At 41.7% G+C, this 144,179-nt stretch overlaps 2 protein-coding genes and 1 pseudogene across 2 annotated transcripts; 2 read left to right on the top strand and 1 right to left on the bottom strand.

Annotated features, from left to right (window-relative positions):
• Window positions 1–40,157: 40,157 nt before the first annotated feature.
• On the bottom strand, window positions 40,158–41,301 carry LOC146654935 (uncharacterized; annotated as a pseudogene).
• A 12,301-nt stretch (window positions 41,302–53,602) lies between these two features.
• On the top strand, window positions 53,603–120,848 carry col13a1 (collagen, type XIII, alpha 1). Its single transcript, XM_085427277.1, has 37 exons — window positions 53,603–53,623; window positions 55,877–55,912; window positions 59,381–59,407; window positions 66,888–66,938; window positions 68,704–68,739; window positions 69,152–69,178; window positions 69,343–69,369; window positions 71,511–71,537; window positions 71,646–71,672; window positions 72,176–72,202; window positions 73,532–73,600; window positions 75,018–75,080; window positions 75,842–75,934; window positions 76,181–76,222; window positions 76,316–76,333; window positions 76,632–76,658; window positions 77,050–77,085; window positions 77,955–77,981; window positions 81,699–81,785; window positions 82,036–82,071; window positions 82,149–82,202; window positions 82,294–82,317; window positions 82,388–82,441; window positions 84,005–84,049; window positions 84,233–84,367; window positions 87,909–87,950; window positions 88,043–88,084; window positions 92,663–92,689; window positions 92,831–92,917; window positions 104,225–104,260; window positions 107,478–107,531; window positions 107,620–107,673; window positions 108,312–108,347; window positions 110,682–110,768; window positions 111,857–111,934; window positions 117,925–117,963; window positions 118,746–120,848. The coding sequence occupies exons 2-37, from the start codon at window positions 55,892–55,894 to the stop codon at window positions 118,887–118,889; spliced, it is 1,806 nt and encodes a 601-aa protein (XP_085283403.1). The 5' UTR covers window positions 53,603–53,623; window positions 55,877–55,891; the 3' UTR covers window positions 118,890–120,848.
• Window positions 120,849–131,119: 10,271 nt separating this feature from the next.
• Window positions 131,120–136,058, top strand: calhm3 (calcium homeostasis modulator 3). The gene is made up of 4 exons (XM_085429044.1): window positions 131,120–131,406; window positions 131,764–131,891; window positions 131,980–132,107; window positions 135,615–136,058. Exons 1-4 carry the CDS (start codon window positions 131,120–131,122, stop codon window positions 136,056–136,058), a joined length of 987 nt encoding a protein of 328 aa, XP_085285170.1.
• The last annotated feature ends 8,121 nt before the right edge of the window (window positions 136,059–144,179 follow it).

The following is a 144,179-nucleotide window of genomic DNA, read 5'->3' as shown; positions in this document are numbered from 1 at the left end:
CTGCTGCCATAGTGGCTATCTGAAGCAAACAACAATGAAGCAAAATTGCTTTGTCTTTAATCAGTTGTTCACAGGTTCTTGCATTTCCATTATGCACAAAGGTTAACAGTTTTTTTGTTGTTGTTTTTGTCTCTTTTGTGAAACCTTACATAAACATTTAAAGCATTTCAAAAACAATTTGACTTAAAAGTGAACTTATTGCAATGAATTTACTGGTGCATTAAAAACTTGCTGTACTATTTGCAAGCCTTCAAAGGATCAACAGACTGCTTTTATTTTAGTGCTTTAATTAAAAAAATATTTCTTTCATCTAATAAAAACTCCACCTTTTCACCCTGCATGAAATGTGAAAGCCATAGTACTGACATGACGACAGTTATCACTCAGTGGCACCCAACAGTTCATGAGCTAACACAGCCTTCACCAACTTTTTTCACTACTGCAGACGGTAGCTGAGACAGACTACTAAACTTTAAAACTGAAGCCAAATTGTTATTCAGAGGTGTCAGAATGATTTCATTATTTTAATTAAGTGCTGCTAATTGTATACAGACATTATAATAAAATATAATCTTTTAACTTCAAGGGGAAGGAGGCTGAACAAAGTTCTTTGTTTGCTATGTTTAAAAAAGTCTTTTGAAAGGCAGAAATCTTGTTTTAGACACTTTGATGATGAACAGTTTGGGTTGTTGTTCTCACCATTTCAAAGATGCTGGCAGGTCAAAATGTTGAGTGTCTCTTAAACTTGCATGGAGGAACAAATACCACTGTGTTTAGAAGAGCCATAGCTTTCACTTTATTATAGTTTAATGAATTTTCAACTGACTAAAATGGTTTTGCCATAATGAAAGTATGTGTGCAGGGACTGAGTGGGTCCTAGCTTTCCTCGGCACCAGTGCTTGCTTTGCATTTTGGCTGTAGCTCAGGAGGTAGAGCAGGTCATCTAATCAAAGGTTAGTGGTTTGCATCTTTGGCTAGTTGCTCATTCCCTTTACCAAATCTAAAAATGGAACATACCAAAGAAAGCAGTCGCTCTCCTTTTATCCCACACAGCGCTGTCATAAAGCTCCTCGTCTGTCAATTAATATGTGCATACATCCTTTACATGACTGGTAGCTGTCTCCACTGTGTGAGTATTTCTGTTTCCTGCTAACAGTGACTGAATTAGACGGACAAAGCTGAGCAGCATTTTTTCTGGTGGTTTGCCCACGTGCATTGCAGCCTTTCATGGCAAACCGATGGGAGAAGTGTGATGTAGAGAAGAGTGTGAAAATGTTGTTAATAACTTACTTTTTATCAAGGAAAGCTCTGATAATGATGGAAAGGAGAAGGCAGTTCTGACATGTCCTGTCTAATAAACAGGCTGACCAGGTCGCCACGTGTATTTTTACATTCCCTGTAAAGAACTTTGTAATAGATTCCTGACTTTAACAGTACTATAAATAAATGTTACGTTTTTACTTTACTAGGTGCAGGCTCACCGAGCACTTTCAGATTAGCATCTATGAAACATGTAAACTGCTTTGCCAACAGTCCTTTTTCATTCAGAGTGGAAGAAACTACAAGCAGAGGAACAACCTTTGAGGTAGGCTCGAGCGGGGCAACAGTCTTTAAAAACTGGGGCCATTTCTCAATATGCATACTCGTGTGTACTCGTGTGTACTCGTGTGTACCTGCACTATAGTGGACTTGTGATACATCATCATTTATAGACAAAGTACTGTTCCCATTCAAAGTACGCATCAACTTAACTACGCTCAGAATTGTGTTCATGGTGCACTTACACGGTGACTTACATGGAGCCAAATATCCCAGAATGCATTTCATCCAGAACTCAAATGCAGCAGTTGGCAGACAAGAGTGACTAAAAAGTTTGAAATATTACTTTTTCTTTTAAAATATGTTCAGGCGAGAATGTAGCTGTGTAAAATTCAAATTTCTGCTTGATTTATCAAGACATCACATATTTGCAAAAGAGCTCCGACGTTTTTGGAGATGTCTGTTACCCACCAGCTTGACAGCTAGCCGGGAGCTCGAGGCTCACTGCAGCCGGTGAGAACAGCGAACTCCTTCCCTCCCCATCTCCAGCTGCCTCCCTCTTCCCGCTCCACCACAACCACCCACACATGCAGGGCCTTGGAGTAGGGGTATGTCACCAGGGTGCAGAGGAGGCTCCCCCCCTCCCTCTGTCCCCTTCTGGCTGCCTCTGCCTCAATTTTATCCCACAACTTAGACATTCACATTACTCACACTCTCATTACACATACATATAGGGTCTTGGGGGTGGGCACGATACACGGAGTCCAAAGTACCATCAGGGTGTACACCCCACCCCTGGCGTCGTTGCCCACCTCTCAATTTTGAATACACGTAGACATTGAGGGCTAGCAGGAGGGACCATGCGCTTACCTGCTGCTCTCTGGCAGGTAGCTCCAAGCCCTCCTGGGTTTTAATTGCACCTTAGAACACACATGCATCAACACTACAATGAGCGGGTGGAGGGAGGTTTGGAGTCTTCTCTCACCCCCGTTCTCTGCGGCCTGCTGGAGCGGGGGGGCTAGGAGGAGTTGGCCGTCCAACTGCGGTCTGGAGTGTGGGGCCTCCCTGCTGCTGCGGAGTCGGGGCGGTCTGCCTCCCCCCACCGCAGGGAAAAGGGTAACACCACCTGGGTCTGGGTGCAGTTCCCCCCTCCAGGGGCAAGGGTACCTAGACCCGGTTTGTAGAGTACGCTTGGGGAGTGTGATCGTGTGTACAGCGTCTCTTTATGTCTGTCTCCACGTTGGTTGAGTGTGGAGTAAGTGCATATGAGAGCATGAGGGTGGGAATGGATGTTTGTATCTGTGTGTGCCTGTATGTCTGTGTCTATATGTCAGGTTGGGTATCAGACGCCACCTCTCTGGGGACACCTCAGGCCCTCCAAGGTTTGGAGGCCTATCTCCACCCACCACCACTTCCCCTGCCAGTGGTGGACTCCCTCAGGTGTCGGTGCGTTGGTGGTTCTTTGTGTCTGGGGGTGGGCGTCCGGGTACACACCGGCTCACTCCTTGGCGGCCGCTTATCGGGGCCTGGAGCCTGGGGCTCGCTCGGGCCACTTCGGAGGTGGGGTGCCCCCGGCCTCTCGGCCTGGGGCTCGGTCACTCAGGCACAGCTGGCTGCCGGCGGAGCTCACGGGCGCGTCACTGCAACCCCCCCTGGCTTCTGCTCCGCGGCTGCTGAGTGAGCCCTCATCTGGGACTCTCCTCAGCCCTTACTGGGACAGTGGCGCGGCTGCCCCTCTGTTGGTCTTCCTTGGTCTCTTGTGTTCTGGGGACCTCTGGATGTCTGGAGTTTTGATCTCCTCCATACCTGCTTCATGCCCTGGAGGACGGGGCTGTGGCTCCCCACACCCTCTAGCAGATCATTACATGGAGAAACCTTTGGAATGCAAGCATGCTGATCCACACAGGTGTACACACGGGTATTCACAGACGCGGACTAAAGCTTTCTTGGCTGCTGCCTCAAAGCACATTGTGCGCTGTCTATCTTGCGTGCTGCACAATATCGTTTATTATTTAGTATCTACTGATATCTACTGCTAGCTAGTTTATTGTGATGGTGCCGTTTTTTTTATTATGTTGCTCTTTGTTGTTTGCTTTCTCTTCAGTTTTTTTTCTCCATACAGGTGACCCAGGTGCTTTTTTTTTTTTTCTTTCTTCCCCCCCTTCTCACCGTCTCTTCTCCCCTTTGGTTTTCTCTCTCTCCCTCTCTTTCTTTCATTCTTTCTCCCTGTCCTATCCCCCAGTCATGTCTGTCCCGTTTGTAGCAACTGAAAATAAAATAAATTCATAATTATAATAAAGGTCAATCAAATGGACCAATATGGCAAGGCCATGATGATCCACTTGGTAAAATAAATCTGCTTGGCATCTTTCTTGGCCTTAAGACAACAATTCTGATGGCTGAAGATCCAAATGGGACACACAAAAAAAAAAGAGAACAGCAAACTCCCGGCATGGTTTCAGATCTTTGGTTTGGTGTTTGTTTTATTTGTTTCTGAGCAAATCGGTTTGGCTGAGATTAAACTTTAGCTTCACAACTTGATCATTCTATTTAATTTTAAAGCCTTACTTGCAGAGCTGTCAGTATAAATGAATTAATTTTAATGTTGGGAATATTTAAACTCAGCAGGAAACATTTTCTCCGGGAGCAGAAACTGCATGTTGATGCGTGGAGATCCTGAAGGCTGCTCCAAAAATGATAAAATGATATTTTAGATATTTGCTCTGTTCTCTCCAAACCCGAGCAGACATCTATTTTAATTTATTAATATCTACTGACATAAAAATAAAAGCGTTTTAACATCAGACCTGTTTGCTTTTTATTCAATAAGCAGCGTGAGCTGTCCATACATATATGCTATTTTTAATAGGAGAGATTAAGTTTGTGATGTCATCGAGTACGCTTGAATGTAGAATGATCGCGCTGCGTTCTCGGGAATTTCAGAGTCCCGTGTAAACTTATAAAGTACAGACTAGCAAGAAGGCAAGTACTTGTGTTTAGCTTTTCAGAGTTGCTAGGTCAGGTATTTGGCCAGCAGGTTCAGAATGAAGCACACAATGAGCAGTTTCAATATGAAGTACACGTAGAAAAAGTTCAGGTTGTATTAAAGAAGCAACAAAAAACTCAGTCTCTAACTTTACAAGCTGGTAACCAAAAAACTCTGTTTCACATTTCATATGCTGAAAAACACAAGGATTAGTGTTTGAACAAGCAAGTTGGGGAGAAAAGCAAATTCCGTCTTACTCACTGAGGAGGATGTCATAGAGACCCGACAAACACGAATGTGGAAACCAGCTTAGGTGGAGGCAGGGATGGAAGCTCTGGCTGGTGCTGCTTCTTTTGTGTTGGATATTCCACCTTCATGAGTAGGACAGTTAAACACTGGCTAGCAGGGAGACAGGTGAGTCTGAGGTGGAGCAGCAAGGAGCTGGCTGATGAGGAGTAGTCGGGCAGAAAGAGTGAGAATTATGAAATTTCAATTCAATTTTATTTATACAGCGTCAAATCACAACAACAGTCGCCTCAAAGTGCTTTGTACTGTAAGGTAGACCCTACAATAATACATACAGAGGAAAAAAAACAACATATGACCCCAACAAGCAAGCACTTTGGTGACAATGGGAAGGAAAAACTCCCTTTTAACAGGAAGAAACCTGCAGCAGAAAGCCTGCAGACTGCAGAGGTGTGGAGTTCAGGACAGAAGCCGTGAGAGGACGGATGGTGACAATGACTAGGTCCCTTAGCCATGTGTGCAGCACCTCCAATAGTCTGGGATTCTCTGGGCACATGTCAGAAAGAGTCTTTTGGAGTCTCACATTCTCACAGTGCAGAAACTGCTCCAGCAGGCTGATGTCTGATGATGATGGTCATCATGTAGCTCTGTGTTACAAGCAGGTTTCAGACCCAAATGCAGAACTCAAGACCCAGAAGTGGACCAAAAAACTAGAGGTTCATGAGATAACATGGGAATAGAAACAGGTGGGAACACAACTGAAACTTGTGGTGGAAACAGGACAAAGGAAGCAAAAGTAAACACAGCTCCCACGAGACAAATGACTAATAGAATACAGTAGAAAGTAACTAAATGTGGAATCAAAGATGACAACCTGACAAACCACGGGAAACACAGAGGAACCACGATAACTTAAACAAGGGATAGAATACAGTCAATGTCATGGTTTCTTGTATTTGGTGTCATTTTGTATTATGGTTTATGTTTAAGCTTCGTTTTTCATTCTTGGGTTTATTCTGTGTTTTAGTTTCCCCTTGTCTCTTTGTTCTCTGTGTCCTTCTCTTGTGTGTGTCTTTGCCTGGGTCTCACAGTGTGTGTCACTTCCTGCTTTATTTTGAAGCTACCTCGTCTCATGTGTGACATTCAGTTTTGCTTCTATCCCATTAGTCAGATTTGTTCCTGGTGTTTCCACCTGCTGCCCATCCTCTCGTTATCCCGTGTATTTAAGTCTTCAGTTTGTCTCTGTTGTCACGTCATCAGTCTTCCTGCCATGTTTCCCCCCTGTGCTGTGTGCTTCATGTTCTGTGGCTTAGTTTCCACACCAGGGGTTTATTGGCCAGTACTTTCAGTTTGTAGCTTTCAGCAATAAAGCTGTTTGAGTTCATGTTCCATCTCTGCATTTTGGTCCGCCCAAAAAGCAGAACCACAATAAGTAAAACCAAGAAGGCCCAAACACTAAACACATGTGAAAACCAACAAATCATCACTATCTAGAATAATTGCTTAACACTGAGAAATTCACATAACTCAACATAAAGTGAAACAAGACAAAACACAGATACTGGAACAGACAAAGCCTTTGAATATGGATATAAAGAGAAACAGTATAACCTAATGATGGCCTCCTTTACTCTTTGGACCTTTTATTATTCTAGCACAAACACCTTTTTCTCCCCAAGTCTGTGTCATTTATCACGAAACACTGAGGGGAGAGTTCCCACATGGCACTGCTTGTCAGTCAATTGTCCAATTACTGTTGAGCCTCTGAAAATTGTGGACTTTCTATAAAAATGGTGGTTACTCCTAAAGGCTTAATGGTTTGTTTAACCTCTTGAATTAAAGCAGAAACTCTCCACTTAAAAAACCCCAAACAGAAATGATGTTGCTCTTTGAGGGAAAAGAAAGAAAGAAAAGTTCATAGATGATATTGTCCTGGCTCATGTTTGGTGTAAACTTGGATTCTGTTGTTATTTAAAGTTGTGGGTTGTGCAGCTTGAACTACTCTTATGTGGACTGTGTCAGAAAACAGTTTGAGAACCACAGGTTTAAAACAGAGTTTCTGTTTTTCTCATAGTTCACAGGCGACTGAGCGGGCACCATGGAGCTTATTGTGAACTGTAAATCACTCCAAACTACTCTAGCGTGTTGCTATATAATCTATCCTGGCGTGGCGAACTTGAATCTGCACAGAACAAGTTCACAGAAGCTAGCAGATCCTCTAAACGAGATCATTGTGGTGCGTTGTTTTGAGCAGCAGTCAGCGGGCACTCAGTATACCCGCTGTGTGACTTTGCGTCCTGGCTTTGCGCACCTAAAAATACCCCTGTCCAAGTACACGGATCAAAGGGGGTAGCAACACTGGCGAATCCCGCCCCGCCATTTAACCTAAAACCTCTCAGAGGAGGAGCATGCAGTGTGAGCAAAGAGCCGGCGACTTCCAGAGTTGTACAGAGGAGCGGGAGACTGGTTCGGGTTACAGGGACTGTCCTGTAGCACATAGTGGGATCGCTCTGAAGTAGCGAATGGGACAAACGGAGCCGAAAACAAAGGAGTAAGACAGCGGAAGACTCGGACACGGAATGTTTCGGTTTTGAAGGTTTATGTAATTACTCATATGAGTGCAGCCAGATTGGTAAAGAACGGCAGAGTTTACTCAGTATAAACAGCCTCCTGCAAAGTTACAGATCGCCAGGATTCTTTCTGCGCAACTGTACACCTGATGAGCTTGGGGATTGTTGGGTGCATAGAGCCACACTCACATGTCTGAAATGGAACAGGAAAAGAAGTGGGGAGTCGCTGGTAAACCAGGTGAAAAGAGGCGCGTTGGCTTGAAGCAGCCGCTGTGGAGAGATTTGTCTTGCGTGACGTTTTGCATCGCGGTGTCCGTGCTGTCTGTTGGAGTTTGGATCGTAGTGTTTGTGCGGACGTCGGAGCTGCAGTCCAGGATAGTAAGTCTGGAACAGCAGCGGCTTTCTGCGTGGATGCTGTCCGTGGAACAGGTGGAGCCCGTCATCCTGGGTCGTCTCGACCAGATCCTGGAAGAAGTAAGAGTCGCTTAAAATGATGAAAAGATTTTTTTTTTTAATGATAAACAGAAATGTTTTTGCGCTGCCCCCCACCACACACAATTAATTTCTTTTGGAAAATAATTTTAGACGATTCTCTCTACAGCTGGTGATATAAGTGTATTGGTGTTTTCTGGATGCAGAGATCACAGAGGTAATAGTAGAGACTGTCATGATAAAGCATCAGTGAATCTCTCATTTAAGTATAGATATATGTATTTCCAGCGCTCTTATTCAAAGAGATGCTCCATTGCTCTTAAACAAAGCACTGTGGCATCTCCAAAGTACAACATTAAGAAGTTGCACAGGTGTTACATGCGTTTATCTTCTCTGAGATAACAGTGTGAAGGGCTCTCGGTGGCTGTTCACATCTGTTGCTTCTAAAGTTGCCCTCAGCGCTGCCCTCCAATTGATCACAGCTACACCAACAAGCACCTAACAGCCTGCACGGTGTTTAAAGATCCACAGGGAGCCGACTTTCCCTTCCTCTGTTTGCTGTAGCCCGGCTTTTAAACCCCCCCCCCCCACACACATACACACACTCACTCCTCGACCCCTTTCACTAGGGCCAGCATAATGCATTTAACAGGAGGAAAAATGAGCACGTGGTGGTTAGTGCAGAGCTTGCTTGCAGTCTCAGACCTGAAGTCAGTCACTCACCTAAACCCTTATACCTCAGTCAAAGGAGGCAGACTACATGTACAAGTGTCCCGTAGACCACCAGCTACTCAGACAGTATTTTATATTAATCATGTCTGTCAGTGATGGTCATCAGTTAGCACAACAATAGCTGGAATTTAGGCTGTGTGCTTTTCTTGCTAAAGATGGATGTCAGTCTTAGTCCAAATATAGCCCAGGGAGGGTGTCAAATTCTGGAGCCACGGTACTTTTGAAAAGAAATCTTGGGATTACAAAATGACATAGAAAGCCAGTGATTTTACTTGGGTTTATGGCTACTTTGATAGAAACTTTGTATAAATGCAAACGTTTATTTCCTCTGAGCAAATGATAACGTTATTAAATGGTATAAATCTAAAAGTAGTTTATTTCTTTGCAGTGACAGTTTGAGGTTTAGGGCCTACTAACATATGAGTGAAAACAAAACAAACAATAATAAAAAGACAAAGTGAAGTTTTACGGCCAGTTGGGGCCATTCAAAGGTCCAGTTTCAGTGCCTGTGCCTCCAGGGGGGCCCAGTGGGGAGGATCTGTTTCCAGACAGGCCCAGGGTGATGTAGCTTGTCTCTTTGTTTAGTACTGTGAGTATAAACTGTCATTATTAATGGGACATGAGCACAGATGTGCCTTTCTATACAGAAAGAGGATGGCAGAGAAATCTGTGGGATTTTCTCCCAGCGCTGTCCAGAATCAGCCACCCTGTTTCCTTCAGTGATGACCGATTTCCTCTGTCGTGGAAAATATGGCCAGGAGTCCTTATTGTTATTCCAGTAAAATCTGGAGTGCAGCACAATCAACTAGTTTACTGCATAATGTTCCAGGTATAGTTTGTTTGCAGTCCTGGGGAGGAAGTTGCATCTTTTTACCTTGACGTTAACACTACATATACTATTGCAATACTCTATATTGCCATAATTATTTACTCGCCCATCTAAATAATTGAATTCAGGTGTTCCGATCAGTCTCCTGGCCACAGATGTGTAAAATCAGGCTTGTCAGCGTACAGACTCGAAGAATCCCAGCGTGCTACTGTGATTGGATGTTACCTTGCAACAGGTCCAGTCATAAAATGTCCTCGCTACTGAATACGTCGAGCTCAGGAGGCAGAACAGGTCAAGTACTAATCAGAAGGTTCGTGGTTTGGCTGCTCCAGCCGCCATGTATCCTTGGGCAAGACGCGAAGCCCATGTTGCTCATGAGATGCATCCATAAGAGTATGAATGTGTGAATGTCAGACAGAGAGGACTGATGTAGACAGAAGTGCTTGTAGGAATTGTAAAAAGCTCTTTGAGTGTAAAACCCGAACCGGCCTGTTTACAGAGACGGCCTCTTTTACTCCTCTTCCAAACCAAAATTAGATTAGATTAGATTAGATTAGATAGAACTTTATTAATCCCTCGGGTGGGTTCCTCTGGGAAATTCGATTTCCAAAAAGCACAGCACCGACAGAAGTTTCAGAGTTACAGAATATTATATATATATATACACACACACACACACACACACACACACACACACACACACACACACACACACACACACACACACACACACACACACATATATAAATACAGAGACAATATAAATAAAATATACGAAGGGGATAAATAGAATAAATAGGAATAAAAAATAAAAATACAAGTGAATGAATTGCACATTTCGAGTATTGAGGTCTATTGCACTGTTGACTTTTTACAAAAGTATTGCACAAAAGGTATTGCACAGTGAGGTGAAGAGGCACTACAGCTTAGTTGTCCCCCCCTCCTTTGTCCTCCTGTTTCCCCTCCCTCTCCCCTCCAGAGAGGAGTTAAACAGTTTGATGGCGTGTGGGACAAAGGAGTTTTTAAGTCTGTTAGTTCTTGTCTTGGGGAGAAGCAACAAAAAATGTGGCATCTTCCAAAGAGTAACCTTTAACCTTTAGGTGCAAATATACTCTTGTGTGTTGTGCCATGCATTTATAGAGTGGCTGTTTGGTGCGAGCACTCCCAGCTGCACTGTACAGGATGCACTATGTTGTTGCTCCCAAACACTATGCCTGCTACTCTCCACCTTTTAGTTTTAAAACTGCAGAGCTCCTACAGTTTATATAATCTACCAGTCAAGATGACAGAAGTTTGCACCGCACCTATTGATCTTTGAAATCAGGTGTTTTTACTTCCTTTGTCAGAAGTGCATAAAACGAAGCCCCGTTGGCTGACAGTTTCAGTGCAAATGAAACGCTGCAGCTGAGCAACAAGCTTTGAAACGAGACAAGCAAAAATCCCTCATTTGAACTTTGTCATAAAGTTTAGTTTATGACAAAGAAAATGATTGTTTTCATAACAGTCCGTCAATGAGTCCTGTACATGTGTTAAAATCAGGGTTGGACACATATTTGAGCAACATATATCTGTTAGACTGTCGCTTTCACAGCACAAAACCTTTGAACCAGAGTATTAAAATGAATCACAAAAGTGATATAATACGCAGTATTATTATTAAGCAGTAGCAATAATGCTATAATGAGTGGTGGCCCCATGATCGGAAGGTCGGGGGTTCGATTTCCCTGAATAGCTACCCTGAGGTACCCCTGAGCAAGGTACCGTCCCTACACACCGCTCCCCGGGCGCCCAATGGCTGCCCACTGCTTCACTGAGTGAGAGGAATTTCCCCACGGGGATCAATAAAGTATACATTATTATTATTATTATTATTATTATTATTATTATTATTATTATTATTAATAATAATAATAATAATAATAATAATAATAATGAGTAATCCTAAAACTATAGACGATGTCAGAAACACAGCTGTGGCAGTGAGTAGAGCAGCACCACCTCCTGTTGTTGGAGTGAAAGGCCGATCCAAAGATACCCTGGCAGAGTCAAAATAAGCTTCGTGTTAAGTCCTGCAGGGGTTAAAAGCCTGCAAAGGAAATGAGAACACTCTGGCTGTAATTACTAAACTCTAAATGCAACAGTTTTGTTAAACTAGTTGAATTAAAGTTGAGAGCGTGCACTTCACTCTCACTGCGATTGTTGGTAGTGTGCAGAGGCAAGACTACAAAAGCAGACTGTGCAGATACGTGTTAGGATGAATGGAGATGCATTCGAGTGTAGGAGAATATTAATGTCAGGAATTTTAAAGGCAGTGCGTCTGACAGACTCCTGTTTCTGTGACCTTTGACATGGGCAGAGCTGATTGCTGCAGACGAACTGATTCTTCACTCTCTATTATTCCCATTATGTAGCCTAGAAGCTGTGTCTTTAAGTATTGTTGCAGGCTGCCTGGCTCCCTTAAAGCCGCTAAAGATTTCTCCAGTTGTGAGTGGGGTCTGCCAATATCAACCGAATAAATTCCTGAAAGGATTCATGAATAATATGAAGTGGGCTAAGAGAATTTTGAGTGCAGTCCTACAATTGCTTCCACATGATAGTTTTGAAGGACATGAGCGCTAAAGTTTGGTTATTTCATGGCAGTGTGATCTCTCAGTTTCACATGTAACCCTCTACTTAAGGAATAAAGCACTCACAGAATGCCTGCAGGACGCAGTTTACTGACATTGGGCTGCTCTCCAGCCATTATGCTTCTTAAAGTTTGAAACAAAGCACTTATTAGATCATTGAACAGTGAAACTGCCGTAAATTGGACTCAGGCTCCGTCTAACAATGAGGAGTCATTATAAGCAGTTTTGAACTTCAGCACGCTGAAAGTTTTCACCCTTATATAACAACCTTAGTTATGCTCATGTGACACATTTGCCCGTTTACACGATAACTAAAGTGGACACCAAACTAACAGGCACTACTGAAGCAGTGGTCAGAATCACAGTATCTTCATAACATCCCCTTCAACACCTGTTGCAGGCATCTAAATGCCTTCCTGGCATTCGTCTGCCAGTAACCAACACCAGCGAGACCCAAAGCTGTGATGTCGAGAATGTACTCGGATGGTTGTGTATTTTGTTCAGTGTCAAATGATATAAGCATTTAAAAAAATCAAAGCTATTCAATAAAGTCTGATTTTCACAACAGTCACAAAACTTTCATTTTTATGATAAAGGTTTTGTGATGCTACCTACCTACCTATTGATGTGAATTCTTTTTGTACACACGATAGCAAAACGAGCAAGACATGACATGAAAAAGGGACCAGTAGCTCATGTCACGTCAGTATTCATGCAAAGCCGGTTGCTGTGTCCACACGGCGTGATTGATAGTCAGAGCCAACCCCCTATCCTTAACTCATCCCAACCCTAAAGCTGGAGTTGCCACAGCTGACTTTGGTGAGGTTTGGTGATGACCAGTGGAAGAAATGCTTCAAATAAAGTCTCTTATGTATGAAAATGCTGCATTGTTACATTTTTCAGAGAAATCAGAGGTAGTTGATCAGAAAAATGTTCTGAAATTTGATGATTTGAGATGAATGACCCTACAGATTCTTTGAAATAACTCACACAAAGTCTCTTGTGAGCAGATGTTGAACTGAGCTGAGCTATCGGGAGCTATTGTGGTGAATTTCCAAACCGAGTGGGTGAATCCACTCAGCACAATTAGCTTAAATTCAGATGAACGTCTGGTGCACTTGATAAGAACACCACAGCTGTTCTGCAACAGTTCAGCATAATGCATTCATGTAAACTCAAAGGACCACTATTAACTGTGCACCTGGTATTTTCATGCAACCTTTCAATAAGATGAAGTTAGTATATCTCAGCTTGCAAGATGTTTCACAACAATAACCCCAAAATTGTATATAATGTACACTGTGTCTGTTTAAAAAACTAAATAAGGACATTACCACTCCTACCTTCTTCTTTCTGGTCCTGTCTTTCTTACATTTTGCTTCATCTCTGAAGCGACGTTATGTCAAAGTCTTTTGACTTCCTGGGAAACACAACTGCTGTCTTTAAATTGGTGCGCATATTGTGTGACAAACTGCACAATGTTTGTTAAGTTGTTAGAAACTTGCCACTTTAAAAGCATTAAGCTCTTTATCCTCACTCGTTCCTATAGTGTTAGCTAGATGCTGAAATACTGTGACCACAACGTACCTGTTCTATAAATGCGCTTCATCTCTGTTCTGTGAATATCGAGCTGTAAATATGATGTTTCCCCCTCTGTCATCTTTTCATAAACCATTTAGGTTTAATTGGATTTAATGTGGGTGTGGTGATTGGCACTGTTGCTAGCCGGTCATGTAGTTACCGGGGTTAGGTTAGCTGGTGACTCTAAATTGTCCGTAGGTATGAATGTGCCAGTGTCTGTCTGTCAGTGTGAGACTGGCCACCTTCCAGGGTGCCTCTCGCCTTCTGTTAGCTGGTACAGTGACCTTGAAATACGGGGGAATAATGACATTTCTCTTTTATGCATCATGTCGTCATAATCAAGTGATCAAGCCTCTGATCAAAGTTTCTTATAATTCTTCCCTCGTAAGGACAGTCTATGGCATGAAGTCAAGCTCAGCACACGCATGCACAAAGAAGCCATCGCGCACACCAGCGCCTGCTTTGCGACTGCTGCAGCTACTCCATGTTCTCGTAGCTCAGCTGAATCTGGCTTGAGTCAGTTTTGACAGACGTTCTTGGAGCTGTTTGCTTGGTTGCTAAATTTTAATGACTTGGGGTTATCTCTGTGCAGCTAACCAGCTGGTTAACCTTCGTTATGTCTGTTGTAGAGTGACGGGGAAATGCCACACAACTTGTCGGTTGTCACTGCTAAGGAGCTTGGAAAATATACTGCTAAACTATTTCCTGTACGATTTTTAATTTTAACTTACTAACTAGTCTCACACCGTTTGTCGTAGAGATGCTGTTCGAGCGGCTCTTTTGTGCGATGAATGCTTCTATTCAGATTTTAAAAATTTTGGACAGTTCCTAAAATATTCCAGGTAAGGTTGTGAATTCAAGTAGAGCATGGATGCTTTTAAGGATCAAGCATGGTAGAACTGTATGCTCTGTGGAATGACACCACAGTAATGTAAAAGCACACTGCGCCACTTTCTTAGGTACACTTGCAGGGTGCTTCAGATTGTGTGTGGGATTTTGTCTGAGGGTGTAGCTGGGTGCACTGGGATGTCTCCTGATAAACCTGCTACATAAGGAACATGTTGTCTGACTTTCTTCCCTGTGCATCTTTGCTGATTTGTTGAAGTTGTGAGTTTTACGAGTTGTCTTTACATGTTTGTCTTTTCTTTTCCGTATGGTTTAGCAGAAATGTTTTCTGCCTGACGTTGCAGGGTCCTGATTACCCCAAGTTTGTGTTCCACAGGGTGGTGGGACTCAAATATTAGGTAGTGTTCTGTGTGTGTGGGCTTCTGGTAAACTTCAGTCGTCCTCAGTGCACACAAACTGTACATCTTTGTGTCTTCCCTGGTGAACTTTATATGTCAAGAGTTGATGGGAGCAGTGAAGGATTTTACTTATTGGGTTTTTATTTTTGAAAACAGAACATCTTTCCCAGTGGTTAGGTGCTGTCTGCTTGAAGGAGCCAAGGGTGTCACTTTCCACTTCCTCCATGTAAAAGTTGGCTACAATGGGTTACAAAAGTGTGGTGGTGAGGCAGTGCTGTAACAAATCTGACTGGGGGTACAGCTGGGTCTGTTTTCTAGGGAACTGTCAGTTATCTGATGGTCTCCACTGCTTCAGGTATATAAGTGATGAGACCACATCACTATGGAAGGACACCATCTGGATTCAGCTCAAGTTTGCAGAGCGTCAGTCGAGTGTTTGATGTGATGGGGTGTGCTCTCCATGAGGGGATTTAGGATGTTGGTGATGTGCTTGGAAATGTTGCAGGTGGCTGAGTTAATCCTGCTAACAATAGGTCGACTTATGTTTAGATCTTCGCTATAGCATAAGGTGGTGGTCTGTGGGGCAGTCAATAGCTCCCCCCACCCTCAAGTTGTTGTAGACAGCTGATGACTTTTGTTTTTGTAGAGGCTTTTTTTTTATCTCATCTTCAGACTTCATAAGAATGGCTGTCACTGAGAACTGCAGTAGTTTCAGTGAGATGTTCAGTTGAGTGAACAACAGTAACCTTCAGTTTAACATTCCTCTGTTCTTTGTCTCACACAGAAGCTTGCAGCGCGACTACCAAAGACGCGGGATGTGAGAGAAGTTTCCCACAGCTGCCTGTGTCCCCCAGGTACGTTCCTCAGTTATTCACTTATCCACCGGTTGCTTACTTTCTGATGGACTTGATTTCATTTGTCACCGTTATTCAACATAAGAAACTGCAGCTTACTGTAGCTTCATAGTTGTTGTTTTGATATTGCTGTTATTGATACTTTTATTCTGCGTTGACAGTGGACATCCAGAATATGACGCTATAACATGTGCTTTCATTAGTTATTAAGAGAAGCTTTTGTTATTCAGCTTCATGGACGTAATGCTGATAACTAGCTGTAAGTAAAACGAGGAGCTGCAGAGTTTCCCAGCTGGGATACAACCTGGACAGGTCACCAGTGTATCGAAGGGCACCTGCAAGCATCACCTTAAATTACTAGTATAGCTCTATAAGAGGAGACAGTTATTTGTACAAAGGCTTAAATAACTGCCCACTGTCGAGGGTACAAGGGTAGTACTTTAGAGAGTGATTATCTTGCCTGAAAGTACATTAGCTACTTTATTTCCTGAGAGTGTGGATCTGAACTATTGCCTTGTTTTGAGTAAACAGTAAGGTCTGGTGTGTTTTACTGTGGTACAACTTGTTGTCCATCTGGAACTTTGGTCTTGTGTTCTTCAGCCTAAAGCATCTAAAAACAGGGTTGAAGGTGAACGGTGAAGTGTATTTGGAGCTCAGCGGGCAGCCAGGAACTTTCTATGTTACATCATGCAAACCTATGTGGCATCATTGAAGCACTTTCACATGGAAATGGTTGTGGTAAAAATCCCATACCTGAAACAGTCTAGTTATAAGTTGGACAGGGTGTCATTCTGGTTCTGAGAGCCTTCATGTTGTCAGTTTATTTGTTAGTCAGAGCAGACACACCAGCTGCTGTGACTGTTTATCAGGAAAACCGACTAATTCAGCCACAACTGTGGCAGAAAAGTGTTTAGAAAAAAAGCACCTTCAGGTTCAGGTTATTCTGAAATTGCCCCATTTATGCATTTATTCCAGCATCTTTGTTTAATCATGTGGGTTTTTAGCACGATTATCTGTAAAAATGGCTGCACTTTCCTTACAGTTCTTGCATTAGTATTGTTCAATCCCTTGAAGGAAAGCTAAACACATCTTGATTGTTTGACTTAAAGTCCAGTGTGGTGGTCTGGAGAAGCATCACTACAAAAACATATGGACTAAACTATAGTTAGTGAGCTTTGAATCCATGTATAGCTGCCACCAGCTCGCTGGAAGTCACCCTGTCTATTTTGCTGCATGGATTTTGTGATATATTCACATATATATGTGAATATATCAGCTGATCCAGCACGCTGGTGCTCGTGTTCTCACTAGAACCAAGAAAATAGAGCACATAACTCCAGTTCTAAAGTCATTACACTGGCTCCCTGTAGCTCAGAGAATAGACTTTAAAGTGCTTTTATTAGTGTATAAATCCTTGAATGGGTTAGCACCAGAGTACATTAGAGATCTGCTGTCATGGTACAAACCATCCAGATCAGTTAGCCCCTCCAGCTCTCGTTTACTGACCGTCCCCAGAACCAGAACTAAACATGGAGAAGCAGCTTTTAGTTTCTATGCTCCTCACATCTGGAACGCACTATCAGGAGAATGCAAAGCTGCAGAGACACTGAACTCTTTTAAGTCTAAAATTAAAACCTACTTATTTAGACTTGCTTATGAGTAACTGATCCTATTATGGCTCTCTACCTGTTTGTTTTTGATTTTTCATATAAGTTATTGTCTTGATTATTGTTTTATCGTAAATGCTTTCTTCTAAATGTTTTTCTTGTATTTTTACCTTTTAAAGTGATTTATGTCCATTTTATGTATTTTATTTTAATCATGTAAAGCACCTTGAATTGCCTTGTGCTGAATTGCCTTGCTCTACAAAGCCCCCCCCCCCCAGTGTCCACCCGGTGCCTGCCACTCAGCACCAACCACATATCCACTACATCCAAATGGCTGCCATGATTTGATTATTTTCAGGGCCAACTGAGAGGCAGAACTCGGAGACCTAGATGAAAACAAACAAAAACATATTCTTTAATCCCAAAGGGCTCAATTTTAGGCCCACTGCTCTTTTTACTGCATGTATTGCCTCTGGGTTCCATCCTTAGATGGCATCAGATCTCTTTTCATTGTTACACTGATGGCTGCCAAATGTATTTAGGATGGATCTCCATAAAACCTCTCTTGACATGTCTAGATGACATTAAAGCTTGGTTTTATTTTCATTAACATTTAAAAAGCTCAAAGCCAACAGAGGTGCTGGTGTTTGGACCCAGTGGTCCCTCTGAGTCCTCCTCTGCAGAACCTTGGGACTCCTGGAAGTTTATTTTAAACGGTGATTTTAAATTGGACAGCCAAATTAGAGCAGCAGTGAAGTCCAGTTTTTATCATTTAAGCTGACTGTCAGCAGTGAAATCTTTTCTTTTGAGGCAGCACTTTGAAACAGTGATCCATGCTTTTATTTCTTCTTGTCTGGACGACTGTAACTCACTTTATGTGGGGCTCAGTCAGTTGCTCTCACGTCTGCAGCTGCACGACTGCAAACAGGAACCTGTAAAAGAGAGCATACAACCTGTGCTGGCCTCACTGGCTGCCTGTGTCTTTTAGAGTTCATTTTAAAAATCTTATGATTGTTCTTAAACACTTTCACAATCTTGCCCCACCGTACCTATCTGAGCTTCCTCATCCCTACATCTCTTCGTCATGCTCCTGGAAGTACGAAGATCCAGGAGGAAGTTCAGAGGGGGCGGGCCTTTTCTATCGTGGCTCCTAAATAATGGAATAACTCGCCCTTGCATGTTAGAGAGGCCCCTTCACTGTCCACTTTTAAAACATGTCTTGAAACACATTTTTATTCTTTGGCTTTTGGCCTCAGTGAGACTTAGTTAATAAGTAATTTAATTACAAGAAAAAGAACTAATTAATTATTTTACTTTTTTCTTTAATTTGGCTTTTATTTATATCTTATGTATAAGTTAACTTATGTATAAGTGCCTTATAAATAAATATGATGATAATGATAATCATTCACATTATTCACACTCTCATTACACATACATATAGGATCTTGGGGGTGGGCACAATCACGGAGTCCAAATCACCATCAGGGTGTATACCTCACCCCTGACGTCGTTGCCCACCTCTCAATTTTAAATACACTTAGTCATTGAGGGCTAGCAGGAGGGACTATGCGCTTACCTGCTGCTCCTTGGCAGGTAGCTCCATGCCCTCCTGGGTTTTAATTGCACCTTAGAACACATATGCATCAACACTACAATGAGCGGGTGGAGGGAGGTTTGGAGTCTTCTCCCACCCCCATTCTCTGCGGCCTGCTGGAGCGGGAGGGCTAGTAGGAGGAGTTGGCCGTCCGACTGCGGTCTGGGGTGTGGGGCCTCCCTGCTGCTGCGGAGTCGGGGTGGTCTGCCTCTCCCCACCGCAGGGAAAAGGGTAACACCACCTGGGTCTGGGTGCAATTCCCCCCTCCAGGGGCAAGGGTACCTAGACCCGGTTTGTAGAGTACGCTTGGGGAGTGTGATTGTGTGTACAGCGTCTCTTTATGTCTGTCTCCACGTTGGTTGAGTGTGGAGTGAGTGCATATGAGAGCATGAGGGTGGGAATGGATGTTTGTGTCTGTGTGTGCCTGTATGTCTGTGTCTATATGTCAGGTTGGGTATCAGACGCCACCTCTCTGGGGACACCTCAGGCCCTCCAAGGTTTGGAGGCCTATCTCCACCCACCACCACTTCCCCTGCCGGTGGCGGACTCCCTCAGGTGTCGGTGTGTTGGTGGTTCTTTGTGTCTGGGGGTGGGCGTCCGGGTACACACCGGCTCACTCCTTGGCGGCCGCTTGTCGGGGCCTGGGGCCTGGGGCTCGCTCGGGCCCCTTTGGAGGTGGGGTGCCCCCGGCCTCTCGGCCTGGGGCTCGGTCACTCAGGCACAGCTGGGGGCCGGCGGAGCTCACGGGCGCGTCACTGCAACTCCCCCTGACTTCTGCTCCGCGGCTGCTGGGCGAGCCCTCATCTGGGACTCTCCTCAGCTCTTACTGGGACAGTGGCGCGGCTGCTCCTCTGTTGGTCTTCCATGGTCTCTTGTGTTCTGGGGGCCTCTGGATGTCTGGAGTTTTGATCTCCTCCATACCTGCTTCACACCCTGGAGGACGGGGCTGTGGCCCCCCCCACACTCCCTAGCAGATCATTACATGGAGAAACCTTTGGAATGCAAGCATGCTGATCCACACAGGTATGCACACATGGGTATTCACAGACGCGGACTAAAGCTTTCTTGGCTGCTGCCTCAAAGCACACTGTGCGCTGTCTATCTTGCGTGCTGCACAATATCGTTTATTATTTAGTAAATATTGATATCTATGACTAGCTAGTTTATTGTGATGGTGCTTTGTTTTCTCTATTATTATGTTGCTCTTTGTTGTTTGCTGTCTCCTCTGTTTGTTTTTTTTGCTTGTTTTTTTTTTTTTCTCCATACAGGTGACCCAGGAGTTCTTTTTTTTTTTTCTCTCTCTTCCCCCCCCCTTCTCACCGTCTCTTCTCCCCTTTGGTTTTCTTTCTTTCTCTCCCCCTCTTTCTCTCATTCATTCCCCCTGTCCTATTTATTAAAAAAAAAAAAAAAAATGACAAAGGATGAACTGAAGCTCTGCCATCACGTAATGTCGCATACTGCTGTTTCTGATGTCATTTAAAAAAGAAAAAAAGATAATGATAATCCGAGTACAGTGTTTAAAATTAGTATTGCACACGTAAATATATTTCTAAAGTTAACCTGAAGTTCTCATCAGGTGTTGGTAACAACCCATCCAGTCCACACATGCAAAACATTAAACCATAGATGTCCATAAATTAGGTGATGTGTAATAATGAAATATGACGCACAGGAGAAGTATTAAACACAGTTACTGAAATGTATGTAATACCTACAGAAACCAAACACATGGTGAGTGAAGAGCGGTGAGAGGAGAATTACTCCATCATGGGAAGGCCTCAGCAAAACAAGCTGATTTTAACATAACCAAGGGTGGGTCAGAAGTAAGCCAGCAGACTGAGAGCAAAGTGCTTCATTGGGGTGCACTATAAAGGTGTTTAGGATAGCTAGGCATGATTATTCAAGACCTCATATGTGAAAAGAAGGACTTAAAATTAGATTCTGCATTTCACAAGGAGCCAATGAAGGCCAGCAGATATCGTCAGACACATTGCTAATGGCTAAATAAGCCTTTTATCCAGAGTCTGAATGTTCAGTGAGAGTCTGGTTTACTCTCCAGGGGAAAATGATCAAGGAAAATTTGCATATTTGAACATCAGAGTGTCTATTAATAACGATCAAGGATAAAAACAACAAAACGGGGAAGGAATTCTGTTTACCGTACTGTTTACAGCTGAGACAAATAATGACCTCATCAGCGTGTCAGAGCACAGTTTAGATAATGACAAGCCCACAAACAGACTATCCTCACTTATCTTTCTATTTCAGGTTCATTTTTCTGTCTTTAACACCTAATGTGTCATATTTGATACCTGCGCTTTTGTCCGTTTTTGAGACTTCTGCATCATTAGTGTGATCGGCAGTCTGAGTTGCTTGATAAATAAAACTATATACGATACGTGCCGCCTCCTTGAGAGGCTCCTTTTAGACAATGAAGAGTAGAAGTTACAGAATCCAACGCGATAATGATAAAGCATTGGTATGTCACAAGTGTTGGATTCTGTCTTTTTTGTTGTACTCTGTAATTAGTTTTGCAGTAAATTTAGTGTTTCCTATACATAGATCATACCTGGGAGAGCTGTGGCTCAGGTGGTAGAGCGGGTTGTCTACTAAGCGGAAGGTTGATTCCTTAGTCTCCTGTCCAGATACCAGAGTATCGTTGGGCGAGATGGTGAAACCTAAGTTACCCCCAGTGTTCCATCGGCGTGTGAGGTTGTGGGACTTAGAAAACCTTTAGGCATACATACATGTAATAGCTGTATGGATGTCTGTGTGATTGAGAGCTGTTAGAACAGTCGTAGAACAGTCCCTTCTTTCTTATTTTGAAACTGTGAGACAGTCAGAGCACCAACCAGAAACTGAAGCTGGTCCAGAGCTGGTGTCCCAGTGCTGTGGCTCGCTGCAGTCCAGAACAGTTTAGTTGGAGTTCATCTGTGGGATTAGGAACTTATTATTTATCCATTAGTGTTTTTCCTCAAGTGTATATTATATTATCATTTATTTATGTAAAAGTTGATTGGGGATTTTTGTTGTCCTTATTAGTAGTATTGGCAACTTTTAATTATTAATAAAAGGCTTTTATTCTGAACATAAAGCTTTCTCCTGACTTTTGGGAACATTGTGATCACTTACAGGTGAAATAATAACACTCATTAACTCTTCATTGTGGCACCTGCTGAAGGTAATATAATAGAGAAGCAGAGAAATGGGCAGGCCTAAGGATCTGAGTGAGTTTGAAAGGCCAGATTGTGATGAATGGGTGAATGAGGAAAGTGCTTTGAGTCAAAAGTGCAAAAGGATGCACAGTGGGACCGAGGCAATGTGATGTTTTGGGCTACGTTCTGCTGGGAACCCTTGGGTCCTGCCATTACTATTGATGTTAGTTTGATACGTATCATCTACCTGATATTTGTTGCAGACCATGTACACCCTTGAATAACAATGGTTTTACCTGATGGCCGTTGATAATGTGCTCCACCACAAAGCAAAACTGGCCAAGGATTGTTTCGACAAGCACAGCGATGAGTTTGAGGTGTTGCCCTTGAAACTTTCCAGATCTCGATCACACTGAGCATCAGTAGGATGTGTGAGACACAAGCCTGATCCACCTTACAGGACTGTACAGCTGTTCTGGTAGTAGGTGGTCATAATGTTATGCCTGACAAAGTAATTCAAATTCAACAGTCGTTCAACTGAACAAACTGAATAGAGTTCAAAAGTCCAAAAAGCAGGGACCACCGAGTCATTACACCTTGCTTCTTTTATTTGTTGTTCTTTCAGGAAAATATGCTACATTGTTATGTAATGATATTGAGCTACAGGCAAAGTAAATATACATTGTGCCGCTTGAAATAAGCTTGTAAAGGTCTGTTTAGCAACGATCAGAGGAAGTTTACATCATTATCACATAAACACAACTTGATGACTGCTTGTGTTTCTATATTTGTGAATGAAATCAAGTCATTGTTATGTTTCAGGACAAATAATACACTTTGTATATGTTACACAAGGTTTTCAGCAAGAACAGCCAATTGGGTAAAAAGTTAATCAAGAACTGAATGAACTTTGGCATCAGTTAGACAAGCTGACACAAAAGTGACGATAGCAGTGTACCCCAAAGACGATCACTATTATTATTATTATTATTATTATTATTATTATTATTATTATTATTATTATTATTATCATTAACTCCTTTATTTAAACAAGCTCGTGGAGATGAAAATCTCGTTTTCAAGAGAGACAAAAAACAAAAATCAACAGATGACTACATCAAAAAAACAAGCACCCCTTACACATGACGGCAAAGTAAGAAAAACCATGAAGGGATACTAAAATGTATATTTATTACACGGAAACTATAACACAAGGCTTTGGAATATTTGGCGTGTCACAAACTGTAAACTCTCGTCTTCTGAATGAAGGTCTGCCTACGATGGACACCTTAATTGTTTCCCTTCCTGGTTATATATCAATCAATCAATCAATCAAAATTTATTTATATAGCACATTTTTAAGACCGAAGTACACGAAAGTGCTTTCCAGTAAAATCGCAGTACAAATAAAATCACAATAAAATATAAATTACAAATATATAAAATATAAGATAATTACATAATCTAAATACAGAGCCAGATGTAAATTACCCTAATTCGCCTTAAATGCCAGATCAAACAAATACGTTTTTAAACATGATTTAAAAGACTGAATGGAATCTGACGCGCGAATATGAAGAGGGAGAGTATTCCATAGCCTGGGTGCAGCAACGGCAAAGGCACGGTCTCCTCTGGTCTTCAGCCGAGACCTAGGTTGCACCAAGAGCAGTTGGCCCAATGATCTTAGTGCTCTCTGAGGGCTGTACAGACAGAGGAGATCAGCTAAGTAGTCAGGTGCCATATTGTTTAAAATTTTATAAGTAAACAATAGAATATTAAAATCAATTCGATATTTGATAGGAAGCCAGTGTAAATTTTTCAGAACAGGGGTGATAGAGTCAAACTTTCTAGTGCCGGTCAAGAGACGTGCTGCGGCATTCTGGACCAGCTGCAGACGCTGCAGAAGAGAAGATTGTAGACCCAAGTAGAGTGAGTTACAATAGTCCAGTCTTGACGTAATGAAAGCATGAATGAGTTTCTCCATATCTTTGTGTGGTATGTAGGGTTTAGCCTTAGAGATTAGGCGTAGTTGATGAAAGCTAGTTTTTACCACAGTAGAGACCTGTTTGTCAAGTTTGAAGGAACTATCCATGAAAACTCCAAGATTCCTGGCAGTATCAGTAAGGTAGTTAGCAACAGGCCCAAATGTGCCAGTCAATTGTCCCAGAGGCATATTTCGGTCAAAAACAATAATTTCTGTCTTCTTTCCATTTAAAGTAAGAAAGTTACGTGATAACCAGTCCTTGACATCACTCAGACAGTCAAACAGAGGATGTGGTGAGGATAAAGCATCCCCAGTCAGGTGAAGGTAGATTTGAATATCATCAGCGTAACAGTGAAAAGAGACATTGTGTTTTTCAAAAATGGAGCTCAAGGGCAACATATAGAGAGAAAACAACACAGGACCCAGTACCGAGCCCTGGGGCACACCACAGCGGAAACGGGCAGAAGAAGAGGAATATTTTCCCATCGTGACGGAGAACGACCTCTCAGAAAAATATGATTTAAACCAAGATAAAACATTTCCTTTGAGGCCTACTACATGTTCCAATCTTGCCAAAAGGATATCATGATCAACCGTATCAAAGGCTGAGGTCAAATCCAATAGTACTAAGACCGCAGAGCGCCCAGAGTCAGCAATTAAGAGAAGGTCATTAAAGACTCTTAGTAGGGCAGTTTCGGTGCTGTGACGCGGTCTAAATCCAGACTGAAATTTATCACTTATACCGTTTCTCTCTAAATAGGTCTGTAGTTGCCGAAGCACTATTTTCTCTAAGACCTTTGACATAAAAGGAAGTTTAGAAATCGGCCTGTAACTAGCTAGAATGTTACGATCAAGGGTACTTTTCTTGATAACAGGTTGCACGACTGCATGTTTAAAGACAGTCGGAACATGAGATGACAGTGAGAAGTTCATTAGAAATAAAATACAAGACCCGATTGTATTCAATGCATCCTTAATGATACGAGAGGGAATAATGTCGTGCAAAGAATTTGAGCTTCTCAGATTATTAATTATTTCCTTTAAAGTCAAAAATGACACAGGTTCGAACTGTTGGAAAACCGTTGAACATTCAGAAGCTGGGGCTTGATTTACTACCAAAGAATGTGTGGCCCTTAACAATGAGATTTTATCTATAAAATAATTTAGAAATTTTTCGCAGAGGGCCGGGGAGGCACCCATTGAAACATCCGAACAGGGAATAGCCACTGAATTAAAGATTTTAAACAGGACTCGAGGATTATGGCTGTTATTCGCAATAATGTTTGATAAAAAAGAAGTTTTTGCCATATAAACAGTTAATGTCCACGGCTGATCACCTGATACATGTTACAGTTTTGGAGACAACTGTCAATAACAGCTAGACCCTTGCTTTGCACATGCCCACTGTGTGTTCTCCAGCTCTCAGCACTTGGTATTTCTCATGCTTCTTCCTGATGTTACTGTCACATGATCAGTACTTCCTAACGTACTCATGGATCTTTCACTTAGCGTGCAGTCTCAGGGTGCTGGATTTGGGGTGAAACTCTCCATACGTGGTAAGGACCTTCCTTTTCTTGATGTCAGTGGCTTTTATCTTCTCCTTTCGCCATCTTATTATCTCAGCACTGGATCTGATGGCCAGAAGGTCGTAGGTGTTGACTACAAGTGACATTCTGTCATTGCTGTAGATCCTGGTGGTATGGACCAGTGAGTCGATGTCTCATTCACTCCTGACATACTGCTTGATGTAATGCATTTAGGGAGGTGGTTAACTATTGTGCCATTCTGTAGTTGGTAACCATTGTCGGTCTGGCTCAGGCTTCTCTGGCATGTGCAGAACAGCAGTGGGGACAGAGCATCTCCTTGGTAAATCCCGCACTTGGAGGTAACTTGTGCTCATGTATTGAATCATGTGCCTGTTCACATTAGATGCCTGATTGGAGCTTCTACGTTGGCTATTAGCCGGTAGTTGGATCGGACCGGCCCTTATGCTGGGACCAGGACAGTCTGGCCTTCAGTTGGCATTTCCCGGTGCATCTTGTCCATTAGCAGCTGGTTTGTGCTGCCACTTGCTCATGGAGTGCAGTTAGCTTCTTTAGCCAGTAGCTGTGAATTACTGGTGCTGTCCGATCCTTTGTCTGCCATTGTCATGGTTACTGGATCCAGTTCAATTCAATGTAGTTGTTTTTTTATATGTTTTCTTCATGGTGCCTTCCAGAAAATGGAACATTTGAAGACTAACAATAAATTGGCTTATAGACTACAATGTAAATTTAAGTTTAAGGTTTTCTTATTTCATGTTCAGTTTTAGTTTTGTTTTTGTATCTGTAGGATTTCTTGATGTCAGCTACTTCCTCTGTCTGTCAGCGGTATCCGTGATTATTACGTTTTCTATTCCTCATCACATGCTGTTTTCAGTTGCCTCAGGCAGGCGTTGGGAACATAATGGTGTGAGTCTGGTTTTAGCGTACAGCACTGGGACGCTTCATATATTGCCTTGAGGTCACTCTTGTTGTGATTTGGCGCTGTATCACCAAAACTGAAATGAATTAAATATTTAAAGGAAGGGTGAATTTAAAAAGGACAGATCTGCTGCCATCTACCAGGATGATAAAGATGAAACGAAGTTTCACCAAGACAATGATGCCAAACACAGCCAAGGAAACTCTCAGCTGGTTTCAGAGAAAGAAATTAAAGCCGCTGGGATGGCACCTAAAATCTGTCCACAGCAGAAAAGATATGAAACAGGAAGTGCACCTGAAAACCGTGATGGATATTTTCCACCAACACTTTGGACAATCAGTTTTACTAACTTGGAGATTTGTTTATAACCTGACTACCAGGCTGCCAACTTGGTCCAGACAATGTTTCAAGTACTTCAGTCCAGAACACTGAAGTATGTTTGTGCTGAATAAAGACCGCCAAATACACAAGCAGTTCCGCCTAATTTTCAGAGTCACATGTTATTCCCATGGACTGCAAAGGTGTTTTCCAGATGGTTCTAAAATCAAACCAGCTTGCCGGCCACAAATTTGAGTACTAACGTTATTGTAGGTTGATCTGGTGTTTAGCCAGCATGCTCATTCACATTATCCCATTAGATCTGTTTCTGCTGGCTGTTTGCAACCTTAGAAATTCACAGCTTTACAGTTAATTCATGTTCACACATTTTAGGTTTTTGATAGTGTTAAATATTCCCTGTGTGAATATGACAAGCTCTTTTGCAGCAGTAAATATTAAGTATTAACAGTAGATCATTAATGTTTTACGTCATCCTGTACTTGGTGAGCAGGACTTTCACATCCAGTCTGAGAAACTCTCTGCATTGTGATCTGTTTCATTTGAATTGTTGAGGAAATCTTTTGGAAAACATTTCCGAAAATGCCATTTATGCTACAACGTTACCATGCCATCATTGGCCGAGGCATGGACCCTAAAGCACCTGTGAATATACACTCGGTATCTGGGACCAAGATATATAAGCCTCTAAATCTTGTTATACTCATTTTCCACCCAGAATGTTCAAGCTTCAGTTTTGACATATTTTGACTTATTTCTACATGTTTCAGTAGCCCACGGTGTTTTCACACCTATACTTTGTTTAGTCTGGTTGATGAGTAAACTTGTAGCTTTTCCCACGATTTGGTTCATTTTCACACAGAGAAAAATCCAAGTGAACCAAATGCATCATATAAAACACTTGAGAATGTTCAGTGGGTTCAGTTGTGTCTAAACTCAGGATGAAGGCGATGGGTTTTGGACTACTGGATAACACAGATGATTCATTTCACAGCTACTTGCTATCCTGTGCAGACCTCTATAATGCCTTCCCGCATTGAGAATACAAAGCATACATAGCTGTGGGACGTTTGTAACGTACACCATAAATGAAGTTTTGGAACCACCTCCTCCAAACGGTCTGATTGTGATTACTGTGTTCACACCTGCACAAACAAACTGCACCAAATGGGAAAACAAAGCAGGGTTCAGTATAAATGGACTAAATACAGCAGATGTGAAAACACCCCAGGACTTGAAGGCTCTAATTGATTTTTCATAGTTTGTCTTAAAATTAAAAAATGCATACTGTTTAAATAAGCAAATATATAATTGTACTTATTTTAGTTAAATGTAATAGTTCTATACATATATTTGTCATAGGTTTGTGATTCTACACTGATGTTCACAGCTGCTAAAGACACCTGATTGTCTCAAAGCTAATGGATATTTTTAAGCAGATACTCATTATCACAACATAAGGCCTAATCAGCTGTTTCATATCATAATATAAAATAACATGTATTCCATTTTTTTTAGTAAGCCCAGTCAATAAACATTAAATGATCATTATTACTAATTAAATAAGCATTTTTCCAGATGTTTGTGGTGAGACGCTGAGGGGTCGTGGGCTGTTTCCTTGGTAAAAACAGATGAAACCTCAGACTGTGCAGTGACCAACACCGACTTCTTTATCATCAAACCGCCCCATCAGCTCTGCAAAATCATGCTAGTGATCAAGATATGTTTGTTTAGTGGCTATTTACAGGAAACACAAAGCCAGCATTTACATACTGTAAGTTATCAAGACAGTAAGCTATGACACAAACACACATGCTCCCATTTGGTGTAATACAGGCTGTGAGGCCCCTGTAGCTTTAGTCCAGACATCCTGTGGGTATCAGAGTGATTCAGCAAACCCACAGGGAGTATGCTCTTATAATAACAGATGCAGGCTTTCTGCCATCACATTTCCAAAGCACTTTTAGGGATGGAGTTGAGAATTAGCGTTTTTCCCCTTTTAACTGGCTGCAGGAGGACAAAGAGAAGCTAAAACTGCAATAGCTTATTGCTAAGAGTCATGGCAATGTCAGGATTTAGCTTGAAAGCATGAGCTGTGTGTGTGTGTGTGTGTGTGTGTGTGTGTGTGTGTGTGTGTGTGTGTGTGTGTGTGTGTGTGTGTGTGTGTGTGTGTGTGTGTGTGTGTGTGACCCAAGTTGACTTCTGGTTCAGCATAACGACTGAACCAGAAGTCAACTTGGTAAAGAGCACAAATGTCAACAAATCTGCATCAATATAAGTACCTAGTGTGCTCGGCCTAAGGCCTCCTCATCCCAGAGTTCCTGTAAAAACCTGGGTGGGACCGTCTCCACGTTCTCCGATAAGATGAAATGGATACGAATAATTTCCCATCTGAGAATCTCCTTTTTTGAAAGCAGACATTTCATCTGTGGCAAAAGCAGAATTGAGAAATGCTCTTGCAGAAGTCAAAAGTGAACTACAGTGATAAAAAACCGAAATAATAAGCAGTCACCCAGAGAGTCATCAGACGAAAGATGAAAACATGGAGGGGCTAATGAGGAGGTGCAACTTAAGGAACCTTTGAGTACCCAAGAAACCTGCCTCCAGCTATCTCACAGTTGCTCCAGTTGGAAAAAAGGCCACTGATTGACATTTCTCATCAAGTCTCGCCATTGTTTCACAAAATCTTTCTTACCTTGAAGCCAGATAACAAACTTCATATGGAACAAACTGCAGCCAAGCATACTGTAGCAAAGGACCCGACAGCTCCAGGGGTTGTATCGACATCTTGTGTTTTAACGTGTTCACTTTCCAGTGTGCTTCTGCAGTTTTTCAGCTGTGGTTCTCCCAGTGGGCTCTGCACTGCCCCCCCTCCCCCCAGGCTGCTGAAAGGGTGAAGATGTGGTCAGAGTGATGGATATTGGCTGTATCTGCCAGCCTTCTCTGGCACTGTCCCCTGAACCGACCGCTTTACCCCTTCCCTGCAGCTGAGCCACTAACCACACCTGCCACAGATTCATAAACATGTGTTGCAGTTACAGAGAATAATAGGTGGCATGTAACTTCCACACTGTATATATTGTTACTGGGACAGTGCTTTGATGAAACCATGGCAGCTGTTAACTGTGATGTCAGTGTACTTAATGTATGAGGCAAAGTGGCAATATATGTCACTGAGAAAATATGTTGATTAGATCTGACTATTCTAAGGTTAGAGTGGGGGAGGTCTTTCTCGTTATTGGACTTTGTTATGGCAACAATATAATAAACTAAGCTGAAGTAAGTGAAATTTTGATATATTAAGTACATAACCCCACGTGACATTTAAAGTTACAGAGTACTAAATGAAGCAGGAATGAGTAGACAGCTGATCACATCACTACATCAGTATTTTCCTTTTTTAATTGGATGTTTTTCTTTGGTTTGGATAAAGCAAGCAACAGGAATATGTGACATTATTTTTTATTTATTTCAAATGTAAACAATTATAAATATTTATTTATTGACCAAGCTGTTATTTCATGGCTTTAGGTATTTAATACTTAGGTATTTTAATGTGGATGTCTATATGGATTGGCCATAAACTGTGTGCTAATGGAGAGTGGTCCATACTGTAGTGATTTGCCTCAAAGCAAATGGATACATTTGCCGAAGATGCTAAAGATCTTAAGCTGGGCATACACTTCAGTCGCGTTATTCAGCTCCTGCTCAAACTGCACGATTGACTCGCAGGGGTTAGAAGGTCGTAGGTCACGATGCAGGGTCTCACATTAGACGGCCCGATGCTCGGATGCGACCTGAGTGCTCACACTGTGCGTCCATAACATGACGCTTATAACACAAAATCTGTCCCTCTCTCTGTCTTTCACTCACACAGACAGGCACACCACCTCCATCAACTTTGCTAAATTGCTAATTAAAAACATTGGCCAGGCAGCTGCAATTGAGCAGCAATGTCCATCCAATTATTTTCATGGTTGTTGTGGTCGTGATAATTTGGTGAGGCCACATCGAAAAGGCTCAGAGGAGCTTGCCAAAGTTCTACAAGCTGTGCCTCCATTGCTTGTGTCACACGCTGCTGCCGTGCTGCTCCGTCTTTTCACTTCCATTTCTGCGTTTGCGCGTGTGCAGTGTGGGAGGCTGAGGTGACGCCCTCACGAGGGGCAACAGGATTTGAAACAGGTTTGATTTTCTTGCGACCAAATGATTGTTGATCCGGAGCTGGTCGTGAGGTGTTAATCGCTTCTCGTTACACCACGTGTACTACACGATGCACGACACACGTTTAAGGCGAAACTTAGGCCGATCCCCAAAACGGTTGCATGACTGAAAAATAGGCTCAAAATGGGACAAAAATCGCACAGTGTATGCCCAGCATTACACAAGTGGATGAAAAGGAAAATTAGATATGAGATCAAACCTTTTCTTTTTGTGCCAGGCCATGAATATAATCCTCTGAGAGTCTTTGGGGATGTTGGAGGAAGGTTTAAGACACAATTAGAGGAACAGTTGTATTTGTCAGTCTGATAACAGAATAATTGTCCATGCACGTCCAGCAGCCTACAGGTGTAATTATGTGCATGCAGGCTGTTGCATCAAGCCACATGTGACTGACAGCATTGTTTAAAAATCAGTTAAAACAATAAGCGTGCAGGGTACCGAAAAGTAAAAAGAAATAACAGAATTCCAACAGCTCATAAAAATAGAGACATTTTCCCCTTTTATGATGCAGTTTTGAAGCTTTTAGATGAGATTTCATTTATATTTGCAGATGTAAAAACTGTTTCAATACCTAATAATACAGTCAAACCCTGTTCTAATACAAATATTCAGTACTGTTATTAATTGTTTATATGTAACATTATGTGAAACATCTTATACTAGTAACTGGTAATTGGGTTTAATAATTACAATAATCTGTTACGCAGTTTATTACACACACGCAACTTGTAGATCTCAACCGAGCAAAGTTTACTACAAACTGTTTGTTCAGATAGAAAATCACATAAATGATGCATTTATATTAAGTGCTGTATTATTTTACTAGAAATAATGTGAAATGATATTAATAATGAGACAAACATGTATTTCTATAGGCATTTAGTAATTATCGTCCCAAGTAACTGAATTGGTGAATATGTTATAAACAACTCGACATCACCACACTGTTTGCTTGATGCTGTTTGTTTGGTGCCTACTGGCTTTGCTTTTGTTTTGACAACATTTGATATCCTTTTTGGGGTCTTCTGCTGCTGGAATCGACCTTTGACTGCTAGTGGCCAGTAAACACAGACCAGAAAATAGCCCAGGTCACATTTCTACCAGATCCAAGAGAATTAACTTCTGCTAGACTCCCTGGCTGCCGAGGCCTTGTGCAATCTGGACAAAACCATTCTTTCCTGGCTTGGACTCTTAAGCAACACTCATCCAGAACCAGCTATGGTCACCTCTATCCATGATAAGGACCCTGTGCAGGAGCCAGCTCTAAAGTTGGTCCACTCTAGAGCCAGCCATGGTTGGGGGATGATGCCATATTCAGCAGAGATGGGTCCCAATGAAAGTCCCTGCTACTGCACCTCAAAGTCAACCAGCTCAGTGCCCGGGTGTGCAAGAGAGCCGGCGCCAGCAGCGGGAGCCACAGCAGCTGAGATTTTTGTGTTTGGCATTTTGTTTTGAGTGGTTAGGGGATAGGCAGCATTCAGCTACTGAGACATGCTCCCACAGGCAAACACAACTGCCACACACACCCTCACACAGTACCACACATAGGTACACGCACATACACTAGTGGAGATCAAACGATCACCTTTTTCAAATCGGCGCAGCTGTTTTATACGCAAGCTGTGGGCGTCGCCGTGCTAGCCAGAGTGTCTTAGAGAAGTATCCACACGCCACAACCAAGGGGGGGGGGGTCGTACCCCGTCAATATGGAGTAACGGAGTCTCAATATGATAGAGAACTCTCAATTGTGTTCCCAGAATGCTGAGGGTGCCGTCACTTACTGTTGTCCTGTTGTTCTGAACATTGGATATCAAAGATAAAAATACAGACTCACAACCTGTTAAAGTATGCCTGTTAGATGACAGCACTGTTAAAACCCTTATATTTAAAATTATATTGGTTTGTAACGAATTAAACCTGTTGTTAGATTTAAATGACTCCATGGAGAAGAGACTAGAGATGGCACGATACCACTTTTTTATGTCCGATACCGATACCGATATCATAAATTTGGATATCTGCCGATACCGATATGAATCCGATATAGTGTTTTTTAATCAACAAAACTGTTTTTTAAAATATCTTGCTGCATTTTGCAAGTCTGCAAGTTCATACTCAAGTTTAAAACAACAACTACACTAAAGCTATTCTGTTATACCTGTATACAAAAAAAATATTTCATAGTTCAGCAATACTGATCAATCTAATAAACTTAGACCTACACCATCCTCCCTATTCTGGTATTTTAAAGAGTACTTAGCGTAAATATTAAGCAACCTAACTAATAGGGTTCCAACTCCCAGCAACAACAAAAATAAATAAATAAAAAATAGGGAACCACCCCTCACGCTCCACCTCATGATGCTTAATCGACGTAATCAACCTTAATTTGATGCAGTGTGAAAAAAAATGCACAGAAATCAATTATTTTTCAAGAAATATTAAATAGATTCAACATCTTTCTTCAACAAAATTGCAGACTGCACAGATGGTACCTTCCCAAAGGAAAAAGCACTATAGCTTACTAGGGTATATATATTAGACTTAATAGTCACTATATACAGTAATTGACTTCTATTCATTTTACATCAAATTAAAACTTTGTGTGTCAGATAATTATTTATTAAAAGCTAGACATTTTAAATGAGAATAAGAAAGAAAAGTATGTCTTTGTGCCCCCTTTTCCCTGTTAATGCCCTATCGGCCCCCCTGGCTAAACTTTGCTAGATCCGCCCCTGCACAGTTACCAGCGTCAGCTACGTAGAAAAAGATCCTGGTGTAGAAAGTAATATTAAATAAATTCTAACAACAGCTTATCAAGCTTAAACGTGCTGCTGTTGTTCAGCCGCTGGTTTCCTCTTTCTGGTGCAAAGTGGGCCAAAAAAAAAGATGGACTCACGACAGAAAAGCCGATCAGCTGATCATTTAAGCAGTTTCACGATTGAAGTAGCAGCCGGAGAGCGAGAGGCAGTCGCTCGTTAAGCTTAACGCAGGAATGCTTTACAAACATTCAGAGATGGACTTACACACTTGCTTTACTTCTCTCGGGGATAACTTTGTCGGAGATGAAATGCCGGGTTGCTAGCGAAGCTCCAAATGCTATCCAGACCACAGGTCCCGCATGCCACAGCCGCTCTATCACGTGATGCATACTGCTCCGACATGCTAACGTTCTGAGGCGAGTTACGGCGTGTTGCAAGTTTTGTGAGGTGCTTTCGTGATATTTAATGGATCGGATTACATTTTTTATTTTTCTCCGATATCCGATCCAGTCATTTAGGTCAGTATCGGACCGATACCGATACGTAATATCGGATCGGTCCATCTCTAGAAGAGACACAGAGTAAATTTGACAGATTTGCAGCTTCTTGTTAAACTCATACCAGCACTTCAACAGCAGCAATATGAATCCTTTGAGGCCATGACCATCACAGCTTTACTTGTCATTGATCAGCTTGGAATTAAAGTTATTTAATTCAGACAGAGAAACCTGTAAGAAGCATTTTAAACATAATGAAATAGACTAACTGTCCATGTCCCCTGTTATATTGGTAAATCTTGTTTCAGCATTTGAAATACCCTTCTTGCAGCTCATATTCTGCCAGTTTGTGATACCTGTAAAAACAGAGGGTAGTGTGCTATAAAGCTAACTTCTGTTTCTTAATGAACTGTAAAACAGATTTTATCCAGTCTATAAAAACAAACTCGTTTTCTTCCTTGAAAGGAATCTTTGTTATTTGAACATGAACATGGATCCAGACTGCCTAAGATTTCTCTCAGTATTGCAAAAATGTGGCGCATTCCCACATATAAGCTACTTCTTTGCTTCTTGTTGTCTTGTAAAGACGTTAGCATGTCAGGTCTCTGCTGTGAGTTGAAGAATGTGGCAGGATTTCTATGGCTTTTCCAGAGACTCAGCCCTGAAGCTGACTACTGCAGGTCGGAGCGCTGGAATGAGGGAAGACTGAAGCGTTTTTTGTGAACTGAATGAGGCTCTATTGACGTGCTCATGTTGCATTGTTGTGTAACACTGTGGTACTGGCACAGATTTAACATGTTCAAAATATGACTGGAAACAAAGTTCAGCCAAGTCTTTACAAAGCAAATATTCATGTCAATCTATCTTTCAAGACTTCAGAAAAGCCACCTCTGGTGTGGTCCTCCATGCACCAGTTCATCCATCGAGCTTCCTGTTTTTCTGATCACTAAGTACTAAAGCAAGCTCTAGGAAAAGCTGCAAAAGTTGATTATTCTACCAGAAAAGCCTTGGAACGCATTTCATAGGAGGCAACAGGGAAACATGAACTCTTGCAGAGTTCAGCACACACTCGGCATCTACTGCAGTTACCATAAAAGAATAATTTTGTGTTCCTCTGTCATTGCTGAACTGATATGACAGTGAATGCTTTGTATTACATCTATTTTTGTCTAATTTTATTGTTATTGTTATGAGCATCTCTCCCTCTTTTGGGAGGGTTTTGTATTTGTTCATTTGAATGACATTGAATGATGAGAGGTTTTTATATGGGAGCTAAATCATCTGGGTCAGCTTCCTCCTATAAGACTTTATTGAAGTGGCTAATAAAGGAATAAAATCAGACTTCATGCCATGGTGAGCTGTGTAGCAGGCAGGGCTTAGACCCAAACACAGGACTCAAAGTCACAAACTTAAAGCTGCCCCTGCCTGAGCGAAGATTTCTGCCTACTGTAACTTTCCTTTACCGCTGTTGCAAAGTGCTCGGCCATAGTGGGTCGTTTGATTGTTGAGGTTTTTCTCTGTTGTAGGGTCTTTACAATATAAAGTTCCTTTGGGAGGACTGTTGTTCTTAGTTGGCGCTACATGAAGAATATTGAACTGTTACCTCCTGGTATTTTTCCATAGTTCTAAGATGTACATGTTTTATTGTACCGAGTAGGGCGATCGTGGCTCAAGAGTTGGCAGTTCGTCTTGTAATTGGAAGGTTGCCGGTTCGAGCCCCAGCTCGGACAGTCTCGGTCATTGTGTCCTTGGGCAAGACACTTCACCTACCGCCTACTGGTGATGGCCAGAGGGGCCGATGGTGCGATATGGCAGCCTCGCCTCTGTCAGTCTGCCCCAGGGCAGCTGTGGCTACACCTGTAGCTGCCTCCACCAGTGTGTGAATGTGAGAGTGAATGAATAGTGGAATTGTAAAGCGCTTTGAGGGTCTCGAAAAGTGCTTTATATATGCAATCCATTATTATTATTAGTGTAATATTATTATTTGGCCTTTTTCAACCCTAAAATTAGTCATATCCATCAGCAGCTGGCTCCGCCAGGTAATTCCACACATAATTACACAGTATGATCCCCTCTTCCTTCCTTTCTAATCTCATATGTCTGACGGTTGAGGAAATATTTGGGTTTATTAAGAAATATAAGCCATCTACGTGCCACCTTGACCCATTTCCCACTAGGTTGGCTAAATCCTATTTATCCTCGCTCTCTTGATAACTGACATTATTCACTCTTCCCTAATCTCCGGCTTTTTTCCTCTACCTCTTAAAACAGCTGTGATAATTCCACCTCTTAACAAACTTGACGGAAACCCTTTCAGTCTAAATAATTATAGTCCAAATGCTAATTTACCATCCCAGTCTAGAAAAGCTGCTGCTGTGCAGCTCTATTCTCACCTTACTTCGAGTCATCTATTTGAACACTTGGCAGGAGTGAGACAGCTCTAGTCAACATCACACTGTGGGCTGTTAACCATAGCTGTGCTACACCTCTGACAGTCTCTCACCGTATCATTGGTATCATTGGTATCATTGGCACGTCACATTATTTAATTCAGTTAATTTCACTTAAGTGTTATTTTTGTACCACTGAAACCCAACACCAGTCACCTCAAGTCGCTGAATACTGGTATAGGTCACGACCCCACAATAATAGAGACCAAGAATCAGACGACCTCCTATCAGCAAGTACTTTGGAGACAGTGGGAAGAAAAAACGTCATTTTAACAGGAAGAAAACTAAAACCAGGCTCAGTGAGGGGAGGGAGATGAAACAGAAGACATGGTGTGGAAGAGAGCCAGACATTAATCAAACACAATGTGACTGAAAGGGGCTAACAGAAGAAGAAACAGTCAGCCAGCAGAGTCCCCCAGCAGCCTACATCTACTGCAGCAGACCTGAGGCAGGATTCAGGGTCACCTGATCCAGCCCTAACTATATGCTTTATTAAAAAGGAAAGCTTGAATCCTAATAGATAGTTTCTGCCTCCTGAATCCAAGCTGGGAGCTGGTCCCACAGAAGAGGGGCCTGAAAACTCAAAGTAAGCCAGCATTCTGAGCGTGCTCTGTTGGAGTCGGGCTATCTGGTCTGTAAGATAAGATGAAGCCTGATAATACAAAGGAGGAAGGATTTTGCTTCTGGATTCAACAGGAAGCCAACATATGATCTCAGATCGTAATCAGTCAGTAAAGTTAAATAACTTCAGATCACAGTTGGTCCAGTTCTCAGTGGTGTTCCTGACGGCTCCCTTGGATTTATTTATCTTTCACCTTTCGGTCACATTTTGGGAACTCTGGCATTCATTTTCATTCTCATGCCACTCTGCCTAACCTGACCTTTCCACCTTCTTTTGTCTCCGACTGCTTACGTGAGACTAAATTGTGGTTGTCTGCTAATTTTCTCAAGTTAAACAGAGGTTCTTCTGATAGGAACCCAAACTGTTCTGGATAAATGGGATCAATTCTCACTCTGCATTCCCAGTTCTCAAATCTGTCCTTCCACCCAGCTAAGAGATGATGTATCAATAATATGACTCAGTCTGCACATTTCCATCTACGTGATATTAGTCGGCTGCACCCTTCACAGCTTACAGTGTTCTTGAACATGCTCTGGTTACATCTCGCATTGATTATTGTAATTCTATCCCCTCTGTCCTACCACATGAATGTCTCCAAAGACTGGTCCAAAATGCAGCCCCTCATGTGATTACCAGAACCTTTCCACAGAACGTATTATTCCTGTCCTCTAACAGCTTTGCTTATTCAGCCTCTTACTTTCACATCTGTCTATAATCTCACACCTCCAAATCACTGATCTTCTCACATACACCTCTCCTTCCTGTACTCCGAGACCCTCCTCCTCTGTTACCTTTATTATACTATGTGAACTTTAGCAAGTTCAGCCGAGTGGCCCCTCGTCGTTGGATCTCTCAGCATTGATCCCTGTCTTTAACATACATCTTTTTAAGCTTGCCTATTCTTTTGATTTTAAATTTATGATGTATTGTCTTTTAATTCTGTGATGGGTTCAACTGGTATTTCATCCATACTGTGCTTTTGTTATTGTAAAGTGTTCTTGAGTGTTTTTCTAGTTAAAATTAGGAAATGGGCAGATTCTAAGCCTTTCAATAAGAGCCTGATTTTTTTTTTATTATTATCATTCCAGACTTGCAGACAAGCTTTGGGTAACAAGATGGTGATGAAATATCTCCATCACGTTTGATATGTTAGCTGTTCCTGCTGTGGAAAACTGCACAAAGTAATACATAGATATTTATTGAATGTTGAATTAGTTCTTAAGCCACATTAGATACAGTAGTTAGGTGGAAGATTGGAAACAGATTGCTGTATTTATAGTTTTTACATAATAAATTTGGGGTTTTCTCTGTTACAGGGTCTCCACCTTACAGTGTGCACGGCCCTGAGATGGCCATTGTTGTGATTTGGCACTATATAAACTGAATTCAACTGAATTTTCAGGCGAACATCAGTTTAACTGTTTGTGCCCGGTATTTTACATGTGCATGTGAGTTCAGAGGATGTAACATCATCATTATTATTCAGTATTTATGCCATCGTTTCAGGCAGCACAGTGGTTAGCACTCACAGCATGAAGGTGCTCGACTCCACCATCTTTTTGGGGCCTCCCTGTGTGGAGTTTGCATGTTCGTCCATGTTTGGGTGGGTTCTTTCTGGGGACTCTGGCTTAATTGATGGATATGAAATAATTCAAATAACAAAAAAAGCTAACTGACGAATCAGAACACGTTTTCCTGCTGTTAGGGTTTGATTACAGCAAACACAGAAATGCTAAATTGCACTGTTACACTGGACTGTGTGACTAAAGGACCCGACGTGTACACAATGTTGCAGCGTTGGTGCCGTTTTATTTATAGTGCTCACTTGATCAGACTACTGGTGCAGTTTTCAGCTGTCTTGCTCCCAGCACAACTCTCTCCTCCAGTACCAGTGAACTCCCAAAATATAGGAAGAGCTCGATTAGCCAATCAGCCCCAGCTGTCCTGGCAGCCTCCCTGGCACTGCCCTCTGAACTCACTGCACCAACCTCCTCTGCAGTGGAGCCACAGACCGGCTCTCAGCTACTCTTTCTACAGTTTAATAAAGTTTCTGTTTACTGTCAAAGCCACCGTTGTTGTAGGTCAGACATGTTGTTGTGGGCAGCTGGGCACCACTGTAACACCTATCAGTTACCACCACACGCACAACAGCACACACACAGTTGTGAATTCTTTTTATTTACAGTGCTCGTTACTCTGCACACTGCCACTCTGCACATCCTTTGTCCTCTCGAGGTCCCAGCGTGCTACTAAATCAGGAAGGCAAGATTAAACAATTATTACCAGCTGTGCCGGCTTGCCTCCCCGAGCGCTGCCCCTGAAGCCAGACACCACCTCCCCCATGCCGCGGAGCCACAAACCACACCCGCTACAGTTATCTAATAAAATAAGCCCAATAACCAGGCTCTTGTTTTTCTTGTAGCATTAGTGTTATATCATTTTGATTTCCAAGCCCTACGCAAGATTGCAACCCTTCTGAAACCTGACAGGAGTCCAGGTTTACAGTGGCCCCCACTTTGTTTTTCTTTTCTTTTTTTAAGAAGTTTGATGTTTTAAGAAAAGGTTTTCTTGTGTATCTACAGAAGATGAAATGCAACCTTTGCTTTGATCTCACTGAAACACGACGACGTGGGAGGGCAGAGGTAGCCAAACTACACTGAACAAAAATATACATGCAACACTTTTGTTTTTGCTCCCATTTTCCATGAGCTGAACTTAAAGATCTGAAACATTTTCTACAAACACAAAGAAGCCATGACTGTCAAATATTGTTCACAAATCTGTCTAAATCTGTGTTAGTGAGAACTTCTCGTTCGCCGAGATCATCCATCCCACCTCACAGGTGTGCTGATTGGACAGCATGAATATCGCACAGGTGTGCCTGAGACTGCCCACAATAAAAGCCCACTCTGAAATATGCAGTTTGATCACACAGCACAATGCTACAGATGTCGCAGCTTTTGAGGGAGCGTGCCATTGGCATGCTGACTGCATGAATGTCAACCAGAACTGTTGCCTGTGAAATGAACGTTCATTTCTCTGCCATAAGCCATCTTCAAAGGTGTTTCAGAGAATTTGGCAGTACATCAATCGGACTCACAATCGCAGACCACATGTAACCACACCAGTTCAGGACCTCCACATCCAGCATGTTCACCTCCAGGATGGTCGACCAGGTGGAGACCAGCCACCCAGACAGCAAACCGATTGTTGTTGCAGCTCAAGGTTCAAATAAAGAACCTTGAACCTTGAACCTTGAGCTGCAACAACAATCGGTTTGCATAACCAAAGAATTTCTGCAAAAACTGTCAGAAACCGTCTCAGGGAAGCTCATCTGCATGCTCGTGGTCCTCATCGGGGTCTGGACCTGACTGCAGTTTGTCACTTTAACCACGTTGAGTGAGCGAATGCTCTCATTTGATGGCGTTTGCCACGTTGGAGAGGTGTTCTGTTGACAGATGTTTTTACTGTGCAGGGCAGATGGCAGACAGCTTGTGGCGTTGTGTGGATGAGCAGTTTGCTGATGTCAGCATTGTGGATTGAGTGGCCCATGGTGGCGGTGGGGTTATCATTTATCCATGACCATAAGCTCATGTTATAGCATGATAATGCACGACCCCATATTGCAAGGATCTATACACAATTCCTTGGAAGTTGAAAACATCCCAGTTCTTGCATGGCCAGCATACTCACCAGACATGTTTGGGACGCTCGGCTCGGTGTATACGACAGCGTGTTCCAGTTCCTGCCAATATTCAGCAACTTTGCACAAGTATTGAAGAGGAGTGGACCAACAATCAACAACCTGATCAACTCTATGCCCAATGCACACCATTTGCCTCACACAGGCAACACATCTTCATTGGATGTGTTGCACTGTGTGAGCCAAATGGTGGCCACACCAGATACTGACTGGTTTTGCGACATCTGTAGCATTGTGCTGTGTGATCATACTGCATATTTCAGAGTGGGCTTTTATTGTGGGCAGTTTCAGGCACACCTGTGCAATATTCATGCTGTCCAATCAGCACCTTGACATGCCACACCTGTGAGGTGGGATGGATGATCTCGGCGAACGACAGATAACACAGATTTAGACAGATTTTTGAACTATATTTGACAGTCATGGCTCCTTTGTGTTTGTAGAAAATGTTTCAGATCTTTAAGTTCAGCTCATGGAAAATGGGAGCAAAAACCAAAGTGTTGCATTTATATTTTTGTTCAGTGTATTTATAAAGTGCACAGAGTTGTGCCAGGGGGGCGTTTTCTCCTCATCGTATGGACTCCAGTTTAATTATTATCCATTCCCTTTTCATGACACCATGTAGAATGATCTGTTCCAGTATGTGGAGTTTGCAGTGAAACTCTCTTATATGTTCTTTCTGTTGCACAGTTTGGTTTAGTTTGAATCTGACTGACTGGAGGCAGAATCTCACAGGCAAAGATTGTTTTTCAGTTTTCACGTTCAGAGCAGTGCAGAGTGTCAGGCTGGAGAAAAACCAACATCCCACATATGGTAAAACCGTTGTTAGGGTTTTTCTGCACTCTCTCCCTCCCTGTCTCTGTCTCTATCTTTCTGCCTAAGCTTCTGTTTTAATAGCTTGAATAGTGCAGTCTGTCAGCTACCATTTTTCCTGCCTGGTAACTCAATTTAAAAATGAATTGCTCCTTTAAATCCTCACACCACATCATTGTTAAACTTGGCACAACAATGTCTTATATTGCATGGGAGACTGAGGTTCCAGACACGTTGGTCCTCAGGCTGTGATATGTGCCACAGCACTGAAAGATATAAAGACAGATATGAGCAGATGGAGCCAGCGTTTTTGGTTGTTCTGTGTTAGCAGAGTTTTCCAGTCAGACTCTTCGGTGTTTTGATCTTGTTGTCCATCCCCAAAGCTACACTAAAAACTAAAGGAGGCTGAGCCTTTATTTTGGCGTCCCCGCTGTTTGGACATCTCTGCTTTCCAGTCTTCAGTCTGTGAGCTTAGTGGACTGTTTCAAAGAGCAGCTGAAGACACTTTTTAAACTGGCATTTGAGTAGCATTAGCTTGTATTGTATTGCTTATTTACTTTTCATTGTTTTCATATGATGTGGAGCACTTTGTGATCTGTAGCTTTAAAGGTGCAATAAAAATGAATTTTCTTACTTCTGAACCTTACTGTAATGTTAATGTTAGCTAATGATTCTCACTGAGTCACTCATTGTTAGTCTAAATATGTGTCCATTATACATTATACCTGCTCGCTTTTCCTGTTAGTGTTACGTGACTCCAACATTATTGACTGATGATAAGTGACTTACGTAAAATTCCAATTTATTATCTCTTATCTCTTATTCAGAACATTTCACAGCTACAGTAAGACTTTTTTGAGGTTATTGAGTTAAAAAATGTTGTTTAATGTGTAATTTTGATTTCTATCAAGATGACGCTCATAGACTGAAACTATTAAAAATATATAGGAGTGAGCACCGGGAGGTAAGAGAGGGCTGTCTCATGCTAGCCGACCACTGCCATCCAGCCTCTTGCTGGTACAGTCTCAGGATGAACTAAGAGCCAGGATTACAGCCCAGCGGGAAATAAGAGAGTGCTGTGCTCTAATTTTCATGGTAACCTGGCTTTCACACAACATGCAGCTGTGACATCAGAGCTACTGGGACACGCCCACCAGTCCTTTGTTCCTTTGCCCTCCAGCCATCCTTTGAGCGTCTTACAGTTTAACGTAGCCGAATCGACATATGGTTGCTGTGCTATCAGAGATGCTAGAATGGCGTAGATTATGTCACCAACGTGTGAACACACCTCCTAACCCTGCCTTACAGGTCAGATGTGGATCACAAGACCCCCAAATGTGTAAGTTCATATCTTTGGATATGCTCTCATCATAGATGACACAGTAGTCTTGGACTGAGACAGGTGAGAAAAAAAAACTTTTGATCTGTCTGCTATTGGTCGTCACGATGGAGTAATGTTTTGCCCGCCAGGCTAGAGAGTCGGTCACATGACCAAACTGTGGTGAAACCAATGACTGTAGAAATGATGGCCGACCTGGCTGCACTTCCTCCCGTTGAAAATTTAAATGAAACCAAAGTTCCTGCTTGAGGGAGCTGCGTTATACTGGCACCCGCACACCTGCTGGGCGTGACCACGAACACACACCCCTGCCCTTTTTACGTAGTCCACTGCTCCAGTTTTGAGGATGTCGCTTTCATCGTCATTGCTATCACTAAATAAACAGACTGTTTCTGAGCATTGCCAGTTTAAACTGATTAACGTCCATCCCTATTATCTGTGGAGAGAGTTTGCCGTGTTTTTGGCCACTGTTTACGTTCACCTGCGAGTTAACACCACGGCACAACTCAGGAAATTCCAGAATGTCTTCAGCGCATTAGAGACGACTAATCCCGATCCTCTGGTGTCTGCTTATATAACACCTGCCATGTGCTCATCCTGTTATTACAGAGTGTATTCAAGCATTAAGAAAGACACTTGTTAACTAAGTCTGTTTACATATTTCTGCTTTACTTTGCAGTGACTCCATGCCTCTTCACCCCATCGCTTTGGGGAACGGCTCCAATCCACACAGGATAGATTTGAATCCACCTTAATGATACGAAAACATGAAAGTGGAAGAATTACGTCCCTATTTCTCTGTATCCAAACATCTGTCTTTGCTTGACTTTCCATTTTCCTCTGTACCACATCCTTTGGTTGGTAACATTGTACAAAGGAAGTGCAAGCTGTATAACACATTGGTTTTCATGACGCAGGGCTGTGGACTCCTGAAGGTTATTTTATAGCAAATGAGGCCCTCTTGGGTTACACTGTGGGAGTTGGGTGCTTCCTGGCCAAAGGTGCTGAGAAAAATCCATTTTCCTTGGACGTTTTGGGTAAAATCTCTTACATCTTTCTGTCTTTCACTGTGTGTGGAAGTTCTTTTGTACATATTTGTTCACATAAACGAGTCAATAACAGTTCATTGTGAGCCTTGTCAGTTTGGTTTTGTCTTTTTAAACTTCTCGTGTCCAGCAGATGTAGCAGCAGAATAATGGTCAGAGTATTGTGTCAAACCTGTCTACACAAAAACTTATTTGTGTCCAGAAGTTTAAATCTGGATCGATGAAAAGATCTTGCTCCCACTCTGTGGTTGGGAGGGAGATTGAATGATGAGTTGGGGGCACTGACATTTTAAAAAGTTGGCTGAGATTAAATCTCTCCTGAATTATGTATTTCATTTGTTTGTGTTTAAGAAACCTACTGAAATGAAATCAAGTTTCCATCTTGAATAACATTTTTATTCTTTTTTCGTACCATTTTTGCTTTTTCTTTCTCTGGCACATATCTGGATTGTCCAAATGGCTCTAAGTTTACAGTGAATCAGGGAAGATTTTCTGGTGGAAGAAATTCCCACCAGCCTGTCAGAGAGGTGTTTATATTAAGGCTTTAAAGCAGTTATGATCATTAATACTTGGGATTATGACAGGCAGATTAGAGATTTTTACTTTATCACAGAAAGCTTATTCTAGGTCCGGCCATGGGCTGTCGAGCAAACTTGATTAGATCCAATCTGAAACATCTATAAGAAGAGAAATAGTAGTAAAAATGTTCTAGACCTCTGTGTTTTGACTTTCGTGGAGTTTTTACACCTAATGGTGATGGTTTATTTTTCCATGATAATTTAGAGACGTTTGAGTCTTTTGAACTAGAAAGTGTTTTTTCTCCTGAATTATGTCATTTAACTCTAGTTTTAGTTTCTCGGGATGCTAATTATATGTTTGTGTGGTGAGGAAGGCCAGGCAGATTCAATTTTTTTTTTCTAATTCTAATTTTTGCTTCATTTTTCTTATGAGAACAGTGAGATATTGTTTTGTCCCACGACACTACCTTTCCACCTTCCCAAAGAACACTTGGAGATATTACTGGCAGGTCATTGTTTTCTAAATACAATCCCCAGTTAACAGAGTTCTTGATTTTAAGTAAAGAGGTATTAAATCTCTGATGGGACTCACAGAGATAGACACTGGTGCACGATGGCTGAACTAACTACAAGTTTAGTCCAAGCGAGAATGTGAGTGGTGTGCTGGTGAAAGAAGGTGTAATCCCTGAGAGTGGGGTGACGTAAACACTGTTGTTTAATAATGTCTGTAGAGTGTCTGTTGCTTTGACTCACTGCTGCACTGAGCCTGTAAATTCCTGGATTAAATACCAGGTTGAGTCTCGTCCTGTTAAAAGCGAGGGTGTCATTTGCTTCACATAATACAATCTGATGGTTACTTCTGTTTTAATGTTTTCCTTACAGACTAGTTACACAGTAACATTTGCTCTGCGTCTTTATCATATTTTCTAGATTTTTTTTCTTGTCATTTTCACCAAAGCAGGTCATAGGTTTGTTGATTTCTATGTATTATTGTAGGACATATCCCTCACATAATAAACACTTTGAGGGAAGTGTAGCTGTGATTTGATTCAAATGTTCAGGGGTGTATGGGCTGTAGGGATTTCAGAAAAAGGTGCAAAAGAAATGGAGTCGTTTTACTGAGTTAGGCTGACAGACGTTCACTGTTTAGACAACTGCTGCAGAAAATCCTTTAAGCATGAAAGTGAATTAACAAAGCAGAAATGTAAAGATCTGTAAATGTGTAGTTGAGTGATCATTGGTTGGCTGTGAGGGTGATTACACAAACAGGCTTTTCACTTTGTTTCACCTTTGATGTCAGTGGGATTTAGTAACATAGACCAACATCTCCAACAGTACAGTTCATTAGGACCCCAGTTTGTAATGGTTTTAAATCTTGTTATAGCAACGAGTGCATGACACACCAGGTTACCGACCAGTGAAGCTGGTGAAAATAAAGGCAACCAGATGGTGGGAAAGAGCAAAGGAAGTGCCCAACAAAAAATGGCTGCTACTGTGTGGTTTGACGGGAGAAACAGTGGATCTACAGGGTATATCAGGAGTGGAAGTGGGTTTTTGGATCTGGATATTTAGACAACTGAAACTGCACAGGCTATTCTTGGGTCAATATTCTGGGACAGAGAGTCATCATATTACTTGTTATCAAACAACAATAAACTGAGAATAAAGGGATTTTATTAAGGTAAAGTGTTGAATTATGCACATTTTCTCAAACTAAACACCAGGGCGCACGGGGCAATATTTGTAATGGTTTTAAATCTTATTATAGCAGCAAGTCTCAGTATTTTTGCGTAGTTACTTTAAGAACTTGAAAGACTTCCTTTTCAGTAAATGACTGAGTCTAATAAGACAAGGGAAAGGGAAACACCTGTGAATCTGAACGCTGGTGGGCAATATTAGATCGTTATTTCTGACCATAGCTAACCGCCACTGCTTTTACATAAGCATAAACAACAGGTGTTAGCAATAGTTGGGATTAAACCCAGCAGAGGACAAGGCTTGGAATATGATATCAATGCAGTCAAATAAATTCCACTTTTTGTGTGTGTGTGTGTTTGTTTATGACTGTAAACTTTGTTTCATGTTGTGCCCAGAGCTCGTTTGACGGGCGCCACTTCATGTGCTATATTTGAGCCCACTTCCCCAGGCCTTTCAAAGTGCCTTTGGATCAAGGTGCTCTACACTATGTCCCCTGGGTGAGTGGGTCCAGCCAACAGGATGTGATGGCAGGCCAGAATGCAACAAGAATCTTGCCTTCGTGTTTGCTTTCCACACCCTTAAATAGAGAGAGGGAGGTAAAGGGTAACCTTAAAAATGTGGAACACAATCGTAGGAATGACTGGAGCAGCCGTAATTTGACTTTATTACCCAGATCTCATATCATAATAGAAAATCCTCTAAATTTAAAGGGTCTGGGTGTTTACAGTATGCAACAGTTGGCTCTTTGTGGCCCTAAATGATGCAGTTTTAACTGAAGTTAACTTAAAACTAAAGAAAATATTAATCAAATATCATCTTATCAAATCGTAGGAATTCAAGTTATGAAATTTCATAAATCAACATTACATGATGTGATGTTGATTTATGAAATATCTCTAATTTTTAAAAAAATGTAAAATTATGTCTCTTAAAATACGTTATTCACTTAGCAAATAACAAATTAGCAACATTTATTCTGTCAGACCCCTGTAATAGGAGAAAGTCATAAAGCATTTACGTTATTCACTATTTAGTACAATGTTTAGTTTTAAATGTAGACCTGCTGACGGTGTTTGCTGTGATTTTAGTGAGCTGTCACTGTCTGTTCTGCATCCCTGAAAAGATGCAATTATTTTTCTGACGTAGTCCCTGTAATTAGATGAAGACACACACACAGGACTTTGTGAAAGCTGTGAGAATATAAAGCTGCCTGTGTGGACCAAACATTCAGTGTAAAATGAGAGTGGTGTACTGTGATGCCATGCGAAGGGTAGAGTAAGACTTTTTAAATTGCTGTAACGCCTTAGCTTTGGGGTGGCTACCAGTCTGCATGCTGTGTTGACACAATGGTAACAGAAAATAGTGGGGAACCTTTTAAACAACATCTTCTTATGCGAGCTTCAAACTGTAAACTGGTGTGACTTAATGTCATCATTTCCTCAACATAAACAGTATATTTTAGACCCTAAACTGTCTGTTTCCATTGTATTTAATTCGTATGGATTTGAATTTCACTGACAGCAGGCACCCAAGTATGGATGGAGTAGTCTGAGGAGCACATCGATTGAATAATAGTGAGGATTTGCATTTCACAGAGAGTTTTCCTCATCTTGCTGTGGCTCTCATGACGACGTCTTCAGTGACCCGTGTCTGGTTTTGGTCATAACTTTCTGTTGAATGATCCCAGGCTCTTTCTACATAATTCGGTTTTTGTGAAAGGCCTGTTTTATGGCTGTTTGAAAGCTGACAGGCTGTGATGCGAGTTTATTAACTTGGCACAATCTGAAAGGGTTGAATTTTCGTAATAATTTTACCATGTGTGGACAATGAGAAATTCACTTGATGTTTGAGTATTTTATATTACATGCACTAGGTTTCCGTAAACAGGGTTAGAGACCCTAAAGAAATGCTATTTTTGACCAATCAATCTTATTTGCATTGCCAAAATATTTTTTTATTTATCTATTGATTACCGATTGGTATAACTCATCCGCTTTGTTTAGAAGAAAACGGTGACGTGTGATCGGACCAAAATCTTCTGAATGTTTACATGAAGCATTTGATTTCTTGTTAATCTGGTTACTTGTGTACAGATTAAAGTGTTCATGTGCCACTGCTGTAACTAGACAGAAAACAACTCAATAATTGGCGTCTTGTGGTGTTGAAAAGTGACAAGAAGTTATGTTTGATTACCTCATAGAAAAATCAGTTACATTATTTTGGAGTTTTTAACAAGCATTTGTTTCATTTTATGTCAGAAACATGCCAGACAATAAAAAGTGTAACTAAAAGCCTGGTTCCTACTGTTGTGGTGAACTACGTAGAGCCTGTGATGTAGCCTACACAAGGAGCTAATGCCATTGTCACCATGTATACCTTAGCGTGTGAACAGTGACATTTAGTCACATCTTGTATGCATGCTGAGGATTATGGCACAGATTTAACACTGAAGTGTGAATCCACTGCAGAAAGATATTTTTACTCGAGTTACCTTGAGTCTTCCATGAAAAGTGCATTGTTGCTCCACTGCTCATACTCAACTCTAAGAAACGTATTTTGGTTGCACACCATTGTTGGGTTAACTGGAATCTTTGTCATGGTTGCATAAAAACTTAGCACTCTCTCTTTCTCCCTCTGTCTTGCAGGACCTCCAGTAAGTACACCAGATGCTGTGTGACCTCCACATGATGAAGTGACTCAAAGTGATTATTTTTACATTTTGGTGACAAGTAGATGAAACGGACAATCCCCTGGAACACATCTGCTGACAGTAAAGCTTGACTGGATACGGTGGTAATCTGTAGTTTCATTGTGTAACTTCTGCCTGTCCACATACTTTAACAGTACTGATGATAAAGGAGCTTAGACCTGTGGCCCTTGGCAGGTCTGTGCAGGAAAAGCTGAATGCAGGCAAATAGTTGAAACTGAAACTTTGATTAAAAGGAAAACTCGTATGTTTTAGATAAAGAAGTATTTTAGCACCCACAGAGAAATTAGAGCTTTACAAAGTCATGAAAAACATGACTCCAAACAAGGAAAGAAGACTGAAATATTGCAAAACCACAACAAAGGAAATGTATAACACAATTAGCCACCGGCATAGGTTCCAGTACCAACATGACTTTGAACCGGATAAGCAGATGAAGATGGATGGATGTAATAATTACTGCTTCCAGCTTTAGCAACATCTTCAGCTACTTCTGTTGATGTTACTTTCCCCCACTGTTCATACATTCAGTAGCTTTCACTGCAGAGAACTGAAGCATAAACTGCACATGAGGTTAGTTTAGTGTCAAACGGTGAGACACCAAACAGAAGACAGTAATCGATTTCATGAGTTTTATTGTAAACACAAGAGTAACAATGAAAAGGTGGGGGGGGGTGTAGACTGGGACGTGGGCATGATGTGCAGGATCACTGACTTTAGACACTTCAACAGAGAGTAGTTAGATTTTGGGATGAAGAGTGAGAACCAGAGGAATATTGGAGTTAATGGCTTAATTGTAAGGCATTAACACCGCTGATTATTGATCGGTGAACACAGAAGAGCTACCTCGTCAGGACTCTGCAGTCTATTTACACCTACAGGCCAGTGGACACTCTTTCAATGATGAGGATGTAACATCCTGGACAGGGAGGAACGCTGGTTTGGAGTCAAGGAGGCCGTTTACGTGAAAAGGGAAAGACAATCTCTGAATGGAGGAGGGGCCTAAGGGTCCATCTGTCACCATCTTACAATGCTGTGATTGCAGCCATTGCCCAACTCTCTGTCAATGGTACTCATGACCATTGATCAGTGGTCATGGCAATTTGAATATTAATGATCAAGGAACTGACCTCACAGCCCATTGTTCAATTAGTGGGCTGGTTTCAGTCCTTATGCAAATGTCCTGTTTATAAGGTTGGCAACCTGCAGAAGTCACTTAGATGGGTGACAAAATGCTACGTCCAGATGAACAGAATCACTGTTATTGGGATTTCCTTACCTGGATGATTGAGCATGCATCAAAACATACTAATAGGAAGGTTGGCTGCTCCCGTCTGCAAGCATTCATGTGCAAGATACTGAACCTTGAGTTGTTGCCAATGGATTCAATTGTTAATACAGTCCTGGTCAAAAGTTCAAGATCAGTTGAAAAATGATTCATATTTTTAATGTTTGGATCTTAACAAGGTTCCAAGTAGAACTTCAACATGCAACAAGAAGAAATGGGAGTGAAACAGGCTGTTTTACAGCAGATCAAAAGTTTAGGACCACATGCTTTAAAAGGCCAAATCTGTGCAAGAATGTGGATTTGTTGTCATTTTCTGTCAGGTAGTCACACTATCATGACGTTCTGATGGCAAACAAATGTTCCCTTTTTGAATGTCGGGTTGTTGAACTGCAAAAGCAGGGTCTCTCTCAGCGCACCATCGCTGCTGAGATGGGAAGTAAGACAGTCATTTGGAATTTCTTAAATGATCCTGAGGGTTATGGAACAAAAAAGTCAAGAGGAAGACCCAAAAAAATCTCACCAGCACAGAGCCGAGGATCCAACTGGCTCTCCGTCAAGACACTGGACAATCCTCAACCCAAATTAAGGGCGTTTCTGGTGCCAACTGCGGCCCATAACTATCAGATGGCATCTGAGACTTGAAGGGCCTCAAAAACAAAAAACGTCTTCAAAGGCCTCGTCTCCTTGAACGCTGCAGAACTACCATTTGGACTTTGTAAGAGAGCACCAAACATGGGACATTGAAAGGTAGAAGAAAGTTTTATTGTCTAATGAGAACAAATGTAACCTTGATGGTTCTGATGGCTTCCAACGTTACTGGCATGACAAGCAGATCCCATCTGAGATGTTCTCTATGCTCCACAGTGGAGGGGATGCCATAATTTCCTTCAGTTGAGCAATAGAGCTTCAGGAGGTGCAGGGGCATCAAGTAGCTGCTGGCTATGTCCAGATGTTGCAAAGAGCATCATTCATGACTGAGGGCCCTCATCTGTGTGGTAACGACTGGTTTTATCAACATGACAACGCTACAGCATGCAATGCAGCGACGAGGGCTCAGACCTCTACATTTGAAAAACCACACAGTCACAAGACTCAGCAGTCCATCTGCATCTAAAGGACAAAGGTCACTCTTTGAAAATGCCAGTGTTCACAATTTGGACAGAGAAGACAGATGGTTTGAAAGAGGAGTGAAAGAAGTCATCTATGTCCACTGTGAACGATCATCTTTGAACAGCCTTAGCGTCCACTCAGATCTTGTGTCTGCTGATCTCAAAAATTCAAATGATAGGGTGAGGCAAGGTCTCACAATGGTTTCACCTGAAACCTCTGCTAATAATACTCCACACCCTTTTCACATCTTGGCTCATGTGATAAAGCACATGATCAATAGTGGGTCAACAACCCTGATTAGGGCCAACTCTCACTAAGGCTAATAATCTGGGGCTGACCATCATTTGGTTTTAGAACTGAAGAAGCTTCTCGGATAAGAGTTGAAATGTCTTCAAGAAACTTAAAGAAGTCCAGTTGCTTTCTTTCCAAGTTTCTTAGATCACTATGACCTGGATGACTGAGAACCTTCACAGACATCCTTAACCAACCAATCCTCATACACTCTCGACAATATCTGTATCAGCTTCCTCATAAGAAAAATGAAAGGACTTTAGTATTGTATCATTTCAGTTTGGTCATTTCATGATTAGTATTGTTCTGTTCAACCCTGTTGATTTTGGACTAGCTACAGATTGTTTTGGTTCTGACTCTTTAATGGTGTTTTTCCACATTAATTGTGTTTTATAGCACTTTTAATTACACTCTCTAAACTCACAGTGGTTGGATAATAATACTCTGAAGGCCCTAATGGAACTAATGGCTTTTTAAGAAAAAGCATGTTTCATGCCCCAATATTTAAGGAACCCAGGAGAGACTTGTAGTGGTATACAGTGTTCCCTCATTTATTGTGGGAGTTACGTTCTAAAAATAACCCGTGACAGGGGAAATCTGCGAAGTAGCCAACTTTATTTTTTACAATTATTATAGATGTTTTAAGGCTGTAAAACCCCTCACTACAGGCAAAAACATTTTCACACTTTTATCTCTTGTTTAAACACTCTAAAAGTTGAAACCTTTGTAGAAAAGTCCAGTATTATAGGATGAAAGCAAAGATCCAAATCTTTGCTGGTGGAGGCAGCTACAGTTGTAGCCACAGCTGCCCTGGGGCAGACTGACAGAGGCGAGGCTGCCATATCGCACCATCGGCCCCTCTGGCCAACACCAGTAGGCGGCAGGTGAAGTGTCTTGCCCAAGGACACAACAACCAAGACAGACAGAGCTGGGGATCGAACCGGCGATAGCTGATGATAGATGATACTTTTTGCTCTCAATATTTAAGCCAATTAAAATTCCTAATGCAAACTGGTCTTTCAAATCAATTATCAAATCCAACAAGTGTTCTTCCATCCAGAGTTACTAATGTTAGGGGAACAGCGTCTCCTGTCCTCTTGTTTGTCACACAGAAAAAATGTTCCACTTTTGACTTCCAGCTAATTTGTTTTGTATTCTTTCTTTATTGGAGTTCAAAAGCCTTGATTTGAGTTCCGTTCCCTTTATGAAAGCAAAACACACTTCACTTTTTAAAAATTTGCTCCCTCTTGTTCTTAGTCCCAGCCCATAAATAAAAGCCATTGTATTCTAGTTCCTTGTGATTTGTTTATAATGGAAGTCACTATGCTGGAAACCTCCATTGTAGCTTGGATTAGCTGAATAACAAGATGAGCAAGGGCAGTTAAGGAGATCTCAGAGGGCTTTGTTTTGCAGAAGCATGGAAACTACAAGTTCTTCCAAAAACAACCCTTGCATGAGGCTATGTGGTGAAAACTGTTGTTTTACATTAAAACTTATGTTCAAACAGTTAAACTTTTTTTTTTAATTCATTGAATGTTGTGATGTTAGTGCATCAGCAGGATACTTTGTGCTGTCAGTGAACAGGCCAAAATAAACGATTCCCTTGCCGTAAGGTAGTAAACAGCCCCTCCAGTCATTACTACTGATTTTATTCTGGCCTGATTAAGTGCAGGTGTCTTTCATTATGTTAATTTTGTCTGTAAAATGTACTCTTCTTGTCATACTAATTTTGTCTCGTGCTTTTTTCAGGGTCCTCCTGGACGAGCAGGCTTTCCGGTAACTTGTTTTAACCTGTCTCTTTGTGTGTCCTCATGCATAGTATTGATGTGCGAGTGGTGGAGTATTAACATCTCAGCTGCTAGTTCAGAATGAAATGTGCAAATTACTACTTGTTGTTGCTTGTTGATTTTGTCACAGTTTAATGAAACTTTAATGAAAATCAAGATAATAACACACCGTTATCTTAATAGTCTTTAAATAGTCTTTAAAGGACTGTTTCCCAGAAATCAGGATTTGAAAAGGTTAGACTACCAACTTGTGCACATCCTTACAGAACCTGGAATACAAATACACCAGTATAGATGTACTATTGCAGTGAACTTTGCAGTTTTTATCACTTATATGATGAAAAGTTTCAGAGATGTCAGTACAGCAGTTGAATAGCACACACACCCTAACAGTATCCATTTGTAACACTGTGTGCTGTGATTGCGCACCTGTCCAGCTCTTGGTCTTTTTGATTAAAACGTCCATTCTCCAGCGCAAAGCTTACTTTTAATGTGTCATACACATATGGAAGTATGTACATGCAAGCATGTGTTTTCTGTTAGTATATATGCAAGTGTGAGTGTGTATGTAGCTGACTAGGAAAGGCAGAAACAGGGTGTACATGACCGTTGCAGCAATCACATTTCCCTCTTTGCAAAAAATGAATTCAGAATCAGAAATGGTAAATGGCCTGTATTTATATAGCGCTTTACTAGTCCCTAAGGACCCCAAAGCGCTTTACATATCCAGTCATCCACCCATTCACACACTGGTGATGGCAAGCTACATTGTAGCCACAGCCACCCTGGGGCGCACTGACAGAGGCGAGGCTGCCGGACACTGGCGCCCTCTGACCACCACCAGTAGGCAATGGGTGAAGTGTCTTGCCCAAGGACACAACGACCGAGACTGTCCGAGCCGGGGCTCGAACCGGCAACCTTCCGATTACAAGGCGAACTCCCAACTCTTGAGCCACGATCGGCGAAAGGGTTTTATCGCCAAATGTTGAGCAGGTTTACAACATTAGGAAAGTGCTGCGGTGCTTCAGTGCAAACATACTGTCATAAATTACACTTAAATAGACATGAAAATAAAAATAAGAATAAGATAAGAATAAAAATTAAGAATAAGAATTGGATGAGATTTTACCAAACACCCAATTCACCTCACTTTACTATAATGAATGTTGTACTCTGTGGTTCCAGCAAATAATCATGTTGGGCACTTTAAAGACTCCAGGTCCAGATTAAACTAAATGCAGTTTTGGCGGTGCCAGATTCTCCCCAAAGCCCTGATTTAAATCGGGACCTTGAACAGGAATTATTAACAAGCATTATTGCATTGAATAGTTGCAGAATCATGCTGTCAGCTCACAACTAAGTCAGAGAAACTTTTTTTTTTTTTTTTGTTAAAGTTTGGTAAATTAAAAAACCCCAAACACCTAGGTTAGACTGCAAAAGGCAACAGTGTGTCTTTATGTCATTGGATGAACATTTAGTAAATATAAACTACACTATCATCTTGGAACAATCAGACTTTATACTATACACATGTAAAAATAGATTTAGGAATCAAAGCCCTGATCTGAAGCTAAAACCTGGCTAATCACCCAATCATGACTTCCTATCTCAGGTGGTTTTCAACCCGCTGCCCTTACCGTAACACTGTCTGGAGATATAAGATGGAAAAGTGTAACAAAGTAACAGGGCTACTAATAACTTTCTTCTAATGACATAAGAAATTACTGCAACTTTCTTCCATCGTCTTTCATCTTGAACTTTGCAGTGTTGAATGAGGCATGATTATTTGATAATTATGTGATTGTTTTTCACAGTGATCTTCTTTCTGCTCCCATAATTTGGGCATGGCATGTTGAATTGGTTATTCTGAATAACAAAAATGATCATCTTCCTTAAAGGAATACCATGACATTAAAAACTTTAAAAGCTTTTGTAGCAGTAATGCTAGCTGTGTTTCCATACGACTCCTGGCTACTAACTGATGTCAGAACAAAGCATTTAAGCTCTTTTAAATTTGTTATTCTCTTTTCTAGTTTTGGCTTCCATTAGGATATAAATGTGCTAACATTCGTCTCACTAACATGAACCAACCGTTGTTTCTATAACGCATCAGTGAAAAAATGAGATTAGCATAGTTCCTTGCAAATGAGAGAGTTGCAGAGACGATAAGTCTGAATGCCATGGTATCCCTATAGAACATCTGATTGACTCCTGTTCCTTCTTAATTTGCATTGGACATTAGGGTGGCAAAGGAAGTATGGGAATTCCTGGGAGAATGGTGAGTGAATTGGGTTCATGCATCACCAGCACTAGTGATAGTTACATTCAAAAGCTCTTACAACACAAATGCAAAAGGATTAATGTTACAGGATTAGATTACAGTTATTTTGAACAGTATGCATTAATACAGAAGTAAATGATCAGTACTGTGATAACAAAGTTTTCTTGAAGTTCCTTTGCTATCATTTTGAATTACAAGCCACCCAGGGTGGAAGAAACATTAAAATCCTTTGTCTAAATAGGAGTACTGATAGCGTAATGAAAACACACTAACTTAACTCCGTGCTGCCTTGAGCTTGGCCTCTAGTCTCCTTCTCCATGGAGGGTACGGCTCCTTGCGGCTGTTTGTCTTATAGCTAAGCATCTCAGTCATCACTGCTGTCGTGGTGTTGATTAGCTGTTTGGTTACCATAATAGTCGAAGGAGGGATTTTCCGTAATGCTGCATTCACATCTTTGAGGAAACGTTCAGAGGGGACTTCATGTAGTCTTGGTAATCAACCATGGAAGGTCCAGGTTTCAAGCTCAGCCATGATCCCATCTCTCAGATTAGCTGCTCATGCATTCGCACTGAGTTTGGTACCCAATCTTAGAGTGTGGGGATGATGATATCTCCCCCTGACCTCAGGTTCTGCCTCCCTGTTGCTGTTTTACCTCATCAATTTCAAGTTGTGATAGCAGTTGTTTCTTCCAGATGTTGGAACACTGAGAAACTAGTTTTGCCATTAGTCGAGACGTTGGGTGTGGAGAATTCCATAGTAAAGTAAAACTTTATTTATATAGCACCTTTCAAGATAAAAATCACAAAGTGCTTCACAGAAGCTAAAACCTAAAAATAAAAATCAACCAAAAGCAAGTTTAAAAAGATGAGTTTTTAGCTGTTTTTTAAAAGCGACCACTGAGTCCACACATCTCAGGCTCAAAGGGAGAGAGTTCCACAATCTGGGGGCCACAGTTACAAAAGCTTTGTCGCCTTTTGTTTTCAGCCACGTGTGCTGGACAGCAAGCAAGCCCTGGTCACATGACCTCAGGGACCTGCTGGGAATGTATGGATGTAAAAGTTCACTTATATATGTTGGTGCTTGTCCATGCAGAGCCCTGAAAGTCAAGGTCAAAACCTTAAACTGGATTCTGAATTTAACTGGGAGCCAGTGCAGCTGAATCAGCAGGGGTGTGACATGGGAAAACTTGGAGGACTTGGTCAGAAGCTTTGCAGCAGCGTTCTGAACAACTTGCAGACGCTCCAAAGAGGCTTTACATAAACAAGTAAACAAAGAATTACAATAGTCCAGACGAGATGAAACAAATGCATGAATGACAATTTCTAATTCGGAGCGCGATACAATGGGACTCAGCTTAGCAATGTTTCTCAAGTGAGAAAAACAGGAGCGAACCAGAGATTTTACATGGGCATCCAAAGTCAGAGCTGAGTCAATACTAACACCAAGGCTCCTGATAGACGGTTTTGCAAACGTAGCAAGTGGACCCAAGTTTTCCATAACACTAGGTACATAGGTCCCATATCCTCTGCATGTAACCCCTTCTGCTTAGATTGCTTGCGTGATAGCTTTCCAACAGCCCTGTGTTCTTGCACCGCATTATTGGAAAACTGTGCAGAAAATATCAAAAGTAAAAATAATTATTATGCAGAAAACTGTTTCCCATCATTGTTAGCTGGATTCACTTTACAGCATATATTTAAGGTTGAACTCATTCTGTTTAATGGTCACCATCATATTCTATAAATGGTGTGGTGGGTGTTCTGTGACGACCACATATCTATGAAAAGTTGTTCGTAAGATCAGAAACACAGGTCTGCATCCTGATTTTTCAAAAAGTCAATTAAAAGTAAGATAAATCAATCAGCTGAATTAAAATGGTTGAATAGTGTGTGACAGAGTTAACAGGGGGATTAAAATATGAGTAAAAAAGTGAAAGTGGCGTGTTGGCAAACAGCTGGTTAAGCCCATCACATTCATTCATTCTCATAGATGCTAATCTGACCCTGCACCTGCTCAACTTGCATAAGTTATTAGACTTTTATTAGAATGGTCAGAGTTGCTGTCCCCTCTCCATCATGGTCAAAAGTTTACTTGCTTATATAATAAAGGAGTTAAATAACTTTTTCACGCTCCATCCTCTCTTTATCACACATGTTGGCCAAGGTAATTAACAAGAGGACACTCATCGGTTACAAAGCTAAATCACTGAAGCTGGTTTGCTTCCTAATGCTAGCTGTGTTTCCATACGACTCCTGGCTACTAACTGATGTCAGAACAGTGAAAGCAGACCACTGTGTTCTCCCCTCATGTCACCATTAAAGGCCAGAGGTTTATCCACATTTGCAAACCACCAGAAACCAACTGCTGGTCTCTCAGCTTGCCCAGCTCCAGTCGCTGTTAACGGGAGATGGACAAACCATCAGCGACAGAGACAACTACACTTTGCTATGAGATGAAATAAGCTTTCAGTGCAAATTATAACTTAATACACAATAATATAATAGTATAACTTAGTAGAAAAGTAGCATAGTAGCAGCAATACTATAATGTAGCAGAAATGATATGATTTAGCAGAAATACTACATGATAGTAGCCAACAGCAGCCTCAAGGCAGTAATGTAAAGGATGGATGCACATATTAATTGACAGGAGTTTTATGACAGCGCTGTCTGAGATTGTTTATTTGTAGATTTGACAGGGAAAGCAGACAGTGATGGAATGTGTTACATTACTTTGAATGCAAGCTGTGCAATCACTTCACCCTGGAAAATAATACAAAATGGAAAAAACTAAGTGTATACACACACACACACACACACACACACACAATACAACAGCCCGTTATTGTCGTAGTACATGAACAATGAAATTATTGTGGGTGCTTCATACCAACTGTGCCAGAATAAGATATAAATAGTTGATTTAAACAGTTGGAATAATTAGCAAACAGGAGTAATATATACAGTCAATGGGGATAAATGCAAAACAAGACAAATTCATGCAGAAATAAGAGAAAGGCCTGTCAAGAGGCTGTTTGTGAGTTTGGAGGTGTGGGACCTCCAAACTCACAAACCCGAGGGCAGCGGGTCAAACAGGTGGTGGGCGCGGTGTAGTGCTCACCTATGATGCTCCTGTTTTCCTGAGAGAGGAGCTGGCGATGGCTTCCAGGGGTGGAAGAGGGCAGACAGTGATTTTGGGGCAGTGTTAATTACCCTTCCTGTTCTCAGGAAAGCCATATATATCACATTCCTCCATTTGATTTACATATACAGTAGTTCCCTTTAGCTCTTTCACCATCACCACCTCCGTCACTAGTCCTAAAGATGCTGCATGTCCCGAGCCCTCTCCATGTATCTAACACTGGTTCCTCTCCCTCTCTCTCTCGCTCTCTCTCTCCCTTCTTGTGTCTCTCCCCCCTCTACACACCTACTTGCATGTGACTGTGTCTGCTGTGTCTGATCCCAGGGCTTAAAAGGACACGCAGGGGAGAAGGTAAGTTTAGGAACACATGCCATTAGATGGTCCATATACAAATGTAGTTATTTAGCACAGTTAAAAAAATAACTTGATTAAACTTTAACTAAATGTTGGAGCTTAATCCTGAAATTCTATTTTTACTTTTGACTTCTTTGACTTTGCTCATCTGTGATTAACACGGCCCGATTGCAGTGAAATATAAATAGACTTGGCTAAGGTGTGACTCAATGGGTGGTGGAAGTAGTGGTTAGAGGTGCATAACTGTGCACTTCATTGTATGAACAGGGATGGGATTTGGATCTCTATTTTTCAACAGCATGTGGGTCTGTAAATGGTTTCCCACCCCAGTTAGGTCACCTGAAGTCTTTACACTCTGAAACACCAAAGTAACAATTTGTTACGCAGGCATCTGAAAAGTCTAATTTAAGACTCCTAAGTCTGTCCCCCAACTGGGGAGACCTTTACACAGGCAACGGCAGAGTACATGACAAAATTCTAGGGTGCTAAATTAGCTCACTTGGTAGAACAGGTGATCCGTGTCCACGAGGGTCAATGCAGCAGTCTGAGTTTGTTCTCTGCTCCTGAATGCTGTATTCTGTACTATGATGGACACTACACAATTTATTTAAAATGCTGTTCACTCAGCAGAAGTAGAAGATTTAATAGTTATTACCCAAAATATTTCTATTATTATGTTATTTATATTATATTGGAGAAGAGAAGAACAAATGCCAGACTGGTGACCATTATTCCAACTGCTATAAGTCTGTAGGGTTAAACACACATTAAACACACAGTCTCTAAAGAGGGAGAGTGTCAACAAGCAAAATCTTCCAATCTGTCAGATGCATATACAAATACAGATTTGTTCTCATCACTCTGAATTCTTGGCTGAAATGTGTAACAAAGGGGAAAAGCAACAACACATACCAGAGAGTCAAATGTGGTTGTTAGCCAATACATTTTTTAAATAGTCAGTCATTAAAATATAATTTTAGCCTTGGATTGCCTTACAAAAATTGTAACCTGATCATCAGGATCCATAAAGTGCGGAGGAGCAGACAATGTGGCTACTTTATGGATCACAGTGCAAAATATTTATCTTTGTAGGCTGAGAATATGCTTCAGTAGGTAATGATCTGTGTTTCGTCTCTTCCCGTAGCTGTCAGGACAAACAGAATGAAGGAATACCAAAATTATACATGCAGACATTACTGCATGTAATCTCTTAAAGCCACAGCTGATGGAAAGTGATCTTTGTGGGATTAAAAAAAAGTTTATTTAGGATGAAATAAGATCCATATTCTATGTGTCTGCTTTTGAACAACAATTGGTTTTGTTTTCTCCGAGTGGGTCCTGGTTTTGGTTGAAATTCAAACCCTAACCTGTGACTTCTCATCTGTACAAATGAAATTCTCTGACTTACCAAAGCGGGAGCACACCAAGGAAGCAACAGACAACAACCTCAAATTAAACGAACCCTCTTTTTCAATCATTACTTTTACCTTCTGGTAAAACGTGAAGTACCCTCTGAAGATTTACTAGAAGATGTAAACACAGCACTAAGGACGATACCAACTGCGACCATCCAATCAGCTAATCAACACCACGGTAGCAGTGGTCTGTAAGATGCTTGGTTACAAGATGAAAAGCCACATGGAGCTGTTTCCTCCATGGAGAAGGAGACTAGAGGCCAAGATCAAGGTAGCATGGAGAGAAGTTAGCAAACTTTTGAAGCTACAGAAAGGTGTAATAAAGAAAAGGTACCTAAGAAGTACAGAGTCCTTGGAAACTGCCAAGGAAAGACTCACAGCCTTGTCCAGCCACTTGAAGAGGTACACTAGAGAGCTAGAAGGCAGGGGGAGAAACCAGGTCGACTCCACAGAACAATCTAAGGTGTACTCTCAGTGGCAGGGAACAATATGAGAACAGCACCACCAAGGCTGGAGACGGAGCAATACTGGAAGAGCATATGGGAGAAGGACCCAATCTATAACGACAATCCACAGTGGCTAGTGAATCTAAGAGACCACAGTAAACTCCCTGAATAGTCCAGTAGGGACCACAGTGGCAGACATCCAAGAAAGGGTATGAAAAGTTGGACAGCATTAGACCCTGACATGATTCATGACTACTGGCTGAAGAAGCTGACGGTACTCCATGAGCCACTGGGAGCACAAATGAACCAGCTGCTAGTTTATGAGAGACACGCAGAAGGGACCAGTTCCATCCAACTCCCGACCAATAACCTGCCTATGAACTGCACAAGATCCACAGGACAATAAGAGCCTTCATCAGTAATGCAATGGGGATTCGGTGAACAACACTAGAGGTAGGGCTGGCCCAAAATTCATATCTCGATATTCCTTAGCTGGATGGTGATATACGATATATATCTCAATATTTTTTAAAACCATAAAGTAAGAACAAAAAGAGAGTTTTTAGTCAAAGCTGTGTCCCAGATCTCACACAGGCACTTTTATTAACGTACAGCGTAGATGTAAATAAAAAGAATTACTCGGAAATAAATTATAATTTTTTATTAAATAATAATGCTCCATAAATAAAATAAAACAATGTTGTTTTTGTGCATAACAAACTGCTCACAATTGTGCAGTCAAGATGTAAACTAAAAAGACACTGAGCATAATAACAAAGACAGATTTGCAGCTGCTCTGTTCCCAAGTTCTACTGTGTGACTGAGTTTGAAATCCTCTTTGTAACCATGTCTCTTAATAAGTGCCATATGTGGTCCTTACGCACACAATACGGTAATATTACATTGAAGCCCATGCGTATCACTCCGCGAGGCTCCTGACTACGGTAGCCGTAATGCTCCAACAATCCATCAAGCGGTGCGGCTTTGTAGCTTAGCAAAGTCGTCCAAAAACATTTTTTGACAGATTGCTGAGCGCCGTGTACCACAGAAAATCGGTTCGCGGTCAGTAAGCACAACCAGAATTCATACATAAGGTGCACCGTCGAGTTTTGAGACAATGAAAGGATTTTAGATGGCGTCAACATGTTAGCCCAGTTAGCTCGTTAACCCGTTGACGCCGTCCAGCCCCACGCACGGGGTGATCCGCGGTAACTCGTTAACGGAGATTTGCCGTGTTAATGCAGTTATGGCGTTAACATCATTTTAACGAGATCACTGCTACCAGCACTAAAATAGCAATGTCCAAATGTTTAGTTTTTACCGACCAGCTCCTCTTTGATAGTTGGCGTGTCCATCTTGTCGTTGCCTGCAGGTGAAGCGATGGGCGAGGGGAAGTTGTGTTCAGTGAAGGAGAGAGGCGAGGCAGAGTAACGTTGCGTAGAGACAAAAGTGGACGAAAGAGAGGCATTATAACGTAACATAGACTATATCGATATAAACGATATTGTCACATCTCATATCTCGTATAAAAATATATCGATGTATTTAAAAACTCAATATGTTGCCCAGTCCTAACTAGAGGCCAACACCACAAGTAAACATCAATTGAGGGATCTACCAAGGAGATGCTCTGTCTCCACTGCTGTTCTGCATAGACATGGACCCCTTTGGTGAGATCATTGATAAGACTGGCTACGGATACCAACTATGGAATGGAGCAGTTGTCATACATTAAGCTGTTTGCCAAGAGTGAACAAGACATCGATTCACTGATCCACACCACCAGGATGTACAGCAGCGACATCGGAATGTCGTTCGGACTGGAGAAGTGTAGACAGATGGTAACGAAAAGAGGGAAGGGGATTGCACTACCAGAAGGCAATACTGCAGACATAGAGGACAGCTACAACTACCTGGGAATGACACAGGCAAATGGCAACCATGAAGAGGTCACTAGAAAAGCTGTAACCACCAAGTACCTGCAGAGGCAAGTCCTGAGGAGTCAGCTGAACGGTAAGAACAAGATCCGGGCTATCAACACCTACGCCCTGCCCGTGATCAGGTACCCTGCTGGGACAATAAGCTGGCTAAAGGAGGAGATAGAAGCCACTGACATCAAGACCCTCGTCTTGATTCTTCTATCTCCTCCTGACCATACGTAGAGAGTTTCACCCAAAATCCAGCACCCTGAGGCTGTACGCTAAGTGAAAGGAAGGAGGCCGGGGCCTAGTGAGCGTCAGAGCCACTGTCCAGGATGAGACAACAAACATCCATGAGTATATCAGGAAGACTGCCCCGGCTAACTGCGTGCTCAGTGAATACCTCAGGCAGCACAAACCCGAGGAAGAGGAGGCGCCTCTCTGCCATGGAAGGACAGGCCCCTGCATGGTATGTACCACCGGCAGATAGAGGAGGTGGCTGACATCCAGAAATCCTACCAGTGGCTGGATTGAAAGACAGCACGGAAGCACTAATCATGGCAGCACAGGAACAAGCTCTGAGCACAAGATCCATAGAGGCTGGGGTCTATCACACCAGGCAGGACCCCAGGTGCAGGCTGTGTAAAGATGCTCCTGAGACAATCCAGCACATAACAGCAGGGTGTAAGATGCTAGCAGGCAGGGCATACATGGAACGCCATAACCAAGTGGCCGGCATAGTGTACAGGAACATCTGTGCCGAGTGTGGCCTGGAAGTCCTGAGGTCAAAATGGGAGATGCCCCCAAGGAAGGTGGCGAACAACTGAGTTAAGATTCTGTGGGACTTCCAGATACAGACGGACAAAATGGTGATGGCTAACCAACTGGACATAGTGGTGGTAGACGGAGGAAGACGTATGTGATAGTGATCGATGTAGCAGTTCCGAGTGACAGCAAAATCAAGAAGAATGAACACGAGAAGCTGGAGAAATACCAAGGGCTCAGAGAAGAGCTGGAGAAGGTGTGGAGGGTGAAGGTAACGGTGGTCCAAGTGGTAATCGCAGCGCTCGGCGCAGTGAATCCCAAGGTAGGCGAGTGGCTCCAGCAGATCCCAGGAGCAACATCCAAGTTCTCTGTCTAGAAGAGCGCACTCCTAGGAACAGCCAAGACACTACGCTTGAAGGATAGACCGCCGCAGGATGTAAAGTGTTTTCTAATATGTTAAAAAGTTGAGCTACAACAGTAATTATCTAGAGCTATCTGTAAAACACATGCATGTCTCTGGACTATGGGGGGAAGCCGGAGTACCCGGGGAGAACCCATGCAAACACGGGGAGAACATGCAAACTCCACACAGAAAGACCCCGGCCTGATGGTGGAATTGAACTCAGGACCTTCTTGCTGTGAGGCAACAGTGCTTCCCACCGTGCCATCGTGCTGCCCATTGATATAACTGATATCAGTGGGCATTATATTGATATAATTATTCAACACAAAAAAGTTCAATCAGTTTTTGATTTAACCATCGGGAATGCGTACGATTGGCAACCATTTTATATTTATATGTCCCATGTCATTGAACAGTTTTGTGGCAAATAGAGAGTGAACCCAGATGCAGGACTCAGCAGACAGAATTAATCTCAAAATCACAGCTTTAGGATAGGATAGGATAGGATAGGATAGGATAGAACTTTATTAATCCCTCGGGTGGGTTCCTCTGGGAAATTCGACTTCCAAAAAAGCACAGCAACGACCGAAGTTACAGTTACAGAATTGTTATATATATATATACACACACACACACACACACACACACACATATATATAAATACAGAGACAAATATAAATAAAATATACAAAGGGGATAAATAGAATAAATAGGAATAAAAAATAAAAATACAAGTGAATTGCACATTTCAAGTATGGAGTCTATTGCACTGTTGACTATTTACAAAAAGTATTGCACAAGGTATTGTACAGTGAGGTGAAGAGGCACTACAGCTTAGTTGTTCCCCCCTCCTTTGTCCTCCTGTCTCCCCTCCCTCTCCCCTCCAGAGAGGAGTTAAACAGTCTGATGGCGTGTGGGACAAAGGAGTTTTTAAGTCTGTTAGTTCTTGTCTTGGGGAGAAGCAACCTGTCACTGAACAGACTCTTCTGATTGTTTATGGCCGTGTGCAGAGGATGCCCAGCATTGTTCATAATGTCCAACAGTTTCTTTAATGTCCTTTTCTCTGCCACTGTCACCAGAGTGTCCAGCTTCATGCCGACCACAGAGCTAGCCTTCCTGATCAGTTTCTCCAGCCTGGATGAGTCCCTCTTTGCTGTGCTGCTCCCCCAGCACACCACAGCATAGAAAAGTACTCCAGCAACCACTGACTGGTAAAACATCCTCAGGAGCTTCCTGCAGATGTTAAAAGACCTCAGCCTCCTGAGGAAGTTCAGTCGGCTTTGGGCTTTTTTATACAGGTGCTCTGTGTTTAGCTTCCAACTACTCAGAACCCCTCCTAGATGGCCAATCTCCTTGCCCCATCTCTAAGGGAGAGGCCAGCCACCCTTCGTAGGAAGCGCATTTCCACCGCTTGTGTCTGCAGTCTCGTTCTTTGTTTACCGCAGTGACCTAACCCTCGGAGATAGACGAGTTGTCCCTGTCGTCCCCAGACTCTCCGTCCTCCATGGAAGACGGGCTAGTGGGATTAAGGAGATCCTCAGCAGCGCTTCACTCACACATGAATGTAAACATTTCTTAAAACCAAAGGAGCAAATAAAGAGTGCAGAATAAAAACACTGGATCAAAGACCCAGGACCATGACAGTGACAGTAATCCCACACTGCAAATGCTTTTCTAAATAGAAAAAAACACAATGGAACATGATCAGTGGCAGAGTGACAGAGAACGGAACAAAAAGCAGCAAATGAACCAGAACCAGAGTTAAGCAATGTGTGGAGAACTATTCCTGAATGCTATTCAAAGAAATTAGAAGGAAGAAGGTTGTCCAAGAGACAGTAGTTCAATACGTAATTGCAAGTATCTCCCATTTTCCTAGCAAAATATGAAGAAACAAGAGGTTGCGCTTCATGCATTACTGCACATTTTAATAACATTCTTCCATTAAGTCTAATCATTTATAGAACCCTTAACCTCCTAGGACCTGGCGTCCACATATGTGGACATCACATTTTGGGTTATTTAGACCAAAATACTCAATTTTGCTCTGCAAGGGCCTGATATCCACTTACAAGGACATTATACTGCTACTGTTCTATCGAAATTTAAAATGAAAATCCTCATATGTGGCTCTCATTTTTGTTATAAACAAAAATTAGGTTAAAAAAAATAAATCTGCTAATTCTTTGTTTTTACATTCATCAGGTCCCAATCAGCCCAAATATCAAAGAGAAATTAAAAATGCATGCCGTGGAAGAGTTCGGGTCTTAGGAGGTTAAACAAGGATCAGGAGTTAGTTCAGTAGCCACTGGTGTTTACCCACTATCACCAAATTTAAACCAGCTTAGAATTTAAACCCCAAGTAACCAGACATTGGTGTCACATCAGCTTTACATTTCTTTAAACATTTAAACATTGTATGTGATGAATTGCTGTAGCCATTTACCTTTTTGTTGAATCCCTCTGATAATATTTATAGATGTGAGTGCTAGAGGAAGGAATCCCTTTTCCTGTCTTTCTGTCTGTTCATAGGGAGCACCAGGTGAGCCTGGCCTGTCTATCATTGGACCAAGAGGACCTCCTGTAAGTGTCTCTCCCTAGAACTACGAACCCTTTTACCTTTAATCACGTCTGCTTGTCTATGCAGCAAATGTCTTTATTAGCTACCACTGTTGTAGAACTCATCACATCAGTTTTGTGGACACCAACAGACTTTTCAGCTCTATTAATTAAATTAGACAACTCCTTACTTTTCAGGTTTGTGGAGTACTGAGCACGGATTTATGTTGGCTCGGCCAAATTGTCTTTATTCAAGACTGAGTCACTGCTCCATGACAGAATATTGTTATATAATTGCAGAGTGCATGTGTAAACGATTGCATTGGAAGTTAAGTTAGACTGGATCACTAGTCATCGTTATTTTATCAGGGAACAAAGCTGGACGCTCCATCCTTGTCCAGCTGGGCTCACGGCTAGTTATCCAGTCATACTGGTTTCTCTTGTTTTGACCAAAATTCTCAGGTGACAACACGAGTTGAATGTTTCTCCCCGTTTATAGTTTACAGGAGGGCAACTAGCCAGCCTAAGCATCTGTTTTTCTTAGTGTTCATTATTATAGTCTATCCTTTTGTATGCCCACTTTTCCTGTATTGTAATAGGCATTTCTAATAAATAACAGGCTGCAGAAGAGACTCTGCACAGGAGAATCCAAGAAGAGTCAGTCGCAAACACATTACAGTTGTGAACAAAAAACAGAGCGCTGAGGAAAACAGGAGGTTATGCAACCCGAGGCAAAACAAATGCTTCAGCATCTTTAGCATTTTCAAATTCAAATCAAATTCAAATTTTTATTTGTCACGTACACAGTCATACACAGTACGATATGTAGTGAAATGCTTGGACAACTGCTCGTGACCTAAAGAAAACAAAAAAGGAAAAGACTATGAATAAGAAAGGAAATAAATATGAAAAATTAAAAAGGGTAAATTTAACTAGGAAGGAATAAAATATAAATTAAGGTTAAAAATGAAATAACTGTACAACACAAATTAGAATGAAGGGTAAATTTAACTGGGAAGAATAAGATAAAGATAAATATATAAATTAAAGTTGAAAATAAAATAACTGTACAACAAAATACACAATATAGAACTATATAAGAATGTATGAAGAAATCTAAATATAAATAAATATATACACAATAACAGCAGCTGTACAAGTATTAACCGGAAATGAAGAATATAGTGACCAGTGTTGTGCAAAACCAAAGTCCAGAAAGTCCAGTGTGTGTGTAAGAACCATATGTGTGGGTCAGTACTGTGTGGTGGTGTGATTGAGAGACCGTATCGCCTGCGGGAAGAAGCTCCTCCTCAGTCTCTCTGTGTTGGTCTTCAGGGAGCGGAATCGCTTTCCTGACCTCAACAGAGAGAACAGTCTGTTGTTGGGATGGCTGAGGTCCTTCACGATCTTCCTGGCCTTGGTCCAGCACCGCCTGCTGTAGATTGAGTGCAGGTCAGGGAGCTCGGAGCGGATGGTGCGCTCAGCTGACCGCACAACCCTCTGTAGAGCTCGTCTGTCCTGTCATTTTGTCATGTCACTGGGTTGGATGAATATGTGGTACATTTTGAAGCTTCACAGTCATTGCTGGCCTGAGGCGAGACAGAACATTTTTCAGTATCTGATTTCCTCGTGTACACAGAAGGAAATCGCACACAGTGTATTCACCATTTACAAAATACGTAAAAATAGCGGAACCGTTCTACTCTCAACTACACTTTTCCAGGCTTTATGTCAGACTGTCGGATGCATGTTAAACACTCATGGTTTTCTCTTTTTTTCATCTCTTTAGGGACAACCTGGTACAAGAGGATTTCCAGGATTTCCAGTAAGCTATAACCACCTGTTTGCCAGGGTTGTTTTTAGGCTATAATACTTCATGAATTAGCTGGTGATTGACGATTTTACTCATATAAAATATGTAAAAACATTTTCTGCACTCCTTTAGATAAAATGGAACATCAAACCAAAATATTACCATCTTCTCATGATTAGATTGCCACTTTGTGAGTGCTGCTCAGCACAGTAAACACAGACCAATAACTGTTTTAACTAGTAGCATACTGGTAACAGCACCTTCCTTCTACTACCACCAGCACTGCCATCTGTATGTCTGAGCAAGATACACAGTCTTTATTTAATTGCCAGTGTATTTCCTAAAAGTTAGAAATTGCATCTTTGTGAGTCAGGGACTATAACACAATCTAAATGTTGTACTGTCTTCTCCTCTCCTCTCCCAGGGTCCAATTGGGTTAGATGGCAAGCCTGTGAGTACCATTAAGTTGCTTTTGCAAACTGGAAGAACTGAATAATTTAGTTCCTTCACTGGTCATTAATAAAAATTCTACCAGCCATCATCATCTTTATTATTATTTTTTAGTTTAGTGATGTTATATGTTTGGATTGATTTAATTGTTTTGCCTCCACAAAGGGACAGAGTGGACCAAAGGGAGACATGGTAAGTCATAAACATAAATAGTGCCAATCAAGCACTCGTTATAATATAACATGAAAAGTACACAAACAGAACAAAAACAAAATCTTGTCCCGTAACTACCTGGTACTTCTCTATTTCCCGTGCTTCTTATTGCTTGTTGCTGTCTGCTGGGACAGACACATCTGTCCCTGCATTCTTCTGCTCCTTGTCAACCTCCACTATATGTTGGCTTGACTGTGTGGAACTCGACGCCCTGTTGTTCTTAACCACCTTTGGTGGTGTCTCCCACTGGGGCTTAGGGACTGGAAGTCCATATGCAGTCCCATCCTACAACTATCCTGCAACAAGGTCTGCAACCCTGGGCCTGTCAGCTGTAGTAGACTCTTGCCTCTACGGATCTGGTGTTTAGGATCTGTTCTTGTGCTGTCGTCCTCTGTGCTGTCCTTTAGCCATCGTTAGCTCTCTCCCAGCCGATCGTCCCGAGCAGTTGGGTAGGAACAGGAACCGTATCCGGAACAAAAGTCCATCACCAACCTGCCAAGGGAAAACTCTGGCTACTAGCAATTCTGTTTTTAGAAATATGACACAGGGTTATGTCAGTCAAAGGTTTTAAGGTTAATAATGAACTGGTGTGTAACTTTGCAAAAAATGTCAAACTCTGTAGTTTTCTTTGTTTCCCTCCCCCAATTGGACGGGGGGGGGGGGGGGGGGGGGGGGGGTGTAATGCAAATGGCCTGATTTTTGTATGACGCTTTTCTACTATATCTGAGCACTTGAAGTTCTTTACACAACCTGCCTCATTCACCCATTTACACAAGCACGTTTTTCTATAATTTTTAAATGTAAGTGTTTTCAATCTGTCATTCACACACTCTCTGATTGTTGCATCAAGTCAAGTCAGCTTTATTTAGATAGCACATTTAAAAGACATCAAGTGTGGGCCAAAGTGCTGAACAGAGGGATAATATAATCAAATAAAACAGAATTAAAATAGATAAGATAAACAACATCAGAGAGCAAATTGGGGTTAGTGTCTTGGCCGAGGATATTTGGCATGCAGACAGGAGCAGCCAGTTTTCTCCTTAAAAACAATGTAGGTTTCATAGACAATTGTGAAACTATCTGGGAATGTTAGGGGAAACAACATTCTTCCCACTTTGTATGGCTGGACAAAGTTGGACTGAAAAACAGCACAGAAACACTAATCATGGCAGCACAGGAACAAGCTTTAAGCACAAGATTGATAGAGGCTGGGGTCTACCAGGTTCAGGCTGCACAGACTGTTCCCTGAGATATTCCAGCACACAGCAGAATAGTGCAAGATGCTAGCTGGCAGGTTATACGTGCCATGAGCAAGTGGCTGTCGTAGTACACAGGGAGATCTGTGATGATTATGGCCTGGAAGTCCCAAGGTCGTATCCAATTATCCAGTGGGATATGGCCTTTAGGATGGTTGAAAATGACCCAGCTAAGATCCAGTGGGACTTTCAGATACAGACAGGCCAAGTTCAAGCAGAGGAAGACAGCTGTAGCGTTAGATGTAGCTATACCAAGTGATAGCGACATCGGGAAGAAGGAAGATGTGAAGATTAAAAAATACCAAGAGCTGAGAGAAAAGATGTGGAGTGGTCCCTGTGGTAATCAGAGCACTCAGGGCAGTGATGGCAAAAATAGAAGAGTGGCTAAAGCAGATCCCAGGAATGGCAGTCGCAGGAACCTAGTCCTAGGAACACCAAAGATACTGCCCAGGACCCTCAAGATCCTAAGTCTCTGGTAGAGAACCCAAGTTTAAAAGACAGAGACCCCCCACAGGGCAAGTGGAGCAGCCCTGTGCAACAAAGTCGTTCTTTAACAAATTAAAAACACAGTGAATATAAAGTTGGGATAGACTGGATGGATGGATTTGTGCCCCTCTTCCTGAGTTCTTTAATAAACCAGTTGCTGAGATCTGACAGCTACTTGTGCAGGTCACATCCAGGCCTTAGTGGGAAGTTAACCTGAGTGGGTTCGTTCCTAACAAGAAGTTAGAACAGTCCATTTTTCAGTTTGATTGATTATTCTGAGAAAATGATTTTCACTCATGTTAAGTCTTTCACACCTTGCAGCAGCTAATCAATGCCTAGGTCATATTTAAGACAAAGTGTTTTCCTGGTGTCTTTCAGGGACAGCGTGGTCCTAAAGGACACCCAGTAAGTATCTGAGACCTGATGTCAGTCCTCTGATTACGCACTGCTCAGCTCTTTGCTACCTTTGTAACCAACTCCTCTTTTCTTTACTTGTGTTCTTTTGCTGTCCAGGGGGAACCTGGACCTAAAGGGGAGAAGGTGAGATTTTTATTTTTCATGTTTTTCTTTTATTATGGCTGGTGAGTGTACTACCCTTTATTTGATGAAAGAAGTACTCACACCATTTAATTAAAGCATCAGAAGCATAGATTGTATATAAAAGACGGGCCACTGATTTCTGGAGTCCACATTTGAAAGAGTAAATGTCTGCTTATGGCTTCCATCATGTTGTTTTTTAGAATCAGGGCAAGATAGCACAGAGCTTATCAGCTTTAACTAGCATATCTCTACAGTGTGTGGTAGCAGTAATGTAAGCAGTGTGTCAGCCTCAGAGGGCAACATTATGACACCATCAAGGTGTATGCTATCACATTTGGGAAAACTCTTCTTGAGCTACAGAACTCAACACAGTTTCCATAGACTAAACTACACTCACCGTGTGAAAGGGCTAGGGTTAGGGTTATGGCTCTTTATGCCATTCAGATCAGTTTTCTGATACTCTAACGATCTCTTTCTAATTCAACTTTTTTCGTTTATTCAAGGGTATCTGTGGCGATTACACACATCGGGTAAGGAAACATTACTACTAAACTAATTCTTTGCTGGTTCTCTTTCAGAAGAAGTCAAAGTTTAACATATTGAGTGTGTTATTATTATGTTCTTTTTTTAAGATTAACTAATAGAGTCGTTAACGATGACAAAAATAGATGAATGATAGGTAGCACATGTGGAACTGCAGTTCTTTGGCCCTCTGTCTCTGCAGTTCAGGTAGCTGAGGGAAAACAGGGTCCCTACCAGCAGCATGCTATACAGACAGATGTGTATGATTGCCAGGAAAAAGAGTCTGCTATGTAATGGAGATTTGTCTGATAAATTAGCCTATTTTTAGCTAGTCTTTAAGTTTTTAAGAAACCCCTGCAGCAGTCTGGAGGGGCATTCCTATGGTATAAACACAGTCCAGGCCGCAGTCTTAGGGAATTGCTGTTTGTGGAGTTCAGATGTTAATTTAGTCTTAGTAATAATAGACAGGCAACAATGTCTTGTCAAATACTTTGTTTCCAATATTTACAGGTGAAGATGGCTCTAATACGCCACTGCCTTTTCAGTTATTCACCTAGCTCAGCAGAGAGTCAAGCTCCGCCTACCTCTATGCTTTTAGGAGGGTCAGGTTGAGGTGGTAAATCTGCATTGCTCTGCCTTTGTCAATTTGCACAACCTCATAATCAACATCCACCACTACCATCACCTCAAAGGGCCTTGGGCATTTGAGTAATTTGAAGTTGGATGAAGGGACTGATGCAAGTGGATTTTCTCTGATAATTATCTGGTTCTAGTTGTTTATTAAACAACTACCATTCAGAGTTTGGAAATGGCTGCAATCACAGCTTTGTAAGATGATGACAGATGTAACCTCAGAGATGGTCTTTCCCTTTTCACGTAAATGGCCTCCTTGACTCTGCCCTCAAACCAGCGTTCCTCCCTGTCCAGGATGTTACATCCTCATCATTGAAAGAGTGTCCACTGGCCTGTAGGTGTAAATAGACTGCAGAGTCCTGGCCTGACGAGGTGGCTCTTCTGTGTTGTAGCCAGAGGTTGTTTGGTTTCTCCGATGTATAAATCCTGGCAATCCTCCTGCACTTAACAGCGTACACTATGTTACTCTGTTTGTGTCGGGGGACCCGATCCTTGGGGTGGACCAGTTTTTGGTGCAGCGTGTTTTGGTGTTTAAAAGCCACAGAGACCCGGTGTTTAGAGAAAATGCATCTCAGCTCTTCTGATACTAAAGATTCGATTATGTAAGCTGGGCGAATGTTGACCTCAGTTCTGTATGTAACTTTCTGTTGGATTTGATAATGAAATGGTTTGTTGCCTAAAATGACAATTTCCATGGTGTGTAGGGCCTCTTTGTGCAGGATCTTCCTCTGAAAACCCTGGCTGCATTACGATCAAGTCATACTCTGTTGAAGGTTTGTGGGTGTCTCTGAACACCCTGTTTGATAACCCTCACTGGGTGCTGCGAGGTCATGCCACAAAGAGAGCCAGTGCCCACGAACAAAGGCACTCGTCAACCTTCTGCTTTCCACCCAGAGAAAAGAATAAAGATTCATTAATCAGGATCAGCTTAATGCATTTCCTTTTTGGTGACACAAAACCTTTACTGAGTATTTACTTGATGCTTTTTTTAAAAACTCCAAGTACTCTTTGCTACAAGCCACAGTCACACATTCAGTCAAGTTTTATTTTGTCAACGTAAGATATCAAAAATCCTTTAAGGAGCCTTAAATTTCCACTTGTCAGCATGTTCATTGTTTGTCCTTTAGTTTTGCATTTCTGATACTTTTTCATTTTTATGCATCTCAACATAAAGACAAATATTCCCCACAGGAAAGACCATTTTTATCTGATTCATTCTTAATATTAGCAGCAGGTGACTTATATCCATCTAAAGCTGTTCTCAGTTGTGGTGGATCACTGTAATGGTTGGAGACAAAGCAGCAGACTTGCCTACTTTTACTCTTCCCTCACCTTTGCTTATAATCTGCTGTATGTATTTCCATAGAACTTCTAAGTGATCTTCTGAATAAAGAGCGTGATTGGTTACATAGCAAAACAGGCATCGTCTAACTGAAGTCAATCAAATGTAACATTGGATACGTGTTAAGACAGAGAAGACTGGCCAGGAATTATTTTGGGTTTACTTTATTGATAAAGGTGCTTTCGTTTTAGTGGCATCATAAAGTTTGTGGAAATATGTACGCTTTGTAAAAAGTAGGCACGTTTCATGCACTTGGGAAAACAAAGCTCTCATCACAGGTTTACTTGTACTGACCTTTTATCTGATCGCACTGGTCATCTCAACAGAAGCGACGTATTGTACAGCCCTGTGTTGGACAGTTGGCCACAGTAAGTCTGAATATGTACTGTAACTCTACTGCTGTACTCTCTTTGTGGCAAGACAGGCTCCTTCCTCTGCTCCACTGCAATCTACGGGCCTGAGTAACAGTTAATGGGGATGCTGATTCACAACAAATCCTGCACAGCAAACAGAAAGGCTCTCTGCTGGCATCTAAGAAGCAAAACAAAATTCAGCATATAATTTAGAGCATATCAGTGCATGGACCATCCCCTTTGCAGCTTCAGGCCTATAGTTTGCTTTACTGGGGCCTCTTTTTTAGATTTCCTTTCTTCAGCCTTATTTCCTTTTTTCTAATTTGACTTCCCATTTCCTTTCACCCTCATTTCTTTTTCCCTCTACATCCCTCCCCCTCTATCCGTCTTTCTCCTCTTCTACCCTGTTTCCTTTCTTTGGCCTCCTGGTGACCTTTGCCCTGTGACCTTTTTGCATCGCTGGCCACCTGTGCTTTGTGACTTCCCCCCCAGCAGATGTTGCCCATCACCGTGCGCAACATGCCCTCAATAAGCCCTCTAATATTAAAACGCCTCAAGGTACAATTGTGTATGTCCCCTGCTTGCCATCCAACTTCTCTTCCTTCCCACAGCTTCTCTCTGCTGCCATGTGTGTGTGTGTGTGTGTGTATATATGTATATGTGTATATATATGTATATATATGAAGGTGTGCATAAAGCTGGACAACAATGGTACAAAAATTGTGTTGTATAGCTTGTGTAGCATTGAATTAAGATAAGATGATGGTTAATTAAATGTCTCTGTATGATGGTCTCTAGAGTCACAAGTAAAATGGTGTTCTTGAAGGTTTTCATATTTTACACCAGCCTCAATCATGTGATTGGTTTTCAGAGCTTTTGGATACTTGGGGTTTTTTGACCTCATTGACAGGGAGGGCATTCACATCATTGAATAAGAAAGGCACTCTTTCTATTCACTGTCTTCTTGATCCACACTGGTAACTGTGGACAGCAGTCCAGAAAATGAAACCTCTGTGATTGTGTTATTGCTAAATGACTCTTTGGTCACTTTTGGAGCATCTATTGACCATATGCTTGCATATCCTGTCAGCTGAGGGTCACAGGTCAAGCATGTAGAAACTGGGTATTAATTGAAAAAAGTCATTGTTCTCCAGCATAATAACTGCTCGCCCTGTTCCTTAGCTTACCTTGCTCTCTCCAACACCACAGCACTTGCTCCCCACCCTTTATTGAATTGATTGCAGTGTAGTGTGAGGTTGTTTGGACATGGCTGGTGTGGCTCACTGTAGAATGACAGGTTTTAACTCAAACTCTCTTAGCAGGGCGAGCCTGGAATACAGGGGCCTGCAGGACCTCCGGGGCCACCCGGTCCACCGGGAACACCGGGATCGGATGGGGCCAATGGCCCACCGGTGAGTCTTAATCTGAGTTTACCTCTTTATATATCCTCTGGTGTCACGCACCATGGTGTCAAATTTAAATTTAACAGACTTTTCCATCTCAGACAAGATTTAAGAGACTCACTAGTATAAAGGTTCACTTTATATGAATGTATTTACTGTTATGCTCTCACTAGAGGGAGGGGCATAATGTCATTGTTCACAAGATTATGACATGGCTCGTATAGTCTTTGTAAAACAAAGTTTTATGTCACACAGGGTAAACCTGGAGAGCCAGGCAAACCTGGAAAAGACCCAAGGGTAAGCATTAGTGTTGTGACTCGTCATGTTTTTCTAGAGCCTTCACATTATTAATTCATGCAACATTAACATTCTTCTTCCTTCTTTATGCAGCTCTTGCCTGGACTAAAGGTGAAAAAACATTCTTTCTAATACAAAGTGCAAAATAAAAACAGCATCACTGTAGCCCGCCGTGATGAATTTAGAGTTGTAGGAGTCAAACAGGCCACATGACACCAAGTCAGAAAGTTTTCAGTGTGCCTGATGCAAACGCTCCACGTGATGCATTAATTGTTATGGATTGTTTGAAAGCAGGAATGTGAACTGTGAGCTCAGATGTGACGCAGAGATGTGAAATGCTTACTGCGGTAAATCAAAGCTGAATGTATAGATGCTTTATACATATACACTTATTGTTTTATGTCTTCAGGGTGAGCCAGGTGTGCCAGGACAAAAGGTGAGCTCCCTTCTGTGTTTTACATTTAAAAAGTATTATTTCAACTATGCTATATTCCAGTAGACACATTTTTCCTTATGAACGGAAAGAAATGACCACTTATTTACTAATGATGGACGTATGTATCATGTAGCTTTGAATACCTGCGTACGATCAAAGCAGAAAGATTAAGGAAGTAGTATTTTATTTATTTTTATTTTAGTATTTTATTTATTTTTATGTTCATAATGAACTCTTATATTTTTACTTTAAAAGGGAAATAAAGAAATAGGGCTCAGTTTTAATAGGTTTCGAGACACCACTTTGATCATCTGTTGGCTGTTACTGTGCTTTCAGTGTTTATTAGTGTTATTATTTTGGTGTTTGTATGTGTGTCTGTTTGTCTCCACAGGGGGATCGAGGTGATGTTGGCCCAGCAGGCCCAAAGGTATTTACCTTCTGCTTTATGTTTGACCCAAAGCATCAGGAGAAACTCTCCAACACACTCTAAGCTTTTAAGATCATCCTCTAAGGTTTGAGGACAGTTTGCAGGATACAGTAGCTTGCTCCAAGAGATCTAATCTCCTGATGACAAGTGCCTTTAAACCCTATCACTGGTGACAATATTACTATTTATTTATACTGTTTATTATTTACGGTTGCGGATGCTGTGTTTTTCCTTGCTAGTCTTTTCTCTCTCTCTTTCCTTCTGTTAACTCTCTTCCCATTTTCTCTTTCTTTCTCTTTCCTGTCCTCCGGTCCTGTCCGTTCTCAGTGTAATAACTCAAAATGAAAAAAATAAATAATAATAATAATAAAGGTCCAATAAAATATGTCAATCAAGTGGACCAGTAAAGCTGTACTGGTTTACATGGGAAAATAAATCCTTCAGACTGTCCTTGTCCTTCACACAATGATTCTGATTGCTCTAATGTGGACAGGACATACAAAAAACAACAAAAACAATATTATTATTAGTTTGTGTCTTTGTCCAAACTGTATAATCGAATAAACAGTTGTAGATTTTAATGTCTCTGCCATCTGGATATGAACAGTTATAGCAACGAATTCACAGTATAAATCTATAAGATGTGATTTTGCCCAAGAGCTCAAATGTTGGCACTTGTGAAAATAAGCTGCTGCTCTCCTTCTGTGCAGATTATTGTAAATGTTCCATCTTATCTGTTTTCTGCCATGAGCCCATCAGCTCACTGACATGAAACATTACTCACTGAAAGGACTACAAAATATCGTGTGCGCCATCTAGTGGAGAGTATAATTATTGTTAAATTTACAGCATTGTTATCTGCTTCACAGGGAGTTGGGGGAGACCAAGGAAATAAGGTAAGAGGAAGTAAAATAAGGCACCTTTTGTTTTTTCTGAACTACTCACTTTAGTAAAGTAAAGCTGAGTTCAAAGCTGAAGAGCCCGACACAGACTTCTCTTCATAGTTTCTGGCCTTAATTCCACGAGAGGATTTAATTCAGTTCCATAGTTTAAGCAGCTAACAAGAGGAGGCTGTAGCTCTACTTCTGTCAGCTCCCCGTCTCCCTGTGGTCTGTTTCCCCTTGGATGAAGTGGACTGTCTGCTTGCTTGAGCTAATGTTTCCATGCACTGTGTGGGGAGGTGAAAGAGTGAGGGCGTTCCCAGAGAGAGGCGAGAGAATGAAAAATAAAAGCCAAGCAGGGAGCTTGTGTGTGTGGCATTTTAAGGATTATTTATTCATGCCAAGATGGCAGATGTCACTGCTGGAGTCTGGGTGATAGGAACATGCTTTAAATGTATGAATCAGTAGAAACAGGCTTCAAATCCTTCTGCTGTCTGTCTCTGAACACAGGAAACTGGAACTTACCTGGATGCACTTATGTCTTAGATGCTTGTCATGTCTTAGAGGCTTTACCACAGAATAATTAAATATGAAGACATTTATTGTCTTGTTTTTCTACATGGTGGACTCTGCTTCCTCTGTCAGCACTGCAGCAGTCCCAGCAGACCTGGGCTCACAGTACATCTCTGTACTGGCCACATTAGGATGGCAGGGTATGTTTTCTCCATTAGGGGCCTCAGACAGATGGTGGCAGGAGGAAGGTTAAACTTGTATAGCATTTTGTATCCACAGGGAGCAGCAATCTGTGAAGGCTTTTACTCTTTAATAAAGAGAAAGTGATTTCACAGGCTGAACCTTCAGTGCCCAGAAATAGTTGCACAAGGAAGAATAATCTATGAACTTAGGGGAAATTGGTCCTATAATCTCAGAGAAAACTCCTGAAACTCCCAGCAGGAAGCTCAGGTCTAATGACACACAGGGAACAGACACATCCAACACCTCCATCAGTCATTGTTGCAAAATACTAACATAGGTGGTGTTTCTGAAAGCAGCTCTTATTAAAATTGTCTGTTCTGCTCCCATATTTTAAATACAATAGCAGTAAGATACTGGATTTCATGACCAGGAGAAGTGTGTGCCCACATTTCCTTCACTGCAAATGAGGAGGAACAATTAAATAGCCGGAGGAAATGATGAAGAATAAGATAAGAATAAGCAGGAGGGAGATAGACATTATTTCACACAAGTCATTCTGTTATCCAATCCAATGTCTGACTTTATGAAGACATTTTAGTTGCTTAGTTGAACTTTACACATTGTTGACGGTTCATCTGCTCATGATTCGCAGCAGGAAGGACTTGCAAAGGATAGAAACGGACTAGAGGTGGCTAGAACAATAGTAAAGTAAACTGTGCAAATCTAATTGAAAAGACATTTAAAAGTTGCTAGAATACGAGGTATTCAGTGTGACATGGTGACTGCACATATACTTTCATGTCCTGTTTATAAGATTGGGGGAAACCTGCAGTCAGCTGAGACTGAAGAAGTCACCTGGATGATGACAAAACGTTTCTCCCACAAAACGCTACGTCCAGATGAACAGAATCAACTTTTGGAGATGCACATATGCTGTTAGAATATCTTTCAGATGAAACTTTTCAGTGGCGTTTTTCTTGTTTCTGTGTCTCTGTGACACATTGAATAGGTGTTGAAGCAGATACTGTCACTCGTTGGTGCACACATGGAATTTGTAAGCGGTTATGGAAACTCTAGCAGTAGGTGCATCTCCTTGTGCTTCTTGACTGTCAGGACACTGGGCTGCAACACAAACACAATGAAAGCAATACTGCAGTGTCATCACTGGCTGATTACGGTCTCTTCAGTGTAAGAGTTGCCGATAGGTCTTAAAGGTATCCGTATGTGTAATTTGTTTTTGTAATGGAAACTTTGTCAGTGCACATATATCTACACACACTGTAGGTCACAGTAAAAAGAAGTGTTAAAATGCAAACTTTGTGAACATTGGACAAACCTTTGAGTTTACTAATGGGACACTTTGGGATCATCTCAAGTGAACTCTTGTGTTTTGAACCACCACATCCCAGGTTGTCCTGTAAAAGTCCAGCAGCCATTTCTAGAGGAACTCTGCTCATTGTACCTTCTCAGGCAGAGCGATCTTTGCTGGGCTTTTTTGACCAGTCTGGAGGTGCTGAAGGTCCATGTCATATCACTGTAAGAACAAGAAGCACTCGGAGAGCACAACCTCCATTACAGCAGCAATTAGTCAATGAAATTTTAAAAAGTTATTAGATCTTTAAAACAGCTAAACACAGGCATTGCATTTTCTGCAGAAGACTCATATCTGCACAGCTGAAGTGTTTCAGTCCAACTTTGACTCAAGATCAAGAGGGGCAGCGATCATGATTAGCAACAGTAAACAATTTACGGTTTATAATGTAAAGGCTGATTCAACTGGGTGATATGTGATTGTGGCTGGAAAACGATGCTTCTTTGCACCTAACTAAGACCTTGGAAGACAACCTCGATCAGTTCCATCCTCTGGTCAGACCACATCTGAACCCCCTTCACTTCACTTACCAGCCCCACTCAGAGTTGTGGAGCTGATCAACCTTATCTACATTTTCATGTTTTTTTTACATTTTCATCAATTTTCATCAGGCCGACCCTGCTGGTTAAAAAGCTGACCGTGGTTATCAGCCTGCTTCCTTGGGGGTTGTGGTCCAAGGTGACTTGGGCCTCTTTGTCATGGGGAGGGGAGGGGGTTCTTGGGCACTTTGGCCAATCTCGGGTCACGCTGACATGGTCAGCCTCCGGCAGGTTGGGCTGCCCCTTGCCTCTGATTCTCTGGGGCTCGTGTCTTTTGGCTGTGAGGGCTCAGTTGGGGGCCTTCATTCTTCTTCTGGGGTGCAAACAGTTCTTATAGATATGTGGCCTTGGGTCTTGAGTACTTTGGGGAGCTGTAGATGGCCCAGGTCTCCTACGTCTTTCTCTACCTCCTTCTGGCCCCTGGGGTGCGCCCTTGTCATGTCTCATCCTCATTACCAAGGATATGTCGTGATGAACACTCACAGACACTTTCTGAAAGTTTTGTTAACATGATAACTCGAGAACTAGGCAGCGTAGGATTTTTACATTCAAACTGTAGGTGCATCCACTAAAACTCTCAGATGAGTTTGAATCCCTGTGACACCTTTTCTGAACATCACCTAGAATCTACCACGAGGCGGCCACTATTGTTTTTTTCACTCTTTGTGGTTCATAGTGGTTTTGTTTATTTATGGTGGTTTTGTCATCTTTCTGTCATCATAGCTTGTTAGTAACTCACCCATTTCAGTGTGTCAGTGAATATATCCGTTCCAAGATGGCTGTCTTTCCGTGCTGCTGGATTTTGCTCCCTCTTTGACAGAATGTGTAGTCTTAATGACTGTTTTCATGAAACTGGCTAATTCTACCAATCATTTCTATCAACCTTCATATTGCCACTATTTGTTCAATTCATGAAACAGTAAATGTTTAACTGTTAGAAGCCACGGACAGAACGGTTAGACAACAATGTCCCCCAGGGCCACTTACCAGCTTACTATGTATTTATTTGCTCTGGAACTGCTGACAGTATTCTTCAGAGGACTGATTATTCTTGATTTTCATGGAGATAAAATTGGAGATAACAGTGTATGCCATTGGTTAAGACCTTTTCTATATGTATGACAGGGAGAGAAAGGAGAGCTGAACACTGGAGCCCCGGGAATTAAAGGAGAGCCTGGTTCACCAGGACTGCCGGGACTAAGAGGACCCAGAGTGAGTGAAATACAATGCCATGAAACAGCAATGAAATTATTACTTAAAAAATGCTTAAGTAACTCTAACTCTGTGAAGTTACTGCATAATATTAGAATATTTTTATTATAGGGTGACAAAGGATCCCAGGGAGAAAAAGGAGGATAAGAGCACTAGAAATAAATTTTGAAAGGGCCTTTATTCAGAAAAATATGAATCCTATAGCATATTTATGCCTAACCAAAGTCTTATGTCTTACATCAACTAATAGGGGGAAGCAGGTATTCAAGGCCCAGCTGGCCCAAGGGTAAGTTCTGGATGAAATAAAAGTTTTTATTAACATGTGTCCACTGAGTTGACAAATGGCACATCTGCACCTTCTAGGGTCTGCCAGGCCCGACTGGGGAGCCAGGAAGGGCTGAAATCCAGTATGAAAATGTATGTCGCTTCATATGAGTTTCACTTTCTCATCTACAAAGAAAGTAACACATTAAATAAAGCATTAGTAACATTTAATATTTCTTCACAGGATATCCGCAACATCCCCCTGATGGTGAGTATTTTCTAGATTGTATTGCACAAAATGCAAACATATCTCATGACTGAATCTCTCATCCTTATAGGGCCCTCCTGGATTACCTGGACCTCCAGGGACACCTGGAATCCCTGGAGCCAAGGTAGGAGAGTATTTTAGAATAACACAATGCCAGATGATGCTTGCACGCAGTATAACTAAACATGCATACTTTTGTCATCATTCACAATGAATATATGGTAATGTGCATATTTTACACTCCCCTATGGTTTCAGTTTTTTGTTCTGTGGTCTACACAGGCTGGGGTTTGGTGATAAATTATTTTTCTCTGCTTGTCCATCAGGTGGATAACTAAAAATCTTGTGTAGTAAATTTGACATTGGCAATGACAATTTATTAATGTGCTACATTATTGTGTTACTGTGTGAGAATGTTGCAAGACATTTTTATTAGTGACCATAAATGTCTTTTATTTGATCTATCTTCTAGCCTTGACACTCTGCCCTCTGTTCATGCATAGCACTCACAACTTATTACTGACTCTGTGGTGGAAGAATCTGTAGAATTGTTTGCTAATAATCTGGCTGAGACTGATGGTATAAAACTGGGTGCAGCTTCCTTCATTTCAGATTGTACCGGCCAAAGTGGCATCTCTCAAATCTCCTCCTCGGATCACTGAATCTATCCGCAGTTTTAGGTGACGTTGCTGTAGAGCTGAGCAGCTGTGGAAAGCCAGAAAACTTGAGGCACATAAGGGTTATTAAAAGGAAAAAATTCCTTTTAATAAAAAATAAAATGATAAAAAATGTGAGAGTAGGAAAAAGAGATCCTAAGGTTTTCTTTGATACACAGAATAGCATTGTTTGTCTCCAGTCTTTTCAGATAAGGATTGTAACAACTTTTTAACATTTTTCCAAGAATTGGATAAATTGGACCGTCTTAACACAATTAATGGCTGGATGGCAAACAATTTTCTGCAGCTTAATACAGACAACAGAGCATTAAGGCCCAAATCAGACAACGTTTGGTGTCTTTCTCATCCACTGTAAAAGCTGCTGCTCGGACACTTGGGTTCATCTTTGACTTTTGATGCCAAAATCAAGTCTGCAAGCCGTTGTTTCTTTCTTCACATAAGAAATATCACTAAACTCAGGACTTTTGTCTCTAGAGGTGAATTGGAGATGTTTGTTCATGCCTTCATCTCCTCCAGATTAGACTATTGTTATTAGGACATGTGACATGTAAATGGACTCCTTCTTATATAGCCCTTCCCTATTCTACCTGAGCACTGACAATGCCTCATTCACCCACTCATACAAGCAGTTTTTTCCTATTCTGTTTCTACATAACTGCTAACATTCGCACACATTCATACTCCAGTTGAGGTTAGTATCCTGCCCAAGGATATTTGACATGCAGACTGGAAATGAACCACCAAACTTCCAATCAGCAGATGACCTGCTCTACCTGCAGCCAACCCAATGCGACATTTTACATAATAGCATGAATGTCTAGTCTGGTATTGCTTAAAAATGTTGATTTGCAGATAGAGCTGCAAGAGTCTGCATTAAAACAAACAAACAGGCTGTGTTAAAAGAGGTTTCTCTTTCAGTCATAATGACATTGGTGTGGATGTGCAGTTATTGTAAACGAAGACAATTGTCTGGTTTGCCTAGTTGGTAATGCGACCTTGGTTTGTCCTTAGGGTGAAGTTGGTCTACCAGGTCCACCAGGACTGGATGGAGAGAAGGTAATATTATGTTGTCTCCATGTTATTACTCAGGTCTGATTTTATGAGGTTCCTAAAATCCAAGAGTGTGGGTGATAATTACACTTAACCATCACTGATTTGATATAACACACATTTAATTCATGCAGATTTCTGTTGTTTACATTTAATAAAGTGGAGCAACTTATGATCCTCTATTTTCAGGGACCTCGAGGGAAGCCTGGAGAACCTGGTCTCCTGGGCCCGGCAGGTCCTGAAGGTCCCAGAGGAGAGGGAGGTGTCATGGGCTTTCCAGGACCCAAAGGCACCAAGGGTGACATGGGTCCATCTGGATCACCTGTAAGTGACTACGTTAACCACACAACTGTCTTTGAAGTTCCACATTATCACTGTTCCACATCGTTGTCATCCAGAGGGTACATCTTGGTCTTTCTCGCTACACTCTTATCTAATTAAAGACTTGGAAGAGACCCCGAGAGTGTCAAAGACTGTAAGTTGGAGTTCTGTGCAAGAAATTAACTGATGCATTTGCTATATTTGGTGGATCAGGACATCTTATTTTAAAATTTCTTCTAACAAATTTATTGGGGGAAAAATACAGATTGTTTGGAATCTGTCAATGCTGGGACATATTTTTAATATTTGTGCATGTTTGAAGTAGATCTTTCAAAAAATATTTATTTGTTAAAAACTATTTACTGAACTTGGAGGATAGAAATAATGTCTCTATCCTATAGTGTTAGAATCAATCTGATATCAGAACAAATATTTGGATTGATCAGCCCACCTTTAGCAAACCATCTCAACCTCGCCCACCCCGAATGCACTTCTGTGCAGTTTTCTGTGAAATGCTGTTGCGTATTTTAAAATCTCAGTTTCCCTTTTCTTCCATCCTCATGTTTGCATTCACAACATGTTCTTCTTTGTTAGTATTGAGTGAAGTCTTGGCAGACGATAGAGGCGATACTGCCCCCATCGCTTCCTGAAGCTTATTGCAGTTACAAAAACACATTTACGTGATGTTAGTATATGACCTGTCAATGATAAAATTGTGCATCAACAAATTTTTATAGTCAATGACATTATGATTATGCCGATGAATTGTTGCAGCAGTAATTAGGTGCATTATATATTTATGAATTTAATATGCTTAGAAACCTTGTAGATCTTCACTACTTGGGTGAGATTTGCTGTATAAGACTCGGGTTATGCAACAGATGTCTGACAGTAAGACATACAAAATGTAAAACAAAGTAGGCACCAGGCCCCATGCACTGTTGGACGGACCAATCGGAGTCTGCGCTGCGGGACTGTTTTGATCACGCGGACTGGGAAATGTTTCACGTGGCCGCCAGAGACATTGATGAGTACACAGACTCAGTCTGTGGATTTATCAGGAAATGCGTGGAAGATGTCGTCCCATCCAGAACAGTTAAATCCTTCCCAAATCAAAAACCCTGGATTAACGGAGATGTTCGCGCGGCACTGGCGGCACGGAACACCGCCTTTGCCTCCGCGAACACATCGGACTACAAACACGCACATTACCAACTCCGGAAGACGATCAAAGCAGCCAAACGTGAGTACAGGGACAGGGTGGAGCAACAGTTTGACAACCCTCGGAGTATGTGGCAGGGACTAAACACGATCACAGACTTTAGAGGGAAAACCAGCACACCGCAGACCACGGCCTCTCTGTGTGAGGATCTAAACGTATTCTACGCTAGATTCGACACAGCGAACACCATGAGACCGGACAGTGTGCGCACCGCGGATGACGTCAGTGCGCACACTGTGTCTGAGGAGGATGTGCGGAGGTGCTTCAGGAAGGTGAACGCACGCAAAGCTACTGGTCCGGACGGGATTCCCGGCCGCGTCCTCAAGTCATGCGCGGCTCAGCTGGCTGGAGTGTTCACGCACATCTTCAACCTTTCCCTCTCTCTGTCTGTAGTCCCAGCCTGCTTCAAAATGGCCACCATCGTCCCTGTACCCAATCCTCCACCATCTCCTCATTAAACGACTGGCGACCTGTAGCCCTGACCCCCATCGTAAGCAAATGCTTCGAGAAGCTGGTCAGGGACTTCATCTGCTCTGCACTACCCGACTCACTGGACCCTCTACAGTTTGCATACCGCCACAACAGGTCCACTGATGATGCCATAGCCCTGACACTACACACTGCCCTGTCACACCTGGAGAAGAGAGACACGTATGTGAGAATGCTGTTTGTAGATTACAGCTCAGCATTCAATACCATCGTTCCCTCGAAGCTGGACAGGAAACTGCAGGATCTAGGACTGAGCAGCTCCCTCTGCAGCTGGATCCTTAGCTTCCTGTCTGACAGACGCCAAGTGGTCAGACTGGGCAACATCACCTCATCCCCCATCACACTGAACACTGGTGCTCCACAGGGGTGTGTACTGAGCCCTCTCCTGTACTCACTCTACACCTACGACTGCACAGCCACTAACAACTCCAACATCATTGTGAAGTTTGCGGACGACACTACAGTGGTGGGTCTTATCACCAACGGTGATGAGACGGCTTACAGGGAGGAGGTCAGCGCCCTGACCCACTGGTGTCAAGACAACCATCTCACCCTCAACGTCGCAAAGACAAAGGAGTTGATAGTGGACTTCCGGAGGTGCAGAGAAGTACACACCCCCATCACCATCAACGGCGCTGCTGTGGAGAGAGTGAGCAGCTTCCGGTTCCTTGGTGTACATCTGGCTGAGGATCTTACGTGGTCAGTACACACAAACAAAACAGTGAAGAAGGCGCAGCAGCGCCTCTTCTTTCTCAGGAGACTGAAAAGATTCGGCATGAGCCCCCGCATCCTCAGGACCTTCTATCACTGTGCCATTGAGAGCATCCTCACTGGATGCATCACCACCTGGTATGGCAACAGCACCGCCTACAACTGCAAAGCTCTCCAGCGAGTAGTGCGGTGCTCTGAACGGATAATTGGAGGTGAGCTTCCCTCCCTCCAAGACATCTACAGGAAGCGGTGCCTGAGGAAAGCGGGGAGGATCATCAAGGACTCCAGTCACCCCAGCCATAAACTGTTCAGACTGCTTCCATCAGGAAGGAGGTTCTGCAGCATCCGGTCCCGTACCAGCAGACTGAGAGACAGCTTTTTCCATCAGGCCATCAGACTGCTGAACACGTCATAGACACCTCAGCTTCACTACTGGAACTTTAACATTATGCACTCCACACTGTATATAAATGCCACTTGTTTTGCACATATTCAACTCTGTATATTTTATATATTTTATTATTATTATTATTATTATTATCTTTTTTTTTTTTTTTTTTTTTTTTTTACTATTTAATTTGTAAAAATATGTATACACACACACACACACACACACACACACACACACACACACACACACACACACACACACACACACACACACACGTAGGAAAATATTTAGTATACACATCCAGAAATGCATACACTATTATATATTGTACATATATTTATTAGTTTCAGGGTGGCCATTCTTGTATTTTGCTCGTTTGTGTTGTTGTGTTTGCACATCTCTGTTGCTTGTGGGGCTCGCACACAAGAATTTCACTCGCATGTGCTGTGCCAGTGTGCCTGCACATGTGATGTGACAATAAAAGTGATTTGATTTGATTTGATAACTATGTGACCTTATAGTACTGTGTACGATGCTATGCAGTGTTGCCTCTCAAGCTGCAAGAGATGGCTGGTTAGATGGCTGTGAGGTAGTGAAATGCTGTGCTCCAAGTGCTGTATCAAATCGCACAAGTGTAGTATGAAATCACAGATGTCCTGTAATAGTTTTGTAAAATATGGAAATATATCACGAACCCTTTGTCCCTGTGTCTTTCCCACATATTGTTACAGGGTCCAAAAGGTGAACCTGGAGATGGAGGAAGGTTAGAATCGGTAAGGATTATTTATAAACTGAGTTTTATAATTTTCTGCTTGTCAGTGCCTTATAAGCACTACTTTTAAAACTGTGTATACCCTGCCTTTAGATCTATGGTCCTCCAGGACCCCCAGGACCAGCTGGCCCAGCAGTAAGTCAGATATGCCGCGTAACTCTTATCTTTAAAAACAAAAGTAATGCATAACTGTAAAGGTGTTTCATGTGACACACTAACCATGTTTTTAAATGATAAATAGGATGCTTACCTCCTGTCCTTATTGTCTTTATACCCAGTTTGAGCACTAAAAGCATGTTTTTCGTTCACCCAATCACACACACATTCACACAGTGCTTATCTATGTCTAAGCCATTTATTTAGCATTTACATGCACATTCACATGGATACACTGTGGACAAATTGGGGTTCAGTATTTTACCCAAGAATACTGTGAAAGATAACTCAAAGAGCCGGGGATTGAGTAGCAAACTTCCTCTACAACCTCAGTATGATCTAATGAGCCTTCTAATACGGTCAAATACATAAACAAGCAATACCATCAAAACCACCTGCTAAATATTGATGATTGGTGTAAAGTTTGGGACGAAGTTGGAGCCACAGACTGGAGCATTACTGCAGGGCCTCAAACAGTGCCCTGTGGTTTGAAATCTAAACTCCCCAAATTCCACCAACATGTTAAGTGTCCTACCAGGGGGGACAGGAAGCTGGGCCCCTGTACATGGTCTTACGTTTATGTTGCCCTGTGGTCAGTCAGGCCCCACACCTGCTTGTAACAAGCTGTACGTGGATGCTACATGTGAAATTAGCATGACTCCCTTTAAACATCAAGTTCAACGTGTGGCTTGAAGGCCAAAACGGCAGATAGTTCCTGTGCTATGGGATGCACTAATCAGCATTTATTTACAGCTGCCAGAAGGGCGTTGAGTATAGCACAAACATGTGAGGACACATCTCTTTACCTGCCTTACAGGCCAAATCGCACTAATCTCCACAACAATCCAGGCTCTCAGAGGTGGCTAATTTAAACTCCAGGAATGGTTAACCTGACGCTGGAAAAACACTCTTTCAACTTTACTGTTTTGACATGACGTTAATGTGACAAATTAGTACTACTGGAACCTTTCTAGTCATACACAGTGAAAGCCCAAGTCAACCAAGCATAAGATTTAGGTGTGGTAGTTTATTTAAGATAGCTATGCGACACTTACCTTTGCTTTAATGATGATGAACACTTTCTTGTTCTTCAGCTTCCACCAGTGTTGGTCAAGTTACTTGAAAAAAGTAATTAGTTACTAATTACTGATTACTTCTCCAAAAAAAGTAATCCCTTAACATGGCAGTAACACTGCCCATCTCTGGCTTCCACATAGCAATATTATTTACCCATCCAAATTGAAAATAGACGTAGAAGTCCATAGTTTGAAAGGTTGCATCCTGGCATCAGCGTAAGGTCAGTGATTTTCTACAACAGGGGTCGGCAACCCTGGGCACGCGTGCCACATCTGGCATGCGAAGGGTTAACTGATGGCACGACCATAGCTGGACTGGCCATCGGGCATACCAGACATTTGCCTGGTGGGTCGATGGTGATTTTTCGTTTTTATGGGCCGATGTCTTTTTCTTTTTTTTGTAACGGCATAAACAATGAAAGGTGGTGGATTGGCCAGATGCTGGTTGATGTGTAAAAATAACTCAGTTGTTTGGTTGTGGCTATGGCGGAGCTCCCACAGAGGCCAGCAGGTGGATGAGGGAAAGGGGAGGCAGGAGGAGGAGAGACCGGAAGTGGCCGCCAGTCCGAGTGTCAGGTGAACTGAACTTCAGGTAAGAAGTTATGACCTGCAGTCTATCTGGGTCAGATATAAACCAAGTTTAGGTGGAGTTTATTTTCGTTATGCTGACTTTTTACCGTCAGTTACAATAACTCGTACTGCGTACTAGCTAGCATGACGGAGTTTCTATACAGCTGGATGGGTGCTATGATGTTAGTGAGAGTGAACTTATTTGTAAGGTTAGTTAGTAGAGTTTCCAACTGACCTGTAAAAAACGGAATCGTCCCGCATTCAGAGAAAATATTACGCGTTTCGTATTGAGCTGAAAAGGAACACAGTTTGTACTTCAGCTAGAATGGAAAAAGACACAACGCTGGAGTTATTCTGCATCTTTACGCTGCAGCTGCCTCTTCTCCTCTCATTCTCTCCCCCTCCCTCTCCTGTTGCTACTTCAATCATGAAACTGATCAATGATCAGCTGATCGGCTTTTCTCTCTTGTTTGTTTATCTCCCACTTTGCGCCAGAAACAGGAAACCAGCCGATGTCGCGCTAAACAACAGCAGCACGTTTAAGCTTGATCAGCTGTTGTTAGAATTGATTTAATATTCATTTCTAGTATCAGCTGATGTTTGCTGGAGCCACAGCTGTAAAGCTGCTGGTCATGATGTCGGTTTGGATATGTGGTGAGAGGGAAACATGAAGATGAAACCAGGAGATGTCCTTACTGAATCATCAGAGCTGAACAGTGATGGAGAAACAGGTTTACCTTTTAGGTGACATGAATGAGTTGAAGTTATGAACTGTTTCTGAGAGACAAATAACACCAGGATCCTTTTCTAAGTAGCTGACAGCTGGTAACTGTGCAGGGGCGGGTCTAGCAAAGTTTTGCCAGGGGGGCAGGTAGGGCATTAACAGGGAGAGGGGGCACAAAGAAATACTTTTCTTTCTTATTCTCATTTAAAATGTCTCACTTTTAATAAATAATTATCTGAATCTTACAACCAAAGTTTTTATCTGACGTAAAATGTACAGAAATCATACATATACCAACAAGACTGTACATCACTGTTACAACAGCGTCTGTTTTCATTCAAAGGCTTTATGGCTTTAAGACCTGGGGGGCCGGTCTCCAGTCAAAATGAAGATTTTTTGTCCCAGTCCAGCCTTGGGCACGACACGCAGTGAACTAATCTGAGCAGGTGCATTAAAAAATAAATGGCCGGGCCAGCGGTGCACATCGCAAATTAGCTCGCATACACACATTAGTTGTGCCGCTTCTTAATGTCGGTATCTTAGCTAACAACCCCAACTACCAGATCAACTTGTAACTGGCTAAAAGTAACTACCGGTGAGAGGGACGTTGTTAGCTGGCAGTTTTTTCAAGCGATGTTTAAATTTCCACATTCTGACACTTCAAATGCTTCAGCAGCTGTCCGCTCAGCGCAGCATCAGCACCACGGAAATACACGGATACATCCGAAGACTCGATACTGATCAAACCAGAAAGCTTTAAAGAGCAGCTGGGTTTATCTTGCATTAACTGGCTGGTTTAATGCCAGTTAATGCGACATCGAAATGCAGCTGATTGAACTGAAAAGCTCGACACTGTGGGGTCAGTTTGCAGAAGTTTGCAGAACTATGAACGCAGCTGGAATCCACAGCTGTGCGTGTTCATGGAGCTGCATGTTCACCTGCTGGACGTCACTACCTGACAAGTTTAACTGTCTTCAGAACATTGCAGAGGCCTTATTGACAGTATTTGGCTCTACATGTCTGTGTGAGCAGATTTTCTCTCACATGAGTCCTCAGGTAGCCTCTGAATGCTGGACACTCGGAGACCTGTGTCTCTGAGTGGGAGACCAGAGATCACATTAACATGTGTGTCTCTGTATTAACAAACATGCCATATTGGCTTAGTTTATTTTTCTTATCATTGTTGGGAGGAGACCATAAATAGCATTTGTATTTTCTGTTGTACAGTTCATTTATTTAGTTCAAGTATTCTGATTCTGATTCTGATTTGCTGTTATGGATAAAAAGTCTTTTTTTGTTTCTAAATAGCTGATAACTATTCGCTAATAGCTGCCAACATCTGCGAACAAATATAATTCTGTAAAGTTGATCTATATAGTGAGTAACTGTTCATATAGAGCGTTATTAAATTCATTGCTAATGCAGTCATATGGCACAATGACCTCTGAGGGAATTTTAGAGGCACTCATCATCAGAAAGGTTGCCGACCCCTGTTCTACAAGATGCACATAGATGTCACTGAACTGGAGCTCTGGGAGAGACATTGGCACTTTTAGGTATTTTAGGTATTTACATAAAGCTGCCAGAGCAAAATATGGATCACAAGTCCCTAAAATTCATTGTTTCTCTTCATATGTTTGTTTTTCGAGTAGTTGCTTGATATAGGCGAGAAAAATACTTTTCCTACAGCACCACCTACTGTCCACTTCTGACCATATTTTGCATGCCAGGGTAGTGAGTCAGTCATGTGACTGAAAACTCTGGATAGGTCTATGCTGCTGGGGACTTCCCATGATGCACTTGGTGTTTCTTCTTCACTCACCTTTATTTCACTCACCATGTCTTTATACATAACTCTGAATTTAATCGTTACTTATTTTAAAGCTTTGACTCTTGTCCTCCATGTACTTTTATCTCGTCCTTTTATCCTGCCGTCCTCCACTCACTCCCTAACCGATTGCAGAAGATGGCCGCTCCTCCCTGAGCCTGGTTCTGCCAGAGGTTTCTTCCTGTTTAAAGGGAGCTTTTCCTTCCTACTGTCGCCATTGGGGTCGTTTGATTGTTCTCTCTGTTTTATTGGAGGGTCATTACCTTTCAATATGAAGCACTTTAGTATGACTGTTGTTGTGAGTGGCAGTATATAAATAAAAGTGAATTGAAATAAATTTCACTGTTTTGTTCCTCTAGGGACCACAAGGACCATCGGGGCCTAAGGTGAGAACAAACTATGATATTACCCACTTTCTACGGTTATTAAATTTGCCTCTAGTTATATGTTGTCAATATCATATCATATCATTGATTTTATGTAGGAAAGTGTAAGGATTGTATTGTATCTCTTACCTTTTAACTCAGGGAGAGCCAGGAATTGGAATCCGAGGAGAAAAGGGAGCGACGGGTCAGAAAGGCGACAAGGGAGACAGAGGCCATCTTGGACTTCCTGTAAGTTCACTGGACATTCTGTCTGTTCATAATAACCAACATTCAAAATACATCTTAGCTGTCTCATATTGAAAATTGATGCAAATGATGTTTGAGTTGATTTGTAATGGGATAATCTGAAAATGAATTTTTGGGTTGTTATTCTTTCACACTGGTTTGCACTCACATTAAAATAATCATCTGTTTTAGGTCAAACTTTTACATCAAACTACCAAAACTCTTGAACCACTGGCATAATCAAAAAAATTCAATGGTTTCTTCAACTCTGTGCTTTTTCAGTGATATCATTACAGTCATTACAGTAATGCCAGGTTGGCCACGACAATCTCTGCAAGAAACACAGAAAACAACAAAAAACAGTTAAAAGAAAACCCTCAAACTGTTAGATAAAAAAACGTCGTCACACTCACTTTCTCTTCTCTCAACCAACTTTTGGCTGCTGTGACCCTATGCCTTGAATTACTGTAATCATCCTAATATCACTGAAATGAGTCACTGCGTTCAGGAACCATTGAAATTCTTACAATTTACCTGCTGGTTCAGGAGTTACAGAAAATACAGATGTTAAAAAAATGTTGCAAAACACCAGAGAAAGGTTCAAAGGCTTCAGAGGGCTGACGACACCATTTCAGTTGCTCTCAGTCACTTATAGATTGAGGAATTGAGTTTTTCACATGATAGCAAGATGTTGTTGCATTATCATTAATCGTGAAATTATTGGCTCTATCAAGGTCCCAAGGATTTGCTTTGTAAGTTGAATTTGGGATTCCTGCTTTTATTTCTCTGATAATAATAAGCTGTAGCTCTTATTTCATTTTTTATCCTAGTGATTATTTTTAGACAGTGAGATAATGCTGAACTTTAAGTCCTGGTATGATTTTAATACTTTTTATATTTTTAGAACCAGTTTTTTCTTATATTTAAATATTTTTGCTGTCTTTGCCTTAATGCCTTAATTTAGTTTTTCCTTGTCTCTTTTTGTCTTGATGCTAATTATCTTCTGTTTACTTCTTGTTTTATTTTTAAGGCTAGTTTTCTGTTGTCTCATTTTAGATTTCTCTTCTCTTTATCGTCCTTTTTTCCTCTTCCTGTTAGTGATCTGTTAGTTTTTGTTGTTGTTGCCTGTGTTTGAGTCTGATTCTAGAAAGCAGGTTCAGCAAACAGAGTCTAACAACTGACTTTTCAGTTCTAAAATAGGTTAATCATACTTACTTAAATCAACTGTGAGTATGTTCACCTTGAATATGTGTGTGAGTACAAGAAAAAGCCATTTTCAGAGGAGCACCAGTACCAGGAGTCTCCGTAGTATCGTGTAGTAACTGAGGCTGGACTGAGTCAGTGTGGCCCGGTCCAGCACTTCCATATTAACAAAACAGTAGAAGACAAAAGCGTATTACTTAAAGCTTGAATTTTAACAGATAGAGCTGAACATTTTTATTTCAGCTTTAACTTAACAAGGACAAAATGCAGTTAATAAAAACAGAAGATAAAAATATGGATCAAACATGTACCTGCGTATTAGTCAGACCAACCAACACTGGTTTAAGTGAAGTTCCGTGGAGCCTGCTGAGGTCCTTGGCTTTAACTGAGACATTATAATACAGCGCGTGAAATAAGCATTGAATATAAAGGTGCTATTGACATGAAATTCCCACCAGATTTAGTAGCAACCCATTCAATTGACACATCCAAAACAACTCAAACCATAAATGTTCATAAATTCTGTGTACTAATCAAAAAGGAGTGTTATGGAAGTTTAGTGCATTAAATAAAAGAGGTGACACTGCTCAGTTTCCATTTGAGCGCTTTATTCTTGCAAGAAGGAATTCAGCCAGCACGAGGCAATTGTGGGGTTGTAGTGAGGATACAAACTGACCCTCCATATAAGGGGTCCTCCCCCATTTTTACTACTACTCTTCTGTAAGGCAGAAACACGTCACTTTACACAGGTCACCTACAGTTCAACAGCATATATGAAACAGATAAATTAAACCAGCTAAATTTCTTGTCCAGAGACAGGAAGTAGGACAAGTTGAAGTTTAAAGGGCTGTAAAACCAGATACCACCAGGTGATCCGGGCGTTGGCATCTTTCATGCGGTGAAGCCATTGCAGCAGGGCGTGGTCTGAGCAGAGGGTGTATGAGCGCCCCAGCAGGTAATAACAAAGAGAGTTGACCATCGAGGCGTCAGTCTGGAGGATAAAGGGGGGGGGGGGGGGGGGAGTCAGGACTGTGAGCAGCTGCTCCCCACATAGCCATTTTTACCTGCACAAACTCCACCTGCCACGACTCCGTCCACTGGACCAGGTCTGAAGCACCCATTCGGGTGAGCTCAATTAAGGGGAAGGTCAGGTCTGCAAACCCAGGCACGAACCAGTGGTAGTACCCTGTCAGCCCCAAGAACTGTCTCACTTCCTTTTTGATCTTGGCAATTGCTGCTGTTTTTTTCCATCTGTGGACACACCTTCCTTCCCCCAAGTGCTACCCTAGATACTGTACCTCCCTCCGTCCAACTGCACACTTCTTTGGGTTGGCCATGAGCCCCACCTGCCTCAGGGACTCCAGGACTGCAGTCACCCGCTGCACATGCTCCGACTAGGTGTCACTATGGATGATAACATCATCCAAGTAGGCGGCAGCATTACAGCGTGCAGCCACAGCACCCAGTCCATGAGGCTCTGGAAGGTGGCCTGGGCTCCAAACAAACCGAACAGAAGGGTGACGAACTGGTACAAACCGTGCGGAGTGGAGAAGGCCGTTTTTTCCTTGGACTCTGCAGATAAGGGAATCTGCCAATAGCCCTTGGCTGAATCCAGTTTTGTGAAAAAGCGGGCCGTGCCCAACCAGACCAGGAGCTCATTGAAACGGGCATGGGGTAAACATCAAAGCGTGACACCTCACTCACTTTGCAATAGTCACACACAGAACGGGATAGACCCATCCTTCTTCATGACCAGAACGACAGGGCTACACCACGCTGTTTGACTCTTCTATTACTCCCATCCACAGCATCTCAGCCAAATACCTCTGAACAATTTGACTTTTATGTTCAGGTAGCCTGTATGGCAGTGAACGTGCCATCATGCCAGGTTGTGTATGAAAATGGTGCTCGATGAGACTCATATGGCCGAGTGGGGGGGAGAACACATCTGCAACAATCCGCCAACATCCGCTCTCTAGGTCTGTGCGACATGGTTATCACAATGGAGGGAGGCAGGAATGGTGGCATTTGGTACCTCTGGCCCCAGCTCGTCTCTGTCACCAGGCTCACCAGAGAAGCGGCTGCAGTCTCTCTCCATGCTTTGAAGAGGTTGAGGTGATATGCATGGACCCTCCATTGTCCGACCATATCACTTCATAGTCGACATCCCCCACTCGCCGTGGGACCACCAAGGGCCCTTGCTACTTGGCAAGTAATTTTGAGCTGGAGAAGGGAAGCAATACAAGCACTTTATCTCCCTGTTAAAATTGCCTGATTCTAGCCCCTCTGTTGTACAGATGTTAACATCACGCAAATTCTCCCATGACAACCTCCCAAAAGTGTGTTTTGCTCACAAATCCAGAACGTACTGAATCTCATTTTTCATTGGACTCAGACCTTCCTCCAGTTTTCTCTAATAAGGTTGAGCACCCCTTGCAGCTTCCTGAAAATCCCTTGGTGGAAGCCTGGGGCACCTCCCACACTGCAAACAACAGAGGGTCTAACCAGCGATCTCAATTATGTTCATCCTCGTGAATGAGCTTCCGAGTCACGGACTTTAAAGTCTTATTCAGCCGCTCCACCACTCCTTCAGTCTGAGGGTGGTAGACATTCAGGGTGCGAGACATGAACGATGAGCCCTGGTCAGTCAATATCTCTTTCGGGATGCCAACATGGGAGATGATCTGCAACAGCGCCTGCGCAGCGGCACTGCTTCTGGGTATTGCGTTACATAATCCACCTGACTAAATACAAAGTGATAGCTGCGTCACTACGTGGTGACGCAAACTAGAGGAAAAACCTTTTTTCCTGATAGCTCTCTGTTATACTCTTGATCTGCATGGGCCCCCAACCCCTATACAGGAAGTCTGTTTCAGCTCTTGGTCCTATGAGTCTTACCCAATAGGTATGCAGAGGTCAACTGCTAACCCAGATAAGACGAAAACTGAGTAGCCTTGCAGATCAAATACTGTCAGTCCCATTGGTTTACGGTAGCTCCCCTATTGATCATGGCACTTGTAATTTCTGAGGAAAGGGCCCAAGGGAAGATTATTTTAACAGGCTAGGGTAAACTGTAAAAGCTATTTGCACTGATCAAAATCAGTACTCAGACTTTTACCTTTACTGTCTAACAAAGAGTTAAAAAGTGAAGGTCCACAATTTAGACTTTAATTGCCAGAAAGCAAAAGCAAAGGCAAATAGTAATAATCATAAAACACTTGAACTATATGTAAACTATACGTATCTAATTAACCTGGTCTGAGCTAATGCTGATTTTGTTCTTATCTTTGGTGGGGAGAGCTTGGAGAAAGGATGAGCACAACCTAAAGATCCACTTATCCCCATGTTCTGAGTTGATGGTAATCACCCTACAGGAAAGCAGCTGTGGATTCAGGGGGAGTAAGATGAACCAAACTCCTTCTGAATGAACCATCACAGCAAAATTGAGCAGATGAAAAGCCAAAAAGAACAAAACCAGTTTGCATGTTCACAGTTCAGGCTGTGGCTTTCCACTGTGTGAACTTCTCATCTCATAGAAGACAAAAGGGAAGAACCCCAAATCGCCCCTCACTTTTAAACTGCTCACCCTTTCTCCCCATTCGCCCACTGGACATCACATCTGAAGTGACATCTAACCTCACCCCCGGGGACATCCAATGACATTATTAACGTCTAATCGCCCAATGTCCACCCACACGTTATCATGCTCTCTCTATCGGACTTACAACATTTAAACTTTCAACTTTAAATCAAATCAAATCAAATCAAATCACTTTTATTGTCACATCACATGTGCAGGTACATTGGTACAGCACATGTGAGTGAAATTCTTGTGTGCGAGCTTCACAAGCAACAGAGTTGTGCAAAATACAATAATGTAAACAAGCAAAATACAAGAATGGCTACATCTGAAACTAATAAATATATGTACAATATATAATAGTATATGCATTTCTGGATGTGTATACTAAATATTTTCTACGTGTGTGTGTGTGTGTGTGTGTGTGTGTGTGTGTGTGTGTGTGTGTGTGTGTGTGTGTGTGTGTGTGTACACATATTTTACAAATTAAATAGAGTAAACAATAAATAAAATATATAAAATAAATAAAATAAAATATACAGAGTGAGACATGTGCAAAACAGTGGCATTACTGTACAGTATGGAGTGCATAATGTTAAAGTTCCAGTAGTGAAGCTGAGGTGTCTATGACGTGTTCAGCAGTCTGATGGCCTGGTGGAAGAAGCTGTCTCTCAGTCTGCTGGTACGGGACCGGATGCTGCAGAACCTCCTTCCTGATGGAAGTAGTCTGAACAGTTTATGGCTGGGGTGACTGGAGTCCTTGATGATCCTCCCCGCTTTCCTCAGGCACCGCTTCCTGTAGATGTCTTGGAGGGAGGGAAGCTCACCTCCAATTATCCGTTCAGAGCACCGCACTACTCTCTGGAGAGCTTTGCAGTTGTAGGCGGTGCTGTTGCCATACCAGGTGGTGATGCATCCAGTGAGGATGCTCTCAATGGCACAGTGATAGAAGGTCCTGAGGATGCGGGGGCTCATGCCGAATCTTTTCAGTCTCCTGAGAAAGAAGAGGCGCTGCTGCGCCTTCTTCACTGTTTTGTTTGTGTGTACTGACCACGTAAGATCCTCAGCCAGATGTACTCCAAGGAACCGGAAGCTGCTCACTCTCTCCACAGCAGCGCCGTTGATGGTGATGGGGGTGTGTACTTCTCTGCACCTCCGGAAGTCCACTATCAACTCCTTTGTCTTTGCGACGTTGAGGGTGAGATGGTTGTCTTGACACCAGTGGGTCAGGGCGCTGACCTCCTCCCTGTAAGCTGTCTCATCACCGTTGGTGATAAGACCCACCACTATAGTGTCGTCCGCAAACTTCACAATGATGTTGGAGTTGTTAGTGGCTGTGCAGTCGTAGGTGTAGAGTGAGTATAGGAGAGGGCTCAGTACACACCCCTGTGGAGCACCAGTGTTCAGTGTGACGGGGGATGAGGTGATGCTGCCCAGTCTGACCACCTGGCGTCTGTCAGACAGGAAGCTAAGGATCCAGCTGCAGAGGGAGCTGCTCAGTCCTAGATCCTGCAGTTTCCTGTCCAGCTTCGAGGGAACGATGGTATTGAATGCTGAGCTGTAATCTACGAACAGCATTCTCACATACGTGTCTCTCTTCTCCAGGTGTGACAGGGCAGTGTGTAGTGTCAGGGCTATGGCATCATCAGTGGACCTGTTGTGGCGGTATGCGAACTGTAGAGGGTCCAGTGAGTCGGGTAGTGCAGAGCAGATGAAGTCCCTGACCAGCTTCTCGAAGCATTTGCTTACGATGGGGGTCAGGGCTACAGGTCGCCAGTCGTTCAATGAGGAGATGGTGGAGGATTTGGGTACAGGGACGATGGTGGCCATTTTGAAGCAGGCTGGGACTACAGACAGAGAGAGGGAAAGGTTGAAGATGTGCGTGAACACTCCAGCCAGCTGAGCCGCGCATGACTTGAGGACGCGGCCGGGAATCCCGCCCGGACCAGTAGCTTTGCGTGCGTTCACCTTCCTGAAGCACCTCCGCACATCCTCCTCAGACACAGTGTGCACACTGACGTCATCCGCGGTGCGCACACTGTCCGGTCTCATGGTGTTCGCTGTGTCGAATCTAGCGTAGAATACGTTTAGATCCTCACACAGAGAGGCCGTGGTCTGCGGTGTGCTGGTTTTCCCTCTAAAGTCTGTGATCGTGTTTAGTCCCTGCCACATACTCCGAGGGTTGTCAAACTGTTGCTCCACCCTGTCCCTGTACTCACGTTTGGCTGCTTTGATCGTCTTCCGGAGTTGGTAATGTGCGTGTTTGTAGTCCGATGTGTTCGCGGAGGCAAAGGCGGTGCTCTGTGCCACGCGAACATCTCCGTTAATCCAGGGTTTTTGATTTGGGAAGGATTTAACTGTTCTGGATGGGACGACATCTTCCACGCATTTCCTGATAAATCCGCAGACTGAGTCTGTGTATTCATCAATGTCCCTAGCAGCCACGTGAAACATTTCCCAGTCCGCGTGATCAAAACAGTCCCGCAGCGCAGACTCCGATTGGTCTGTCCAACAGTGCACCGCCCTCCGGGTTGGAGCTTCCTGTTTCAGCTTCTGCCTGTAGGCGGGCAGGAGCAGGATGGAGCGGTGATCTGATTGGCCGAATGGGGCGCGGGGGAGGGCTTTGTACGCATCCCGGAAAGAGGTGTAGCAGTGGTCGAGTAGCCGATCTCCACGAGTGTTAAAGTGGATGTGTTGGTGGAGTTTGGGTGAGACTTTCTTCAGGTTTCCCTTATTAAAGTCTCCGGCTGTGATAAACGCCGCCTCTGGGTGTGCGGTTTCCTCGCTGCTGATCGCGCTGTACAGTTCCCTGAGTGCACGGTCAGTGTCAGCTTGTGGGGGAATGTAAACAGAATCAGAATCAGAATCAGAATACTTTATTGATCCCTGGGGGAAATTATTTTTTGTTACAGTGCTCCATTTTAAACCAACATTAAAACAAGACAGACAATACGCTAACTAAGAATAGTACAATATATACATATATATACATACATACATACATAAGTCACTTATAAATAAATATTTGGAAAAGAAACATGTGTAGTTGTAGCAGCAAACAGTGTGTTAAGTGGATGCGTTGTACAGGGAGATGGCCACAGGCAGGAATGATTTCCTGTGTCGTTCAGTGGTGCTTTTCGGTAATCTCAGTCTCTCACTGAACGAGCTCCTGTGACTGACCAACATGTCATGGAGTGGGTGGGAGGTGTTATCCAACATTGTCTTTATCTTGGACAGCATCCACCTCTCCGACACCACCTTGAGGGAGTCCAGCTCCATCCCCACAACATTGCTGGCCTTACGGATCAGTTTATTAAGTCTGTTGGCATCTGCGACCCTCAGCCTGCTCCCCCAGCATGCAACAGCATAGAGGATCGCACTGGCCACCACAGACTCATAGAAAATCCTCAGCATTTTCTGGCAGATGTTGAAGGACCTCAGTCGCCTCAAAAAATAGAGACGACTCTGGCCCTTCCTGTAAAGTGCTGTGGTGTTTTTAGCCCAGTCCAGTTTATTGTCAATGTGTACTCCAAGGTATTTATAGTCCTCCACAATGTCAACACTGACCCCCTGGATTGAAACAGGGGTCAAGTGTTTCCTGGTCTTCCTGAAGTCCACGATCAGTTCCTTGGTCTTTGCCACGTTGAGCTGCAGATGATTCTGCTCACACCACGTGACAAAGGAGTCGACCACAGCCCGGTACTCTGTCTCATCATCCCTGCTGATGCATCCAACCACCGCAGAGTCATCAGAAAACTTCTGAAGATGGCAGGTCTCTGTGCAGTGGCTGAAGTCTGTGGTGTAGAGGGTGAAGAGGAAGGGGGAGAGGACAGTCCCCTGTGGTGCCCCTGTGTTGCTAATCACCTTGTCAGACACACACTGTGGGAGACGTACATATTGTGGTCTTCCTGTCAGGTAATCAACAATCCAGGACACCAGAGAAGCATCCACCTGCATCGCTGCTAACTTATCACCCAGGAGGGTCGGCCTGATGGTGTTGAAAGCACTGGAAAAGTCAAAAAACATGACCCTCACAGTGCTCGCCGGCTGGTCCAGATGGGTGTAGACACGATTGAGCAGGTAGATGATGGCGTCCTCTGTTCCGAGACGAGGCTGATAAGCGAACTGAAGGGGATCCAGATGTGGTCTTACTATGGGTCGCAGCTGGTCCAGGATGAGCCTTTCCAGGGTCTTCATGATGTGGGAGGTCAATGCCACGGGCCTGTAATCCTGGGGGCCACTGGGACGTGGCGTCTTTGGTACAGGGACGAGGCATGATGTCTTCCACATCACCGGGACCCTCTGCAGACAGCCGTAATAATCACTGCTGTAAATTCCCTCGGTAGCCAGAATGGCCGGCACTTAATCATCAGGTACTCCAGGTCCGGTGAGCAGAAGGATTTGACCGGGTGCACGTTCGCATAATCACACCAGCTGTTGTTGATCATGAAACACACACCACCACCTCTGCTTTCCCCAGTAAGATCCTGTGACCTGTCCGCGCGATGCACGGAGAACCCCGGTAGTTGTCATGCGGAGTCCGGTACCTTGTCCGATAGCCAGGTTTCTGTGAGGCAGATCACGCAGCAGTCCCGCATCTCTCGCTGGAATGAGATCCGTGCCCGAAGCTCGCACAGCTTGTTCTCCAGAGACTGCACATTAGCCAGTAATAAACTGGGTAACGGTGGTCTGTTAGTGCGCCGTCTCAGTCGAACCAGAACGCCAGATCTTCTCCCTCTGCGTCGGCGTTTGCGGCCTCCAGGGCCAGAGAACAAAGGCGTCTCAGGTGAGATGGATGGGGGGTCTGCAAACGGAGCGTCCGTGTTGCAAAACTTGAACTCCGGAAAGTTATAAGAAAGACAGTCTTTTATGTCCAGTAAGGTTTGTCGGTCGTACACAAGGAGACATGTGCTACTCGCGAAAAAATGAAGGAAAAGTAAAATTAAACACAGAAAAAAGCTGTTGCTTGGGGGAGCTCGCGACAAGGCTGCCATACTCGGCGCCATCTTGAATCACCTACTTCAAACCACTTCATTACATTTTCATCTTTCACCTGTCATTCTTAACATAGAAAATGCATTTACACACTCAGTCACATATCAATACAATTCACTTTGTTTCATTTAGCTTATGTATTTCTACTTCAGTTAGATTTGTGTTTAGCACATTTTCACATGAACATTCATTGTAACATCATCTCAGTGAGGCCTGAATCATTGTTATTCTATTTTCTGATTCATTATACTGGTTAACTTAAACATATTTACAACTAATTAACAATCAGTAAAACCACTTATAAATGATGGTTCCGTGTTTGACAGTTACAATCTTTTTTCTCTCCTTCTCCTCTTACCTCTTACATGAATCCCATCATGCGTTCTCTTTCTCTGTGACCTTTAACACAGATAAACTAGGGCAAAGGTTGAATCATTCATTACTATGATTTACTCATCCACATACTGTACTTCATTCTACATTTCTATGGATTCATTTACATGCTTCATTGTAGCCTCTATATGCTTTCCTATATATAATTCTAGATGTTTTATTACACTTTTTGTTTAAAGTGTGGTGAGGACATATCCTGATTAACATCGACTCCAAGATTTCCAAGAGTTAAATAGGAGAAAATTCACAAACAGGACCTGAAAAATATATGAGGCCCTTCAGCTGACCCACTTTTTACTATTGTGTCATCAAAAATGTTCTTGGTGGAAAGGTGGTTGACAAGAAACCATCCTTAAACAGGAGGAAATAGCTGGAGTCTGTATGTATCAATAGTAAAAGGTTTCATGGACTGATGAATCCAGATTGTACATTTTTGGTTGAAATTGTTCTATATTAGGACACACACACACACACACACACACACACACACACACACACACACACACACACACACACACACACAGAGATAAGCAGAAGAGATGTGTGAATCTAACAACAATTTATGACTGTGTGTAAAGCTCTGCTTCAACACTGGCTGAGTGTTCTCCTTTCTAACTTTGCAGTGTCTTTATGTTGCAGTGTAAATGCCTTGAGCCAAGTGGCATCACAGCTTTAATGAATATAATATAATTGAATTAAATTTAATTTTTTATTATAATCTTTCTAAAATGGACCATGTTGCTGTAAATCTTTGGCTTTACAAAGAATTTATGGTTTATGTCACACTCAATAAGTTTCATTTATAGCCAGTGCTCATGTCAGTATAGAAGTAAATTTTATTTTTAAAATGGTAAAATATGCCTTTGATATAATCACAGTGAAATTTAGAACAGCCATCACTGCGAAGAAAAACATGATGCCATCACCCACTATGACCAAATCACTCACTCTTCCGCTTCATCACTTTCATCGCTCATCTGTTGTGATCATCTGAATATGTTTTTGAAGTCACTTGAGTCGCTGCTTCACTCACGCCTCCTTCCCCCATCTCCCCATCCAACTCTGACTACCCTCCCCATCTACCTACCACCTCGTCCCCTCATCATCTCTGCTCTCTAACTGTGTACAACACTATACAGGGGGCTCATGGGTTAGACGGCAGACCAGGTGCAGTGGTGAGTGGTGCAAGTCACATTCCAATCCCTTTCTCTTTCTCCTCTTCTTCCTCCCTTCTACTCCCAACTATTGCCTGCTTGATGTCCTTAATGCCTGCTTGTTGTATACTGTATGCTTGCTTTGTTGCTACCCATGCTTGTCTTAATATTTTTCATTCTAAAGAAACTCTGTGAGGACAGGAGTGCACAGAGTTGGGTTTGGAGGATACAGTGGCACTGAGAACGTATTATCTATATGGTGATATATGGGAAGTAATTATTTGATCCCCTGCTGAATTTCTAATTTTGCTCACACAAATAAATGAACAGTCTCTTTTATTAAGACAATAAACAATAAACCTATATATGTAGCTAGATATATATGACTAATGATAGATAGTGCTGTGATTGGATGTTAATCTCCCTGCAGACCACATGACCATAAAATATGGCAGATGCCACCACAGAGTTACAGAAGGTCTTCGGGAGTTCCCTTGCAATCCAAAAGACTGGAGTCTTCAGATACAGTCTACTTTGTCAGTTTATTGGTCAGGTCAACACCCAAGTACTCATAAGAGTCCACTGTCTCAATCTTAATTCCCTGGATGTTCATTGCTATACGTGTAAGATGTTTCTGCCTGCGAAGGCCCATCTCCAGCACAAACTGGAGGTGGTTTTCCCAGTGTTGAATAGACAGTTTTGCTGCATCAGCCAAAACAGTCCCCATCAGTTCTCTTTACTCTCAGTCATCAGAGAATTCTTGCTGGAAGTAATTGACCGAGTTTTAAGAGACATCTGTGCTGTATTGGGTGTGTGGGGTGCCTGTACAGACACACATGTCTGAAATCCTACGTACTGATGGACGCTGGTGAGATAGTTCAGGATCCATGTAGTGAGATGATGGTCCACACCTGTATACTCCAGCTAGTCTCTGCGAGTGTGGTCAGGGCAGGAGTGGTGTTCAAAGCACTGGAGAAATCAAAGAACATGATTCTCACAGGTTTCCCAGCCCTTTCCAGGTGAGCAAGTCGGTTGTCGGTTTCTTCCTCTTGAAAGGGAGTTTTTCCTTCCCACTGTTGCCAAAATGCTTGTTCACAGGGTGTCATCTGATGGTTGGGGTGACTCTGTGTAGGGTCTTGCATTATTAAGCATGCTGAGTCGAGTGTTGTTGTGATTTGGTGCTATATAAATAGCACCAAACCAAGGGCAGCACGGTGGCACGGTGGTTAGCACTGTAGCTAATTCCAGCTTTTGTCTTTTCCCTGACGTCCTTTGAGAGCTTTGGTTTTGCCCATCATGGTGGAGAGGTTGATTCTGTGGACAGGTGTGGTTTCTACACATAAAGAGTTAAGATCAAAAGAGAATGAATGATTTATTGGAGTCAGAATTCAAATCAAATCATTTTATAATTTTGATGTAATGTGTTTTCTTCTGCATTTTTGGTTAATATTCGGTCTCTCTCCATTAAAATGAAACTACCATCATAATTAGAGGCTGTCCATTTCTATGTAAGTTACAAATGTACAAAGTAGGGGATCAATTATTTATTTCCACCAACATAGTTAGATAGCGAGTTACTATAACTAAAAAGTTTTCTTCGTACTTTGTGTTGATAGTAAATTTCCCCTTAAATGGTGGTGTACATGTACAGCAGCAGAATTGAGTGTGTGCATTGTGACCATGAAAACTTGCAAATCTTCTCTGCCAAACAACTTAGTCTGCTGTTGAGCTTCTGGTACCCCGGGTGAAAGTCTGCTACCTGATTATTACTTGTCAATGACAAAACTGATCATTGACAATCATCCATCTGTTTTGAGTATTACCAACACAAATGACCTAGAACTGTTTGGTTACAATGACTCACCATCTTAGTATGTTCATCACAATTTTCCAAAAACATATCAATATTCTTTGTGTTCGTTTGCGTTTTAATTCTTTACACAATCAGCAATAAACCCTTAAAATTTTAAGCCAACTTCACCCAATTCAAAACAGGCTTATTACAGATTCCTGGTTTCCTTCCTTTTAGTTTGCAAGTTTTTATGTTCAACATGTCTGCCTGCTTTCCTAGAATAGAAAATCAAGCTAGAATAGAAATATGTATATTTCCTTATCAATTACTGTCCATCAAATCTCATAACCTCTGTTTTCACTCTGGTTTTTTTTATTCAAAAAAAGATTTGAATAATGGCTTGTCTACAGGCAGTTGTGTAAGTTTCCAGAGTTGACAAAAGAAATTAGCCTGTGCATAAAGATGGACATACAAATGAAACTAATTTAGGCAATAGATGTTCAAATTGCTTTCAAAGTAAATTATCTATAGGAGGTAAGCTCTTTAACTGTATTACCATTATAAAAAGAAATAAAAACTTGTTATTCAGTTTGTTTCTTGTAAAAAGGGAAACTCATCAATGACTCCTGCTAAGCTGATTAGGTATGAAGAAATTTCAATTATTTTTTCCCTATTTTAATTAAACTCCCTCAACTACTTTTCTAAGTATCAGTAACCTGAAAATTTAAACCATAAATCCATACGGTTATGAGATATAACCACATCTCATACAGGCCCAGCCACCACAAGCACCTGAGAGATCTTGGAATTTGAAGCTGTTTATGTGTTATGGCAAGTTGTTTTCCAGATCGTCTTAACTATTCCAAACTATTCAGTGTCTTGTAAGCGATTGCCAACAAAACAACTTGCCAGCTCGTATAGAATGCCATTATAGTGTCAGTACTCCAACTCTGATCATACCTTAACAGTTTCCTGCTTCCTGGCCCTCCTAGTACCAACGTCAGGCTGCAAAGCTGCCATTGCTGGAAAGTATGCAAATAAGCATGCAGAGATACCTGTGCTGCATGTTTAAATATCATGTAGTACACGTGGACAGCTGCATTACAGACAGGGGTGCACATGCTGGATATGCCTAAGATGCAAGATCTTCCTCTCCAATCTTGATTCATACTTAGACAGAAGGCTGCAACCTTGACATTTTATTCATTTTCCCTCGTTTAATACAGTTTGGACAGTAGTTCAACAAGCTTGGTATATGCTACAAGTACCAGCAGAAAATTACCTTGTAGAAATGTTCTGTTATCTCAGATTTGTGAAGAACTGGTTTAAATGCTCCAAGATACATTGTACCAGAAAGCTTGTTGATTTACTGATTTGAGGCATTTGATGATCCTGACTATTCTGTTTGTAGATCCTACTATTTACTTTCCTTAACATGTTTTAAAGGGTCTAGTAGGACCTGCAGGTGTGCCAGGGCCAGCAGGACCAAAGGGAGAGACAGTGAGTAACTTTTTTTTTTATTCTAAAAGATGCATCGAGTTTAAGATCAGGCGGCATGTACAGGTGATGGTTTCTGTCACAACTACAGGGTGAAAAGGGTGATCCTGGAATTCCAGGACCAACAGGGCCGCAAGGCATCCCCGTAAGTCTGTGTGTGTGTGTGTGTGTGTGTGTGTGTGTGTGTGTGTGTGTGTGTGTGTGTGTGTGTGTGTGTGTGAGAGTGTGTGTTCGGGGGGGGTTAACATTGGTAACATTTTAATTTGCATTTGCATCCTTCACAGCAATATGATTTACACATCAAAGGGTAGGGAGGCGAACTGTGCTGGTGAAAGATAAGATCAAGTACTATCCATACAGTACAATCCTAAAGAAGGCCATTTGTTCCTGCTATCAATGACACTGCAAGAGTTCAAGAAACAATTCATGCCAATGTTTGCATTTGTTACGCTTCAAACTCATGCGGCAGCTACACACTGCTGTCACAAACACATCTACTGGGATTTCAGTTTTGTGTGGGACGATGCTTCAGTTTCATTTTCACTCACTGTTTGGTTAAATGTAAAGCTGTTTCAAAGCTGTTTAGTAAAGATATGGAAAAATGTTTGTGTGTATTAAAAGCGTATGGAATGAGTTTATTCCATATTAACACAGTGGCATCACTTTTTTATGGAGAGTACTGTATTTGGCAAAATAACAACAGTGATAAAAACATGTGTCCTTATTCCCCAAATGCAGTCATATGGCACAGTCCCCAATGTGACATCTGATTTCTTTTTACAGGGATTAGTAGGACCACAGGGACTCAAGGGAAATCAGGTAACATACTGTCTGCAGTGTTTGGCCTATTATAAAAATAAAGTAACTAACGTGATTGTGGCTGATCATCTGTGCACACACACATGTGTAATTTCATTTATTAAGTAGTTTATGTTGGTAAATATTATTACCACAGTTGGCATTTACATCCACAAAATTGTTGTTGAAATTTCTTTCTGAGAAACTCTGACAATGTTCTTTCTAATATATACAGATAATATCTGAATTTCAATAAATAAATGTTCTCTTTGATATTATGCATAAAAGTAAAGATCAGTGAGTCATAGTTTAGGCAAAATGTTTGGTTTGCAGGGGATTTGTTTTGAACCCAATGGTCACTTGGAGGCATCTCGATGTCAGGCTTACTGTTAAAACAGTCATAATCAATTTTAGTTCCAGTGCTAATGTTAAACTATTCTAACAATATCCTCAGTGACATCCTCTAAAGCACCTTTGTTTTTAGTGGAACTAAAGAGAAAAAACTGTTTTATGAATTAAAACATCATTGTGTGCTGGTCACATACCCACCCCTCAGAGAATGCCTGTTTCCTTCCCATTAACCTGTGACAATTAATATTTCCACTTCCATTTTGTTTTATCTTTGTGGGCTCTTTCAGCACGTTCAACTGGCCACACTTCCAGTGTACACATACAGAAACCCAAACAATCCACCTAAATGTGAATATCCAGTTGAAAGTGTTGAAGCTGTGAGATTGTGTTGCTGTTTTTACTTTTTCCTATCTTCCTTTGTTTCCGCAGGTCTTCCTATCCCCTTTTCCTTCCCTTCACCTTGCTCTGTGGCCTGCAGCTCTTTTTATTGCTGGGATTGCCCTCTCTCCCTCTCACAAATTTTGGCCTTCTGTTCCTCCTCCTCCTGCATCCTAATGTAGTCTTGGGTTCCTTCTCTTACACTTACCTCTTAACTAGTCCTACTTAACAGTTGCTCTTCCTTGCAAGCATCCTTTAAGTCCCTCCAGCCCCTGAACCTTTAACCTGTAACTCGTCAGTGTTCTCTCATCACTGTAAAATGTGTCTACTCATTAGATGCTAGCACAACAAGATTTTCGCATTTCTGGGTTCATCTTTGTTTTTTAAACAGCTTGTACAAATCTAACTGTGATCAGTCTAAACCTTACACCAAATATTACCAGTGTCTTTACTGCAGGTGCTAAAAAAATACTACATCTGAAATAAACTGCTAAAAGCCCAAGCACTGGGTTTAATGGTATCCAGATGAGACGACAGAAACAAAAAAGACCGCAGCAAAAGTCATTTTCTGCTTAAAGTTACAGCATGAAACTCTTATCTCTTAATCCCTGCCTGTAGGAGCAGACACAGGTGACACAAACATTGACCTGAAGGTCCTTCTTTACCTTAGAATCAAAGTAAAGACTTTTAAGGCCTTAAATGCCTTGAAGCAGCTTGATTTAAATTGGAGCTACATAAAACTGAATTGACCTGAACTGAATCCACTTGATGAAGTCACGTAATCATTTTGAAATAGCTGCATGCCAAAGTAGCACATATAATGCAATTAAATAATGAAGACAATGGATTGATGTTCTTTATTTTGATATATATGTTAATATTGAGAAAGCATCAATCTGTTATTCTTGGTCTAACAGGGTGATAGGTTTGTTTGTTAAAAATGGTGCAGGTTTTAAGTTTAACCAAATACTTTTCCCCCTCCTGGTGTTAGATTGCTTTTTAACACCTAAATGTAGACTTCAGTTTGTAAATTTAGTCGATTTTTCCCGTAAAAGACAAAATTATTTATCAGGAATTGTCCACGATGCAAGAAAATAAACTATGCATCAAAATCCAACAGTTTCTTGACCCATCATGTTACTGTGACAAGTTTAAATGTCACTGTAGGCTGTAGTTCAGGAGTTAGAGCAGATCATCTACTACATCTACATCTGGGCAAGACACTAACGCCAAGCTCTCTAATGCATCCTTGAGGGTAAGAATGTGTGTGAATGTTAGCTAGAAAGCACTTCAGTAGAAAAAAGTGCTTGTGTGAATGAGCCAAGCTGTGTAAGCTGTACGTGCACTGTTTCGTAGTGTGCATGTTGTCCCTGGTAGGAAACCTGCTCACCAACTGCAATGGCTTACTTTTTCCTGTTTCCTTCTACTCCCTCCCACTCTCTAGTGAATTTAGATCGCTAAATCATACAAAGAAAACTAGTGAATCAAAATGACGCTAAAATTTCTCATATCATCTGTTGCATATGTCAAAAAACAGCTATTGAAATCTTACAAACAAAAGCATTTGCTTCTACTGTGGTGTAGTAAGGAGGATTAAATTTGTTCTTTTTAATACACTGTTTGCAGGGAGAGAGGGGCAAGAAAGGCAACAGGGGGGCCAAAGGGGATAAGGGAGACCAAGGAGCACCTGGATTAGATGCCCCCTGTCCATTGGTATGTCAGTAGTTCTGTGTTTAGCCATGAGGCAAAGGGAAGAAGCAGCAAGTTACTCTCAGGACATTTCAGTTGGACAGCTTCCTTTTGCCTCATTTAATGTTTCTAATCAACCTCAGAGTGGTTTTGGTCCAGTGGTCCAGCTGTAGGTTATTTTGACAACACGACTAGAATCAATATACATCCTTAAATCCCTCATCCATTCAAAAAACCAAAGGAGGAAGTGTAGGACATTATAATAATATCACACTATCACACCATGCGCAACTATCACTGCTGGTAATAATCATTTTCATAATCATAGTCATAATAATATATCTGTATCTTTCAAGTGGCATACTAAGGAGCAGTAATACTACATAAATGATAAATTAGGCATTACTAATACCTTAGTAATGCTTAATAGTGTGACATTATTATAAAATACTACTGAAAAAGAAAGACATTCATGAGAGCAAAGATGCTTGAGACTGGATCACAGCTATGATTGAGGAACTTTTCTTCCAGGTCCCAGACAGACAGGAAACAGGCAGCCACAGAGACACCAAAGTATTCCCACTCCACGCTGAACTTTCTTCCTGCACCTTCACCTCTGCAGCTTTGTAGTAAAGAAAGTTAGACAGTTCAGCATAGACTAGCTATAGGCAAGAGCTTCTAATACTAAATCAAAATCAATAGCATACCTACTGTCAGATTTCTCTCTGGTGTTATTTTATCCATTATGTCCATCAGCACTGTTGGCTCTGTTCTTCCAGCCATGGTGCACTGGTTGTTTTGAACAAGCAAAGCAATCAAAGACTGGGGAAGATGCTGATGGTCTGCTCTACTTGTACCAGTCAGATACTCTTAGTGAAATGTTAGAGAACATTAACCTCTGCATTAGAATCAGAGAAACCATTTCCTTGCAAGTCCATATCAGTGAGCCCGGTTCCTGTCAGTCTCAGGTTTCCTGCATGTTTAGGAAACTGAAGTCAGTGACATCGTGGAGAAACATCGAGATCTTCCTGCCATTAAGCAGTGGAGGGAAAACACTCTTCTGCTGCACGAGCTGCAAAACTCTTTTTTTAAATGGCTGATTTCACAAACAGGGTTTCCGAGGCATTAAAGGGGAAAAAGGTGAACCGGGCTTGCCAGGCCTGGACGGGCTGGATGCCCCTTGCCCTGTGGTATGGTGCTCTTTCTTTCCCTTTACTAGCATGCCTTTAGCTACCCTCAACCACACTCCTCTTTATGGATCCTACAGTGCATCGCTGTAAACAACAATATGCACTTTTGCATGATAGTTTAAATTTATTGTAATCAACTCACTGCTTCCTCTACAATATGGTGAGACAACATAACATAATCAAGAGTGATTATAACGACTAAAAACCTTTGAAACATAACATCACGTACAATTGTGACTAATACACCAACCTCGGATCTAAAACCTTCACAGTGTTATTTTCAAATATAGTAATGCCTTTAGTCATGGTTTCTTACACTGTTTCTTGCATGGGGCACTATTCTTCCCTATCTACAAGGCAATAGACTACCACAGGGAGTGAAAACCAGCCACAGGGGCCAGTAGCCACCATGTGCTATTTCCAAGCCCGGATACATGGGCAGGGTTGCATCAGAAAGGCATCCATTCTTTATGATCCACAAACATGTGGATTTAGTGTGTCCTCTACACAGGAGACTTGTTGATGGAATATAATCCTGGCTTAATTTTCATTTTCTAAAATATTTAAAAGTAGAATGGGAGGCAAAGCCTTCAAATTTCAGACCCCTCTTCTGTGGAACCAGCTCCCAGATTGGATTCGGGAGACAGAGGATATAGTAAGGGCTTTCTTACACTGCAATGGGTCTAGGCTACTTCCCATGATGCATGGAGTGTTTCAGTGTTTCTTGTTATCTCACCTTTTTCACTCTCTATGTGCTCACACACCGCTCTCCATCTAATTATTAGTTCTTATTAATCTCTGGCTGTCTTTCCCATCGTGTCTTATTTCTTTCCTGTCACCCCCAACTGATCCCGGCAGATGGCCGCCCCTCTCTGAGCCTGGTTCTACTGAAGGTTTCTTCCTGTTAAAAGGGAGTTTTTCCTTCCCACTGTCATCAAGTTCTTTCTAAAAGGGGGTTGTTTGATATTTGGGGTTTTCTATTATTGTAGGGTCTCTATCTTACAACCCTAAGTCCCTTGGGGTGACTGCTGGTGATGAGGTTCAGAACTGAATTGAATTAAATACAGGATAGTATTCAAGGGATAGGTTCAAGGTAGGGGTGAGATCAGCAGTGATGGGCTCTGAGCCGCTTGTTATTTGCAGTGGTGATGGAAAGGTTGACAGGTGAGCAGGCAGGAGTCTGTCTCTGACTGTGATGATTGTAGACATGATCTACAGTGAGAGGAAGGATTTATTCACTGGAGGGAAAATACATGAATTCTCTAGTACTAAGTTGAAGTCCATGTATGTGAATGAGGGGAGACGGGTGAAAAAGAGTAAAGAAAAGAGATTTGCTAATCTGTTTATTTAATGTAGTCATGAATCTGTTAATCTGTAAAGCAAACTGATTAGGTCTTCTTGATTGCCTTTCCACAGGTAAGGCTTAGACTTTATTATAAAATCTACAGGGTGAGCCAGTTATATGGATACACCGTAATAACATGGGAATGGTTGGTGATATTAACTCATTCACTGCCATTGACGTCTATAGCCGTCAATTGCAGTGAATGAGTCAATGGGTTTAACTCATTCACTGCCAATGGCTGGCAGTGAATGAGTTAAAGTCCTGTTTGTGGCACATTAGTATATGTGAGGGGGCAAACTCCTCAAGATGGGTGGTGACCATGGTGGCCATTTAGAAGTCGGCCATCTTGAATACAACTTTTGTTTTTTCAATAGGAAGAGGGCCATGTGACACATCAAACTTATTGGTAATGTCACAAGAAAAACAATGGTGTGCTTGGTTTCAACGTAACTTTATTCTTTCATGAGTTATTTATAAGTTTCTGACCACTTATAAAATGTGTTCAATGTGCTGCCCATTGTGTTGGATTGTCAATGCAACCCTCTTCTCCCACTCTTCACACACTGATAGCAACACCGCAGGAGAAATGCCAGCACAGGCATCCAGTATCCGTAGTTTCAGGTGCTGCACATCTCGTATCTTCACACCATAGACAATTGCCTTCAGATGACCCCAAAGATAAAAGTCTAAGGGGGTCAGATCGGGAGTCCTTGGGGGCCATTTAACTGGCCCACAATCACCAATCCACTTTCCAGGAAACTGTTCATCTAGGAATGCTCGGACCTGGCACCCATAATGTGGTGGTGCACCATGTTGCTGGAAAAACTCAGGGAACGTGCCAGCTTCAGTGCATAAAGAGGGAAACACATCATCATGTAGCAATTTCAAATATCCAGTGGCCTTGAGGCTTCCATTGATGAAGAATGGACCCACTATCGTTGTGCCCCATATACCACACCAAACCATCACTTTTGTTGGTCCAACAGTCTTGGAGGGATCCATCCAATGTGGGTTAGTGTCAGACCAATAGTGGTGGTTTTGTTTGTTAACTTCACCATTCACATAAAAGTTTGCCTCATCACTGAACAAAATCTTCTGCGTGCACTGAGGGTCCTGTTCCAATTTTTGTTTTGCCCATTCTGCAAATTCTGTGCGCCGATCTGGGTCATCCTCGTTGAGATGCTGCAGCAGCTGGAGTTTGTAAGGGTGCCATTTGTGAGTAGCTAATATCTGCCGAAGGGACGTTCGCCTAATGCCACTCTCCCGTGACATGCGGAGAGTGCTGCGCTGTGGGCTCTTGCTGAATGAAGCTAGGACAGCCACTGATGTTTCTTCATTAGTTTTCTTGCATCCACATTTTGGCAAATCCAACACTGAACCATATGTCTGTGAAGGTTCTCAGTCATCCAGGTCATCGTAGTCAAAGTAGCTTGCAAAGAAAAGCGTCTGGACTTCTTTAAGTTGCTTGAAGACGTTTCACCTCTCATCCGAGAAGCTTCTTCAGTTCTAAGGTCAAATGGTGGAGAGTCCCAGATATAAACCTAGTGGGAGTGACCCCCCACAGAGGGACAAAAGGACCCCCTGATGATCCTCTAATCGCCTGAGCCAAGGTGTGAAATTGGGTGTGGGACCCAATCAGCCAGAGTTTCGGGTGTGTTCATTGTGAAACCTGGCCCCACCTTATCATGCGAATTCCTGAGGTCAGATGGCCCAGGATGTGAGTGGGCGTTAAGGCGTCAGGGAAGGGATCTCAAAACTGGATTATAGATGGCAGAGAGTTGGTGTCGTAAACCCCCGCCTCTGTTCAAAGATGGTCGCTCACAGTGGACATAGATGGCTTCTTTCACTCCTCTTTCAAACCATCTGTCCTCTCTGTCCAAAATGTGAACATTGGCATCCTCGAAAGAGTGTCCTTTATCCTTAAGATGCAGATGGACTGCTGAGTCTTGTCCTGTGGAGGTGGCTCTTCTGTGTTGTGCCATGCGCTTGTGAAGTGGCTGTTTGGTCTCTCCAATGTAGAGGTCTGAGCATTCCTCGCTGCACTGTACAGCATACACCACGTTGTTAAGTTTGTGTTTTGGCGTTTTGTCTTTCGGGTGAACCAGTTTCTGTCTGAGTGTGTTGCTGGGTCTGAAATACACTGGGATGTCATGCTTGGAGAAAACTCTCCTCCTTTTTCTGATACACCGGCTACATAGGGGATGACAATGTTGTTGCGTCTGTCCTTCTTATCCTCCTTCGCTGGTGTCTGGTCTTCTTTTCTGTGCCTCTTTGCTGACTTTGAGAACGCCCATTTAGGATAGCCGCACGTTTTGAGTGCTTCCTTTACATGTGTGTGTTCCTTCTTTTTTCCTTCAGGCTTAGAGGGAACATGTTCTGCCCGGTGGTGTAGGGTCCTAATTACTCCAAGTTTGTGTTCCAGAGGGTGATGGGATTCAAAAAGGAGGTACTGGTCCATGTGTGTGGGCTTCCGGTAAACTTCGATGTTGAGTTTGCCGTTCTCTTCAATGTGCACAGCGCAGTCCAGGAAAGGCAAACAGTTGTCCTTTGTGTCTTCCCTGGTGAACTTGATATTTTTATCCACAGCGTTAATGTGCGCAGTGAAGGATTCCACTTCTTGTGTCTTGATTTTGACCCAGGTGTCGTCCACATATCTGTACCAGTGGCTGGGTACTCTTCCTTTGAAAGAGCCAAGAGCCTTCCTTTCCACTTCCTCCATGTAAAGGTTGGCTACAATAGGTGACACGGGGGAGCCCATGGCACAGCCATGTTTTTGTCTGTAAAAGCCTTCGTTGTACTTGAAATATGTAGTGGTGAGGCAGAGGTCTAACAGTGTGCAGATTTGATCGGGTGTGAAGTTGGTCCTGTCCTCCAAGGAGCTGTCTTCTTGTAGTCGTTTTCTGACAGTCTCCACGGCCTCCGTGGTGGGTATGCAAGTGAAGAGAGAGACTACATCAAAGGACACCATGGTTTCATCTGGATCCTCTGCCATCTATAATCCAGTTTTGAGATCCCTTCCCAGACGCCTTAACGCCCACTCACATCCTGGGCCATCTGACCTCAGGAATTCGCATGATAAGGTGGGGCCAGGTTTCACAATGAACACACCCGAAACTCTGGCTGATTGGGTCCCACACCCAATTTCACACCTTGGCTCAGGCGATTAGAGGATCATCAGGGGGTCCTTTTGTCCCTCTGTGGGGGGTCACTCCCACTAGGTTTATATCTGGGACTCTCCACCATTTGACCTTAGAACTGAAGAAGCTTCTCGGATGAGAGGTGAAACGTCTTCAAGCAACTTAAAGAAGTCCAGACGCTTTTCTTTGCAAGCTCCTTTGACAACACTGAACCAGTTTCACGAAACTTAGCAAGCAGTTTGCTAGCTGTAGCATGGGAGATGGGTGGTCCCGTAGGGTGTCTTGTATTGAAATCTGCTGCAATGACCTCGTTACTGCGTTCACCAGATATCAACACAATTTCGATCCGCTCCTCACGTGTTAACCTCTTCGACATGTCAATGGCTGTGAACAAAGAGAAACTTGTAAATAACTCATGAAAGAATAAAGTTACGTTGAAACCAAGCACACCACTGTTTTTATTGTGACATTACCAATAAGTTTGATGTGTCACATGACCCTCTTCCTATTGGAAAAACAAAAGTTGTATCCAAGATGGCCGACTTCTAAATGGCCACCATGGTCACCACCCATCTTGAGGAGTTTGCCCCCTCACATATACTAATGTGCCACAAACAGGACTTTAATATCACCAACCATTCCCATGTTATTACGGTGTATCCATATAAATGGCCCACCCTGTATTATTCCTTTCACAGTCTGACAACTGAAAAGGCTCAGTCTGAATCACAGCAGCCCGTGTGTTAAAGCAAATATATCTCTAAGTATAGAGGCACCTAAAATTCTTGGTTTTCCTTTTTGTGAAGGAGACATCAAAGTTTTATCTGTCACATACTTTTGGAAAAAAAATTGGGAATCGGTGAAATATTAGGTATGTCCCAATTCATAGGCCGCATCCTTCTGAGGCCGCATTTGTAGGCCTATTACGTCACAGCGACACGACAAGAGCTGTCCAAATTCGGCCCATGAAGACCGCAAAGGCCAGGTCCTCTGAAGGATGCGGCCTATGAATTGGGAAATAGCTGTTGACTTTACCTGCTTATTGTAGCAAAAGTCTGTAAATGCCATAATATGCATGGTTGTTGCTATGGTGATAGTGTTTTTCTGTACAACTTGCAACAGCTGTAGTCCCAGATTTCATCCTGAAAGGACACACAAATGTAATTTCATCAATGAAAACTGCAGAAATAAATACTGTTTGTACCATGTCAACATATCTCAGGTTGCTTCCGCTCTTCCAGCTGTATTTGTTTCATTAGCATTGATACAAACTCAGTGCTGACATTTATAATTCTTCACAGAATAGCTATTGTTCAGGTTTAAACTATTTAGATGTAATTATAGAGTCGTTTTCAGGCCTGAAGGAATCTACAAAATCTGCATGAGTTGCACTTGTAGAATGCTGGGTGGTCAAAATGTGTTTTTATTTTCATATAATTGTAAAATGATTCAATATACTGTCCATTGTTGCTTCTAATATTGTCTCTTTTTTACTCTACATGTTCCAGGGAGATGATGGTTTACCTGTACCTGGATGTTGGAATAAAGTACGTTTGTCACAGCATTGTGTTTTTGCCTGACATGCTAACTTCATGGGGAACATTGTGTGACCTAACAACTAACATTTTGCCTTTTGTTTTTCCTTGCAGTGACGATAACTTTGGAATGGCTTGTGTGATGTACATAGGATATTTATTTTTTTTACTATTACTATTCTATTACACATGGAAAAAATAAATATATATGGCAATTTTGTACATATTGTTTATTTTAATAAATATGACGGTGTGTATGTAATGTTTTTTATATATCTATGCATTGTTTTATATGATTGGCTAAGAAAAATGATAATGTGACTGAATTTGCATTTTGTGAAGAGAATAATGCTCTTTAACTTATTGCATTATGTTTTGCTCTATTGTGATAGACCATGCTGCACTGGGATGTGGGGCTGGCAACATTTCTAATTTAGCCTTGGAAAGTCTTGGTTGAACTCTCCTCTGACAAAGTGTTGAAAACTATAATAATGAGCGCAAGCGCTGCATATAGACTAGTTTAAATTTTACTATATGTTCACACAGGGACAGGAAGCTATTTTAAATGTGCACTTTGAATTTTAGACTGTTGTGCTCATATTAAACCGAAGAACATGAAGACATAAGAGATCAATCTCATGTTTGTCCAGTAACTACTATACTGCAGTGTCACATATTCACTTCCAGCTTTCCTAGGCATGCTGACCACCACAACTCACACTGTAGGGGATACAGTGTGAGTAGATACAAGCTGAAAAAATGATAAATAACTCTAAATATGTTTTATATTTTAGATCCCACCCCTTGCCTCGCTGAAAGCCCTGCATACCCTTGGCCCTTGGCTCAATGAACTTCATGATGTAGTCACCCAAAATGGTTTCACTTCACAGGTGTGCCTTGTCAGGGTTCATTTGTGGAATTTCTTGCCTTCCTTATGAGGTTGGGACCATCGGTTGTGTTGTGCAGAAGTCAGGTTGGTGCATGGCTGACAGCTCTATTTGACAGAACCAATCAGTTAAGTAAAGAGAAACAACAGTCCATCATTACTTTAAGAACTGAAGGTCAGTCAGTCCGGAACATTGCTAAGACTCTGCAGTCACAAAAACCATCAAGTACTATGACGAAACTGGCTCACATGAGGACCGCCCCAGGAAAGGCAGACCAAGAGTCCCCTCTACTGCTCGGGAAAGAAACACAAGGAATGGACATTAGACCAGTGGAAATCTGTGCTTTTGTCTGATGAGTCCAAATTCAGGCACAATGAACCCGCATGGCTACCACAGCATCCTGCAGTGACATGCCATCCCATCATGTATTCTCTAACAGGGACAATGACCCCAAACACACCTCTAGGCTGTGTCAGAGCTATTTGACCAATAAGGAGAGTGATGGAGTGCTGCACCAGATGGCCTGGCCTCCACAGTCACCTGACCTAAACCCAGTGGAGATGGTTTGGAATGAGATGGAGCGCAGAGTGAAGGCAAAAGGACCAACTAGTGCTCAGCATCTCTGGGAACTCCTTCAAGACTGTTGGGAAACCATTTCAGGTGACGACCTCATGAAGCTCATGGAGAGAACGCCAAGAGTGAGCAAAGCAGTAGTCAAAGCAAAGCGTGGCTATTAGGAAGAATCTACAATATAAAAAAAGTTTTATTTAATACTATTTTGTTTACTATATAATTCCATATTATGTAGTAAACACAAAGGAGAGTGTAACTACCATGATGTCAGCCCGTGAGGTTTGACTCTGGGGATACTGTATTTGGAGTGTAAAATTATCAGCTAATCCTAGCAAGTTTTGGTGGGAAGCTGCATTTCGTGTCAGCAGTGTGCTGGCTTTTAGTGCTAAGTAAAGAACATCAATAAAATAGAATTTCACTCACCAAAACAGAAACAACAACTCTTGTAATATGTAACAAGCCATACTGTTTGTTAGAACAAGCTGCTTCACTTGTTTTTTGCTGTGTAGGATCTTAGTACCATTAGCAAGAATGCAATGCAGCTGCCATATATTTTATTAACTGTATGTTTCAAATCAAATTTTCTGCTGTCCTGCATATTATACATGTAGTTTCATATAGTTTAGAAGTGAGCTAAATGAGAGAGAAGCTGTGTATGGGACAATTAACCTGCAGAAGTTGACTCATGTTATCAGAAGTTTAACATTTTTAGAAGTTTAAAAAAGGGTGTACTCTAAAAGTATTATGTTATTAAATCGAGAAAATAGCTGTTCTGTCTCTTGCATACATACTGCTACAGTATGAAAAAGTATTTGACCTCTTTGTGATATTTATTTATGTATTTATTTTCATATTTGTCTGTAGACGTGATCAGCCACAGTTGTCTGTATCAGCACACAAATCAAAGCAGCAACAACCATTTGGATAAGCCTTATTTATGTAAATTGAAGTTTTTGTAACTGGCTGGCTCTAAGCTGTAAAATTGGTCATTTTAACAGTCGTTTTGTGGGGAATGATAAACCTTTAAGTCACAGTTTTTTGGCCGGTCTGTGTTGCCGTTCCTATTCAGCTGAAGAGGTCGCCCATTGCATTATATCCAGACCAAACTTTGCAAAGTGATGAGTTCATCAGTTAGGAGATCTAAACGTAGAGTGCTGTTAAACTGTTTTTAAGTTATCCAGTATTGCAAAGTGCTTTTAACACTTATGTCAAGAAAGAGGGCATCAACCAAGATTTTGTAACAATTTTAATTCCAAGAAGATTGATCCTGTAAACTAAATGTCCAATTGCACAACAGGAAAGTAACAGCTCTGTGTTGCTGCTTTGTGTTATTCCTCTACGTTTAGTTCATTCTAAATAGTTTTGTCAAATTCTCCTGTTTTATGACCCTTGGGTTCGGTATCCTAGTGCCGTTTTTTTTCTAGTATTCACCCCAAACATTGCCACTCTCATTTAAGGCTGCTGCTGCTGCAATCTCCTCATAGTCTCATCCTGTTATGAAGAAAGCTGTAACCTTATTGGACAATGTACATCCTTTTTTTTTATTATCCACAAACACTTTTTGTAACAGCTGTTCTCATTAACCTCATTAACAACAGTGAGCGGATGAAATGAATCCATTATATGCTGCTCTTTGACAAAGCTTTGTGTGTGATGTGCTCTGCCTGGATTTGAGGTTGCCATTAGAGATTATTGTTGGATCCTTCCCAGCAAATATTCATTGTGTCATTTTGCTGCACCTAAATTAACTTAGTCACCAGTTAGCCTTGTTTTTGCTCTGATATTTATCATGCATACTTGTGCTCAGATATTTAAAATATTTATTTTGTTCAGTGACAGTCATAATTAAGTTTACATTTATAATGATTTGGACTAAAAATAATTTAAGTGTACCCATTAGTTACAGAGTATCACAATCCAAATGGTAGACCCTGTTTAATCTGCGCTCTAGAGGATTGCATTGTTTTATGTTGTGAGGTTGTTGTTATGTCATTAACTTCAGTGCAATCCAGGTTTGAAGAGGTTTAAAACTGTATGTTAATAAAATACGTGGCATTTTTTACTCAAATTCTATGCTGTCCTACATATTATAAATGTAGATTAGTATAGTTATCATCACAGACGGTAAAGAACCAGCCGCTGCACTTGTTTTTCCTGTAATGTTTGACAGAGGTTAAAGGTAGCCCTTTGCCAGTAAAATAGGGAAAACTGCGTGAGCAAAAAAACAAACGGTATACTCTAAAAGTATTCAATTATTCAATCCAAAAAATTAGCTTTTCTACACTCTTACATACACAGTACTGTGAACAAGTATTTGCATCAAGGTATATTTTGTATAGAACTACAAATGTTTATGTCATCAAGTGTTTGCATTGACATGAGTCATATTTAATGCACGTTGGGCTCAGTGCAGATATACACTAAATTGCCAAAAGTATTTGCTCCACTGCCTACACACACATATATATGACCTTGAGTGACATCCCGTTTGTGGCGGGTGGGATTTGTGGTGTGGCTGCGGGGGAGACTGATACACTCGAGCTCAATCAGGTCATCATGCCTCCTCTGCATAAAAGACAAAAGAACTGGGTCCTGACGTTGTTGTCGTGCAGCTGCAAAATTGCAGCCGAGTGTACAGAGAACAAGCAACCAGAATAAAAGAGTGTGTGAAAAGTGTTAAGATGTGGTCGAGTTCGTTGTTCCCATGCCACAACATTTTTAATCCATAGGGTTTAATATGATGCTTGCTAGCTTCTGCAGCTAAACAGCTTCAACTCTTCTGGGAAGGCTTTCCACAAGGATAAGATGTGTGTTTATATGAGTTTGTGATCATTCTACACAGAAGTGCATGTGTGAGATCAGACACTGACATTGCAGTCTTGCATTTGAGTTCACTGTCTCTGCTGTAATTCATCCCAGTGTTGTTCCATTGGCTTGAGGTCAGGACTTACGTTGTAAACTGGTGTGCAGTCATGTTGAAACAAGAAGGAGCCATCTCCCAACAATTCCCACAAAGTTAGGAGAATTAAATTGTCCAGAATCTTTTGGTATACAGTGGTTCCTTGTTTATCGCGGGAGTTACATTCTTAAAATAACCCGCCATAGGTGAAATCCGCGAAGTAGCCAACTTTAATTTTTTACAATTATTATAGATGTTTTAAGGCTGTAAAACCCCTCACTACACACTTTATACACTTTTCTCAGACAGGAATGAACATTTTCACGCTTTCACTCTTCTTTAAACACTCTCAAAGTTCAAACCTTCGTAGAGAAGTAAGTCCAGTATTATAGAATGAAACCAAAGATCCAACCCTGTTTTCAGTTCCAACTACAAAGAAAGGAAATACAATCTATGTTTGTTTTCAACAGTGTCTTGCAAACAAGTTCAGGACACTAGGTAACACTGTAATATGCCCGGCGACTAACAGCATGATTCCTCTGTAATTAAAAGGAATTTCCGTGTATTTTATTTGAAATTACAATGTAATTATATTTATATACACATAGAGTTAGACCTCTACAATAAGTAGGGAGCAAGTCAGGCTTTTATGGGAAACAAATAATTAAAGTGCTTAGGAAAAGTGCTTAGGAAATTGTGCAGTACTTAAAATTACTTAAGTATGAAATAAATATAATCTAGCAGCTAAATCTAGCTTAATTTTGAGATATTTTACAGGAAATGAGACAAAAATTATACTGTAAGTACTAAAACTATAGGAGAAATGTATATATGCATATATTGACTATTTAGCCACTTTTATGGCTGGAGTAAATCAGAACTTAGGCAGCAGGAAGTAGGGAAGAGATGTCCAGTACATAAGTTCAGTCGAAATGTTAATATTTCTGCTGCTCTGTTATTTTTATTAAAACTGTGCTCATGTTTAAAGGGTCAACATCCTTTCCAACTGGCAAAGAAGTAGCACTACTGCAGATGATCTCCCACAAGCCACCAAAAGGAAAACTTTGGATATAGTGTTTGCAGTTTTTACCCAGTTGGCTTTTCAACTTTTTCCTGCAGGCTGGGCACAGGGCTAGTAGTGTCAGAGACTCTGGTGGCTATGCTCTGCTGAACACAGTAACCTCAAAAAGACTGGATAGTAGAACATTTGCTCCATGGTGTAGTTGGTCATTGAAGTGTTTCTGGACAGAACAGCAATGCGACTATCACAACCACAGAGAGCTAGAGGTCGAGACTTTACCTGCTGATCTGTTCCACTGACTCATCTATTTATCACCTAAAAAAAGCATGGTCACTTGCAATGTGTTGTGTTTGATTTGAAATCATTACCGTAACTGTGATAAAGAATTCAGAGCAGCTCACAGAGCAGATATATGCCATGTGTTTCCATGAAAAACCAAAATGCAAAGGGAGACCCACTTGATGATTCCTTACTGATACTAGTTGACACACTGCCTTTTTAAAAAGAAAATCCCTTTAACTGCAGCTATGACCATTTTTGAATGATTGTGCTGTATGTATGATGTGTGATACCAGCATCGCACATCATGTTTGTTCTCATATATGATATTTTTTACTTTTTTGTATGAACGCCATGTTCACTGCTGTATATGTATGTATTGTACAAGATGAGAATTTAATGTATAAATGTACGTAGCGTGTAAATGGAGTGCATGAATTAAACATCTTTTAAGTAGTGAATACGCATCACAGTTCTGAAAGGGTGGTATTCATATCTTGACTAATGATTTCTTGAGAAATGTATAATTTGTAAAATACTTTGACCTATTGTTTACCAGAAATTACATAATTTTAACATTTGCATCTTCCATATGTCCAGCCCCGTCACTTATTCTGGCTCAGAAAAGTCACATTTGTTACCCATTATATTGAAATGTAATTACTCTTTTTCCATCTAAAAACAACACAGCTTAAATCTTTTTGCTCATTTGTTACTGTACATTGAGATAGCATAAAATGACTTGTCAGCATTTCACCTTCCTGTTATTGTAGTTCAGATGTACAGAAGCATTCCATGTCATCCTGACAGCTGCCATGTAAACAGACTCGGGTCAAAGTCGTATTTTATTTTATGGGGATTTTTCAGTTTTGGAGTTCATTAGTAAAAGAATGATGTTTGATTTTTTTCATTGGGTACAAGTGCACCTGGAAAATTATAGTTATATTTATTAAAATTTAAAACGAAATTATGAATCACGTAGCTTCAATCAATATTATTTTAAACATAAATCATAAGTGTCAACACTACGGAAGCGTAGAGCTGCCATCCAGGCAAAAGAAAATTCGAGCTATATGACATTATAACATGAAAACTTTATTGTATATACTCACATTTGAACAACATAATATCACATATTAAAACATACATAATTATCACGTTATAACAAAAATGATAACTATATAAATTTTATATTGTAATAATGTGATAATATGTTGTTCAAATGTGAAAAGTATATTGTTAGAACAATAAACTTTTCACGTTATAATGTGATATGGCTCTATTTTTCTTTTGCCTGGCTGGCAGCTCTATGCTTCTATGTAATGCAGCTTCAAAAAAAAAAAACCAATACTAGTAAAGAAAAGACTTCTATCACATTTATTTCTTTTCTGACAGTGCTGTCTATGAAATAATGTTGTTGTTTCATTTAAATGGGTTAAATATTGTGTTTGTTTTCTTTGGTTGTCAAATAATGTTGTTTATTAGCTAATCATATGCTGTTTTGTTTATTTGATTTTTTTTTTTTTTTGAATTGGTGTTTTATTTATTTAACTGTTTGTCTATTAGATCTGGATCTTTTGTCTAAAACTGCATCCTCCACCAAGTCCATTTTTGCAATCTCCAAATAACCTTCTGGTTGTGCAATGTATATTGTGTATTATATAATCAGTTTTATATGTTTAGTTGCATCATTGGTTTATCTGCTTATAAATCTAATTACATTTGTCCCTTAGCTGTACTTATTAAGGTTTTGTAGACATGCAGCCCCCATCCACATGATGCCCCAGTTATACAGGCCTTTGTACCAGTCACTGACCCCCCGACAACCACCTGTTGCTAGGGAAAATGTGTAATGCCCAACTAGTTTGCAAAACCAGTGGACTTATCTACAAGCTCTGGTTAGCTACTTTCCTAGCTGTAGTGAAACTATGAAGAGGGCAACACAAACAGGAAAGTTGTACCTCCACCCAGTAAGACAACAGTTTTCAGAAACCACTGCCAACCAGTCAGGAAACAAACATTTTCCTCTGGTAATTTGTGACTTTATCAAATCCAGTATCCAGCAGGAACTCTTTGGCAATATGTGCATTACTTAAGATGATACACGTCAATAACCTGATCACTTAAGCTGCAGTGTCCTGAGTTCTCAGCCATAAGGCAGAAGATATAATTGTTTGATGATTTGTTTAAAAGTACTTGTTCTAATTTATGTTACAGTTTTCAGCTATGTTTTCTTTCAACTTGCATTCAATATGTTTCCCCTTTTTTGTGCTGTAACAGATTTTGTATCTAAAAAATATTTAGCGCTTTCTGTTTTAAGCCTCTACATTTCTGTTTTTTGACTTTATCTGATTTTTTGTTTGCATGGTTTATTCAAAGTACCAATTTATTACTGATACGTTGTTGCAACAAAAGGCTAATGACTAATCTTGTTGCAGGAATTTGTTTTATGCAACATAAGAACAATGTGAACATATACAATACAGGTTTTGATTAACCATCTGTAAGTTCTTCTAGAAAAGCTGAAAAGTAGTACTTTACATGATAAGTGCACAATGCAATTGTTGGCAAAGCTCTAACCCAGCAACATGTGTATGTAACATCTACAGTGGGGCAAAAAAGTATTTAGTCAGCCACCGATTGTGCAAGTTCCCCCACTTAAAATGATGACAGAGGTCAGTAATTTGCACCAGAGGTACACTTCAACTGTGAGAGACAGAATGTGAAAAAAAAATCCATGAATCCACATGGTAGGATTTGTAAAGAATTTATTCGTAAACCAGGGTGGAAAATAAGTATTTGGTCAATAACAAAAATACAACTCAATACTTTGTAACATAACCTTTGTTGGCAATAACAGAGGTCAAACGTTTACTATAGGTCTTTACCAGGTTTGCACACACAGTAGCTGGTATTTTGGCCCATTCCTTCATGCAGATCTTCTCGAGAGCAGTGATGTTTTGGGGCTGTCGGCGAGCAACACGGACTTTCAACTCCCGCCACAGATTTTCTATGGGGTTGAGGTCTGGAGACTGGCTAGGCCACTCCAGGACTTTCAAATGCTTCTTACGGAGCCACTCCTTTGTTGCCCGGGCGGTGTGTTTTGGATCATTGTCATGTTGGAAGACCCAGCCTCGTTTCATCTTCAAAGTTCTCACTGATGGAAGGAGGTTTTGGCTCAAAATCTCACGATACATGGCCCCATTCATTCTGTCCTTAACACGGATCAGTCGTCCTGTCCCCTTGGCAGAAAAACAGCCCCATAGCATGATGTTTCCACCCCCATGCTTCACAGTAGGTATGGTGTTCTTGGGATGCAACTCAGTATTCTTCTTCCTCCAAACACGACGAGTTGAGTTTATACCAAAAAGTTCTACTTTGGTTTCATCTGACCACATGACATTCTCCCAATCCTCTGCTGTATCATCCATGTGCTCTCTGGCAAACTTCAGACGGGCCTGGACATGCACTGGCTTCAGCAGCGAAACACGTCTGGCACTGCGGGATTTGATTCCCTGCCGTTGTAGTGTGTTACTGATGGTGACCTTTGTTACTTTGGTCCCAGCTCTCTGCAGGTCATTCACCAGGTCCCCCCGTGTGGTTCTGGGATCTTTGCTCACCGTTCTCATGATCATTTTGACCCCACGGGATGAGATCTTGCGTGGAGCCCCAGATGGAGGGAGATTATCAGTGGTCTTGTATGTCTTCCATTTTCTGATGATTGCTCCCACAGTTGATTTTTTCACACCAAGCTGCTTGCCTATTGTAGATTCACTCTTCCCAGTCTGGTGCAGGTCTACAATACTTTTCCTGGTGTCCTTCCACAGCTCTTTGGTCTTGGCCATGGCGGAGTTTGGAGTCTGACTGTTTGAGGCTGTGGACAGGTGTCTTTTATACAGATGACGAGTTCAAATAGGTGCCATTCATACAGGTAACGAGTGGGGGACAGAAAAGCTTCTTACAGAAGACGTTACAGGTCTGTGAGAGCCAGAGATTTTCCTTGTTTGAGGTGACCAAATACTTATTTTCCACCCTGATTTACGAATAAATTCTTTACAAATCCTACCATGTGAATTCATGGATTTTTTTTTCACATTCTGTCTCTCACAGTTGAAGTGTACTTCTGGTGCAAATTACTGACCTCTGTCATCATTTTAAGTGCGGGAACTTGCACAATCGGTGGCTGACTAAATACTTTTTTGCCCCACTGTATGTGGTTGCTGGAGTCGATATAAAAGCCATTACAAGAACTCCAGGAAGCTTAGAGAAATTCACAGAATCCAAGTATTTCACAAAGGTGATCCAAGACATTGAGGTAGAGGTATTCATACTAAAAGTTTAAAGTTCTTTGATAATGACAATTCCCCACAGAGCTCTTTACATCAAGCCCTCACACATTCTGCGGTGGGTTTTTTCTTGCTGTCTATTTAAATTAATATATATTAATAGCTATTTTAAATGAATTGGTGCATAAACAGTTAATTTACTTTACTTCAAAGTATAATTCTTGATATATAATTTCTTTGATTTGAAAGTTTGAGACAGAGAGGAGGTGGGCATTAAATGTAGAATTTGCATGCTACTGTTTAGCCTGTTTATTTTTTTCTTATTTTGGTAATAGATCATTAGATGTACTGTCCATTTAATATTTTTCCCCAGCAAAGTTAAAAGATATGTGTCTGTGCTACCATGACACTAACCTGAATTGTGTCATGGTAGAAATTTCCGTGACACACAGCAATTTGTTAATTTAGGGTGGAGTCAGAAGAGAATGTTGATTTTGCTTTTGTTTTCCAGAGGAATGTTTTTCATTTTTATAATCCTAAAAATGGCAGCTGTTGTCACTGATTGACACAGATTCACTGTTCAATTCAGCGTCGAAGCAATTTGTCACTGACTCAGAATAAAGAATTTTACTTTAAATAGAATTATGTGTGTCTATGTATGGAGTCAACTTCTCTGCAGTAATAATTCAATTTTCAATTCAATTTATTTAGACAGCGCCAAACAGTCGCCTCAAGGTGCTTTATATTGTAAGGTAGACCCTACAATAATACATACAGAGGAAAACTCAACAATCATATGACCCCCTATGAGCAACACTTTGGTGACAGTGGGAAGGAAAAACTCCCTTTTAACAGGAAGAAACCTCCGGCAGAACCAGGCTCAGGGAGGGGCGGGGCCATCTGCTGCGACCGGTTGGGGAGAGAAAGAAGACAGGATAGAAGACTTGTGCAGAGAGAGCGAATGTCAAGTGACAGTGCCACCCAAAGGAAAGGAATATAACTGATAGGCAGGCTAGCAAACATAATAACGTGGTCTAGGAATCCATAGAGTGGAAGGGATGGTGGGAGAAGAGATCAAAGGAAATTTCTGACAATGAAAGACCTTTTTAGATGAATGAGTTGAACCCATTGACCGGTTGGCTCGACTCTGAACTGAAGCTCTGACAGTGACGCATGCATGGATTTTAAGACTTGTGGTGATGGCTTGACGACTCGTAAAAGCTTATATGAGCTTGTCTTGGAGTAGAGGATGGAGAGGGAATGCCTGGCTGGTTAATTTACTTTGGGTAAGGTAGCGATAACTACTGTGCCAGTTTCTGAAATGTACAGCGGTGACAGTAAGCAGAACTGAAATACTGATTAGAAGACAACTGCTTGCCATAAAAATAACCCCCAAAACCGGCAGAGAGGCAAGCAGAATTCCACCGAACATCGAAGAAGATGATAATGCTATGTTGGATGCTGTCAGAACCACAAGTCTGCCTGGATTGCTGTCTCGAAAAACTGCATTTAGATGATGCTAGTGAGAGCACTTGAGAAGTGAAGGGACACCTTGAGGAATTAGGCCTATTTGCGAGTTCAAATGTCTTAAAAGGAGCAATAAAGGACAAAACCTGGTATCCAAACAATGACCAAAGAATCAGAAACAGACTTAAAGGAGGGGGTCTAATGGTCTAACATCCTTCAGTGGGCCCTATTCTCACTGCCCACCACTATGGAGACCAACAGGTCTTTGCCATAGAGTACCAGAATTGACAGGTCCACCACTGGCACTCTGTGTTGATTCACCCTATCTATCTATCTATCTATCTATCTATCTATCTATCTATCTATCTATCTATCTATCTATCTATCTATCTATCTATCTCCCTCTCTCTCTCTCTCTCTCTCTCTCTCTCTCAAAACCAGACATTCTGATGAACTCACATGTTGGTCATCCTCAGACTTACCAGTTGACTATTTAAGCTGGAGGAAATTTCAGCTATGTATATATTCTTCCACAACCCTCAGACTGACAGGCAAAATAATTCAGTTTCTGGCTGCATTTATCAGTGTCACCAACACTATTTACAGTCTGTCTGACCACTTAGACATTTGTCTCATCCTTGGGCTATTCTGAACTTTCCGATTTAACTCAATTCTGTTTTATTTATATAGCACCAACATTCACAACAGTTGCCTCAAGGTGCTTTATACTGACTAATTCAGATTTAGCCTCTCCTCCACCAAGTACAATTCAAGCTGCCTGCTTGAATACTGAAAAATCAAAAAATAAATAAACAAACAAACATACAAACAAACAAACAAACAAAAAAACTAGCCACAATTTGCCTCCTTCTTGACTTGTATATTACAACATATAAAAGCACATTTGGAATCAAATCCACATTCTAGCTACTGCTGTAGGACAGGTATCACCTTTTTTTAATTCCTTAAGTTCTATTTAGGACCATGTCTCTTATACTTATTAACATATACATCCAACTGTTAATTTAAACTGCTGACGGCCGAAAAAGGTCAAAAGTCATGTATATTCACAGGTACAGTTATTTTCCATTAGACATGTTAATTTTACAGCCTCTTTTGTAATTGTAACGATATTTCATCTATTTACAAAAGTAACAGGAAAATTCTGTAGAATGACAGACTGTTTTTACAGTGTACATTAGACCACAATATTATGGATCATGTAATGTGCACTGCCATGCTTTGAAATCCAGTTTTAGACCTGGAATAAAAGAAGCTGTGGCTTCTTTTATTTCTCTGTTCACCGTTGACAATTGTGAGTGCTGCTTTAAGAGTATAGCAGGGTGTGTCCACACAGCTTTGTTACCCGCTCAGGCAGCCCAGTATCACGTGGTCTCAGCCTCTCCCTGGTTCACTGCCAGGCTCCCTTTCACTACAGCTTCACTAAAGCTTGAGTGGTTAATACTCAGACTGCTCAAACTATAGATTTATGCCTTTTCTTTAAAAGCACTGACATATTGTGAGGTAAGTGAACTGCTAAGTGTTTTGTTTTTTACAGAATATAAAATATTTTGTAGGGCTTTAAATTATCACTGGAAATTTCTTCTTGTTTCCTGGCAGACTAAGCACGGTTTAGTTCATTCCTGCCTGAGGTGTTCAGTTTCTATTCCTGCCTGTAGCCTTTTAAAAAAGCAGCAGTTGGCTGATATTGCTGTTTTTACATCAACCTTGAACAAACCTACAATTTATTTAAGTTATGGAGCGCCTGAAGTTAGTCTTGCAGTACTTCCAGTCCAACTCCGAGTCCATCTCCAATGGAATTTGTATCATCCTCGCCCTGGTTAGTGTCAAGCTTTACACCAGCTTCGACTTTAACTGCCCGTGCCTCCCTCAGTACAACAAACTTTACTCTCTGGGAGTGATGATAGTCCCGCCTATTATACTGTTCTTCCTGGGAATCCTTGTCAACCGGCATACAGGTGTCATGATGGACGAGTGGATGAGACCCATTGGGAACAGATCCAAAAATCCTGCTGTTGTCAAGTAAGTCAAGAATTTGCTATCTAACAGAAGCACACAGACAGGCTGCTGTTGCTATTATATGTAACTGCACAGTAAATGAAATGAAATGAAAGTACTGATTAGTACTAATTAAGCTCAGTGAAATCTGTAGTGTGCTGCATCACCTCTTCTTTTGATAGGTCTAGAGTGCAGGCAGAGCAGTTTATCAACTAGACTTTTTTTTTTACTATGGGATTTATTCCATAGTTCCATAATTTATTATTTATTTATTTCAGCATTAATGTGACCTTGTAGATGCAAGTCCCAAATCCAGATCCTTTTGTATTACACACCAAAGAAATGGACACTGTTCACATCTTTTCCTATTTTGTTTTGCAGGTACTTGTTCTCAGCCATGATCCAGAGGGCCCTGCTGGCACCAATGGTGTGGATCCTGGTCACTTTGCTAGATGGAAAGATCTTTATCTGTGCTTTCAGTGTGAGTGTAGACCCTGCACTCTTCTCAGGTAAACACATGCTAAACTATCCTTCTGTTAAATACCATCTTTTTAGTCTCACAACAGTTTTGGATGATATAAAGTTTTTTTTCGACAGGTATGCCTAATAACACAGGTCTGGATGTTCTGAAGATCATGGCCAAAGTACCCTGTAAGGAGGACGTTATCTTCAGGAATAGTTCTTTCCGTAAAGCGGTTTCTCGTTATGTTCGCTGCCATTCACAGGTAAGTTCTCAGCCACATAAACAGTCCCTTCTCCCTGGGGCACACGGGAATTATTATTTTTCAATGAACATTTGCTATTATTTAAAACCGACCTCCTATTAGTCTGTGAAGGATTTTACAGAAAGATGGATTGATCTGACCGAGTGTCAACCAATAAAGCAATTAGAATCTCGACTTTTCACATAGGAAATGTATTATTTACTTCAAAAAATTACAAACCCAGGGTGTCTATTATCACTGAAAAAGGAGGCCTTTAACAATAAAATACTGTAAAAGCTTGATTTATTGGATCAATGGCAAGAATATTAGATCTGTAACAAATAACAGACATCTGCAACACTCACATCACATTAGCTCTGACACGAGCCCTGTCAGCAGTGAGGTGTTACCCAACAGCAAGAAGGGCTTAGATATGAACCTGAATAACTCAGCCAGAGCCCTTCTATGTTGAGCACCTGTGTGGGTTCCTCCCGGGTCACCAAAGACATGTTTGTTGAGTTAACTGGCAATTCTAAATTGGCCATAGGTGTGAAAGACTGCTTATTTCATTCTGCTGGCTGTGTGAGGGAACGGTAACCTGTCAGGGTGTGCAGGAACAGTTAACAAAAATGTATACAGGAAATTGTCAATTCAATTTATTTATACAGCGCCAAATCACAACTACAGGTGCCTCAAGGTGCTTTATATTGTAAGGTAGACCCTACAACAATACATACAGAGAAAAACTCAACAATCATATGACCCCCTATGAGCAGTTTGTCATATTTGGTGACAGTGGGAAGGAAAAACTTCCTTTTAACAGGAAGAAACCTCCAGCAGAACCAGGCTCAGGGAGGGGCAGGGCCATCTGCTGCGACCGGTTGGGGTGAGAGAAGGGAGACAGGAAATAGCTTAGACAATGTTAAAAGCTTGTGAAAACATAGTGAATGCAATGAACTCATTATTTAGACATCCCATGTGCACCTAAAGTTTTAATGTTTGTTTTGTAATATCTACCGTATTTCCCGGACTACAAAGCGCACCTGAATATTAGCCGCACAAGCTAAAATCAGGGGAAAATCCTGTTTTGTGCATACATTAGCCGCACCTGACCAAAAACCGCAGGTGTTTCAATTTTGACTTATCATATGTAAGAGAATATGCACAAAGGAAATTGTCAGGAAAGAGATGGCTGTTTGGAGACACACCCCTTTTATTAATATTTTGGAAAACAAGTTACGGGTACATATTTGCATAACTTTTTAGGTATATGTACAAGTAGCGGTAATTACAAGTAGGAAACATGTACTGTGCTTCATAAACGAGTAACAAATGTAGTACATAACAATAACCTACAGCACACCAGAAAAATAGATTCAGACTACCTTTTAGGCTCAGGTGCAGTGACACGGCTTTAACAAGAAGAAAAGTCAGTCATTCACCACCATCTTTTTCTTCTTCCTGCGCACTAAAACCAAAGTCCTCTTCTCCAGTGTCGGATACAAACAGGCTCAGGGTGGCTTCGTCATCCACTCTCCGCTTCTTTCCTTCGTTGTCACTTTCAAAACCAAAGAAATCCTCGTTGTCAGAGTCGAACACCCTCAGAAGGGCCGTGGCGGTGTCCTCCTCTCCATCATGCAGCAGTCCAGCCCTTCAAATCCGTTGGTGATCGTGGATGTTTTCACACTTTTCCACGCTGTCAGATTCCACCGGTGGAGTTGGGCATAACTTGCTTTTCGCAAGTTTATTGCCGCTCGTCATCCACGCCTCCCGCTGAACGCGTAGCGCTACTTTGAATTTTGTTTTTCGCGCTACTTGTACAGCACTATGTTGCCTGGCGGATGGACACGTGACCAACATACCACTCTTGAACCCCTTGTGTGTCTGATCACATGCCCTTCCGCCAGGCAACGTAGTGCCGTACAACAGCGGAACAAACAAAACAAATCGTCTTACGATATCACAAAAATCAGGGACAATCCATAGAAAAGCCGCACCTGACTAAAAGCCGCAGGGTTCAAAGCTGGTGCAAAAAGTAGCGGCTTATAGCCCGACAATTACGGTACTCTGAACTTAAATCTAACAACAAAAACAGATAATAAAAACTTACACTTATAATGAAATGAATGACTAAACTAAAGCTACAATAACTGGCAATCCCGAAACAATCTGCTAAATTAATGAAAAACAAAAATTCAAAAATTCTAATGAAAACAATAGAACTTTGTTTTTAATACTTTTTCAACAGCAGCATTAAGAATGAGAGCTGGAAAAGCTGCAGAGCTTATTCTGTGCAAACAAATAACAGTCCTTTCAGGAAACTTATTCTTTGACTTACCAACCATAGCTTAGTAACAGTCTTTAAAAGACACATTTTGTCCTCTGAATTTTGATACTAAAAAACACGTTCACAACATTTTTGCTCAAAGCAAAGACTCATCAACCAATAAGCGACAAATTAGGGGAACCCAACCGAGGGATTAATAAAGTTTTATCTAATGTGATCTAAATGAACCCTTTAAGACCTACCATAGAACCAAGTGATATTTTTACATGGTGTGGTGCCATTTTTGGGAGCATTTCAAGTTGCTATACATCAATACAACAATTATAGCCCAGATTTTAATAATATGTATTCATTAAGTGCATAGTAATTACATAAATTGCAAAAAAGTGCAATAAACTACAAAAAAATTGAAAATCGTTTTTGCTTTTTTAACATATATTTCTAGTTAGAGAAATTTAAGAGGCTTATCCCTCAAAACTGTAAATACAAAAAAGTTGCACAAAATAGTTTCCTACCACAGGAAATTTATTTTGAGTGTCTTCATAGTTTTATTTTTGAAATACACCAATTTTTATACACTGTAGGAAAAATTTAAATAAATATTATACTGCAAATTTGCAAAAAAGCAGCATATGCATCAAAATAAACAATTTCCAGCAGTGCAATAAGAGTCCTAAGCATCCCAGAAACGACACAGAAAATCATAAAGTCAAACATAACTTTTAAAAAGACCAGTATAGGCCCTGAGGCCCTGATGGTAAAAAAGACTACATTTCCGCGAAAATGACGTCACTTCCAGTTTCGGGTAGGTAATGGCGGACATGCAAAAGTTCGCGCTGACGTCTATTCCAACGTAGGAAGTGTTATGAACAGCTGATCGGATCGGCAAAGCGTGTTTCTGGAATATTATGTTTTTGTTCCTGCAAGCGCTTTTTATGCAGTTTTTTTCAAAGCTATACGTGGAAGGAAACTGTGACCTAGGACAAGCTGGTGGCATTAGATGTAAGTACAACTCCTCCGGTTTCATATGCAAAAAAAAATTATTGCGCTAGCTTACGTGGTTGCAGAGCTATCGGGATTTAAAAATAGTTACGTAAAACAGAGCGTGCCCGCTCCGACCGGCTCTAAAGGGTTAAACATTAAAGCACCTGCACTGGCTCTCTGTGGCCTTGTCACAGTCACTGCTCTGCTTACTGACAGTTTTCTTCGCTTTGCATGATTTGCTTTCTTATCCTGTCTAGGCGATTGGTTGGTCCATCCTCTTGTTCCTGATTGTACTGGGAGCACTGGGACGCCTCATCAAGCCCTGTTTTGACGACCATGCCACCTTCCTGCAGACACGCTACTGGAGCAACTATCTTGACGTGGAGCAGAAGCTCTTCGACGAGACCTGCGTCCTACATGCCCGAGACTTCGCCCGAAAGTGTGTGGTGCAGTTCTTTGAGGACGTCAGGGAGGACTCTCTACGTCTTCCACACCCGGTCTTCATCAGCAAATTCAGAGAGGAGTGCGATGATGAAGAAGAACAGCTTCATGGGATAACAAAACAGGAGCAAGTGGACCAGCTGCTAAACAAGTGGTATTACGGTAAACCTGAACTGGATGTGTCTAGGATTGCATACAGGCCCAGACCATGTGTTACCTGGGAGAACCATGAAGGGAAGACATTATACTCTGATGTGTAGTCCACATGTCCACTTAATTTGAGAGCCTTCTGCAACATCACGAACACCATCTTCAATTCAGCAGAGGATTCTGACAAAGGTTTCAAAACCGGAAGACTGGACCATGACATTTCAGTCAGTGATGGGTGTGTGTGTGTGTGTGTGTGTATATATATATATATATATATATATATATATATATATATATATATATATATATATATATATATATATGCAGAGATTTACCGACTACTTCTGCTAAAAGATGGCCACTTCTTTCAGAATCTGTCTTTGTCATTTCATCCACTGACTTCTGCTCAGTGACCTTAATCCTAGATGCTGTGACAGGACCTGGAGACTTATCAACTAAAGTTCTGGCAATCAGACACTTGACAATTTTCAACAGATGCTCATATTAAACGTTTCAAATAATGACAAAGAAGTGTGTAAACATGTGTGAGGGAATTGGATAAGGCCTGAAAGAGCAGATAGTGTTAAATTATATCAGCTGTAAATGCTCTCTTGAGTTGTTTCTGCATGAAGGTCATTTCACTGGCAGGTTACCAATGACACTCTGAGCATTGGAAATGGTCTAGCAGCAGTTAGTCAGTTAGGGACTTGACTTATATTGGCAAAGTTTATAGTTAGGGCTGGAAATTGTCTAATATGAATTCTGTTCATACTAGGGAGCATTCAAAAGTTTGTTTGTTTCCCCATCAGCTTCGTTATAAGCAATGACATTGTTTCCAAGGTTCTTGGTCTAATTTTCCTGTTATTATCTGGTCTACTGACTATTTGGTAAGATTCGTCTAACATGTTGGCTAACAAAGCAGCATTCAGTTCCATTCAATCCCCACAACTGATTCATTTACACACCAACCTGTATAAAATGGCTGTTTCAGAGGAAGAGTAAAAACAGGCAGTATGCAAAAGAGAAAGAACACATGAAGAATGCACCACTATAATGGAGTTCAGTACTAAAGCTAAAAACAGCTAAATTAAAATATGTCTCTTTCAAGAGTCAACAAAGTGGAAGAATTATGGTGTGGTGTATTATTTTTACCTTTGACCACTGACTATTTAGTGTTTGTTAGTAATAACTAACAAAACCACAAAAATGTTTGTTTCCAAGTCAAGTCCAGGATCAAATGGACAAATCTGTTATAATAACTTGATGTTTTTGATTTGGTAAAGAGTGATAAAATGGTTTGTCTTCATATGAAACATGTTGCAAGAGTCATTTGAATTTGTTGGGTGTTGGCTGACAAGCTTTGCATAGGAAACATGGAGCTCACCCACAGATTGATTAAAAGATGCAAATAGACACTTGGCAGCAAACAAGCACTAAAAAAGACCTCTTTTTCAAGTTTCCCCATCTAGTTGCATTAATACATTCTTTTAACCCTTTAAGATCTACCATAGAACCAAGTCCGCCAGAGCTTATATTATATTTTTACATGTTGTAGAGCCATTTTTGGGAGCATTTCAAGTTGCTATACATCAATACAACCATTACAGCCTAAATTGTAATAATATGTATGCATTAAGTGCATAGTAATTACATAAATTGCAAAAAAGTGCAATAAACTACAAAAAAATTGAAAATCGTTTTTGCTTTTTTAACATATATTTCTAGTTAGAGAAATGTAAGAGGCTTATCCCTCAGAACTGTAAATGCAAAAAACGTTGCACAAAATAGTTTCCCACCACAGGAAATTTATTTTAAGTGTCTTCATAGTTTTATTTTTGAAATACACCAATTTTTATACACTGTAGGAAAAATTTAAATAAATATTATACTGCAAATTTGCAAAAAAGCAGCATATGCATCAAAATAAACAATTTCCAGCAGTGCAATAAGAGTCCTAAGCATCCCAGAAACGACACAGAAAGCCATGAAGTCAAACATAACTTTTAAAAAGACCATTATAGGCCTTGAGGCCCTGATGGTAAAAAACAACATTTCCGCGAAAATGACATCACTTCCGGTTTCGGGCAGGTCATGGCGGACATGTGATAGTTCGCGCTGATGTCTATTCCAATGTAGGAAGTGTTATGAACAGCTGATCGGATCGGCAAAGCGTGTTTCTGGAATATTATGTTTTTGTTGCTGCAAGCGCTTTTTATGCAGTTTTTGCAAAGCTATACGTGGAAGGAAACCGGGACCTAGGACAGGCTGATGGCATAAGATGTAAGTACAACTCCTCTGGTTTCATTTGCAAAAAAAAATGTATGCACTAGCTCACGTGGTTGCAGTGCTACCGGGATTCAAAAGTAGTTGCGCAAAACGGAGCGTGCCCGCTCTGACCGGTTTTAAAGGGTTAATGTGTATGGGTATGTATATGAGTTTTGTATTGCAAAATGAAAGGCAGTTACCACTAACGTTGCACAAGCTCCCATTAATGGCATTACTGGTTGAAGCTCTCAATTTGGGGCAACCGTGGCTCAGGGGGTTGGGAATCGCATCTGTAATCGGAACGTCGCCGGTTCGATCCCTGGGCTCTCTGTCCTGGTCGTTGTGTCCCTGGGCAAGACACTTTACCCTACTTGCCTACTGGTGTTGGCCAGAGGGACCGATGGCGCGATATGGCAGCCTCGCTTCTGTCAGTCTGCCTCAGGGCAGCTGTGGCTACAACTGTAGCCTGCCTCCACCAGTGTATGAATGTGAGAGTGAATGAATAGTGGTATTGTAAAGCGCTTTGGGTGCCTTGAAAAGCGCTATATAAATCCAATCCATTATTATTATTATTAATTTACCGGTCTGTGATGGACCGAGTTGAAAAACAGGAGGAGCCCAGGAATTATTAGAAAAATATAGTTTCCATTTATTTAACCCCCAAAAATTATATTTACAAGACTAATAAATGTTGAGCTCATAAAAGGGTTAGGGGTTGGGTGAAAACAGGCCAACAGCAATCGGAGGCCTGACGGGCACTGTCCATCAATGGGGGCCGAGGGTTCTTGCCGGGAGGTGGAGTCCCTACCCCGGTGTTCAAAAAATTGCCTTTGTCTAGGGTGAAATGCAAGTCTGTGGGCCGTCGCGACGTTTCGGCTGGAGTAAGCCTTCTTCAGACTGGCCCAAAGCGATTCTAATTTGAGTTCTGCAGGTAAGTATATTTTCTTTTTCCTTTTTTAGGTTTTTTTTCAAGTTGAATTTGGTTCCCACCTGGTTAGGAGAAGGTAAGATGGGGGCTCGATTGCCAAAGGCAATCGGGCACCAATGCACAGGCCATTCCTGCTCCCGGCTCAAGGAACCATGTCCCCAACTTGGTGCCCTGAAAAAGGGATTATGTTAGCATCCTGGACATGAGGCTTACACTGTGATCAGCCCCAGATGGGGGAGGGGGGGGAAGGGGGAAAAGAGCGAGGGAGAGCGAGGGGTAAGAGAGTGAGAGAGGGAGAGAGAGAGGGAGAGGGAGGGTGGAGTTTGGAGTTGAGGGTCATCCCAATATAGGGTTTGGGGAAAGACTAGGCCCGGCTATGCCGGAACCTAAGTGCACGGTCCATCACTGGGACCGGTATTGGTGCCCCCTGTTCAAAAAATTACCCTTAAGCGGGTGTAGTGCACTGCGGTGGGCCTTCGCGACGTTTCGGCTCAATGTGGCCTTCCTCAGGCTGGCCCACCCGCTCTTTTTCTTAACTTTTCTTTTTCTTAAATTTTTCTTGTTCTCAGCTTTGGCTGCTTTAGCTCTCCCTTTTTCTATCTTTCTCTGTGTTTAGTTCTGCCACTCTGGGCCTTTTATACTCTTTTGTACGGGACTTCTTGTCTTTCCGTTATTCTTTATTTCTTTCTCTTTATTTCCTTTTTCTGTCTTTTCTGCTTTACGGGACTTCCTGTCTTTCCGTAGTTCTTTATTCTTTCTGTTTTTCTTTATCTTTCTCTGTGTTTAGTTCTGCCACTCTGGGCCTTTTATACTCTTCTTTTCTGTTTTACGGGACTTCTTGTCTTTCCGTTATTCTTTATTCTTTCTCTTTATTTCTGTAAATGGCACCCCCTTCTCTTTAGACATCCCGTCCTATGTTCTGTATTTTTCTTTTTCTCTTTTATGGCACCCCCTTCTTGTAAATCCTTTCCTTTTGTTTCTGCTCTTTCTTGGCTTTTTTTCTCCTTATGTAGGCTTTGTTTTCCCATTATTTAGGCTTTTATAGGTCCCTTAAATTTGGGCTAGAAGGGGAGGGGGGAGGGGGGCAAAGGGGTTAGGGTTAGGACAGGGTAGTGGGTGGGGGGCTCCCCAGAATGAGGGAGAGAGGCAATGGGCAGGGGCACCACCAATCCCAGGAGGCACAGGCTGGTTAGGGTGTGGGGAAAGACTAGGCCCGGCTATGCCGGAACCTAAGTGCACGGTCCATCACTGGGACCGGTATTGGTGCCCCCTGTTCAAAAAATTACCCTTAAGCGGGTGTAGTGCACTGCGGTGGGCCTTCGCGACGTTTCGGCTCAATGTGGCCTTCCGCAGGCTGGCCCACCCGCTCTTTTTCTTAACTTTTCTTTTTCTTAAATTTTTCTTGTTCTCAGCTTTGGCTGCTTTAGCTCTCCCTTTTTCTATCTTTCTCTGTGTTTAGTTCTGCCACTCTGGGCCTTTTATACTCTTTTGTACGGGACTTCTTGTCTTTCCGTTATTCTTTATTTCTTTCTCTTTATTTCCTTTTTCTGTCTTTTCTGCTTTACGGGACTTCCTGTCTTTCCGTAGTTCTTTATTCTTTCTGTTTTTCTTTATCTTTCTCTGTGTTTAGTTCTGCCACTCTGGGCCTTTTATACTCTTCTTTTCTGTTTTACGGGACTTCTTGTCTTTCCATTATTCTTTATTCTTTCTCTTTATTTCTGTAAATGGCACCCCCTTCTCTTTAGACATCCCGTCCTATGTTCTGTATTTTTCTTTTTCTCTTTTATGGCACCCCCTTCTTGTAAATCCTTTCCTTTTGTTTCTGCTCTTTCTTGGCTTTTTTTCTCCTTATGTAGGCTTTGTTTTCCCATTATTTAGGCTTTTATAGGTCCCTTAAATTTGGGTTAGGGTTAGGGGTTAGGGGTTAGGGTTAGGGGGGTTAGGTTAGGGGAAATTGAAACTCCTCCCTCGTTTAAGAGGGCAGGAGTATGTGCACGCTCCGCACCATGACCCTTCCCGAGACCCGTTACGTTGTCGCCACCCCATCTACCGTATCCGGCAGTCCCCAGGTCCGAATTGAGGTAAGTACCGTCCTTTTCTTTTTTAGGTTCAGGTAAGTACCAAATTATATTTAATTTTGCCAAATTTGTGTTTTATTTGTCCTGTTCTTTAGGTTTTTAACTGTTTTTTAATAAAATTTGTCTTTGCTCAATGAATTTAGTCTCTGTGTCGTTTTTATTTCCAATTTTTAGGTTTTTAAACTTCTTTTATCCATAAATTATCCAATGTTTAGGTTATAAATTTAGGATGTTCCAATTTTTAGGATTCAATTTGTAGGCCAGTAAATCAATATTTAAATGAAAAAACATCAAAAGAAATCCCCCCCGAAAATAACAAACTAAAATAACAAACTAAAACAACAAACAAAAACACTTTTTAGTGCTGACGCATGGCTGTAGCTACGTTTCGGCTGGATTGTGCCTTCTTCAGGCTGTGCACATGCGTCGCTGGCCAAATTAAAATGAAGAGACTCTTCTCTGCCCCTCCTTTTATATGTGCTGTGGCTCCTCCCTCCAGCAGCCGCTGAAAGTACCGGATGTACGTCACTTTGCTTTTTTCTGTTTTTGTGTTTTTCTCTTTTTCTTTTTCTGATTTTTCCTTTTTCTTTTTTCTTGCTGCTTGCTTTTACTTAATTCTTTCCTTCTCTCCTTTCCTACCTTTTCTTTGCCTTCTTCCCTTTGTCTCCTAATCCCTGAATCCCTTCCTTTTGCCTTAAAGTCCCTCCTTACTCTTCTCCCCTCCATTGACTTTCCCTTGACAGTCCCTGTTTTCTGGCCTATATTTGTCTTTGCTTTGGCTTTATTTCTGTGACTCTGTGGCCCATCTATAATTTTCCCTCTCTTGGGGTATTATCATCCGCAACTGGGGATGTTAGGGGGTTAGGGTTAGGGGTTAGGTGTTAGAAAAGAATCAGGCCACCAGCAAGCTGGCAGCCTGAGGTGCACGGGCCATCGATGGGGCCGGGTGGTGGTGTCCCTGCCCTGGTTCAAAAAATTGCCCTTATCTAGGGTTATAGTGCACATTTAGTATCAACTGGGCCGTTCGCGACGTTTCGGCATGTGTTTGCCTTCTTCAGGCCGACCCAGTGTGTCTCTCTCTGTTTTCTGTTTGCCTCTCTTGGCCTTTTATACTTTTGTTAGCTCCTCCCACTTGGGCTTTTTAATTTGACTTCTTGTCTTTTTCTTTTTCTGACTTCTTGTCTTTTTCTCTTTCTGACTTCTTGTCTTTTTCTTTTTCTGACTTCTTGTCTTTCTTTTTTACGTGACTTCTTGTCTTTCATATCTTTAATATTTTTACTATTTTTCTTTGTTTTCCACTTGTTTTTTCTGGCTTTTCTATATTTCTCTTTATCTTTTTATGGCACCCCCTGTCTTTTTTGACATCCCGTCCTGTGTTCACTGTATTTTTGTTTATGGCACCCCCTTCCTTTAAATCCTTTCTCTTTGTTTTATCTTACGTGACTTCTTGTCCTTTTCTGTTTCTGTTTATCTTTCTTTCTTGTACGTGACTTCTTGTCTTTTGCTTTTTCTGCTTATCTTTCTTTCTTATACGTGACTTGCTTGTCTTTTTCTTTTTCTGACTTTTTGTCTTTTTCTTTTTCTACTTGTTTTTCTTTCTTACGTGACTTCTTGTCTTCGTTTTTTGTGTTTAGGGACCCCCCTGTGGTTAGGGTTAGGGTTAGGGTTAGGGGTTAGGGTTAGGGTTAGGTTAGGGTAGGGGAATTGATTCCTCCTACGAGGGTAGAAGGAAGGTGCACGGGCCATCCCACGGGAGAACCCCCGATCCCTGTCTGGGTTCTCAAGGAAGGGACGATGGCGTCGCCTTCCGTAGCGGACTACTTGCCACTCGTCCGCCATGACGAGTGGTTTTTAATTTACTATTGTAAATATAAATGAAATAAAGGGTTAGGGGGTTAGGGGTTAGGGTTAGGGTTAGGGTTAGGGGGGTTAGGGGTTAGGGTTAGGGTTAGGGGTTAGGGTTAGGGTTAGGGTTAGGGTTAGGGTTAGGGTTAGGGGTTAGGGTTAGGGTTAGGGTTAGGGTTAGGGGGTTAGGGTTAGGGTTAGGTTAGGGGAAATTGAAACTCCTCCCTCGTTTAAGAGGGCAGGAGTATGTGCACGCTCCGCACCATGACCCTTCCCGAGACCCGTTACGTTATCGCCACCCCATCTACCGTATCCGGCAATCCCCAGATCCGAATCGAGGTAAGTACCGTCCTTTTCTTTTTTAGGTTCAGGTAAGTACCAAATTGTGTTTAATTTTGCCGAATTTGTGTTTTATTTGTCCTGTTCTTTTTAGGTTCTTAACTGTTTTTTAATAAAATTTGTCTTTGCTCAATGAATTTAGTCTCTGTGTCGTTTTTATTTCCAAGTCTTAGGCTTTTAAACTGTTTTTATCCATAAATTATCCAATTTTTAGGTTATAGATTTATGATAGTCCATATATTAGGTTTTTAATTTTTTAGGCCAGTAAATCAATACATAAATGAAAAGGGTTAGGGGGTTAGGGTTAGGGTTAGGGGTTAGGGTTAGGTGTTGAGTAAGAAACAGGCCACCAGCAAGCTGGTAGCCTGGAGTGCACGGGCCATCGATGGGGCTGGGTAGTGGTGTCCCTGCCCTGTTTCAAAAAATTACCCATGTCTAGGGTTTAGTGCACTTCATTGGGCCTTCGCGACGTTTCGGCGTAGATTCGCCTTCCTCAGGCTGGCCCAATGTGTTTCTGTCTGTTTGTGTTCTGCCTCTCTTGGCTTTTATACTTTTAGTTGACTCCTCCCTCTTTTAGGTTTTCCTTTTTCTCTGTTTCTGCCTCTCTTGGCTTTTATACTTTTAGTTCTCTTTTTTCTTACGTTTTTTCTCTGTTTTTCTGTTTCTGCCTCTCTTGGCTTTTATACTTTTATTTCTCTTTTTTCTTACGTTTTTTCTCTGTTTCTGCCTCTCTTGGCTTTTATCTTACGTGACTTACTTTTCTTACGTTTTTTCTG

The sequence above is a fragment of the Rhamphochromis longiceps genome, linkage group LG13 (genome assembly GCF_057381845.1).
Source record: "Rhamphochromis longiceps isolate RC_006_pf linkage group LG13, R_longiceps_female_GT1.1, whole genome shotgun sequence".
Classification (NCBI taxonomy): Eukaryota; Metazoa; Chordata; class Actinopteri; order Cichliformes; family Cichlidae; genus Rhamphochromis; species Rhamphochromis longiceps.
This window is presented reverse-complemented; position numbering and strand designations above follow the sequence as displayed.

Coding starts and splice junctions, on each gene's coding strand:
- calhm3 (XM_085429044.1), top strand. CDS start 131,120: ATGGAGCGCCTGAAGTTAGTCTTGCAGTACTTCCAGTCCAACTCCGAG. Junction 131,407..131,763: donor AAAAATCCTGCTGTTGTCAA/GTAAGTCAAGAA, acceptor TTTGTTTTGCAG/GTACTTGTTCTCAGCCATGA. Junction 131,892..131,979: donor AGACCCTGCACTCTTCTCAG/GTAAACACATGC, acceptor TTTTTTCGACAG/GTATGCCTAATAACACAGGT.
- col13a1 (XM_085427277.1), top strand. CDS start 55,892: ATGGGAATTCCTGGGAGAATG. Junction 73,601..75,017: donor CAAGTCATACTCTGTTGAAG/GTTTGTGGGTGT, acceptor CCCCCCCAGCAG/ATGTTGCCCATCACCGTGCG. Junction 82,203..82,293: donor CTGAAATCCAGTATGAAAAT/GTATGTCGCTTC, acceptor ATTTCTTCACAG/GATATCCGCAACATCCCCCT.